The sequence below is a fragment of the Trichosurus vulpecula genome, chromosome 3 (genome assembly GCF_011100635.1).
Source record: "Trichosurus vulpecula isolate mTriVul1 chromosome 3, mTriVul1.pri, whole genome shotgun sequence".
Taxonomy (NCBI): Eukaryota; Metazoa; Chordata; class Mammalia; order Diprotodontia; family Phalangeridae; genus Trichosurus; species Trichosurus vulpecula.
Genome location: NC_050575.1, coordinates 213223531 through 213367709, shown reverse-complemented (window position 1 = coordinate 213367709; position 144179 = coordinate 213223531). Strand labels below are relative to the sequence as shown.

The window sequence follows — 144179 nt, the reverse complement described above, 5'->3', positions numbered from 1 at the left end:
TGCAATCCCCCTTAACACCAGCACCCTCCCTCTGGTGATTGTCTCCAATTCATCCTTGATAGACTTTGTTTGTACATAGTTGTTTGCTTGTATCCCCCATTAGACTATGAGCTCCTTGAGAAGGACTGTCATTTACCTTTCTTTGTAACCACAGTGCTTAGCAGAGTGCCTGGCATATAGTAGGCACTTAATAAATGTTAAATGACTTACTGACTGATGCAGTCTATAGCAATACACTATTGCTATAATCTAGATGAGAATTTAGTACATAGAGAGAAGATAGATGCAAGGGATGCTGTGGAGGTAGAATTGACAGGACTTGACAAAAGATTGGATATTGGGAAGGATGACTCTGAGCTTGTGAAACTGTCTTCTATGATAATTATCTATTGTCACAATGGATATTTAACAAAAGGGTAAACTGAGGCAGATCTCCACAAGAGACATTTATTAGCAGGAGCACACTGCCTGTCAGTAAATGGGTCAATGGTTTGCCTCCATTTATCCCATAGACCTTGAGCAAAAGGACAGTTCCCCTCTTATAGGTTTTGGGGAGTACAGAACAAAGAACAGAACAGGGTAGGTAGCATTATAAGGTTGAGGGCAACATGATTGGTTGCAGAGCTGAGGTGCAGGGAATGACATGATTAGTTGGAAGCTTGGTAATGGGACTAGCAACAACTCCCCTTCTCTCATGAGACTAAAAAGTGCTCATTGTTTGAATGCAGGTATGAGACAGTGGCCCAGGCTTTTGGACAGCTAACCAGACATCCTTGAAGGACTAAATCCTTGGTGGAGTAAAGCTATCAGGCCCGACTCCCTTGCATTCACACATATCCCCAAGGTCAGTTAAATTCCTCAAGGCAAGAATAGATTCATGGTTGACAGGAGAGCTGGATTTCTAAAATTAACCCATTATAGACCTGCTGAATTCTGAACTAAGTTCAGAGACAGAGAGCTATGACTTAAGCAGTTACAGGACAAAATCAAATCCTTGTAAATAGAACCAAGAAGAAAATGATACAGAAGCCATCTTAATCTTCTCACTATGCATGTGACATATCCCTCTTTCTACTATAAGTTTCATGAGGCCAACGACCAAGTCTTAGTTGATCTGTACAGGGCACTCACTACATATACTAGGCACATGGTTTTTTTCAGGCTTGGCAGCAGGAAGGGAGCTTTGCTGCAGTTGGCAGCCTGGCCTCAGTAAAGTATCTTCCTTTGGCTCTGGAGTCAAAGAACCTGGGTTCAAATCCTGATTCTGCCATTTATCACCTATGTCACCCAGGGCAAGTAATTTAACCATCCTGGGTCTCAGTTTCCTGATGTATAGAATGAAGGGGTTGTACTGAATGGACTCTGAGATCCCTTCCAGTTTTAGAAGTCTAGTTCTATGGTCCTATTTGTGATCCTCACCCTTGGGTGTAAGGGAGAGGCACTGGAGTACCCCCTTACCCACTCTGCTTGACTGACATAGAAGGGAGCCTTTCTCAGAGCTGTCAACAATTATTTGTGAACGGCCATATGCTTCATTCAGATTGGATATGGGAATTCACAGAGTAACTAGCCTCACTTCACAGTTTGGTTGTATTAGAGGTACACTTTTTTTTTTTGGACAATCAATCCATCCATCAACAAATATTAAACACCTACTAAGTGCTGGGGCAGCTGGGTTCCTGAAATCAGGAAAACCTGAGTTCACATCTGGCCACCCCAGCAAGTCTCTTACCCCCATTTGCTTCAGTTTCCTCATCTGTAAAATAAGCTGGAGAAGGATATGGCAAACCAGTATCTTTGCCAAGAAAAACCCAAAAAGGGCTCACGAAGAGTCAAAAAAAAATGACTAAGCAGCAACAAAAGTGTTAAGCATTGTACTGGCAATGAAAAGACCAAGGTGAAATCCTTCCTGCCCTCAGGGAGCTAACAGTCTCCAAAAGCTAGGTATTGTAATGATAGAATGTTGGGGCTGAAGTCAGGAAGACTTGAGTTTGAATCCAAACTTGGATACTTATTAGCTTATGTGGTGCTGGGCAAATCACGTAACTTGGAACATGTATCAGCTTTGGTTTCTTCATCTGTGAATGGGAATAAACCTACGTTATAGTGTTACTATGAAGATCAAATGAAATAATACTTGTAAAGCTCTTTGCAAAGCTCAAAATATTTACATCAGTGTTGGCTTTTACTATTAATGAGGGAGAAAACATGCTCACATATATGTGTACACAAAACAAATACAAAAATACAAGGCAATGTGGGAGGGTGGGAAGTGGTGCTAGCAGGTATGGGGACCAAAAAGGTCTCATGCAGAAAGTGATGCTTAAGTCTTGAAGAGACTAATTTGGATTCCAAGAGGATGTGCATTCCAGGCACTGGGGACAGCCCGGGTAAAGGTGCAGAGGTGGGAAATGGGAGGACAGCATGTGAGGAACCTTAGGACCACAGAGTACCAAGTCCAGGGAGGTGAGTGAGGTATGATAAAGTTGGGAAAGTATCTTGGCCCTGGTGAAACCTAGACTGGCAGCCAAAAGGAGGTCTGTTCAGGATCCTGTGTGGGACAATGACCACCAGAATTAAAAGTTCAGAATCTGAGTCTGAGATCAGAAAAGGTTTTTATTCTTTCTCATGAGAAAGGGCACAGTCCTTGTTGCTCAAGCAGCATCAGCCAGGGAGTGTCCCAACTGGCTGGAAGTAACAGAGTTTTGTAGCCCTAATGCACGTCCTTTTACTCTTACCCTTTTCTCCATTGGCCCGGTACTCAGGGTGTACAATCTAAGCGTGGCAGCTAATACCCAACAGAAGCAAACATACCCATATTTGGAAGCTAGGTACTTATGTGTACCAAAAAGCGGGAGCGACCAGGAACTGCCTGTACTGACATGGCCTGAGGAAACTGCACTGTTGGCCATTTCTCACACTCCTAAGCCAAGACCTTGTAACATAGCTTTCTGCATTGGCCTATGCCTCCCCCAATGTTACTCCCTCAGAGCACCAGCCCACCTCCCATGGATGAAGGTATGATGAACTAAGAGCACCCTAGTGCTGGGCAGAAATTCCTAAACTCTGCTTCACCAGCCCCCACATCTGCCAAGCACTCTCACAATACAAAATTGAAAATCCCCTCCCACTACAAGAGAAAGGGAACAATGGAAGCCAGCAGACTCTGTCTTCCTGACTGGCACAGCTGACTCATCCTCACAAGCTGACATGCACACCCCCAGCTAACTCTCCTTCCTGGCTCAGCCCCCACAGAGGGGGCAGCCTTCGTTGTGCACTCCTCAATAAATCGGGGCATGCTTCAGGCTAAAGTACCCGATACCCACAAGTTCTTCAAACAGGCAGCTATTGGTGCACAGAGCAGACCCATGCAACCCTGAATTCCCCCCGAGAGGATGGTATTTATTAAGCACCTACTATTAATGCAGTTTAAGGGGTTCAGGAATCCATCAAAGACTGAAGTACTGGATACCGTCGTCTGGAATGAATTCACGGACTCAAGCATTCTTTAAGTCAAGGTGGTAAAGGTTTATTGCAATGTCAATATGGTGGGCAGAGCTCCTTAAGGAGCTTGCAACTTAACAGGAATGATGCTAAAGCTTATATAGGAAAAGGAGCGGATTATCTGGCAGATAGGCTAATTAGGTGATAACTTACAACCTTGGTCACAGGCATCATTCACTAGTGGAAACCAGAGGAAGGGGTTTCTCAGGGGTGCATTTGTGGTCTGTTCTGTCTGCAGCAAGATAGCTTTGAGAGTTGACCTCTGGATTGAATATGATAACTTTGGGAATCAATACATGATAATTCTGTGGTTACAAGCTAGTCCTGTTTTTATAAGAGAATTTCTTCAGAGGTCAGATTGTTCTTGTGATGGGGAAAGATAGTTTGTTTTACCGGGGCCCACTCATGAGTGATTGTGGGGAAAGGTAGTTTGTCTAACTGGCACCCACTCATGAGTTATTGCTAGGCATAGTGTCCTTGGGCTGGGGAGCAAACTGTCAAGGACAGTGTTTTGAAGCTAGGGAGAAATGTGATCTTGGAATTGGGTTCCAAGCACAAGCCCCCAAGCACCCCATCGCTACGTGCCAGGCACCATGTAAAGCACTTTACACGTATTATCTCGTTTGAGCCTCACAACAATACTATTATTCTTATCCTCATTTCATACCGTCATTATTTCTCTATTACTTATGTTATCCTTTTATTAAGGGGATCTGTTCTGTGAAATTTGGATTCAGTCAAAGGGCTGCACTTGAGGACCTAGAGGTCCACATGTGGCCTCGAGGCCACAGGTTCCCCACGCCTTCCCTAGAAATACAAAGAAAGGCAAAAAATAGTTCCTGCTCTCAAGAAGCTCACAATATAACGAGGGTGACAACATGCAAACAATTATGCACATAAAATAAATAATAATAATAGCACACATTCATATAGCACCTGCTATATGCCAATGCTTTGCAATTATTATCTCATTTGATAATCACAACCACCGTGGGAGGTAGGATCTATTACTGTCTCCATTTTACAGATGAGAAAACTGAGACAAACAGAAGTGACTTGCCCAGGGTCACAGTCAGTACATATCTGAGGCTGGTTTCGAACTCAGGTCTTCCTAACTCCAGGCACAGTGCTCTGTCCACTGCACCATCTAGATAGGTAAAATGGAGATCAGATTTCAGATGGAAGGTATTAGCTTTAAGGGGCATCTGGAAAGATTTCTTATAGAAGGTAAGATTTTAGCTGAGACTTGAACGAAGTCAGGAAACAAAGATGAGGAGGGAAAGATTTCCAGGCATGAGAGACAGCCTGTGAAAATGTACAGACTTAGGGGATTGAGTGTTGTGTGGGAGGAACACATCAAGAAATATTTCCTAACAATTAGGCCTATCCAAAAATAAAATAGGTCACCTTGGGAGAGAACAGATTTCTCCTCATTGAGGTTCTTAGAACAGAAGCTGGGTGACCATTTTATCATGTATGTTGGAGCAGGGATACTTTGGGGAGCATAAGTTGGACTCTAAGGGCTGCTAAGGTCCTTACCAACTAAAAAATTCTGTGATTTAGGTCTGAAAATCGAATTTTTCCATATAAAACCTCTCCCCAAAACACAGAAGGGAATTCTCTCTCCCCTAATTACTGACCTTAGAATGCCAAGCACCAGCAAAGTATTGCTATGAACCTACCTAATTAACCCTCAGAAAATAAACAAATAGTTTCAGAGGGACATGGAAGCTGGAGGGTTCTCTATAGTGGTGTAGCCAGAATGGCCTTTGTTTTCTTTGAATGACTCAGTTTACCTCATTGAGCTTCCCTGGACGCTGGGGCTTGCTCTTCCGGGGCAGGACCAGAACTTCCTGTGTGATGAGTCATGGGGCTGGCTGAGGGGAGGTGTTAGCTCCAGAACCTGGTCTACCCTAGGGGGAGGGGCCAACTCAGGAACCAATCGGCCCTGGTCATTTGGGCGGAGCTTGATGATGTCAAAAACCCTATAAGAGGGGAGAGGACAGCTTGAAGATTCTTCTCTTTCCTTTTCCGGTTTGAGCCAGCGACAGTTACAACGACCGTTACAGAGGCAGTTACGACAGTTACATCGTCAGTTACAGTTGCAGCTTCAGTTACGGACACAGACACAGCTGAGGCAGGAGCTGCCAGTAGCAGAGCTGACCTACGGGAGGAAGCTGAACAAAGACTTCAGTCCAGTGGGTAATCTTATTACCATAAAAGGGGGAAACATGATTTTGCTTTACGCAATCATGTTTCTCTGTAGCCTCCTGGTTACTCTTGCAAGGCGTACTTATTGGGCCTGGAAGATTTGGATCAACATATCAAAATGGGGCTTCTGGTTCATGGGTTGGTTACTGTGGAGCCTAAATAAATGTTTTGATTCTTCTGCCTTCTACTTTGAGAGTTTCTTATATCCGGCGGTTCCGAACCTTTCAGACATGTTTATGATCCTCTTTGAGATTATAAACTCTGCCCTCCTGATACATTTGGCGTCACGAACAGGATCGCTAGGTATAAGATCTCTATTTAGAAGCAGAACAATTTCAGAGGAAGAGATGAATATCCCAGGATGGGAGGATCCATTTTATTCCTCCCTAGCAAAAGAATTGGCTAAAAAAGCTGGACCCTGTGAAAACTGGGAACCAAGGCTACGGAGAGGAGATCCTAGGGATTTGGAAAAGTGTTTACGAGAAGTTGGGATTCAGTCAGGGGCATCACTATCTAGGCAAAGCTGGATAGTGTTATCAGCCTACCGGCTAGTATACGAAAGATTGAGATTAAGTGAAAGACATGGGGGCACTCCTACCCCACAGGAAGAAGGGGAATCTCAGATAGCAGAAGACCAAACTGACTCAAATGAGAACTTTTCTATTAATGTGGCTAAGAGCAACAGGAGACCAAAAAAGCCCAGAGTGCATTTCAACCCAGCCCAGAAAGAGCCTGACTGCCTGCTTCGTCCTAGCCATGGTGGCAGAGGAAGTGAGTGGGGAGAGAATGAGACAATGTTAGGGGCTGAGGCGCAAAACACTACTGGGGTTCAGGATGTGCCTCACACAGAGAATAGGAGATGGTTAAATGATCAGACAAGGGCTCGACCCATACAAAGGAGGAAGACAGAAACCCGAGGTGAAGATTCAGTTACAAGGGAAATTCAGGAAGATTTCTCACCGCAAGAGGTCACAGATATTTTGAGTAGATTCAGCCAAAGAATAGGAGAACCATTGATATCTTGGATGGTAAGACTCAGTGATCAAGGGGCCGGTGGAATATCAGTAGATGGGACAGACTGCATGAGATTCATAGGTATCAGCCATGATCCTCTAGTTCAACAAGCTTTTAGGGAACATCATCAGCAAGGAGATGGTGATAGCAGGACTACTCTGTTGGCATTAGCCGCTGTGGGATGCAATAAGAGATATGCTACTGATTCTATGTGGCCCACTGAGCACAGACCCTGGTATTCACTTAGAGATTGTATCATGAGACTAAAGGAGGAGGTAATGAAGACTGCCATTATGACAGGAACTGCAGACAAATATTACAATGATTCAATGGAACTGCCTCATAGGAATTTAATAATTAGGACAGCTCCCCCTGCTTATAAACAACTAATTTTGAATTTATTACTTGGAGAAGTAGGGAGCCGTCTTACAACAGTGATAAATAAGATTTTACAGTTATATGACTTAGGTGACTGGGGAAGGGATAGATCTCCTCAAGAGAGAAGGGTGAATAACCAGCAAACTTGGCGCCAAAGGAGAGTAACAAGGAAAGAAATGTTTACTGCTTTATTGAGAGCAGGAGTAGGTTTTGAAATGATAGATGGAATTCCAACCAATGAATTATATAGAATGTACAGAGATAAAGGCCTTGATAACAGGAGAAATAGGGAAATAAGAACTGCTCCTGCAAGCCCACAAGCCACTCAGAGTGAAGGTGACCTTGTGTGATCAACGGATGAAAACTTGTACATTTGGGGAAAGGCTGGGAGGACAATCTTAGTCTATATCTAGGGTGGGATCCTCTTGGCTTCCTCATTATGTTCCTTTTGAAAAGAAACATTTCCCACCTGAGTTTGGCTCTGATGTTGGATCTTTGTATAACTGAAATCTCAACCAAACTTGAGATGATTTTATTTGAAGAATTATAGTCCATACTTGTCTATTCTTTTTGTCCTTTGTTTTGGCTAACCTTGTTGCTAGTTTTGTTTCCTTCAGGCTTAAGCACCCTGCACTTTCCGGTGACTGCCTAAGCATGTAGCATTCTTGGAATTCCTGCCAGCTTGTTAAAGAAATGACCTCTGGAATGGGACTTTTTGGGGGCAGGGCCATCTCTACATCCAATTTCAGCATGAAGAAGCTATGGAAAATGAGACCTTCACCCCTCACCCCAAGATTTTGAGCCCCAATCGTTCAAGGGGGGTGGAAATGATGATAGTGTTCTGTTTACTTATTTTGTGTTATCCTTGCTGTGTTGTTTTATTGTTATGATATTATTGATCCTATGTAATGGATACAAGGATTTAGGGGTGGACATTTGAATTATTAATAATTATTTTGGGGATGATTGATTGAAGAGATTATTTTGCTGGGATCTAGGGGTGGATCGCATTTGAATCGTTAACCAATGTTTGGGAATGTCACTGAATGATATGTTTTAGTTTCCTTTGTAATTGGATCACAATGTATGTTCTAGGATACATGGCTGATTAGATTATGTATCCTATAACAAGGGGTGGAGTGTAGCCAGAATGGCCTTTGTTTTCTTTGAATGACTCAGTTTACCTCATTGAGCTTCCCTGGACGCTGGGGCTTGCTCTTCCGGGGCAGGACCAGAACTTCCTGTGTGATGAGTCATGGGGCTGGCTGAGGGGAGGTGTTAGCTCCAGAACCTGGTCTACCCTAGGGGGAGGGGCCAACTCAGGAACCAATCGGCCCTGGTCATTTGGGCGGAGCTTGATGATGTCAAAAACCCTATAAGAGGGGAGAGGACAGCTTGAAGATTCTTCTCTTTCCTTTTCCGGTTTGAGCCAGCGACAGTTACAACGACCGTTACAGAGGCAGTTACGACAGTTACATCGTCAGTTACAGTTGCAGCTTCAGTTACGGACACAGACACAGCTGAGGCAGGAGCTGCCAGTAGCAGAGCTGACCTACGGGAGGAAGCTGAACAAAGACTTCAGTCCAGTGGGTAATCTTATTACCATAAAAGGGGGAAACATGATTTTGCTTTACGCAATCATGTTTCTCTGTAGCCTCCTGGTTACTCTTGCAAGGCGTACTTATTGGGCCTGGAAGATTTGGATCAACATATCAAAATGGGGCTTCTGGTTCATGGGTTGGTTACTGTGGAGCCTAAATAAATGTTTTGATTCTTCTGCCTTCTACTTTGAGAGTTTCTTATATCCGGCGGTTCCGAACCTTTCAGACATGTTTATGATCCTCTTTGAGATTATAAACTCTGCCCTCCTGATACAAGTGGACAGGTTTCTTGAAAGTAAACCAGAAAAAAAATAAGCAAACAGATGATGATGATTTATATTAAGAAAAAATGTTTATCATCTACAAGACAGTACAAAAACAGGAGTACTGAATATTGGGAAAAGATCATTTTTACCAATGAAATCAATTTTTTTTTTCTTTACTAAAGGCTATACCAGAAGCATTGCCCACAGAAGTACAGGTGAGCCTGTAAGATCTTTGCATCTTCATCAGAGTGCAAAATATCCATCTGTAAAGATGATTTGGAAGTTTTTTGTTTTTGTTTTTAACTTCCAATGAGCCTGGAAGTCTTGTCCCCACTGAGAGATTCTGATGACTACATTAACCTGCTGAGAAACAGACTTTCTTCAAACTAAAGAAATCTCCTATGCTGATAGAATACAACCATCCTGATGGAACACAACCATTCAAAACTGTCACATGTCACAAAAGGCTAACAAATCTATCAAAGTAGTAGAGAGAAATATTCTTTAACAGCCTGGGAACTAGCCTGATTTAAACCTCACTGAAGATCAAGGTTAGACTTGGAAAAGTTAAATGTTTGTCAAAGGTCCACTGAATGTCCAATGTATTAGAAATATTGTTTCATGACGAAGAATTAAAGAATGTGTCAAAATCTTACAAATTCAACATCAAATCATGTAAAACAAATGGGGCAGCTAGGTGGCACAGTGAGTAGAGCACCGGCCCTGGAGTCAGGAGGACCTGAGTTCAAATCCGGCCTCAGACACTTGATACATTTACTAGCTGTGTGACCTTGAGCAAGTCACTTAACCCAAATTGCCCTGCCAAAAAAAAAAAAAGCAAAAAAAAAAATAAAAATAAAAAATCATGTAAAACAAAGTGATTGCAGCAATGGGATGCATTGCATATTAAAATTTCTCAAAGTATAGAAAGCTGTAAGGTTTATTGCGCAAATCAATAAACTTTATTATTTCACTTTATTCCAAGTAATTCACACACACCAATGAATGTGGAGTGTGCTTTGCAAACTTCAAAGCATTGTAGTCCATTACTGTTATTAGCATAATACATTGCCTGAAATTCAGTTCTTCTCCAGGATAGGGTGCTCAGGATCCTCCTTCAGAGGACCAATTTTGAGCTGCTGATGCCTAATGGACTGTCTTATCTTCCACATTTCCAGAGCACAATGCCTCGGATCACTGGAAATCAGTTTTCCTTCCACTTGAGTCCCACACTTCCAAACTCAGACACAAACGGTCTCTTCTAGAGGCTATGGGAATGCCTTCTTCTTGATCCACTAAATCTTGAGGTTCAGAGGGATTCTTCCACTCTCAATTTGTCCCATTTTCATCAGGGCGGCTGGGCTGGGGGATGAAAATTACCACAAAGTGTTCCTTAAAAGATGTCAAAATGCTGCATATTCTGGCAGACTCAATTAAAGTGTAGGTTAATTTTGCTAAGTTGCTTTCCTTTTTTCTTCTTTGTTTTTCTTTTTAACCACAAGGTTTGGCTTAATGAGTAGAGGACAAGGGATATATTCAGAAATGAAAGTGATATAAGAACAAAAAACAGCAATTAAATTTTTTTAATTAAAAATCTCCAGAAGGGAAGGTCAGCACTACGTAAAACACAGACACTTTTGACCCAGGGAGAGAGACAACTTTGTCCCAAGGGGGAAGATTTTTGTCCTTGAGACACACATCAACTCACATAAAAAAGGGGGGGAGGGAATCAGATCCCGTTCTTTACAAGTCATCTTTGGACCTTTTGAAAAAAAAAGACTACACCTGCAGTGTGGGACAGTGAATAGAGAACTGGACTTGTAATCAGGAAGACCTAGGTTCAGATTCTTCCTCAGACACTGACCTGAGAAAGCAATTTGATTTCTCTGAGCCTCAGTTCCTTCTTCATCTGTAAAATACAGGAGATGGGCCTTGGATTCCAGAGCCTCTAAAATTCCTTCCCACTCAAGATCTCCAATCCTATGACGTCTCAAATGTGTACCAAAGGCTGGGGAGTTAGGCACCATATTGCAATCATAGGCCAGGGGAAGTTGGACTTAAAATCTGAAAGCCTAGATTCTACCATTTATTAGTTGTAAGACCCTGGACCAGTAATCCTAGGGATTCATTTTCATAGCCTGTCACATCAGTGAGGTTGGATTCTTGAATAGCTATGGTCCGTCCCTTCCAGTTCTAATCCAAGAGTCCAGAATCTCCACTAAAGACCTACTCTGATGCCTCATTGTAGCGTGGACTTGGTCTTCAGGTGCTCTGGAAGGCTGTGCGTGAGGAGCATCATCACTGGATGGTCTTCCCAAACTGGAATGGCTTTGAGTTTGACCCCAATGACAAGTTGCATATCTGTCCTCCAAGGACCTGAAAGTTAAGTTCAGTCTCTTGGTTATGCTTTTTTAAAAGCCACATGATCTCAAGAAGGCCCTTTGCTGGGCATGAAGGAGTTTGGATCAGCATCGATGGAGAGGGAGCCCATGCCACAAAAGCAGAGACCAAGTCTACAAAAGCTACTAAGTCTTACACCCAGTTATGATGGTGTAATAAGAGAGCAGAAAGAACTCCTCTTCTATGATGGATGAATGAACCTAGGGAGCTTAAGGCTACAGGATCACAGAGTCTGAGCAGGAACACTGTCTAGTTCAATGCCCTCATCTGACAAATGAGGAAACCAAGGCCCAGGGAGGTTAAAGTGATTTGTCCAAGGTCACACAGGTAGCAAGTATCAGAGGCAAAATTTGAACCCCACATTTCTATGCCTCTGTGAATTCCCACGAGGACAAGGGCTCCTTGGGCACAAGTTCTGCCTTGGTCTCTTACATCCTGAGATTTTAATTTGGCTGGAGTGGGATGGGAGGGTATTTCTCTTCCTGTTTATCTCCCCTTCCCTGCCCCTTCTTCTGGTCCCATAGCATCAACTGGTTACTCTAGTTTCTCTGGCCAGGCTGGTCGAGTCTCTATGAAGCCCTCCAGTCTTTCAAAGATGTCTCCCTGATGCAAGATGTCAGCGAAACACCAACATCCTGAGTCTTCTCTCTTCTCTTGGTGAAAAGGCATGGAATCTGATCCAGAGGCTCTAGCAGGTTCAGACTCTGGCTTTGATATTTCCCAGCCACCAGAACATGGGACAAGTCATGCAACTTGTCCTGGGCCTCAATGACCTGTGTGTAACATGATGACACTGGACAGGATATCCCCCTCCAAACTGGCCCTGTTGTCCTCCCACAATGTCCCGTATGTCCCATATCCCTCCCCTTCCCATGCCTTGGCACAGCCAACATTCCCCACATCTGGATGCTCTCCACCTCTACCATCATCTCCATCTCACAGAAGAACTCAGACAACGTATCTCACCATGAGGTCTTTCCTGGTCCTTCCCTTCTCCTTTCCCCTGAAATTATTTGCTTTGTATATATTTGTGTATGTATACATGTATGTTCCTTGAGGACATTATTGTGTTTGTATCTTCAATGCCTGGCACCTAGTAGGTGCTTAATAAATGCTTGCTGTTTGATTCACGCTAGGATCTGTGATCATTGGGCTGTAATTGTTTTCTTAACTTCAGAAGTCCTCTCTGCCTTCTTTAGTCTGTCAGAAATGGCATTCCATCAATTACCTGGCCTATCCCAGCGGATAGGTAAACAAACCTTTTACCAGTTGACTCAGATGGAAAGGAATAAATATTACAGCAATGACTACGTCTATCTGAAGTCAGCAACAGCTGGTTGGAGTTGTTGATGTGGGATGGTATTGAGGCCTCTTTGGTACATTATGGAGCAGCATGGTAGGCGGTAGGAGGCACAGTGAGCGCCAGGACACCTGGGTTCTAATCTTTCTCCCCGCTCTGGCCTTCAGCTCTGTCCTCTATACAACAAGAAGAGGTTGGAGGGGAGCATTACTGTGCCTCCTTCCAGTCCACCATCTCATGATTATATGTGTGGGATCAGACCCTAGTGCACTTGGACATATTGGTTTATAAAGCCTGAAATGTCACAGAAATGGGAACCTTTGTCTGGAGCCTGGCACATGATAAACAAAGATATATGTGCTGTATTGGACCGTGAACTCCTAGTGAAGAAACTCCCTGTACCAAAGATACCAGCTGTACAACTGATTGTCCTAGAAGGGCCTAGGCAGGGAGGGGAGCAAGGCACACTGAGAAGTCAAGTGACTTGCCCAGAGTCACAAAGCCAGTAAGAGGTCTTCCTGATTTGAGAGCATTCTATGCACTGCCCCCGTGTTGTCTTTCAGGTGATCAATAAATATTAAATGACTACTCTATTTGAATCAGAAGGAATGGCATTCCAGAACTGGAAGTCCTTAAATTTTTTCTACTTTGCTAAGAGAATGATTTAAGATATGTCCTCCTGATCCCATTCAAAAACGATGCTAAAAACAATAAGGAACAATTATTAAAAATTCTGAGAAAATTAAAATTTATCAAAAATACATTAAGCAAACTGGAGAGGAGCAATACAATTGTAAAAATGGAGTAAAGGAGTAGTCAAACCAACTAAAAACATTTATCTGGCATAGAGTGTCTTCTAGGCACTCTGCACTGGAAATGCAGATAAAAAAGGAAATAGTTCCTGCCCTCAAGGCACTTACATTCCACTGGAGTAAGAAAGAAAAAGCACCAGGAGAAATAAATGCACATCAAATACAACTAGAAATAACATCAGAAGCAATCTATCCAATTGTATGTCACACATAATCTGGGCAATAGACATTTTTCATTCACTTACATTTCCTGAGCGGATTGTTAGAGCAAACTCTATTGAGTAGCTACCAATTTCTTCCAGCAGGCATTTAACGCAGCAAGCACAATATCATTTGAAAACAAAAGTATCTGGAGCACCTTGCCACCCCACAGAGTTCTATTTCTGATGCCTCATTTTATCATGGCTATGACTCTGGGTGATTGAAGGCTACATCAGCAAAACATAAGCCCTGATACGTTTTACTATTCTGGAAAGACTTCAGAATGAATGTGTTTCCTGAGGACCAGCCTAGCTAAGGAAAGAGACAGTCATCGCCAATGGGCTGGCCACTTGATGAACTTTTTGGCCATTGGAAGCCAAGAAACTCACAGAGTTAAGACCACAAAATACAGAAAACATTGCTAGTGCCATTAAGTTTCATTTACTAAAAGAGAAAGTAAAATAAAGTCTACATTACTTTCTGACAAAACAATTTAACAAGGTCAATTAATCCAATTTAGCAATTGTACCTTCAAATATAAATGAAGTGAAAGTCCCCAATAAAAGGGGGTGGGGTTACAGACTACAAAATGATTTTTTTTTCTGTAGAAAACATGTTTTTCATGTTTTCCCACACCTCCCCACCTAGATACTCAGTAATCCTTTCAACAGTCCTTTCATTGTGCCCTACCCCTCCACCCAGCCCAACCTTCCGTTCTCCATTACCTTTCTACTCCTTAATCCCATCCAGATCTTCCCACAGTCTTCCTGTATAAAAATGTCCATTTTGGCCCCCTTAAATTACTCAGATTCTTAAAATCTGGCCCACTTGTATTGGTGTCACAAGTATGATATGTATGTGGGATGTGATCCATCAGTGTGAATATGCCTTCTAATGATGCAGCATGCAACTTATCTTTGCTTGCCTCTCCTTTATACAGCTTGTCCATGGCCTCCCATAATGCCTTGGGGAGTTGGGGAAGGGGAGGAGACACCCAATATGTTGATAGGTCTTCTTCTACTTCTGTTAATAACACATGGATACTAATAGAGCACCTAGGTTGTCCAGCAGTAATCTCTTACTCTCTCTACATGACCCAACCAATTTTAAAGGTCCTATTTCTTTGATGACATCTTCTATGCCACCTCCCTTGTACAATTCCTCATTTGTAGTGGGCTGCAGATGGATGGCTGGACAAGATCATTTGATAATCCAGTTTATCATATGCAAAGAAGATCTACGCTAGCAGTGATGATTTTCAGGACCACTGAGTGATTATTTATTCTCCAGATATCTTAAAGAGGGGCAAATAGCAAATATTGGAGAATAGGAAGAGGACAACTCGGATCTTATCATTAACCTCCCAAAAAAATGAGAAAATATCAGTAACTATTGACCCGGATGCCTAGTTTCTACATCTATGAAATCTTCACACACAGAAGGCATCTTGGATGAAAGTGTAAGAAGGGAATGGGTAGATTTTATCAAGTGAAATTCCATAGTAGACTACCTCCTTATAGTCACACAACTTACTGAAAAATGGATAGAGTAAGATTTCACAGTGTTAAACCTGAAAGTTGGTTGAAGGAGGCAAACAGGCTAGGTGATAGAAAAATTCATATTACTTATATATTTATTTGTTCATTCTCTTTAAACTTAGCGGATACATGCATGCATGGGGGCCAGACTAAGTCTGACTCCCCAGACAAAGAAATGAGTAAGCTTAAATACATTTTTTTGGTCCCAACACAGCAGCCTGCATTACATCACTTTTATGACGCCCATGTATGTTAATTATGATACAAGACAAGGATTTTTCTTAATGGAATAGATTGTAAATACAACAAATCAGATAGTTGTCAAGGTGTCAATTGAAATTACAACCCAGGATCTCCGTGTTTAATTTGCCATTAACATTCCATAACACAGTATATGCCCATAAAATATTAAGATAAGGAAAAGTCACATAATTCAAGATAGTGTCTGGGATCACAGTTTTCATCCTTAATGGCCATGGACAGAGCAAGGAATGCTCCATCTGGGTTTGTTGACGTAAGATAGAGACATCTCTGAGCTTACTCAGAGAACAAAGAGACTGTTAGGATCAGGCTTTTCTTTTGGTTAATTAGTTCAGGCTCTGACTCTTATTGAAATTACAAAAATGATATAAAATGGTATAAAATCTTCCACAACGGTTATAGTTATCATTGTTCAGTCTGACTCTGTGATCCCATTTGGGGTTTTCTTGGCAAAGATACTGCCATTTCCTTCTCCAGCTCATTTTAGAGATGAGGAAATGGAGGCAAACAGGGTTAAGTGATTTGCCCAGGGTCACCCAGCTAGTGTCTGAGGCTGGATTTGAATTCAGGTCTTCCTGATTCCACACCTGGCACCCTGTCCACTCACCCTCAAGTTGAGTAGAGCAATATGCTACCCACCTTAAAGGCTCTACTCAATCAAAGTGCATCCCACTCTTTTGTCAAATTCATATACAATTCCTTCAAAGAAGTAGAAAATGTTGTTCAATAACCCTCTTGTTCTTATTGTTGAGGGAAGCATAAGTAAGATTGAACTAGAATCCTGCCCCAGACATTTACTGTGACCCTGGACAAGTCACTTAACTTCTCCTAGCCTCAGTTTTCTCATCTGCATAATGGGGATAACGCCCACCTCACAGGGTTGCTGTGACAACCAAATGACATAATAGATATAAAGCACTTTGCAAAACTGTTAAAGGGTCATATGAACGTTAGCTATTATATTATGTTATGCAGAAGAGTGCCTATGGTCCAGACTTGTCCAGGGCAGGGACTGTCTTTTGTTTTTCTTTGTGGCCTCTCCCTTCAGACTGGAGGGTTAGAGGGTGGGGCAGTAAACTCCACCCAAAGTCTTCCTCCTTTTTCCAACCCCAGCTGGTTGGTTTGGACTTCCTAGAGCATCATCTCCTTCACCCCACCACTTTTCTTTTGTGAGTCATCTTCCTCCATTAGATTGTAAGCTCCTTGAGGGCAGGGCCTGTCTTTCTTTTTCTCATTGTATTCCAAGAGTTTAGCACAGTGCCTGGCACACTTCGGTTAGCTATAGTTGAGTCCTTTCAGTCACGTTCAGCTCTTCATGCCTCCATTTGGGGTTTTCTTGGCAAAGATACTGGAGTGGTTTGCCATTTCTTTCTCCAGATCTGGCACACAGTAGGCACTTAATAAATATTTATTGACTAGCTATGACATGTAGTTGAATAAACAGTCGATTATGCTGGTACCCTGAGTGCATATGCTTTGGACAGATACTGCCAACAGAGGATGAGCTGGTTCAGAAAAAGCAGGAGGTGAATAGGTTCAACTGATTTTGGCAAACTGTAGTTATTTTAGGATCCCAAGTTGCTCCCCCAACACAAAAGCTTGCCTTTCAAAAGCTGAGGCTCTTCCAGGGTCATCGCATGGCTACCAGCCATGGAATACCAGAGTCTCTGAACGTCTGAAGGTGAATATCACCTTGGGTGACATTGGGACACTGGAGAGGTGTATAGTGGGAATGAGGAGAAAAGTGAGCTGATGGAAAATAGATGTATGTGTGCGTATGTACATATGCATACATATACACACATACAGATTGTAGATTGAAAAGGTCAACTTAAATCCATCCTAATACAGCTAAGTTTGAGAAAATATGTAATTATATTAACTATAACTAACAAAGTCAAATTTAAACCAGAACACATTAATGGAGAAAGACAAAGAAATTTTATCATATCTAAACATATCAGTGAAAATAGCATATTAACTTTACGCACCAAATAATAAATAATTAAATTTGTAGGGAAAAGAGGTTTTTTAAAAGGAAATTAATAAAAGATTCCAACACACCACTATTAGAATGTAATACAACAAAGATAACAAAGAAAGACAACACAGACTTGAACACTAAGAAACTGAATTTAATAAATCTATAGGAAAAAATTTAATGAAAAAAGCAGAGAACATACTTTTTTTTTCCTCCTTAGTAGATACGGAACATTCATAAAAATCGATCATGTCATTGATCATAGAGAAGTCCCAGGTACATTCAGAAAGGTGAAACTTTTAATGGACAGTAATTCAATAAAACTAGAAACCAGAAACAATAATATGGGGGCAGGGGGAGTAATAGGTCTTTTTGGAGATTGAAAGAAATAATTTATTAAACATTGCCTGGGTTAAAAAAGAAGTTATAAAAATAAGACTACTTAAAAAATAATAACAATATAAATACTATGTATTACAACATGATCTATACTCAGAGGGCATTTTGTAATAGTGTCTAACAAAAAGGGAAAAGAAACAATGAATTAAACCGACATTTAAAGAAAACAGAAAAGGAAAAAAACAACTCACAGGAAAGCAGAAATGAGGAAATTTTGGGGTCGGAGAAATTAATAGAGGACAAAACCAACTGAAATTACAAACAACCAAGAACTGGTGTTTGTTTTTCTTTTTTTAAACACCAAAACAATTGATAAATAATTAGCAAATGCAATAAAAAAAAAAAACCTCAACTTCATCAAACTAAAATTGAAAAAAAAAATCACAGTAAAGACAAAATAAAATACCAAGGATTGCTATACATAAAAATTATGCTAGCATATTTGAGAATTAAGATAAAAATCTACAAATATATAAAAAACCCCAACTCAGGGGAAAAAGAGAACATAGGTACGCTGAACAAACCAATTTCAGAAAGAGAAACAAGACAGATTGTTCTTGAGCTTCCCTGTAAAAAGGCACTGGATTCCAAAAACTTAAGTGAATTATTTGAAACCTTCAAAGAACAGGTTATCTATAATGTAGAGAAAGTTTCTATGGTAATTCTTCTCATGGGGCAAATATAGTTTTGATACACAATTTCTCAAAGGTAAAGATAAAAAACAAATTACAAGCCAACATCATGAATACTGATTTGAAAACACTAAATGGCTGCAAAATAAATCCATCAATATTCCTACCCCCGCCTCCAAAAATCATTACAGTCAAGTAGCAGTGTCATCAGAAATACAAAAGATGGATGGTTCAATATTGGAAAATCAAAATCATATCATATCAACAACAAAACTCCTTTAAAATCAATAATCTTACCAATAGTTAAAGATTCCATAAAACAGAGCTGTTTAAGTAAAATACTGCATCTGTTTATGAATGTTTAAAAACATTCAAAAGTACAGCAGAAAGAGCTTTTCCTCAATACCATAAAAAGTCTATTTGAAACCAAACTCTACCAGCACAGGCACCACAACATTAATGATAATGACCTAATATTAAGGTAACTCCCCCAAAACCCAGGATGAAACCAAGTTTGTCCATTTTCATTCATTCTATACAAAAGTTTTAAAAACGTTAACAATAAGAATGGAAAAAAAATTAAAGAATAAGCATTGGCAATGAAAACATTTCAAAAACCTCTACTTTCATGAAACTAAACAACAAAATGAGAGATGATGCAAGGTAGTGTTATAAAACATAAACCTATTCTGCATTCTTATGTATCACTCATAGAAAACAGGAAAAACTGAAAGACAAATATGTCCAACATTTCTTCACAATTACTTACCAATTACCTACCAAGAAATATTTAACACCTACATTTAAAGATAATTTTTAATAAAAAGAATTGGGAAAGTTGAATAGCAATATAACAACAAAATGGCAGAAAGCCCCACCATACACAAAAAATTCCAACTGGATCAGCAATCTAAACATAAGAGAAATCACTTAAAACTTTCGAAAGAAAAAAAATAACATTTATCTCAAGCAGCGGAGAAAATGTTTTAATTATCAAACAAACAGAAGCAACTTCTGGAAACAACATAGATTACTTGAGAACAGAAAAATGAAAATATTTTGCCTATTAACCATGATTTGGTTGGTGAAGATATTCCCAGACCATAGCCACTGACTTGGTGGCTCATCCTGGATAATGTCTACAGCAGAAAAATTACTGTACAGCCAACGTGTTGTGGAGGGCCTCCAAAATTATCAAGGCTGATCATCAGGTGACAGACATCCAGTCTGTTGTTAGGGCCATTTGAAGCTTTTTCTGGTTGATATTTCCTGTCAAAGTATGGATTTCACTGGCATATCCTTCAGGGAACTAGGTCATCTCTGCACCACAATAAAGTACAAGAGGAAGGACTTTGGTGAAAATTGTGACAAATTGATAAAGCAAGCATCTGACATTTAGAATCTACTGATACAAACTTAAAAGGAAAAAGTACCCATTCTCCAATAGATTAAGGATAGGGTCATAGATCTGGAGGTGAAAGGGACCTTCAGAGGTAATTTAGACCAACCCCCTCATTTTACTGATGGGAAAACTGGGGCCCAGAGTTGGGACTTGCCTGAGGGGATACAGCGATCGAGTGACATGGCCAAGACTTGAATCCAGGATCTCTTCAGTCCAAATTCCACTAGTTTTTCCCCTCACACATTGCAACATTTTTAAATGCTTTGTGGATATTAATTGACATTTCTGAAAGAGATAGCCCAAATCCTTCTCTTGCTCCACCCTCCTTAATTTCTTTTGCTGGATCTTTACCTTGGTCACACCTGCTAACTGTGTACATCCCCCGTGCTTGGTCCTGGCTTCTCCTCTCTTCTCCCTTTATAGGACCTTGCTGGATAATCTCATTAGCTCCCACAGACTCAATTATCATCTCTGTGCAAATGTCTCTCAGATTTAGTAGACCCTAAGCTCCCTCCTGACTTCCAGGCTCATAGCTCCAACTGCCTGCTGGTTATTTCAAACTGGATGTCCCACAAATGTCTCAGACTCAGCATATACAGAACCAAACTTACCCTCTTTCCCCCAAGATCCTCTCTCTCCTGAACTTCCTTATCATCACCAAGGGGGACAATAAACTCCCAGTTACCCTGGATGTCATCCTGTCTTTTCAGCTTCCACATCCAACGCATTAGAGTCTTATCTGTTCTTCTAAAACATCTCTTTTATCTACCTGATTCTTTCCTCTGGCATTGCCTGGTGCAGTTACTCCTGACCTCACACCTCATTCCAGTCCTCTACTCAGCTGTCGGACTGATTTTTTTTTTTGAGGCAAGTGGGGTTAAGTGACTTGCCCAAGGTCACACAGCTAGTGTCTGAGGCCAGATTTGAACTCAGGTCCTCTCACTTCCAGGGCTGCCGTTCAATCTGTCCACTGCACCACCTAGCTGCCCTTGTCAAACTGATTCTTAAACAAACACAGACCTGAACATGTCATGTCTCCTATTTAAGAAACTCCAATGGTTCCCATGACTTTCTGAGTCAAATATAAAAGTGTTTGGCTTTTAAAGCCCTTCATAATCTGGTTCCTCCCCATCTTTCCAGTCTTTTATCTCACAAGCCCTCATGTGCTCTGTGGTGCAGTGATGTTGGCCTCCTCGAGGTTCTTTGTACATGATGCTCTCTATCTCCCAGCTTCAAACATTCTCATTGGCTGTCTCTCCTACCTGGAATGCTCTCCCTCCTCATCTCTGCCTCCTTCTCCCATCTTTCCTGGCCTCCTTCAAGTCCCAGCAAAAACCCCACCTTCTACAAGCCTTTCTGCCATCCCCCTTACCTTCCCCCAGGTGCTTTCCCTCTATTATTATCTCCAAATTACCTTGTCTATGTCTTGTTTGTACACAGTTGCTTGCATGTTGTCACCCCCATGGCAGGCCACCAGTGGCTCAGTAGAGAGAGCAAAGAGCCTGGAGTGAGGAAGGCCTGAGTTCAAATCTGATCTCAGAGACTTACAGGCTGGTGACCCTGGGCAAGTCACTCAACCTCAATCTGCTTCAGCTTCCTCGACTATAAAGTAGGGATAATAACAGCACCTCCCTCCCGGGGTTTTTGAGAGGATCGAATGAGATAATATTTAAACACCGCTTAGTAGAGTGCCTGGTTCATAGTAGGGGGTGATAGAAAAGCTTAATCCCTTCCCCACTCCCCACCGGCCTGTGAACTCCTTGAGACTAGCGCCTGTTTTTACCTTTCCTTGTTGTCCCCAGCACCTAGTACAGATGCTTGACGCACAATAGGTGCTTAATAAATGCTTCCTGACTTGACTTCAATTTGATCCACAATTTAACTTTTACTCCACCCTTCAGTGCCAGTGAAACTCCCTCTTGGCCTCTTCAGCCTTTATTTTGTCTGCATGTTTCCATAAACCTTCCACAGAGGATCCACCCAACACACCGAGGGACTTTTTCTCATTCTCTGAAGATCTTATGCTACCAACGCTGTACTTGGTTGGTCCTACCTGTCTATTCAGACCCATTGAGCATCACCAGGAGAAAGTTGGCGTTAAAAAAAAATGGGCTTCTACACTAGACAGCACAGGAATAAATGAAGTTTTCCTTGAAATGATAAGCAGCATCTATCTAAAACCATCATCAAATATTGTATGTAATAGGGATAAACTAGAAGCATTCCCGATAAGTTAAAGGGTAAAACAAGGTTGCCCATTATCACCACGATTATTCAATATTATACCAGAAATGTTAGCTTTAGCGACAAGAGAAAAAAAAGTAAATAGAAGTAATTAGAACGGGCAATGAGGAAACAAAAACTATCACTCTTTGCAGATGATATGATGATACACTTAAGAGAATCAACTAAAAAACTACCTGAAACAACTTTAGCCAAGTTGCAGGATATAAAATAAACCCATATAAATCATCAGCATTTCTACATATGAACAACAAAGCCCAGCAGCAAGAGACAGATAGAAAGAGAAATTCCATTTAAATTAACGGTAGTCAATATAGAATATTTGGGAGTCCACTTGCCTAGACAAACCCAGAAACTACAGGAACACAATCACAACACACTTTTTACACAAATAAAGCCAGAGCTAAACAATTGGAAAAATATCAGTTGCTCAGAGTAGGCCGGCTAATATAATAAAAATGACAATTTTACCTAAATTTACTTATTCAGCGCCATACCAAACCACCAAAAATTACTTTATAGGGCTAGAAAAAAAAAGTGACAAAATTAATCTGGAAGAACAAAAGGTCAAGAATATCAAGGGAATTAATGGAAAAAAAAATGCAAAGGAAGGTGGCCTAGCCACACCAGATCTAAAATTAAATTATAAAGCGGCAGTCATCAAAACTATTTGGTACTGGCTAAGAAAGCATACTACTTTCACTTTTTTTTCTTATCTTTCTTATGGTTTTTCCCTTTTGTTGTGATTCTTCTTTTACAACATGACTAATGTGGAAATATGTTTAATATGATTGTATATATCTTATATCAGATTGCTTGCTATCTTGGGGAAGGGGAGAAAAGAAATTGTAACTCAAAATCTTACAAAAATGAATATTGAAAACAATCTTTACATGTAATTGGAAAAAAGAATAAAATATTAAGTTAAAAAAAAAAGAAAGAAAATGGGCATCTGCAACAACAGCAAGAATCTAAGAACGATAAAAGCAATGGATGGGGCAGCTAGGTGACGCAGTAAGTAGAACACCGGCCCTGGAGTCAGGAGGACCTGAGTTCAAATCCGGCCTCAGACACTTGACACACTTATTAGCTGTGTGACCTTGGGCAAGTCACTTAACCCCAATTGCCCTGCCCCCCAAAAAAAATTAAAAAAAAAAATAAAAGCAATGGACAGCTTTCAAAACATCACCTAGCCCAATCTCCCTCATCCCCTTTGATTCTAAACCCAGCTCATTGTCCATCTTTGTCCATTTGTCCTTCTGTCTAAGCCAACACCTCAAGCCACAGAATCTCAGAGTTGTGAGGCTTATCAGAGGCCACTCAAACACTCATTCATCAATGCACACGCCAAAGTGCTGGGGATACAAAGACAAAAGAGACAACCCCCCCTCCCTCCAGCAGCTTACATTCTATTGAGGGGTGAGGTGAAGGGAGCAACAGGTATATAGAGATTAAAGTTAACTTTTTTAAGTAGTAGGACACTAGTAACTAGGGATAAGGGGTGAGGAGTGGGGAATCAGAATCTGATTTACAAAGGGATATTTAAGTTGAGCCTAGGGGTTCTACTTCAGGGTTGGGGAACCTGTAGCTTCGAGACCACATGTGGCCCTCCAGGTCCTCAGGTGCGGCCTTTTGACAATACTAAATGAAAACAAGACTGGTGTATTCCGGGCAACCAAACAACGAATGGAAAAGAATAGAGAATGAAGACAGAATGACTGGAGAAGAACACATTGGCCCAATTCATATTTGAACAAGGATGTTCTCTAAAACACTCAGATAAGTGATCATCAAAGCTTTTGAAGCCTTTTAGTGAGGAAAAACTCAATAATTGTATGGGGCACAAAGCTGGTAAATAGCAATCATAATGTTTTCGAGATGTCCCCTTACACTAAGTGTAGGCAAGCCTTTGGACACATAGATACATCATGACATTGTTGGTGGGGTTATAAATTAGTGCCACCTTTTTGAAGGACAACAGACAATGAGACTAGGTAAAATTGATTATACACTGTTTCAGTAGCCGCCCACTGCTCAGGATCATGTCGTAAAGAAGTAATTACATATGAGAAATGACCTGCACATACAAAATATATTCATGGATGATTTACACATAATAGCAAAAAGTAGAAATTTCTACAACCAACAACCGTGGTCTACCATAAAAATGACAAATACACATACACATATGTATAAATCCATATACACACAATTATATATATACCCACACATATCTACATGTGTACATACAGACACACACATGTACACTCATTCTGCCTCCCTGTGCAGAGACTGCTTTAGGTCAACTAGGAAGATGAGATCCTTGATAGTCGTATCCTAGACTTCTAATGATAAGGACAGATCCACACACACACACAAACACAAACAAGGGAAAACCCTAGACTTAACCAGATGTTGTCTTCCACATGCTAACCTGTCATTTTCTTTTTTGAGAAAACTGATAGGGAATCTCAAGCCCTTTCTTTAGAAAAGGGCATGAGAAAACAGCCAAGAAGCCAAGCTTGGGGAAGGGAAAAGGGGGATTTCCAACCACTTGGTTCACAAATGCTCTTCCCACACCAATGTGGAAAATCCAAGCTTCAATTGCAAAGTATGTAGCAGGAAGACAAAAACCAGATGGTTCGAGGCAGTTTCCATAGAAGGCTGTGGCTACAGGAAGCAAACAGCACATCCTTTCTTCACCCACACAGCTTCTATTGCTCCATGAACATGTGAACACCCCCTGAGCTGGAGCTCACTGTGGCTGTTAAATGGGTGTGGTCTTACACCACTTCTCCCTTGTGATGCCCTTCAGTCTACAACTTTCAGGCATTGAGCGTCCTTTTGCTCTCAAAATCTTTTTCTTTTCTCAAGTCCAAAATTAACTTGAGGAAATTTTATTTGGCCAAAGGTTAAGACACTTTATGTATGCTTGAACTTTAATTTGCATGGTTTACTTGGCACAGTTGTATACTTGGAACTTTAAAAAAATAATTAGAGAGAACCATGGAGATGACTGAGTGAAGCTTCCTGCTAACAGGGCCAGGACTGGGGACATTACATTACAAGAAGCCAAGCATCACAGAAGATCAGAGCTATGAAAGACCTTAGAAATCATCTAATCCAATCACTCTTTTAATAGAGGAAACCAGCCTAAATAAATTTCAAAGATACAGAGTAATTTCTACAATCAGAAATTAAGTAGTGACTGGAATAAGAGGTAGCGTGGTGTGAGTAGAGAGCTGGCCTCAGTCTGGAATAAAAAAATGAATGAAAAAACATTCATGAAGCACCTACTATGTTTACATGCTGGGAACACAAACAGAAAAGCAAGACAGTCCCTGTTCTCATGGACCTCACATTCTTATATGGCAAGACAACACAGGAGGTTTCAGGCTTAAGTTAGAGGACTCCCAAGGCAGTTAGGTGTTGGCCTGGAGTCAGGAAGAACTAAATTCAAATCTGGCCTCAGATACTTACTAGCTGTGTGACTCTGGGCAAGTCACTTAATCTGTCTGCCCTCAGCTTCCTCATCTATAAAATGGAGATAGGAATAGCACCTCCCAGGTTACAGGGATGCTGTTACAGGGACCAAATGGGATAGTATTTGTAAGAGCTTAACACAATATCCATCACATTAGTAGGTGATGGATATTGACTCTGACATATACTAGCTATGTGAGCCTGGCCATGTCACTTAACCTCAAAGTGCCTCTAGGCAGCTCAGACTATAAAGCGATGACATCAATTTGCTTTGGTAGAGAAAATTCTTAACCAGGAGCTCCCTATGCCAATAAAATCAAAGGGCCAGTAAAAAAGAAAAAAAAAATGCGATTAGAAAAGAATAACAATTACTCTGGGCATGGTGGCCCTGGCCAGTAACCTCTGCCACAGGAGAGATGGAGGTGGCTCAGTGGCTTGAGTTTGGGAGTTCAGGGGTACAGTGAGTTAAACTTATCCCATGTCCTCACTGATGCAACAGGGTGAGTCCCTGGGACTAGGGAGGTACCTGAGCATCTGAGGAGTGATCTGGCAAGAATGAGTCAAAGCTCCCTGGCAAATCAGCAGGGATCAGGTCTACCCAAGGGTGCTGCACTTCCAGCCTGGGTAAGAGAGACCTAGCCTCCAAAAAGGGAGGAAGAAACGGAGGGAGGGAAGGAGAAGGAAAGGTGGAAAGGAGGAAAGGGAAGAAGTGAGAAAGGGAAAGAGAAGGAAGGAAAGGCAGGAGGGGAAGAGGAGAGAAAGGAGGAAGGGAGGGAGGAAGGACAGAGGGAGGAGTTGAAAATACAGAGGCAACAATTGTTCCAGTCAATTGTCGTTTCTACACTTTTCTTGTTGAAGATCTGTATCTACCATTTATTTGACCATTCACATTCCACTTTGGTTAGTCATCATTTTGGGTGTGTTTGCCTTATAGGAACATACACTTAGGACTAGAAGAGACTTGCGGTCATATGGTTCAACCACATCAATTGCCTTGTCCGAGGTCATGAAGCTAGCAAGTACTAAAGCTGAGATTCAAACTCCCACCTGGATTCCAAACCCGGTCAGAATCACAGAAGTGAGCCATAATTTCCTTTGCTGTAACTTTCTTGAAGGCAGCAGGTACCATGCCACGTACATCTTTACATCTTCCACAGAGCCTGGCATAATACTAGGCAAAGGTAATCAAATGTTTACTGATTGATTTATCATCCAATATGATTTAATAGAGTTGCATTTGCAAGACAAACCCTCACAGAGGCTTATTTCCTTCTAGGCACAGGTCTGAAGTTCCTGTAGCAGTTATCTGGTTTGGGTTGTGAGCCTCCAGAAGCAATCTGAAGCAATCTGCCAATCAAGGGGAATTTGCTGCGGGTTATCCAGAAGGCGGACAATGAAGCTGCCACGCAGCCCATGAGTCTAAATTAGGCCAGAAATTGGGCCTAATGGGCACTCTCTGGTTTACTAATTCAGCTTTTTCTTTCTTAAGCACAGAATCCTGGAAAATCAACTCAATAACTGTTCAACATTGAACCAAAGAGTTAAAGTGAATTGTTCCTTAGCATTTTTGAGAAATGTGCAAATAAATTCAACTACTGGGTTGGGAGGGAGGGGTGGCAGGGAGCAGCAATACCTAAATACATATAGTGTAAATTTTCATAACATTTTTTGAAATTATTAGAAAATTTACAGATTTAGAGCTATACTATTCAGGCCACCAAGAGATTACTTTATAGAGCTAGATAAAATAACAAATTCATTTGGAAAAACAAAAGGTCTAAACCTCAAGAAAAAAGAATGAAAAAGGAGGGATAAAAAGGGAACAGTATTTATTATGAAGCAGTAATTATCAAAACTATTCAGTATTTTTTAAAGTAAAGTAGATCACTGTAATTAATTAGACAACCAAGAACCAGAAACAATCAAAGATAGCAGCCTAATGTTTGATAAAAGGAAAGTAAACAAAAATTTATTTTTTTGTTTTATCCATATTTTAAACTGCTGGGAAAACTGGAAAGCAGGTTGGCAAAAAACAGCTTTAGATACTGGAATTATTCAAAAAGTGACTATAACAGCCACATCCTTTTACTCAGAAATTCCACTGCTAGGTATATATCCCAAAGAGGAAAATGAGAAAAAGAAAGGCTCTGTATACACCAAAATATTTACAGCAGCACATTTTTGTGGTAGCAAAAAACTATAAACAAAGTAGATGCCCATCATTTGGGAAATGGTTAAACAATTTGTGGCACACGAATGTAATGGAATATTATTGTGCCACCAAAAAAAAATATGAATACAGAGAGAAGCATGGAAAGACTTACAAGAGTTGATGCAAAATGATGAGAAGGCAGAGCTAAGGAAAAAAAATATATACAATTACAACAATGTAAATGGAAAGCTACTACAAAACAATAAAAAAACTAACGTTGCAAAATTGCAAAGGATAAACTTGGTCTCAAAGAAAAGATAAGAGCAGACATCTCTCCCAATTCCTTTGAAGAGGTGGAGATCCACAGGTGTGGAATTTCACATTTAATATTAGATGTTTCATCTTTCTTTCAAAAAACCTCTTTGTTATAGCGAAAAAATTTATGTGACATAAAAACGGAAGATACAATAAAAATATATTTTTAAAAACTGAAGTAGATCAATGGAATAGCTTAGATAACCAAGAACCAGAAATAGCTGAATGGAGTAAATCAAAGCAGAAAAACAGCTAACGAAAGGAATCATTATTTGACAAGATCAGCTAGAAAATTCAGAAAGCAGTTTGGCAAAAATAGCTTTAGACTAGGAGTTTTAAAAATTTAATTCGTGTCATGGACCCTTTCGCATATTTGGATATTATGCCAAAACTTATCTACTCCTCGGAATAATATTTTGTTGCTTATATTTATAGTGGAAGGAAATGCCAAATTTCAGTTAGAAGTTAGTGACAATAATGGTGAAATTTTTTTGCAGCCAAGTTCATAGACTCTCTGAAATCTAACCACAGATCCCTTGGAAGTCAATGAACCCTGGATTAAGAACCCATGCTTTAGATCAATATCCTACACCATATGCCATAATAAATTCCAAATGGGTAATCTGCCTAAGTATAAAGAATTGATTCATTAAAAAAAAAAAAGGCAAAGGGAAGAAGGTACCTTTCACAACTATGGCTCAGGGAAGAATTCTTAAATTGAGAGAGAGGTGATAATAACAGGGAATATTAATAATTTCAAATATATAAAATTAAAAAACTTTTGCGCAAAATCAATACAATTAAGGTAAGAAGACTAAAAGTCGACTGGGAAAACTCTTTGTATCAATTATCTGTGTTAAAAGTCTAATATCCAAAATACAGAACTGACATAAATACACCAAGAGCTATTGCTCAATATTTAAGAGGTCAATACCCAACACCTATGACCAATTCTCAAAACAAAAATCATGAATTACCACCAACCATATGAAACATTGTTTCAAATAACTAATAAGTAATATACAAATAAAAAAATTCTGAAGTCTGACCTCATAATCAAAGTAAGCAAAAAAAAACGGCAAAAGTGGAGCTGTGAATTGGTTTAATCATTCTGGAAAACAATCTGGAATTATGTGAGAAAAAGTCAATAAATCATTTATACCCTGTTACCAAGAGATCCCATTATCAAATGTATATCCCAACACCAGATATATATCCCCAAAGAGCTCAAAGACACTGAGACAGGCCTCACATGTACAAAAATGTTAACAGCAGCAGTTTCTGTGATCAAGGAAAAAAAAAAAAGGAAACAAAGTGGGTGCACATCAAATGGGGAACAGCTGAAAAAACTGGCATATGAATATAAAGGAATGTTGTTAGTGCTTAGCACAGTGCCTGGCACATAACAGGCACTTATTAAATGTCTATTGATCATTACACTATAAGAAATAGCCAACATAAATGATTCAGAGAACCTCTAGAACACTTGTATGAACTGATACAGAATAATGAACATGCACAACAATAATTTAAATGAACCCTAAAACAAAATCAAACACTGTATAATTAATTAGCAATCTTGGCCAAGGAGAATAGGTGAGGAAAAGCATTGCACCCTTTTCAGTAGCAAGGTAGGGGACCATGAGTCCAGAATGTTACATGTGCTGTCAAATTCAGGGTTTAACCAAGGTTACAAGGGATGACACAGAGTTAGGAGTGAGGGAGGCTGGGATATGTATTTTCAGAAGTAACAGGGCTAGAGAAATATAAGGCATCAACACATCATGATAATAATAACTAACCTAACTTTCTGGCTGGGTCTTCATTTCTCAACTGTAAAATGAGGCAGTTGAACTAAATGGCCTTTAAAGTCATGAACAGCTGGCCTCAAAGTGGGCATGGTGCCTCTTGGGAATGATGGGATCATACACTTGGCATTAGAAGAAATCTCACACATCAACCAACTAGTCTGAACTCCTCAACTTCACAATTGCGACCTGGAGTCAACTCTGACTCATAGGACACGGTAGATACTACAGCACTGTTGCTAGAAGATTGGAACCACCCCACCCTTTTCCCCTGCCTTGAGACCTTCCTATGCATCACTGTTCATGCACAGCAGCAAATCTGGATGAGTGTTTCTTTAGTAGCTGGCACTTTTTCAGTAACAATGAACAGCAATTATTTTGTATTCCTCTGGTGCCACGATGCATGGAGTTCAAAGAACCATATGGGGATGAATCAGAGGCAGGGTCTTCAATGAACAAGACTCAGAAATATAGCAGGGTTTTGATCAAAGCAGACTATTACTGGATGAGAACAACAATTCCTCTCATGTCAGATGACTAACCGAGAAAACTCATCTCCTATCCTCTCAATCAAGTTCCCCAGCAAGTTCACAAATCAGCAAAGATGAGCTTTCACTTCTTTTCCCATTATCCCCATAAAAAGTGCTACTTAGGAACCAAAAAATTACCCTGAAGTCAGCATTTAAACAGGAGTAGTGATAAGGGATCTGGATAATCCAATCTCAAACAAATGGTTTCCTCTTAAGATTAATGAACAGACCTGTATTGAGACTAGCATACTTATAAGACTTGACATGGTAGCAATCGTTTGAACACATATCTAATTCATTAACAACTTAACTATTTTAAATAAAGAAAAGATGCTAAGAGAAAGAAAGAAAGAAAAACCTCACTGCAGAGGTAGAAGACTACAAGGGCAGAATATTGTATGCATTGTCATACAGCCTCTGCGCTGGATATTTTTGCTTAATTGTTTTCCTTTGACACAATGGAGAGTCCAAAGTGGAGGAGCTGGGTGGAGAAATGATTGACACAAACGCAAAAAAGTCAGTAAAACATTTTTGAAAGCTGTTGGCTGCAAGTTGAGGGGGTCAGACTAGATGGTCTATGAGGCTTCTTCTAGTGTTAAACCTGTGATCCTATCACTCCCAGAAGGACGTAGGTACCACCACTCCAAGGATAAGAGGCTCAAACAGGAAACATGATTTAGATTGGAACAAGAAATTAATTAACTTCATGGGTTTTTTTTTTCCCACACAACCCTCCCTTTTGTAGGGGAGATTGTTAGACATTCCTTAGCCAGGAAAGGCCTGGGTTTGCTACTGGTTACACCTACACCTTGGCCAAGTCACTTTAACTTCTCTGATCCTCAGTTTCCTCATTTGTAAAATAGTTGTTACCCCACCACTGAAGTTACTGTGAGGTTCAAATGATATAAGCCACATGTACATATATACATATAGATATATGTATACATATGCGTGTATGTATATGCATTTTTTCTTTAAAGAGCTATAAAAATTTCAGTTTTACTAAAAAAAATGACCTGTTTTCCCCACAAACAAGTACAAGAAATGTCACAATAGGTAAGAATGGTACTTAATTCAGCCTAAAGGGAAAGATCTGGAACAAGGTTCATTAAGCACCTACAAAGTACAAAGCTACTGTGCCAAGCGCTTTACAAACATTATCTTTACAAACATTTGGTCCTCAACAATCCCACAAGGTGTTATTCTTCCCATTTAACAGTTGAGGAAATTGAGGCAGAAAGAGGTAAGTGACTTGCCCAGGGTCACACAGCTAATTAAGTGTCTGAAGCTGATTTGAACTCGGGTCTTCCTGACTTTAGGCCCAGCTCTATCTACTGGGCCATGTAGCCAATAAAGAGAAATTACATAGTGATACCCTTGCTAAATATTTTTTTCCCACATTTCTTTGTTTTTACATCACCTTTCATCATCTCTCTTCCCATACCCAATGAAGCATTTCTTGCAATAAAGAAACAAGAGATAGAAGAAAAAAAAACAGTTGAGCAAAATAAACCAACGAAATAACTGAACCTGATAGTCTATACAATGCTCTATATACTCATAGTTCTCCACCTTTGCCAAGAAGCAAAGAATAATTTTCTTACCCCTTTTCTGAGATAATGCTTAGTCATTAAAACTACACAGCACCTATTTCAGCCACATACTGATTTTTTTTAAAAGAAACTAGCACATCTCATAAAGGCAACAAAAAATATTTCATTAGACCATTAAAAATGTTCCCTAGTTCCTCACACTCACTAGCAAACACTGAAGAGACACAACTAATATCAGTATGAGAGTATTAGTGGCTGACAAGAACAGAATCATACCCTGGAATCTTAAATCATCTAGTCCAGCCCCCTTTTGCCCCAGGAAAAAAATTATTCCACAGAAGTTAATGGACTTATCTAAGGTCTCATGGCAAGACAGTGAAAAGAGCCAGTACTAGTGACACTCCTGCTTTAGGAATTCCCTTTTGATGACAATTACAATTCTCACTCAGGTTTTCAATTAGATTTGCTCTGATTCATGGCCTGTAACATAAGCCTAAAAGCTATGCTTCCATAATAGTAGTAATAATTATAATAGATGACACTTTCATAGCACCTCAAGGTTTGCAAAGTGCTTTAGATCCACTGGATCCTCATAACAACTCTGTGATAACATCATCCCCATTTTACTGACAAGGAAACCAAAGATCAGAGAGGGGAAGTGATTTGCCCAATCTGGGTCTTCTTGACCCCTAAGCCTACTGTTTTATCTCACTGTTCTATGTATATTACACACTGCTATATGTAATGTATCTCAATATGCAGATGAAATATTTTAAGTATTTTCCCTTTAGCCAGAAGTTCAAATGCCCACTGAAGTACTGTATGCTGAGCCATCAACATGAAAGATTCTCTAAAGCTGGGCACTTTGGCCATGTTAAGAGATGGGGATTATATTAATTACCATGCTATCTTCAGAATAAACCAATCATCTACTCAAGGAGAAGTACCTCTAACAAGATGGTTCTTAACCTCTTTAGTGTCATGGATTCCTTTGGCACAGTCTGGTAAAGTCTATGGCCCCCTTCTCAGGTTTTCAAATAAAACACGTAAGATTACAAAGGAAACGAATTATATTGAATTAGTTATTACTCCGATAAGGGTTTAGTATTTGAGTTCTATCAACTAAAAGATCTCTCTCACACACACACAGGCCATGAATTCCAAACTTCTATTTAAGGAAAGAGCTCAGCTCAGACATTTCACATTTCTCCTGGCTTTACTACTTTGGGACTTTTCTGACTGACTTGTCCACTGTGCTCCATCCAGCACCCTCTACTACTTTTTAGTCCCATGCCCCTTTCCAGCTTACAACACTAGCCTCAGTTGATAGCAATTGATAAGAAAGCCCCTATACACACCAAAATATTTATAGCAGCACCTTTCGTAGTAGCAAAGAACTGGGAAATAGATGCTTATTAATTGGATAATGGCTAAACAAGTTATGGCAGGTCAATGTAACAGACTATTACTGTGCTGTAAGAAATAATAAATACAATAAACCCAGAGAAGCACAGAAATATTTACAAGATATGATGCAAATTGAAGTAAGCAGGGACAATATATACAAAGACTACAAAATGGAAATAATCACAAAACAATCAAAAGTGAATGTTGTGAAATTACAAACAACAAACATGGTCCCAAAGAAGAGATAACCCCTCCCCCTCATCCCATACAGAGCCAAGAGATCCATGGGTATGGTATATTGCATATATTTTTAGACTTTTTTTTTTAACAGTGGTTGATTTTGTTTTTTTTTTTTCTTTCTCTTTAAAAATGTTATTTGGTATAAGGGTTGGCTCTCTGAGGGCAGAAAGAAAGGAGATACTGGAAAAACTGGTGATGTAAAAAATAAAAAATTTCAATACATTTTAATATTTTTAAACGTTAAAAGTTATCAGTATACTTTAAAAGCCCAAGTTTTATGTACTCCAGGTTAAAAAATCCCACTAACAGATGAATTTCATGATAAGAGCCCACTACTTAGAACACAAGTCTACGCAGTTCCTTCCATCCCTAAACTTCTAGACCATGCCAGTAATTCACTTAGCATCCCATAATGCTTTAAAAAGTGCTGAAGATACTCATGCCTCAGTAAACAAGCCAATAAAGAATTAACAATAGCTATCCAACTGCCCAGGGAAATCTGGTATGCATGATAGTCCCTAAAGATCACTCCATTCTGAGGAATCACCTAGTCTTTTTCTGTGAACTAAAACTAGTGACTAATTTGCTTGAATTCTGGATTTCTTTTTTAACCTAGACCTTGCACAAAGCAAGGCTGACTCCCAGTGGCTGCTTTTAGAACTGATGTCTGATTCAGACCTGAAAAAAAGTAGAAATGAAACATACTGTAGCAGCGAAAACAACCACTAGCAACAAAAAACCCTTTCCTCAAAGGCTACTTAAACAAGATAGAACAAAAGAGGTTTAGAGGTCCTGCTACAGCTCACTTTACCATATCAAGAGCTTCCCTAACACACAGGTAAGCAGCTAAAATGCCAAAAAGATCAGACTGACTACTAGTCCAACCCCTTTAAGTGAAATCATACAGATCAGGAGGCAAAACTAGGAATTAAAAACCAGGTCCTCTGACTCAAGATCCAGACCTCTTTTCCACTGTACCCCATTAAGACCTAAATGGGAACATAAGCCATTGGGACTGTGACAATGTTGTCTTAAGATACCATCCTTTTGCCTAACAGATAGCAAGATTCCAGTACAAATTCCAGTTTACCCACCCTTTCCTTATGGCACGGTTATTCTGATAAGATAGTTCTCATGACTCATGCACTTCTGCCTCACAAACGTCAGTCAACATTTACTGAATACCCACCATGCAGAGACTGTACAAGCATCCAGAAATTCAGAGCACTGACTAAACAACTACCATGTGCAAGACACACAGAAGAACCTAGCTACTCTACCTAAGCTAAGGCAGACAGATCACATAGCAAAAAGGAAAAAAAAAGGGGGGAGAAAAAAGAGCCACAATTCCCTAGAAGGATACATGAGGCCCACAGTCCTAAGTACTGAACAACAGAATAATTAGTAATCTCAGCACAAGGGGATAAAAACAAACTTCCCATTCCCTCCTTTGAAGTTAACAGGAAAGAACTGATTTCTTTAAAGATGTCATTGAAAGAAGTCTTGCTCACTCTGAAATAGGCCATTCCTAGGGGTGAGTGTCAAGTCTCACATGCCTCTCTGTACGAACTATCTTCCAAAGAAGGGTAAAATAAAGAACCTTGGGGCAGCTAGGTGGCGCAGTGAGTAGAGCACTGGACTTGGAGTCAGGAGGACCTGAGTTCAAATCCAGCCTCAGACACTTGACATATGGACTAGCTGTGTGACCTTGGGCAAGTCACTTAACCCCAATTGCCCTGCCAAAAAATAAATAAATAAAAATAAAGAACCTTGGCCAAGAGCATGAAGGGTGAGACACACTCTTAAAAGCAAATGAACTCATTGGACTTGACATTCCAAATCAGGATCCACTGAAGTCTTGGAAAAATCCTACCCTGTGAAAACTACAATGGCAATGCCTGTGAACTCTTAACTGGGTATCCAGTACTATTATGTCTACATTCAAACTATTCTTACATTGACAAGTACTTCTAGAACAAGACAGCTGGCAATTTCCCAAGAATTCCTAATCTTTTTAGGAGTTTAACACGGCCATTATCTGACACCAACTTCTGGCTGATGTGAGACAGAATCCCTAGATACTCACCCCACTGCATCCAACCCCTGAACTTGACAATTCTAAGATAAACACTTTATAAAGAAGTTTAAGGTTGGCAAAGGGCTTTACGTTCATTACCTTATTATTGAGCCTCAAAATTACCCTGTGAGGTAGGTACAAGAGGCATTAACATGCCATCTTACAAATGAGGAAACTGAGGTGTAGAGTTTCCTGTGATGACAGAGCCAGTGTAAAAAGGTAGAACCCGAACCTCAATCTTTTGGACTCTAAGTCCAGGCCAGTATCTGCCACGATGCACTGTCTTTGGGTATCTGGTTTTAATAACAACTTTCACACAATGTATGCAAAAAGAGCAGTACCTTACGAATCAGTTCCTTGATTTAACTGACCTGACCTAACAAACCAGCAAGATTGCTTTTAATAGCTGATCACGGCAAGGTTTTCAAAAATAGTATATTCTTTCGGCACCAATTTAAGAATATCTTCAACAATTATATCCCCATGGACTAAATACTATTAATGTAACTCAAAGATGAACTCTTAAAGATATTCAAGCATGGGAAGATGGAAAGGCACCAGCTAAAATGAACTTGACCTAGAAACTAGCACCGATATTTCAACAAGGTTTTGAATTCAACTTCTAACAACGTTCAAATCCACATTAGACACTAGAATACTCTCTAGTCTGGTGAAAAGGAACAAGTCACAAGTTGGTTGGTCACAAGTCAAGTAAGCACCAAATTAGAGGCATATCCTATTATCTGATTCCATTCATTGGTCATATCACAGTGGGCTGTAGGTATGTAATACATCAAAGGTTGCATTATCACACTGGTCAACGAAAGGCTATGAGAGGTTTGCCTGTAATGGATTTCCTACAACTCAGGCCTAAATCTGTAAGACAAATCTATCCATGGTTATTAGTAGGTGGCCAATTCCAGAAAATGGTACATTTGACAACTACCAAATGGACAGCTATATCACCATTAAGGCCATAAAGATATGGCCTGATAAAATACCCAATCCCTCTGCTTCAGTCAGCTAAAATTACGTATGTATATGGATCACTTAAAATATTCATAAAGATCATATTGAGTTAGTGATCCAACTCACCTTGTCCATCAAGTCAATTTTCTAAGTTTACAGGTTTATAAGGATGGATCTTTGGTTTTGTTTTACACACAGGTAAACTAGACTATCTGTCCGCAGCAGTTAGGAAAACACTGGTCTAGACTTGTTTAAGTCACACAAGTTGGGCCACAGAACTTTTATGCTATTGCCCAACCACAGATAACTACTAAGGCAACAGAAAGAATTTGGGATAGGGGAGGGAAGGGAATAAGCATTTATATAGCATCTACTAGGGTGCTAAGGGAGGGAAGAGGGATATTATTTATAGATGATGGCAATCTAAGCACATCACCTTTACTTAACCTTTTGGAAAAAAAGTAAAATGTGATAAGCAGCCCTCTCCAAGAATATCACTTGTATCAAGACAGTTATCAGCATCAAATTACCAAGCTTTGTTCTCTTCATAAGAGGGTTTCTCCAACAACATTGGTTAACTCTCACTTAGTAACATCCTTCTAAATATAAGAAAAAATTTTAAACCACCCAAATGCTCCCATTCAACAATCATCTATTTGAATAGCTAGCTGACTACTCATGATTCACTCACGGAACCATAAAGGACATTGGACAAATTCAGGCCCCCTTTACTTTATAGATGAGGAGAACTGAAGCCAAGAGATGAGAAGTGGTTTGCCCAGTCACAGAGATAACAATGGCAAAGCCGGTGAAACTAAGCAAATCAGTATGATCATTGGGAGATCAGAATCCAAATTAAAAAACATGAAATTAAAAAGGAAAATAGCTAGACCAAATTATACAAAACAGAAATCATCTAACTCCTACAAGTAGCCAGAGTTGTGGGAGATGACTTAACAAAAAAGCAATGTGGATTATTTATTTCTATACTATTGTTACAGCAGTGACTTTTAAAAAATTCTTCAATTAACTAATACCTGCCTATCCTTAGAGGGAAGAAGGTAAGACAATGACAGGAAGAACTTCTGCCGTCAAATAGATGCTGTCTTCAGACTGAGAAAGTCCAATGCCAGAGTTTTACTTTTATCCTCCCTCCAACCCCCAGGTCATACATAACAGGCATCAGCTGTTATCCATAAAAACAAAGGCAGAGGGCCACTTACAGCATTGCAATCCTAAAAACACATGCAGATTAACTAACAAGTCATTTCAGATGTAACAGGCTGTTTGTTATTTAACAAAATCATCAGTAAAAGGAAGAGCTCTTTCAGAAGAACCTAATTTGCCTGAAAGCTTGGACACCCAAATACTGAATACCTGCTATAACACCCAAACCTGCCAAATTTTCTTAAAAATGGTACATTCCTTCCGTGATAAAGGAGTAAGTACGATTCACAACCAAAAGTGGTTATGGAGAAATGATGGTTAGCTCAGTGTCAGCCACTACCTGAATATAATCCTGCCAACACAAAGGCTACCAAAGTCTCTAATTATCAATACAAGCCTGTTTGAGAACGTGGGGCCATAACTGCTCAAGTAACGGCTCACTGATTCTAAAGAAATACACATGCCCATCCCCCCCTCCCCGCACAGGGCAATTGGGGTTAAGTGACTTGCCCAAGGTCACACAGCTAGCACGTACCAAGTGTCTGAGGCCGCATTTGGACTCAGGTCCTCCTAACTCCATGGCCGGTGCTCTACTCACCACGTCACCTAGTTGCGCCTAAGAAACAAACATCTTAAAGACTTCTTGGACCACTCTCTAATTAGGCCTTGGGAGTGGATCAAGGAAATGCTTATTTTCATGGCAATTTGTACAGGTGACAGGTCTTAAAATCAGTGTTCCATCAAGGCCACTGAAAATAAACAGCAAGTAATGAAGCTATGCTTTCCTTGCCTCTTCAGATACCACAAGACAAACAACTGGGTAAAGATGTATTTATTCACTTTACAAAGAGGGTGGTCTTTGGTAGCCATAAACAGCTCCATTTATAGACAAATAGACTGTACACACAGTATACTCATGGCCAGCTCAAACTCACTCTACCCCAAGTGTTAATGTGGCCCCAGCTCCGTAAGCAGAGCAAAAGGAGATTCTCGTTTGGCCACTGAGATTAAAAAGTCCCTAACAAATGTGGTTGTTTTAAATATTCACAGGAAAAAAACCTATCCACTTAACCCTTCCTTCCTGTTTGAGACCATGTTCCAATGCATATCCCCCTATTTAGCCCAAAACAACCTAGTTTTTCTTTTCAAATAAATGACTGATAATTCTAAAAAGTCTTTTTCAGGACACAAAAATAAAAGGACTGGTTTATACATACATAAAAAAGCTTGAGTTCAATTTTTTTTTCTTTAAAAAAAAAAGGTGTCCAAATTTTTCCAAGCTCAGGTAATAGAAAGAGAAGAAAGCATTTGATTACTAAATCATAAATATACTTTCCTTGGATTAAAAAAAAATCTGCTGCTACTAGGATGGCAACTGATATCAACTGAAGCCAAAAGAAAGAAAAAATTGGTCTGTTCTAAAAATTTAATTGACAGTGGAAAGCTGAAGTGAACTCATGACTTTGACTGTAGGTGAATGCCAAAGAACAGTGTGCAGGCAGTTGGGATGTGCTTTAAAAAGGAACACGGATGGATCTCTGGTCATGTTCTACAGTCACAGAGAATCATTCATGTGGCTAGGGATGTTGGTTATTTTGGGTTTTGAACTATCATAATTGTCTTGCTTTAAAAAACTACTCAAGTATCTAAAAAAAATTAGCAGATTTTTGGGCGTGGGGTTGGGGGGGGGAGGGGGTGGTGGAGTGGGATGATAAATCCAGTGATGGAGCCTGCTTGGTTCAGATTATTTGGCCAGCATTCCTGGAGATTAAAGGTGTTCTTCTAAAAGCCTGCCATCACATCTACGCCTTCACTTTTTGTCTTGCCTCATCTTCCACACAAAAAGGCTAATCTGGCTCATGCTCGTAACTTCTCACCAAGTTTACTCAGGAGAGGGTCACACCTGGACCAGATCACACATACCAACCTGTGGTAAGAGCGGATTCCTCCAAAGAACAGGTTGGGCTGTGATATTGGCAGGGGAATGGGTTGGGGGGAGAATTTCCTCATCTTCATTTAATTCAATTCTTGATATAACCAATCATTCCAGGACTTTATTATATTATAAAAATATAAGATATGTAGGACAATCGTGTCAGTATGTTGCAGAAAAATGTGTCTATTTACTGTGTAAAGTTTATTAACAATTGAAAGAAACATTCTTATTTACACAGTTAAGTTTGAGGTGGGAAGGACAAGGGGGCTGGCATGGTGAGATCACCATTTTGAATTTGGAAAGGTGGGAGGGCCTTCTGCATTCTGCCACAGAGGTCAAACACAGAGACTGCCCTCTCCGGGAGAACATGGCAGCATTCAGCAGCGTGGGCCAAAGTTTATAGTTCTATTGGCCTATTTTTCCTTTCTTCTTCATTCTTCTTCACTTTCATTTTCTGGGTCCAAATCAGAATCTCCATTTATTTCTTTTTCAAGAGCCATTTCTTTCTCCTCACCATTTTCTGTGTCCTGACCTATTTCTTGTTGATCATCTTCCTCTTCCTCCTTTTCGCTTTCTCTCTCTTCTTCGTCCTCCTCCTCCTCCTCCCAATTCTCCTAATAAATTAATAAGCAGAGGAAACATTCACAAAAGCTCTTGATCAGTACAGTAGCTGTACAAGAGAAGGCTGAACACCATGGGAGCAGGAAGAGGTACTTACATCAGAATTTTGATCTGCTATCATTTCATCATCAGACTCCTCTTCAGAAGATTCTATAAAACAAAATCTCTGCTTAATTCCAAAACCATCTAAAAACCAATTCAATTAAGAACCTTATGTTTTATTTCATCAAATGCTTATCTAGCAATAATGTTAGTCAAACAACTGCTTTTGAGGAGACCTGTGAATTCACCATAAGGAAATTTCCCTCCATCAATGCAGACCGACACCTATTCTGCAACTCAGGATCTCAAAGAGTTACTTGGTGCACTTCAAGAGCACCCAACGGTATGAGGAGTCAACAGTGAACACTTTTCCATCTTCAGTTGGAATATACTTTTATATCATAGGATGGATGTCTTAAGGTGCTCTCATAATTTGTGAAAGTTAAAACGACTCTTACAACGAAGCCACTCGGCAGAAATTAGCTAGAAACCTTTCCCATCCTGTCTACAAAATCCCAATCCTCCTAGATGTCACACATGGAATCTGAAACTCTCAGATAGTTGAACAGTCCCAACCCAACTGATCAATTTTTCAGTTTGCTTTTTGACTGTCTCACACTTTTCCTTAGCGGATACAAGGAAGTGACTAGTTTGGTTTCTAAGGCTTTCCCTTCTAGCTCTTTCAGGGCTGTAGGCTACAAATCACATAACAGAGTGAAAGTCAACAGAGCTGATGATCACATCGATATCAAAAGCCAGTAATATTCAGAGGCTTAAATTGTCAGCTGAAGAGACAGTAAAGTCAATAAAACATCGAAAGTGATTTGCCCAAAAGAGAGAGACAGACAGACAGACTGATATGCCGAAGGTTAAATTTGTCTGTCAGAGGCCCTCCTGACTCCATAGGTACTCACTTTGCCAGACAGATTCACTATCTGAGCAACATTATTTTAATATTTCAACAGCATTTTTTTAACTAGACTTGTAATTTCACTGGAATAGAGAATTCCTAAAATGGAAATTTACTTTCCTCCATAATAACGCGAGCACCTTAGGTACAGAGACTGGTTTTTGTTGTCCCTCTGCGTGCGTGCGTGCGTGTGTGTGTGTGTAATTCCTTGTGATTAGTACAATGCCTGGAAAATAGTAGACACAAATAAGAGTCTTGGAATGTTGCTTAAAGCAGTAAGAGGTTAGGTATCTTGCCCAGGGTGGCACAGCTACTACGTATCATATAGGTGGGACTTGAGCCCAAGTCTACCTGATTTTAAGGCTGCTATCCTCTCCACTATGACACACTGCTACCCTTTCATTAGATACAAGAGGAAAATGTTCTTGATGCCAAGGCCTCAATGCCTGATGAAAATGATGCAACAAAAGAACCAAGGATCTAAACATACTTTATTAAAATTCAAGCTCTAAGAGCCTCTCAATCAAGAGCTCTGACAAAGTCCTAAGCTTTGACCTACAGACAGATTGTAAAGATTGTAAACTTTCCAACCAAAGAAAAATGGAGTGGTATAATTTAGTTACCATATTTTCTCTAAGACTTGGTATCTTACACAGATTTCCCACTGCAAAGCTGAATTTAAGAGAAGCAAAATTAAAGTGATATTTCTCACTTTCTACATTGAATAGTACAATATAAAACTACAACTCCAATTTGAGTTCCCACTCCTTACCTTCCTCATAAACCAGTTTGGCCGTTTGCTCAGGCGGAGGCACACCTTGAGTTTTTTCAGATGCCGCCACCTAAAAGATGAAACAGTAACATAAAAGTCAGTCACAGCCTGGCTCCCCCCACCTTCCCCAGTAAAAAACAAAAACCCTACACAAAAAGATAGGGTAAAGAACCAGATATTTTAAAGATTTCAATAATCTGTGGTTTCTGTCAGTGTGCAGCGATTCATCCTCTAACATGACAGTTCACACAACCCTTCTACAATGTCAGAGATGGCTTTTGAGAGATTCTGGGGCTAAGCTCGTGATGAGCTTTATAAAACATGCCAAGGTCTGCTTTCCCCAGACAAAGGCATGGCCCAAGCTATCTTCCCCGCCCCCCCAATCATGAATAAGTTTCAAGGGGCTCCTGACAAACCAGGCATATATTCAAATGTTTAAAAAAAATGAAAAAAAGAAAAACTCCATAAAATTTATAGAAATTGGGGTACAATATAGCAGTGTCAGCTTAAATATCAAAATTCTATGCACTTTCAGTAGCTGTTTTCCACAAAAAATCCCAAGGATGTTGTGTAAATTCTGACAAACAAGGCAGGACCTTTCTATTACCTGGCATTGACCTGGCATATTTTCTGCTGAAATAAAGTAGGGATTTACTATAGGATCAGATAAATGTGTTCTCATGCTTCCACTACTACCACATACAAAATCTTTCATTGTGGATTATACAGTGATATACATACCTGTGTAATAAGAAGGATGAGTTTTCCATGCAGTCGAGAGAGCTTTCTTAAGGTTTTGACTCTGCTCTCCATCAACTGGTATAACATGCCTAGCTGGGGTACCAGGTCAGGCAACTGGAAGAAAAAGGACCAAGAAACACTTGTCTCATTTTATGTCAAGCAAACAGAAGCAAAGGGAATCTCACATATCACACTTCATTTCCTTTAAACAGTCCTGACAGAACTACTCTATGAAGGGGGGAAAAACAACTAGAAAAAAAATCCATTTCATATGCCATTTTCTTAGTCTTTTTTCCCCCATTTTAAGCAGAGTATGAGTTAAGTTCACTACTCAACAAACATGGAGCACTCCCTGACACAAATCTGCACAGTATGTTTCAAATGCTGTGATCCCTACCCTTAAAAGGTCTGTATTCTAAAAAAGCAGGGGATGATTTAGAATCAACTATCAAGGTTAAGGATATGGAGATGCAAGTTCAAGTTCATATAAGCCACATACAGGAAAAAAAAAAAGCAAATTAAACTTTGATGCATAATTTTTTAACACTGACACAAACTAAAATTTTCATGACAAAAAGGATCAATTTCTTTTTTTAGAAAAGCTAAACACAATTTTTAAAAAGTTCTCTGCTATGAAATGCAGACACTATCTGTAAGGATGTATTCCAAAGAGTTATGAGGATCAAGGGAGAATGTATATAAAGCACTTTCCAAATATTAAAATATCATTATTAACTGTGTGTGCGGTTAGCAAATATGAGATGAGGACTGCTCAGGTGTTAACATATACTGTGGCCTGAGAGTACAATCCATTCTTTTCCACCATTTCCATTTACCTCCCCTGCTCTCAAGTCAAGAGGGACCTAGGATGGATGGAGACCTTTTACCAAAATACTTCTAGTTCTTCTCTACCTTGAAATCTCAGAACAGAACAATGAAAACAGGACACAGAGGGAACAGATGATAAATTACATTACTGGCATTCTTTAGATATTCTTAACGTTGAAATTAATTTTTCCCCACACAGAGCTGCAAATGTCTGTTTCACTGATTTAGTGAGGTCAAAAAAGGGAAAAGTGTTAAGAACTTAAATATCAACCATAGCGATTTTAGGAGCAAAATGACTATATGCAGCAAGTAAGTGGTACAGTGGATAAAGTGCTGGGCCTGGAGTAAGGAAGACCTGAGTTTAAATCTGGCCTCAGACACTAACTAGCTATGTGGCCTCGGGCAGGTCACTTAACCTTTGCTTCAGTTTCCTCATCTGTAAAATAGGGATAATAATAGCACCTAGCTCCCAGGGTTCTTGTAAGATCAAATGCGACAATAACTGTAAAGTCATGAGCACAGCCATTTGCCACTTGGTAAATGCCATACATGTAAAAATGTTAGCTATTATTATTAACAGTAATACACATTCTTATGTTCCTTAATAAAATGGTTTCAGATTTGCAAATTTGTGATTAAAAAAAAAATAAGGGACTACATTATTTTGTTTTGGTCAAAACTTCTATTCCTTAATTGTGTTTTGTTTCTTCCTCCACCTACCCTGAAACACACCTGGAGGTCAAACTTGCTTTGATGGCTTTTAGGACACTCCAGGTAGGGCCCAGATTCCCAGAGGAGACTATCTGTAGCCATCTTCCCTAGCCCCCGGGCTCATTTTCCATTTTCTGGGAGCTGCTCTTTTACACTATACTGTACTGCTTCTTAATAACTATCAGCAGTCAACAAGACAAAGCTGGATCATGCTCCTACAAAAAATTGTACTAAAACAGTGACCTGAAAAATAAGGGGCTATGGTGTTATTAATTATGAAAGGGAATCTCTAAGAGACATTACCTCTGATTAGTTCAAGGGGAGATTTTCTTTTCTTTTCTTGGGTGGGTGGGTGGGGCTAAGTGGAGAGGGTTGGAGGTTGTGTGAATAATATAAGCTAAACCTTTTATTGAACTTTACCAGGGCAGGGTGACCCTACCCACTCACCTACTCAGAGATAATACACAGTGTCTGTCTGGTCACTATTGCTGAAGATACTTACTGTTGACAGGTAAGATGCGTGTATGGTTAACACAGATTTTAACCATGGAACCATAAGCACAGCACTGGAAAGAAAAAAAAAATTTAAAACCCAAAATTCAAAATAATTTGGCCATCAGGGGAACTAAATTACAGGTCCTATTCTCTGAAGGTAAATTGTCATATTAAGTCTTACGGTAGTTCTATAGTTTCTAATTTTTTCCAACACTGAAAGGAAACCTACTGAGTTTTACACTGCACTAGAAATTACAGGGGAGTCCAACATTAATTCCTTTGGAAACTTCAAGTCTGGTTGAAGAAGTTACATTCCTCTACTATCTAGACTAAGTTGAGGTAAAGAACCATTCATTCCTTTTCCCATTTTCATTCCACTATGATGCCCACTGTTGGCATCAGGAAGACAGCACAAGATCTGGTATCAGAAAGATCTGAGTTCAAACACTGTTTCAAACACCACTAGCTAGGTGACCTTGGGCAGGCCATTTACCCTGTCTGCCTCAGTTTCCTTATCTTTAAAATGGGAGTCATGATAGTACCTACCTCACAGTGCAATTGCAAAGATCTATTAAGATATGTAAAGCACTTGACTAGTTATTATCATCAAGAAATTCAATCCTCTTTACTGACTGATACAAAGGACTTAATAATAGGTTTTTAATGGGGGCAGGGAGGGAATCAGTTGACAATTCATGTGTAAACATGAGCAAAAAAAACCAAAGCTATAGACCCTCTTTTCACTAAATGGCAGGGAGCAAGAAGTCGTCTATCTACAAAAGGAAAATTTTAAATCAGTACTATACCATTAAGAAACAGCTATGGTAGTGTCATGTTCAAGAAACTGCAAGCAGGCCAAGGTATGGGAAGAGAACAGGTTATGAGAACTTTAAATGTCAAAAAAAGGATTTTATATTTGATGCTGGAAGTAATAAGACACTGGAGCTCAATGGACCCAGACCTATACTTTAGAAAAATCACATTGAAAGCTGAGCAGAGAATAGACTGGAGTGGGGACAGATTTGAGGAAAAGTGACCAGTTACAAAGCTACTGCCATAGTCCAGGCAAGAGGAGATAAGGAGCTGAACAAAGATAATAGTGGTCATGTGAAGGGTATATATATGAAAAAGATTTTGCAAAGATAGTTGAATTGTATATTCTTCAAGGATATAATTCATAACTCATCTCTCTGCTTACTCAATTCTGCCTTTTGTTTTCTCTGGCTTCCTTTAAGACTAAGCCCAAAGCCCACCTTGCTCAGGCTTTCCCTCCCCAGATGCTGATGGCTCCACCTTCAGATGACCTATGGTGTATACATATGTACCTAGATTTTTACATTTCTCTGCCATTAGACTGTATGCTTCTTGAGGAAAGGAACTGGCTTTGGGAGGATTTAGGGGCCTACCTTTGAACCCAAAGCATTAAGCAGTTTTTGGCAAATAGTAAGCACAAATGCTTGTTGACTGATTGACAGTTATGTTATTCCTAAATAGGAGATCAAGCATTTATTAAGTGCCAGGCGCTGTGCTAAGCACTTTAACAAATATTAACTTATATGATCCTGGCAAACACCCTAGGAGGTGTTAATTACATTTTACAGTTGAGGAAGCTAAGGCAGACAGAAGTGAAGTGACTTGTCAGGATTACACAGCTACTAAGTGCCTGAGCGCAGATTTGAACTCAGGTCTTCCTGACCTCAGGTCCAGTGCTCTAGCCATCGCACCTCAACCACTTCAATGACTTGGGATATGACTCTCCAGTCTCTACAGAGTTGTACTCTGTAGAGTAGATTCAACTACCATAATGTCATCTACAGACACGAATCTGGAGGCACCGTCAATAAGGATCCCTCTTCCATATGAACTCTAAGCTGCACATCCTTCATGACAGTACTGATCTGTGGGAGATGCCTTTTGTGAAGATGGATGTTTATGCCCCCACTTTGATATGAGTAAATCAAAGGAGAGTCAAACGAAGCTGCCGCTATTATTGCACCTATCAAAGAATCCTGTGTGACCTCACAGAGGGATATGAGGCACTCGATTCATCACAGGAGAAATGAACAAGGCCAGGTAGCACACATGAAATTGTACAGCTCTTCCAAAGCCCTCAAGATTCTCCAGGAAAAATATTCTCATCCTATCACTATCAATATTTTTCCAGTCACGCTTTATGGCTACAAATTAGATAATGCAACTCTTCATGAATCTAAACTGTAAGTTACCCAAAGGGAAATGGAAACATGTAAGATAGGTCTACCTAAATAAGCAATAAGTAGCAAAAAAAAAAAAAATCAAAAAAAAAATTAAAAAAATCAAAGAGATGTATAACCAGAAAAGGAGGTGAAATTGGCCACATAATAAAAATGAATGATAAATATATGGACAGCCTAGGTGCTGCCATGGAGGATGTGGAGTGTTCAGAAGGCCCTCAACATTTTAAGTGGAGGAATGAGTTGTAATCTGCACCACTGGAGGGAATACTCAACACCAATGAAATATAAAAAAGGATATAACAGAATTAATACCATTAGGTACAGTTTAATCGCGAGTAATACAAAATTAACTGGCAGGGTTGGTCTTAGCTATCTCCAAAGCTAACCTTAAACTATTTAAAATCAAGAGTATCCAGAGGAAAATTGTTCTCCCTAATTTTCTTTCTCTTGGTATCTCTGCAGGAAGACAGTAAATGGAAGAGCAGGAAAGACCAAAATGATGGTTTTATGATTTCTCAAAAGCCACTCATTTGGCAGGCAGGAACCCATTCATTTTCTCAGCCTATCCTACCTGACTCCTAAAAGTGCCACAAGGCATATAATTAAATTATCAAGCGAATAAAAGATTAATTTTCAAAGACTGGAGCTATCCTGGGGCAATCCCAAATTTGGGCTAAGAAATATTGTGGTACTCTCATAACAGTATACACATGAACAACAAATTCTCACCAAAAAGATAAAACAAACACCTCACCTATTTGGATGTCCTTGCAACCTCTTAGTAAGCTGGGAAGAAAAAAATAATCAGAAACAATATTTGACATATGACTATCTCTATAATTTCCAAAAATACCTATGCCATAAATATAACTAAGGAGAATACCAGAGCCTAACTTAGTAAAATTTTAACTTTAGTTGTTGGTTTCCATAATGTTAATTTTTAATAGTAGACTGTAAGAACACATATATACTAAAAATAAATCTTTGATATACAAGTCTCCAGTAGAGAAGGCTTCTTCTGAAGTGGGATAGGTAGGAAATGACTTCAAGACAAAAAAAGCATCAATAAAATGCATAAAAATTTTTAAAAACTACACCAATCCAAATTCTTTATTCTCACCACCTTGTCTTCCAAATGTTATTTGCTGGAAAAGGAACTACATAGAATACTCTTTTCCTGGAGCCATATTCAGGGCTCTTCTTGAGAGAAGTATTTCACTAATCCCAACAACACTTAATACATGGTCCATGTCAACACACTGTTACAACCTCAGCTGTATCTGAAAATGCCAATTTTAAGAAGTACTTTTAACAATAGTATTACTTGGTAGATACAATTAACTCGAAAGCTGGAAGCCACTGTAAGCTGTGGATTAATATCTTTAATCTCTAACTCCTCCCCTCCAAAGTCAACTTTCATATGCTTTCTGAGCTCAGAATTTATATGTTATTCAATTAAAATTCTCAAGTATATTATGTCCAGGTTTATCAAAAAAAAAAAAAAAAAAAGGATTCAACACAGAGAGAAAAGCAACGTCAAAACAGTTTCTTCTCAATTAAAGTCGGTAATAAACGTGATTACCCACTTATGACAATCATTTGACAGACTGACTTCAGCAAGTAACTTAATCCAGTGACCATATGTCTAGCGAGTTTCAAAGTTGACATTTCTGCTAATAAAGTAACCAAATGTGCACAGTAATGCATCTTATACCTTATATAGCAAGCAGCCCAGCAGAGCAGAGTTCACTTAGTTTGGCAAAGCCCTGAACTAGGAATCGGCACACCTAGCTAAAGTCTGAGGCCCAGTCCTGCCACTTACTAGGTAGTGTAACTCTGCAAATCACAATTGACTTGTTCTGAAAGGTAACTTTTTTAGGAAACAGTACTAAACAAAATGGTCCACAAATTGAAATAGAAGAAAACAAATCATGCCTGGTCTTACAAACAAGAAGGTTCTCTTACCTCATTCAATAAAGGAATAACAGCATATACTGGAATCCTTAACACTGTATTTCTTATTAGGGTATCCTTTCTTGTTTGAAGTACTTTCTGTAAGTAAAAGATAGAAAATTATCCAGTAACAGAAATAAGATAGACAGTAATGACACAAAGTCAGTGGGTAAAAAGGATGCTACTAAACTTTAAACCCAAAAGAAAACCCTTCAAGGAACCCTTAACAACAGAAATAAGTGGGGGTAAGACAACTTAATTTCTATAACGTGACCCATTGGAAATGAGAAAGCTTCAGTTTTTATGATCAAGAGGAAATATATTTTGATTACAATTTTTCTTTTCAACAAATAACTTTTCTTTAGAAAACATAAAAAAAAATTTCCCCATTAATAGTGAAAAAGTGCCTTGGATTTGGAATCACAGGATATAGGTTTAAGTCCTGGGATGGGCTCTTCCTAGGTATGTAACTACAGGCAAGGCACCTTAACCTTCCTGAGACTCAGTTTACTACTTTCATGATATCTGACAGGATGACAGGGTCAAAGATCCACTCAGTAAACTCCAGTGGCTCTTGACTGCCTCCAGGATCAAAAATAAAATGTCCTCTCTGGCATTCAAAGCCTTTCATAACTTAGCTCCCTCCTTCCCTCAACAAGTCCTCTTTGATTCAATGCCACCGGCCTCCTGGTTGTTCCATGAATTAGACAGTCCATCTCTTGGCTCTAGGTATTCTCCCTGGCTGTCTCTCATGCCTGGAATGCCCTCCCTCTTCAACTCTACTTACAGACCTACTTGGCTTGCTTTAAAGTCCCAACTAAATACCTTTTGCAGGAATCCTTCCCCAACCACTCATAATTCCAGTGCCTTCTGTCTGTTAATTATTTCTTATTTAACCTGTATATTACTCATTTTGTACATAGTTGTCTGCATGTAGTCTCCCCTATTAGACTGTAAGATCCTTTAGAGCAGGAACTGTCTTTTGCCTCTTTTGGTATCCCCAGTGCTTAGCACAGTGCCTGGCACATAGTAGGTGCTTAATAAATGTTTACTGATTGATCCACACAGTTGGACTTATCCTCAGAGGACATCTAGTCTAACCCTCTCATTTTACAGATGAAGACACTAGACCCAGGGAGGTTGAAGTCACTCAGTGAGATTTGAAAATCCAGATCTACTAACTAGAGCAGTGCTCATGTGAAAATTCTAGCTAACTGGTGAAAAATAATATAAAACTTCAAGAATATAAGGATTTTACTGTAGAGCTAAACCTCATTACATAATTTAAAATTAGTCCAACTTATAGTTTAAAAAACACAATTTTAAAAATATCAAAATTAAAAACTAAAATTTTATTTAACATCATTAGATTTCCTCATAAAAAGATATAATACAAGATGTAGTAAACTCTGAAAATTCACTTAAATGACAAAGAGGATAAAATGTCTAAGTTACTATAAGTTAAAAAGTATTACTGCACAACGAAACTATATACTATATACTATACAAAAAACTGCATCCCCTTGAGTAATCTCTACAGAGGAAGGAGACATGCCATTGTGCCCTGACCATGATATACTTAATAAAACACACTCAATTTTTTATTTAAGGTATCCTGGAAATATCTTTAGATAAGAAAGTAAGCTGGTAACGAAGCACAAACAAGGACATCCCAGACAAGGTAAGGACATCTGGACATGACATTCCCGCCGCCCCCCCGGCCCTGCCATGGCACCACACTCTGTGAGACATTAAAAAAGCCATGAGAGGAAAGCTTCTACAACACTTTGTAGTAGCTCCTCTATGGAGGACGTGGATAAAAAGGCCAGCATGGTTTATGAGCTAAATCAGTGGAAGAATGACACAATTTAATCTATTAAAACACGTTTGAGTACATACAGACATGTACATGTACCATATTATCTTACAACATGCACTAACTAGTTTGTCTCAACCAAAATACTTTACAGAGCTAGAGGATACAACCCCAAAAGAAAGATCTCATAAAAGATTTCACCAATCACCGGCAACTGTGTTATTACCATTTTAGATCTACACAAAACCAACAAGTAACACTTACATTTAGCATATAGCAGTCGTTGCTTTCTAGGCCCTGCACCAGAAGAACAGGGTAGCTGTCCGCCTTCAGGTCCCCTTTTCTTTCTTTTTTCGTGGTGTCTATATCCATTGCTCCCAATCGCTCTTCAATGCTAACTTGCTAAATGAATAAGAAACATTGTGGTTAAAGCACATTCTACTCCATTATTCATGCATATAGATTGGAGCCACACAATAAAATAAAATGCCATACAATTATCTCCACATGCTCAGATCTAAAAGCTAATAATGGGCAATTGTCACTTCTCCCTCCTGTGGGAAAAAAACAAAACAACTCCTTCCTGTTGTATTCAAAATTCATTATAATGGCTAGTGGGATATATATTTTTCTTGTTAAGAGTAGAACTATGATCACAGTGTGCAAGGAGGGATGACTCAATGTGCTTTTCAGATTCTCCAAAGATTAATATTTATGAACTGAAAAAAAGTAGGTCCGTGATTTGTCATTCATCCAATCAATTTCCCAGTTGTGTGTTGATTCTAACAACTCTAAAATAATTCATTTATTTACTCCTATTCCCTGCTCTCCATTCTACTCAAACTCCATTACCACCTCCATTACATTAGCTTCCTACAATAATGATTCCAACATCAATTCTAATTCATATTTTGCAAATTAATTTTCCTTATAAGCAGGTCTGATCAGGCCAGCCATTAGTCTATTCAATACTTTTAAAATCTAAGCAAGTGAAACTGACTACAAATGAAATCTAAACTACTTAGCCAGGTGTCCAAGGCACTCCACAATCTGAGGTCACTGTAGGAACAAAGTTTTCTATCTTAATATTCTCCCTCCATGTATTCTACAAAAGCGTCTAGAACTGAACTGAATACTATCATATATATATATATATATATGGTATGCATGTATGTTTGTATACCTGTATGTTTCTATCTGAATCGATGTGTTTTGAAAAGCTACACATTCTTCATGACACAGCTTATATGTTCCTAATTCCTCTATAAAATCTTGTTTTCCAGATTCCTCAATTAAGAAACCATTCCTTCTTCCTTAGACATCACAAAGAGTACTTCGCACCATTCACTTCAGATCAGTTTGTAGTGAGCACTTTGTGTCGCACCTGAGGGCAGGGCTCATGTCTTCATCCTTTTTGGATCCTTGGCTGTAGCTATGAGACTGTACACAATATGAACTTAATATTATATAAGGGAATAGATGAGAGAGCCCTAAAATAGGTGCCAGAAAGGCCCAAGTTCAAATCCTAATTAGGCACTAGCTCTGTGATTCTAGGCAAATCATTTAACTTCTCTCTATGTCCTGACATACTGCAACATCAGAAGATTGGACCAAAGTTCCTTTAGGCTCTCAATCTATGATCCTGTGACTGAACGCCAGACATGCTCAGACAGCCAAGAGAAAAGCATCACTTGATCTCAGCTAACAGCGAAACCAGACTGAAATCATCACAGCAAGTACTGGCTTTTATTTAGTTCTGTAACACATGAAACAGCCCCAAAATGATTACGTATATACTTTCCTTTTTAGTTGATGTGTCAAGAAAAAACTAAAGATTTATATTTCTCACCCCAAACTGGTCCAAAGCAAGGGTCATTTTCTTTTTTTTTTGTTTTTTGTTTTGTTTTGGCAATTGGGGTTAAGTGACTTGCACAAGGTCACACAGCTAGTACATGGGTCAAGTGTCTAAGGCTGGATTTGAACTCAGGTTCTCCTGACTCCAGGGCTGGTGCTCTACTCACTGTGCCACCTAGCTGCCCGCAAGGGTCATTTTCTAACTTTTTTGGGCACTAGACTCTAAAATGCAATAAAGGAAACGAAAATAGACAGCAGCAATAGCCTGACAAACTTCTAAAAGGTTTAAGACTTAGATGCTAGTTAAATATGATGACACTTCCGACTATCTTTATGGAAAAACAAACAGAACAAAAAAAATGTAATACAAATCAAACATAGTATTGGTAGCAAAGGTGCTATCAGCCTCTTTAAAGACTTCAATGGTGACATAAGCAATGATTGATAAGGACGAATGTGCCATTCTCTGCAAAATATGTCATTTTAAATTAAATGAAGAATCACTTGAGTGACCGACCCCATTTGAGATCCCTGACTTCAATTACCTCCTTCTCCTTTAATCTCCTTTTGCTTTCCGTTTTCTCTGTCTCCAATGTAGGTTTGATGGCTGCACGATGTCCAGGAATCCCAGGGCCTAAAACTTTAGCCTCTGAGTTCATCACTGGTGTTCTTACCTATAGAATTGGAAACAGTGTTAAGAGAAGTGGGGGAAAAAAACCACATGACTCAACTACTCAACCCAGACAAGTTTAAATCAGGAATAATGGTGAGATACACCACGAATGTCTGCTACTTGAACTATATTCAATATATATTAGTTTCTCTCCAAAAACATTTTTAAAAATAATATGGTATTAGTTTCTTCCTAATCTAACAGATTTTAAAAAATCTAATCTTGATTGAAGATTTGAATTAAATGATAAATTAATTTTACTGGCGAAATAGGCATATTTTAACCGATTTGCTGATGAACAAGTTTCTAAACTATAAAACTATGTATTTATCAAACTTAATTCTATTACTGATTTAGTTTATAAAGTTAGCATCATTACATTAAGAGGAAAAATACAAATCTTCTTTTATAAAACTGAGCATTTAAAGACATAGCTGATTACTTCACTAAAGCTAACCTAAGTGTTATGCCAGGACTGCTCAGACAGCCAAGAGAAAAGCATCACCTATGAAACTCAGCCACAAGCGAAACCAAATGGAGGTCATCACAGCAACTCCCAGCTCTTACGTTTTTGTTTTGTTTTCTGAAGTATACCAAACTGATTTCTGATAAGAACATAATTTCACTTAATCAACCTCAAGTTTTTAATCAAAACCAGAGTGCCATGTTCTCTTTACCTTTTCTGTTCTCCAATTCCTGAGGGATTATCACCAAATTAAAATATACAGTGACTTTAAATTCCATATGCTGTAATTCAATGGACAATATCTTTATCGATCATATTTTCTCAAAGATGAGTATTTTCAGATTACCTTCAATATTTACTTATTCACATTTATACTTATTCTTACAGAAAGAAATCACAGAATTATCTTTTAACTGTAATACAATCCAATTATACATAATGTCTTTTTTGGGGGGGAAGTGGGCCCACAATCGGGATCAAGCAACTTGGCCAGGGTCACACAGCTACTAAACATGTGAGGCCACATCTGAACTCAGGTCTTCCAGGCTGCAGGGCCAGTACTATATTCACTGCACCACCTAGCTGCCCCCTCACATAAACATCTTGATGCAGTGAGTTAACCTATAATAATAGCTTAAATTTACCCAAAGTAGTTTGGGCAGTTTTTTTCCCAAGGTAACCGAACAATTAATATTTGCCTAAAGCAAAATTACTCTAAGGCAAGGACACTCCTGTACAGAACAGAGAGATTCTTCTCTTTCAATCACTTTTAGGAATACAGCAACTCAAAAACCTTTGAAATAGGAATCAGACTAGCCATACTACAGGGTTAATACGTCAAAATACGCCTTACAAAGCTAAAATATTGAGGTTACTTCTAATGATGCTTTCAAGGCATAAATATGAAATCCTCCCTTAATCACAGGAATAAAACCCAGAAAACATCAAAAATCCATAAAAATGGAGGGCATTTCAAAGTATATAGCATATGTTGAAGTAATTAATGATGTAGAAAATGGAAAATCTCAAGTCGCCTTTTGATCATTATCTAGAAGAATAAAAGCAAGTAGTCTGAGTACAGATCTTAGGTTCCATTGGGTTTCCAGGTTCACTACCACAAGAGTGGCTACTGGAATATTAACTGAGATACTGAACTGAATGGCATGAAGGCAAAGAATAATTATACATTTTAAAGGAGGAGCAAATGGAGCAGTCACCCAACAAGTAACCAGCATATTCTGTGCCAGACACTGTGGCAGGCCATGGGGCACACAAATAAAATGAAAGACCCCCTCCTGGGAAAGAACTTACATTCTAACAGGTTAAAAACAAAAGGTGTATTAAGAACAAACGCAAATAAATACAAAGTAGTCAAAGAGGGAGGAAATGCCCTAGGTCAGGAAAGGCTGTGTATGGCAGGGGGTGCTTGGGTTAAGCTCTGGGGGAGAGTGCTTGGGGAGAAGACCAGACAAAGATGAAGAGCACTGTGGAGGACAAATGGAAAGACACAGGCTATGTCAGCAAGGCTCAAAAAGACAGAGTGGGGCTGGATTTTAAAGGGCTTTAAAAAGCTAAATAAAAGGGCTTAAAATTCATCTAGGAGGCAACTGGGAAACACAGACATTGATTGAAGAGGGGAGTCATATAGACAGACCTGCACTTAAGAAACAGAGCAGTGTGCAGGATGAAGTGGCGAAAGACTTTAAACAGAAAGACCAATTAGGCAGCCACTGAAATAATCAAAGTGAGAGATGATGAGGACCTGAACCAAGATGGTGGCTGTGAATGGAGAGAAGAGATCAAGTTTCAGAGATGCTGAGAAGGTAGAAATGGCACAATGTGGCAAGGGATTGGATATAGGAAGTGGAAGAAGAGTTGGGTCTGGGATAATAGTAAAGTTACAAACACTGTCCAGAAGGACAGTGGTGTCTTCAACAGAAAAAGTGAGGTTTGGAAGGGGGGAGGGAAGAGAATAATGGGGTCTGCAGGGAAGCTGAATGAGGTCATTGAAAGAAAAACCCAGAAAAGCCATGGAGAGCAAGGACCTCCCCACACCCTGCCATGACATGTAGGTGCTGAGTGAAGTTCCAGGGCAGTGGCAAAGAAGATGACCAGAGAGGAGGTGTCAATATGGGAGAGGTGAATCTCAATGAATGAAAGAAGTGTGAAGGGAAGAAGGAAAGCTTACTCTCAGTGGGAGGTACACCTGGGCAGAGGACATGGGTAAGGTAAGGGTTAGAAGTATGGGACAGAACAGCAAGAGGGGTGGGTTTGGGATAGTTTACTCCCATGTGGGTAGGGCTGCATGAGAGATAAACAGGAGTTGGGAAACTGTTCAGTCTCCAGGTATATTGTTGCTGGGGAAGGGCAGGGCTATCGAGTTCACTTTCTCCTGTGAATCAGGGATGATGCCACCAAATGGAATTGGGATTGTTTCATTCCTAGTATTTGTGCTCCCAACAATTAATGGAATACCCAACATAAAATGAAAGATTAATTAATGATGATAGACTGATTCATTAAATAGTTTACCTAAACCTGTTACCAAAACTGCTCCCATACTTACTCACCTTTGTTACAGCTATTCCTATTTTTGGAGTCCAACAATTGACATCTCTTATCAGACACATATGGGGTTCTCTGGAGTTCAAAGACTGGAACAGGAAAAAAAGTAAAAATTAATTTCAGACACACCATAATCAAACAGTCACAAAAAAAAATTAAACAAGTATACCAATGTATTAGAAGATGAGATATGTCTTCTAAAAAGCAATTTGTGTTCTGGTCATTAAAAATTATGGACTTCTAAAGAACCCTTTTATTGTTAATGAGTTCAATTTATAAAGAAATCTCTTTTTTGCCTCTCAAAGACCCATATGCATCTTACTATATCCTCCTCTCTTTTATATACAAGTAAATAACATTAAAAAGAAAAATAACAGGTCCTAGGCTTCTACTATATAATTGTAATATACAATTACCACACACTGATTTTTTTAAAAGTACTCTAGTAATAATAGCATGCTCATAACAAGTCATCAGATGTCTTCAAAGAAACTTAAGTTAAAAAGATTAAATCATTACATTATCCATTACATGACCATCCACTGAAACTCAATGGGTGCTAGTGCTATATCCAGTGATAAATTTCCAAGATAAGACTGTCCACTAATTGAATTTATTAAGATCCACTTATCCACTTCAAAAATGCTACCTTTCAGGTAGCTACTGGAAAATAACTTTTTAAAAAACCAACAAGACAGACTAAAATACCACACTAAATCTTCTTCACCCTTAAAAACATAATTTTATATTAGTTATTCATAAGAATCATCTAGTTATCTACCTACCACTCTTTCAATAGCTGGTTGCAAATGACTGCCATATACAAGTAGCAAAGATTGCTTGTCTGAACAAAAAGCTGCTGCTAGAACTGGGATGGGTGTTGGTGTTGATTCTTTGTCTTTTCCAGATGTGGCAATCTGAATAGTGCAATTCGAAGTCAAAGGCTTTTTGCAGTATCTAGAAATGAAAAAAAAAAAAACTCAGATGTGACCAAATCATTTGAGATTAAGTAGCAGGTCCAAATTTACTATTGGGAACCCCCTTATAAAAATGCAGAGAAGAGAATCATTACCCAGAATATTAAAATGTCCTAACAAGGTAAAAACCAGACAGAAAGGGTACATTGAATGTACTTGTGCTAATAAGCTATCTGCATAGTCTGTGGCCAACACAACCACACCAACCTTCTCTACCATGCTCTACAAAACAAAGGAACAGTGTCACACTGTTTGGAAAGTTCAGAGATCCACACAGGTATGGAAAGCACTATGAAAACTTAAGACCAAAAATCACCATGAAAACACAGGAATCTAATTAATGCTCCTCTGTGGGGACATCTTGTAAATCCCAAAAACAAGCTAATAAAATTTCTTTTTCCATTTGAAGGTTTTCATGTTAGGTGTATAACCATAATTCAATTCAGAAAAATTCTATCTACCATGCAAAGCACTGTGCATAATCCAAGAAATGAAAATAAAATGAGGACACTACCTTCAAGGAATTTATAATCTAATAAAGTGTGGGCAGAATATGATAGACAAACTAAGTATGATACAAGCCAAAATATGGAAAGTGCCAAAGAGAGGTGTATACAAGGTGTCCAGACAAATTTTAGGGAGATGACTTCTTGCTTGTAGGGGAAGGGGGGAGGGTTAAGTAAGGGATCAGGAAGGCCTCATAAATAAGCTGGTAAAATACAGAGATCCTCAAAGAGATGGAAGGAAGATAAGGTGGTCATTCTATACATAGTGGTGATTGCAAGGCCTGAAATCAACTACTGTGGGAGTACAAAGTTCCAAATGTGGGAAACACTATGGAACCAGAAACCATAAGCTTGAAGACTAATTGGATGAGTGAGGTGGGGAGGGAAGAATCAAATATTGGTTCAATGACAGAATAGGGGTGCTACCAATAGAAAGAGATATTAAAGAGGGTAGGGTGAAGTTTAAGGCAAGGCTAAAAGAGGTTGTTTGTAGACACAAAGAGTTATGTGCTGTTCACAAAACCTCTAGATATAGATAAGAGAAGACACACAGAAATGAGAAACTAGAGCTCCAGAGAGGCTAAGGAAAGGGATATATGGATTTTGGAGTAATTTGCACAGGCAATAATTGCAACCTTAAAGAGATGAACATTTTGTTGCTAAGAAGAAGGCTGAAAAGGGATAATCAGAGGTAAGAGGACAAGAGTGTGCCATTTTATAGATGTCAAATATGAAAGAGTAATTAACATTAAAGAGGGTATAATCAAAAGTATGAAATACTGTAAAAAAAAAAAAAGAGGATGAAGAGTGAGAAGAAGGTACTGGGGGCACCTAGGTGGCGCAGTGAGTAGAGCATGGGCCCTGGAGTCAGAAGGACCTGAGTTCAAATCTGGCCTCAGACACTTGACACACTTACTAGCTATGTGACCTTGGGCAAGTCACTTAACCTCAATTGCCCTACCTCCCCCCACTCCCAAAAAAGAGAAGATGGTACTGGACTTGTTAGAGAGAGAGAGAGAGAGAGAGAGAGAGAAGAGAGAGAAGAGAGAGAGAGAGAGAGAGAGAGAGAGAGAGAGAGAGAGAGAGTGTGTGTGTGTGTGTGTGTGTGTGTGTGTGTACACACGCGCACGCACGTCCTCAAGCACAACTAGGCTGAAACGGGTCAGCAGTAAGTGTGCAGCAGGAAAGAGAAGTAACAAATACAGATTATTTTTCCTGGGAGCAGCAATAAAATTGTGAGAAAAGAACACTAGAACTATTTAAAGACTATCAACAAGCAGTTTTCAAAAGCTATCAACAACCAAAAATGCTCTAAATCGCTAACAGAGAAATGCAAATTAAAGCAACTTCAAGGTACCACCTCACAATTATCGGACTGGCAAAGAGGATAAAAGAGAAAAATGACAAATGGTGAAGGAGCTATGAATTGGTCCAGCCATTCTGGAAATTGATTTGGAATCATGTGCATCATTACTGAAATGTTTGCGCCCTGTGACCTATGCATACAATTTTGTTGTTGTTCAGTTGTGTCCTACTCTTTGTAACCCCATCTGAGATTTTCTTGGAAAAGATACTGGAGTGGCTTGCCATTTCCTTCTCCACCTCACTTTTGAGATGAGGAAACTGATGCATAAGACATTATGAAATGGGACAGTTTCAGACATAGGTGAGAAGATCTCTGTGAACTGATGCCGAGCAAAGTGAATTGAGTCAGTAGAACAATTTACAAAATGCCATTTTAGAAAAAAATCAACTAGGAAAGACTTTGGAACTCTGGTCAATGCAATGACAAACCATGAATCCAAAAGAATGAAAATGAAACACACAACTTAAGCCCTAACAAAGAAGCGATAAACTTAAAATGCTGAAAGAGATAAGGCTGATGTGGAAATGTGTTCTGTTGGACTATGCAGTTATGCATCAATGGGTTTTTTTTTTTTTTTGTGTATACTCAATGAGGAACAAAGGGAATCCACAGTGGGGAGGAGTAGCAGGAGAGACAGATAATAATTTTTTAAAAAGATAAAGAAAGAATAATTACAGTGAAGAAAATCAAAAAGTATAAATGATTTTAATTTTAAAGAACTTTGTTTAAGCTAAAAGGAAGTTGGCTTTCTTTCTTGGGGAGGACGAGTGGACGGACAGATGGACAGGGGACTAAGAGGTGGGGTAAGATCCACACAGGAGGGAACAAAAGAATCTTAAGTAAAAGAAAATAGCTGAGAAAACTAGAAATGCATGAGGTTGAGAATAATTAATACAACAGACACAAGAGAGAGAGAGGACAGGAATAAGAGCACAGACAAAGCAATTAATCTCAGAAAGGAAGGCCTTATCCTCCAAGACTAGAAAAGGACTGATTAAGACATATGCATTTAGAGAGAAACAAGGTATTGCAGTGGATAGAGCAATGGGCTTGGAATAAGGAAGACTCATCTTCCTGAGTTCAAATCTCACCTCAGACACTTACTATGTGATGATCCTGGACAAGTCACTTAACCCTGTTTGCCTCAGTTTTCTCACCTGTAAAATGGGCTACAGAAGGAAATGGCAAACCTCTCTAATATCTCTGACAAGAAAACCCCCAAATAAGGTCACAAAGAGTTACACACAACTGAAAAAATGACTGAACAAAAATTTACAGAAACAAAGGATGGGAGTTGCCTCAGATCCCTAATCTAGCCTCAAATGTTTAATGACTGTGGGACCCTGGGCAAATCACTCAACCTTTGTCAGCCTAAGTTTCTGTAAAATGGGGTAAAAAAAAGCACCTATCTCCCTGGATTCTTGTAAGAATAAAAGCAGATATTTGTAAAGCACTTTGCAAACCTTAAGGCACTATATAAACACTACCCATCACTATATAAATTCTAGTTACTATTACCACAACTACAATGTTAGAAAGCTTCATTCTCAGTGAAGTAGGAAGCAAGGCCTTACGAGAAAAGTAATGAGGGAGATGGATGTTTGAGGAGAAAAGATGATTAACATTAATCATTGTGGGCTCTTCTAAATTATTTTCTGACTGGTAATCAAGAGCTAGTTCTATGACTAGGGGAATATGAACATTAAAATTTATAATCTGGTTGAGGGATATAAAATATACACCTGATAACTTAAGAACAATTAAACAACAATTAAACAACACAAAAACAGACTGACACAAATGCCAACGGACTGTAGGTAGGAGATGTAATAGCAAGGAGCCAAGTGAACAAAAATAAATTCCCATTTGAAAAATTCTAACTTACCCATTTAATATGTGTTCAAATAAGTGGACTTGTCCATCTCTGCAAACAACAGCTAACTTTACAGGCTAAAGGAGTAAGTCAAAAGGCACTGATTATTCTAACTGAAATTGAACATTCAACAATTTCCATTATTTATTAATGTACTAACTTTCTGCCACAAACTAATTATTCCCAAACTCCTCTACCCCCTCTAAGTTGCAAATTCGCCAGAGGCTTTCCACATCATGAAGGGAAAACACCAAAGAAGGTAGACCTTTAATGTAGCATTACAGGAATAATTTAGTTATTGTAACACGTGGTTAAAATTTGTGATCTAGGACACAGTAACTTCTGCAAACACACCAAAGGTAACACTGTTATCAGAGTGGTAGAGAGAGGCACACGAATGGAATGAAGGGTAAAGGTATGCCTAGGGATTGTGGGTTCCTCCTGTTTATTGCTATTCTGGGATCTAAGCTCCAAGACTACCAAAGCCACAATTCTGCAGATGAAGCTTGGCTAAACAGATCTTGCTTTAATGACTACAGGGTTTCTTGGGAATAGAAAACATGTGGGGAGACACTACACAGTCAAGAGAATTAGTGAAAAAACAAAGCTTTGGCATATCACTGCTAAAAAGTTGCAGACTACCTTTACTGATACATATCAGCAATTCATATACTTGGAATATTAGAGTTAAGTAAAAATTGGGGGGACAAATTAAATTGGCAACATTTTAGGGTTTGTGTTCAAGAAATTAAAATCACTGTTAACCTATGAATTTTAAAATGTAACAGATGTCAGCTGGTTTGCTTATAATATTCACAAGAACATGGTATTCAATATGGAGGGTCAAGAAAATTGGAAGGACTGGAAGTAAAAAGTTTTCCCCTCCCTGACTGTCAGAAAGAAGGTGCTACCTCAATCGCTCCTACCCACTCTCTAATGTTAGAGGCAAAGTAAGCTTATTCATTGCATAATGCAATATTTCTATGAAACAGAATGTGAGGACCCTGAAAAATTATGGCATAAAGTTAACATCATGCAACCATCAAGATCTTATTTTTAACATTTCATATTATCTTGATTCTTTAACAGCAGCAAATGAGAATGTAACCAAATAAGAAATTTACTTCATTATAAGGATTTAGAACCACAAGTAGGCAAAGTGGAAAACTCAATGTATTTGCAGTCAAAAACACAGGTTCCAATCCTGGCTCTGCTACTCACTACCTTTCTGACCCTGGACAAGGCACTTTCCCTTTCTTGGTTTCTGTTTCCTCAACTGTAATATAAGGAGCCTGGATTAAATGACCTATAGGATTAAAATTGGTCTACATAAATCTTATGCCTCTTGATCAATTTTGTGCCCATTCTAAAATGCAGATTTTCTATTTATTGAAGGATGCTAAACCTTATGAAGAAAAATGTGAATTCTTAAATAGCAAATTTTCTAGGGGGTTGCCCTTAGACAATTAAGTTTCTTAATTCTGATTGTTATGTACAGAATAGTATCTATGCTTTTCAAACAAAAGTGTTAACAGAGATGTATCATTAAGTTTGTCACTGGCTATATTCCTTAAAACTGAAATTCAGAATTATGTACAGTTTCAGATGGTTTGAAGTAGAGGTATTTAAATTAGTTGTGATGTGAGGTACAATCACATCAGAAAAAAATGTCATTTGCAGCAATCTTTTAGGGAAATTGCTACCATCTTCAAGCCTAGAACAGCCAAAGTAAAATTCAACATTCTGGAATTTTGTGCTGCAAATGAAGTATCTGATAATGTAGCAAAAGACTGCCCTATTAATAAAATCTTTTCAAATAATTCTATCCATTCTAAGTTGAGTCTCCCTTATATCCAAAGTGTTCTAATGAGATTTTTCAGTGGTTCGAGCAATGAGCCCAGAGTCAGGCAGACCTGACTTCAAATCCAGCTTCAGATACTCACTAGCTGAATGACCCTAGGGAAATCACTTAACCTCTGTCTGCATTAGTTTCTTCCAACAGTGAAAGGGGGTAATAGCACCTACCTGCCAGGGCTGTTGTGAAAATTAAATGAGATAATATTTGTAAAGTGCTTAGCATAGAATCTGGCGCCTTTCGGTGAATATTAAATGCCTATTTTCCTCCTCTGACCCATTCTTTACTCAAAAACGTTATTAGTGATTTTATTACTTTTCTAAAAAAATCTTAACAGATTCACACACTTCACTCCTTTCTGGTCATTACCCAAACTGTGACCTTCCCACCCACTACTCAGGTTTGTACATGGCTCCCAAATCCATCAAGCTGCTGCATCTTGTAAACTGGAATAAAGAGTAAATAGCATTTCTGAACAGTCAAGGCCAAACTGTCCAGCAATTTTACCTCCTCTTTGTTTTCTGACAGAGTCAAGTCAATGTAGACTGGTTCATCAGTAACTGTAAAAGACATCACTGCATTCTTCTCTTTATTTTCTGACCGAACTTGCCTAGGATACATAAATCAGCATGTGTCCAGTGAGATGCACAGAAGCTAGAAACATCTAAAGAACATTAATAGACTCCACACAAAATTAACCGATAAGCCAAAGTTAAGTGGAATAAAAATGAAAATGAAATTATTCTAACACTTAAACTAGTTACCTGGAAAAACTGAAAGCATCTATCAATACTATCTGACAGACATAGCAAGCAATAACATAATTATACAATAAACAACTCACAGACCACAACACAGATTTAGGGCTTAGGATAACAGTAGAAGCACCATGTTTGGTACAGGCTGGGCTGGTCCACTCAGGGGCTGAGGTCACTTGAGACATGAAAGGGCTGGCTTCTGGGGAGGTGATGTTGGAGGTTTAGCAGATTTCCCATTTCCAGGTGGGCTACTCACCTAACCTAGCACTGGTTAACTGGATGTCAGTATACTTTCTTAGTCATTGTATGATAGTTTTAATTGGTTTTTATGGTGAGCAAATGTTTCTTCTAAATTACATTCTAAATTTGCACCAAAATCACAGAGGTGGCCTGAGTTAGGCCTGGCTGAAAATAAAGACCTTAGAGGACATCTGAGCCCATCATATTAAAAAAATAACAACAATAAATGAAGAATTGAGACCTAGAGAGTTTAAGTGATTTCCCAAAAGCCACATAGGCAATGAAGCATTTGTCTCAAGTTCATTGCTCCAAATCTAATAGTTCTTTTCCTTGTGGATATACACGCTGAGAGGTTGTACTTCTCTACTAAGTTAATACTGCCAGTTTAGTTATTAAAAAATTTAACATATATTATCCAATTTTGTATGTGTTCATAGAAAAGATTTCTGTTTATTCGAAACTCATTTCTTGGATTCCTATATCCTAAAACCAAAATCATGCTCCCTCCCCTCACAAATTTAAGACTACAGACAGAAATAGCCTAACCAGTCTATTAGAGATGCCAGTTCTTCCTTTCATTAACACGAAGTGAGGTTCAACTCTGGTATAAAAAGGAACTCTGTGACATTTGGAAAATATAATAAATATTTTTGACAAAACATGAAGGCAAATGACACAAAAGTTACAATCTCTTAGGTCAAAAATAAACTACACATGCATTTAAAATATAGGCATATTTCTAAGTCTTCACAGTTTTTCAAGACTGACATTTTTATTACTCATTTGCCCTAAAATGGAGGCACCTAAATGCCTAAGAGCCCAAAAACTATAGTCCCAGCCCTTGCAAACACCCCCCCCCAAGTTCATTTGTTAACAATATTTATCAAGTACCTATATGTTATGCAATGTGCTAGATCCTAGTAATACAAAACACAAAGACTGAAAAAATCTCCACTTGTTAATGAGGCAGGCACTATACTTCCTGGCATACAAAAAGGAAATAGCCCCTTTATTCAACGAGCTAACATTTGATAGAAGCTAGGAGACATGGGTTTTGAGTTCTACCGCTGCTATTTATTAGTGATCATCTGCAGATCCCAACCGAAGTCAGCTTCATGTGTAAAATAAGGATAAAATTTAAACTACACACCAAAAAAACAGGGATAATATGCTACTCCTCTCCAAAGGCTATTGTGAGCATCATATGAAATAATGAATGTCACGTGCTTTATAACTCCAAAGCACTGTGATTATGTGAAAACTATTATTTTACATATATAATTTACAGTCTAATTATATTACTAAACTACTCATCATCCTTCAGAATTTTGGCCATTTGCCTTCCCTACTGGGAGAAGATAAGCAAAACTATTTAGCATCTATAAAATATCTAGACTATTTCACATTAGCTGCTATGTTCTAGTAATGTTGTTTCCAAAATATCTAGGACAGGGGCAGCGAGGTGGCACAAGTGAGTAGAGTACCAGCCCTGGAGTCAGGAGGACCTGAGCTCAAATCTGGCCTCAGACACTTAATGCAAGCAACTAGCTGTATGACCTTGGGCAAGCCACTTAACCCCAATTGCCCAGCCCCACCCCCACCCAAAAAAATCTAGGAAAGTTACAATCTAAAAATAAGTATTAAAACACCTGGGGAGTTGACATTAATTTATAAATTTTTTTGAACTAAGGATGTCAAAAAAATTTAATAACCACTTATTCCAGAGCAATTTTGGCCTTAAAAAAGCTGGTTTGACGGTAAATCAAAATATAAAGTGTTTATAATAATACTGTAACTAAGGATTGATGAGTATGCTCAGACACAGCCAAGGAATTTAATGTCCTCATTGAATTATCAGTTTGAGGAAATCACAGTTGGATGTCATCATAGCACCAATCCAAAATGACCTGCAGCTAGGTTCCTATTAGTGCACAAATGAATCCATAGAAGTGGTTGCATTATTCAGATTCACACTGCATAATTCCATTGTACTAGAACAAATAACTGAATTTTACATAATTACAACTTCAAATGGTACAAATTTGAATACATGTAACTACATCCCAGGATTCATCATTTGCACTTATTGGGCTGTAGCTGTGTTTTCAGAACTATAAAGATCTCTTAATAGAGAAATATTTATTATCGATCAGCTTCTTGCAAACTCAGAGAAGCAAAAACAGACTTGGAATGAAGTTTATCCTCATCAAAAACAGATTAATAAAAAATGTGCCAACTTAACAGTTTCTTTTATCCTTCTATCACCTCTACCCATAAATTGGAAGGTCCTTAAAAAAGTGAGAGGCACAACAAAACTCCCATAACAGAACAAAGTCAGTCATACTTCCTTGGATCCACAAGTGGCCAGTTTTTTTCAAGACATAATTTCTTCCAAATGAAAAGAAATACGTACCACACGTTAAGTAACCGGTCATGTACTGCTCCAGACAAGAAATAAAGGCCAGTAATTCCATCAAAGGGCTGATTTTCATTAGGTGGTCTTATAGTTGTGAATATAAGTGATGAAACAGCTGTTGCATGGCCTGTGAAATGCTAGAGAAAATTAAGTTTCATTAGGAAAAGCTGATTCTAAAGAAATTATACCAAAGAGCCTGGATATTTCTTTCAGCTATAAATTGCAATAAACAAAGGGGACAGGTGATCACAACTAAATGAAGACAATAAATTTTTCTGAATTACTACTACACTCAGGAGCTAGTTTGATTTACTCTATAAACTTCTTTATTCTCCAAGTCCCACAGTTTGATAGCTCAAGCAACTGAAGGTAGTTATGCTGCACTCTTTAGAATTCTTAGGAAATAGGGCATCTGCCTAAATTATAAAAAACTACAAAGTATTCCTTCTTAATAACCCACATCCTCCCCATAACCCATGTTTCCTTACATTTTGTAGTAGAAAACCAATTTCTTAATTGTACCACAAGATCAAAAGGGGTACTGGATATGCTCAGACACAGCCAAGGAATTAGATGTCCTCATTCAACTATCAGTTAAGTTGAAACCACAATTTAGTATCATCACAGCACCAAATCTCAGTAACCCCAAAGAATTTTTTCTTCGACCAGTATAAGTATAAAATCTATTATCTGATTTTAAACAGTACAGTTTTTCAATCTGAAAAACAAAACATCTATGGTTAGCAGTACAGTAAAAGCTCATTAATTCAAACTAAGCTCATTAATTCAAACTAACCTAAATCAAAATCTAGAGTAATTCAACTTGTCCTATACTTAGCTTTGTACTATTGTTCAAAAAAATAAACACCAAGCAAATTAAAATAAAAACAAGATTTCTGGGTGCATATTTGTAATATTTAACAAACCATATCTAACGGACTTGAGCAAAGTCATAGGGAAATGATACAGAGGCTTCAGAGCTAGAACGGAACTCAAGAAAATCATCTTGTCTAACCTCCTCATTTTTACACGTGAGGAAACTGGGCCAGAAAGGCTATGACTTGCCCAAGATCACAAAGAGAGTAAGCAGCAGGGCTATGATTAAACCCAGGCCCTCTGAATCTAAATCCAGTGCGTAAACAACACTGCTAATTCTAATGGATTCTACTGCTATCAAAACTTATTTGAAAACATTTCCTTGGTGGTTGATTCCAGTAACTCAATGCACTTAAACATAAAAACATTGTATTTTGTTAATAATAAAAATAATTCATACTTTCCCTAATTCAAAATCATGTTCCTCCCAAATTAGTCTGAATTATTGCGCTTTTACTATACCTGTACCTAGTTTGACTCACTCACTCTATAGACTTCTTTAGTCTCCAAATCCCATAGTTTGATAGTTCGACCAGCCGAAAGCAACATTTTCCCATCAGGGCTGATGCGCAAAGCGCTGACACTGCTGATGTCACCTTTCCATTTGCTGTATTACAGAGAGAAAGATATTGCAGAAAGTTAATATTTTCATTCCTTTGCAACAGTAAGCAGTAACAATGAAAGTTACCACTAAAAGCTTCATGCCAGGCAGTGTTCCTTCAAAGCCAAACCTTGTGTTCAGCTGTGCACAAGCAAAACTGACTCAGCACACTGTCATCTTGTCCCATCACAGCCCAGGCCCAGCCCTGAGAAAACTTGATTGGCTCCTGTCCAAATAATCCTAGAAGTGGCTCCTTTCAGTAGATAAAGGCTTAAGAAGGGCAGGCAGATGATTCAGCTACACTCCTGTCTCCCAGTGATTTACAATCTAGTTCTCTTTCTGGTCCCTGACAGCCCCACCCCAATCATGTCTGGGTTACACACTAACCTGAGCTCTCAAGTCTTTCAGCCCAAGGTAGATTCATGTTGGTGTGGCTCCTAGCATTCTCATCTCCTTAGAAAACATGTTTCCTAATCTTATTTCCAGGTGTAGGCCCCTGCTGGAGGAAAGCATCAGGGGGTAGTGCAAGAACATGGGACTAAGAGTCAAGAGACCTCATCCCAGCTCTGTAACCTTGAGCAAGTGCTCAAATCTCCCTAGACTTAAGTTTCCTCATCTGTTGAACAATGGGATTGAAGTAAAAGATACTTTTCAGTTCTATGTTTTCTCTCTTGGACTTCAGGGCATTCTGACCTTGCTGTCAGATCCTATGTCCCACAGAAGTCATTTACAGATTTGGTCCTAAAGATGTTGTTGTTGCCAAGGTAACCACGTGAAGGACTCTAGAACAATTTTACATACTATCCAGTGCCATTATCACCCCCACCCCCAAGAGCATCCATCTCAAAGATGCTGTCTCAGTGTCTATTCATTACAAAATTTTTTTACTATCTAATTCTCTTTTTCACTCGAAAGAGTGCCAATTATATTTCATTTATTATTTCTCAATGTTTACAAGCTGAGTTCAGTATATTATACATAATCACCCCAAGATCTCTCAATCCTATCACTGTGAAATGCATTAAGATGAGGAAACCCTATGCACACAGTTATTTATGTATCTTCAAAAGTTATGCAGAACTCCTCTTTGAATTCCTCAAGGAATGACTGAATGACTGTCAACAATCAGGTTTTTTTTTCCTTAGAAAACTACAAATTTAATAACCACTACGAAAAACAAAGCAAATGACAAAATCTTACCTAAGCTACCTAGAATTTGAGAAGGAAAAACCAAGAATTAACAAACAAGCAAACAAGATTAAGAATTTTCTTAATTTTAACTGGCTAAAGAAAAAAGGGAACAAGCTACCAGCACACCTGGGAAAAGAAACGCAACTTTTACTTTAAGAACAGTCTTCCAAATGCTGTTATTCATAAAGATATATTTAAGTGTCTTAAAAATTTCAGTTATCCTAAAACCCTTAATTAACATATTGAATATCAGGCTACTCAAATGGAGCACCTCTGAAAACTACAACACACCGGAATGATGAGCATTAAGGATGATGTGGGGAGCATCCAGTGCTACTTATCCCTCACAACCAAACTGTGAGAACATTCTCACATGCAGTACAACTGTAATAACTTCATAAACACTTTGGTACTCTTTAAAATCATTCTGAAGGCATCTTGCAATGAAGCAGAATGATGTATAATTATAATTCACAAATATGGAGAAAACGAACATACTGCCTTCTTTGCAGAAGTGGGGGACTATGGGTATGGAATATTGTATTTACTCTCAGACTTGGGTGATGTGTTGGTTAGCCCTATGGGTCTGCTTTTTTTCTTCTTTTTCAACCTTTTTAAAAGATATGACCCTCTGAGGAGGGGAGAAGAGTTATTTTTTGGAAATAAAGGTGATGTAAAAACAAAAGCTAGAAATTTTTTTTAAAATTAAGATACTTTGATTAGAATAAATTCAAGTCTTTAATTTGATACCTAAAATTACCTTTAAAAAAAAGCTGTCAAGCTATATCCAGAAAACAGTTGTTCTTTTATTTGGACTATATAGTAGTGATCCTTTCACTGCCAAACTTTTTTTTTTAATTTTAATTTTCTTTATTACACAAAAAACGTATCCTTTGTATTTACTTTTTTGACTCTGTGCTTGTGCCTTCAACACCTTCACAACAATTTTCTGCTCCTCAATCGGGAAAGCACGCTTGATCCTGTCACAGACACACTTAGCACACATGGAGCCACCATAATCCCTGCTGACACGCTTTTTTGTCTTCAATAGCCTCATAAGAACTTTAGGTCTCACTGCACAAACACCTCGAAGTCTTCCTGGGCATACACCACAGGCCGATTTTGGTGCTTTTCCAACTTTCTTGGTATAAAGGTAAACAATTCTGTTACCCGGGGTTCGTGACAGTCGAGTTTTGTTGGAAGCTGTATCGTAGGACAGCCTACGGTGGTATGTCAGACGCTGAACCATTTTTAATTTCTGTCAGGTCCATCACCGGAAGAGGGAAAAGAAAGTGCCCACTGCCAAACTTCTAAAAGAGTTTTATATACCACAGAACTTTTAATTCCTTTACTATTCACTGTCTCCTAAATCTGCTAAAATCTGGCTTCTTTAACCAATATTCTCCTGAAAACTACAATCTAGTCTAGGAGCTCCAAAAACCTTCCAAATCAGCCAAATGTTTGTGCCCCCCCCTTTCAGACCTCATTTTCTTCTCCTATGTCGTTCATGGTACTACTGATTTATGTCTCCCCCACTCCCACCTGGCGGCTGTGACAGGCTACTACCACTGTTCAACTTGTACCTCTCTCTTGCCTTTTGGAGGATCCTTTTCTTTCCTCCCACAGCTTTACTAAAGACTCCATTCTATTTCCTTCTTTCTATTCTCCACCACCCCTACTCTGAGAGACCTTATTCCCACAGGTCCAACTTTATATTTCTATACAGATGATTCCCAAACCTGCAACTTTTGTCCTTGAACCCATTTCCCTACTCTCAGACAGTCAAATACCACATCTAAAACCAAAAGACAACATAGTTCAGTGGGAAAATCATCAGAAAACAGCAGCAGTACTGGGAGGACAGACAAGGACCGCCAACTCAGGCAGATCTGGTTCCAGCTCCACCTCTAACATACACTAGATATGTGATCCTCAGGAGAGTTACTGACTGTTCCAAGCTTATAAGACTATAAGTTGTGGATCAGTTGTTGTTTTGCTTTAGCAGAGGGAGTTTCCTCCAGGAGTCCATTTTTTGCCAATGAAATTATAGGTTTGGATCAAACAACAAAAAAAAAGGTACCTAATTGGAATCCAGGAGGCATGGGTTCATTTCCTAGATGCATGATACAATAAGGAGTTCATTTCCCTTCTCAAAGGCTATTTCCACATGTGTGAAACTGGGATAAACAATGTGTATACCATCTATCTCACACAGATGTGAGGAGAGAAAGCCAATAGTAAACAATAAAGGGCTAGATCAATGTGGGCAATTATTAACCAAATTCATTATATTGCTCCCCAAACAGGCACTCCCTGACTTCCCTATTTCGATTTAGCAGTACTATACTTTCCTGGTCACCCAAGTTTAAAACTTAGATATTATGATATTTTTCTCATCCCTAACACTCTCTCCTTTAGACACCAAGTCCTCTTAAGTCTTCCTTCAAAATGCCTCTCATTCCCACTCAGACCACCTTCCAGAGGTGAAGAACCTGCAACCTTGAGGCCACAAGTGGCCTTCTAGGCCCTCAAGTGTGGCCTTTTAACTGCGTCCAAGTTTTATAGAACAAATCTTTTTATTAAGGAGATCTGTTTGGTGAAGTTTGGATTCAGTCAAAGGGCTGCTGCATTTGAGGACCTAGAGGGCCACATGTGGCCTTGAGGCCCCAGGTTCCCCATCCCTGGGCCTTAGACCTTGTTCAAAGCCTTGCATTTCAGTAACTGCCTCTTTAAATTAATCCATCTCTAGCTTCTCTTTCCTTCAACCCATCCTGCCAGATTGTTGTTGGTTTTTTTTTTTTAAACCAAAACACTACATTAGTATCACCACCAGGGGTCAAAACTTTTCAGTGACTTCCCAATTTTGCATTTAGTCTTCCACATTTTAAACTATCAAAATCCTAATTATCCTTGGAAACTTATTTCTGGTCCTTCTTCCTATAACAAAGCCTTTCCAGACCATGCCAAAACATGGTCTTCTCTGAATTCAGTGTTTATTTTATATATTACACATGGCCTTGAGATAGCTTTTTCTAATCTGTCATTAGTCTTTTGTCTCATTTGTAACTTTTAAAGACTTTTGACTCTCTTTCCAACTATATGTTAGATTACTTAGGAGCAGGTACTATTATCTTAAACTTTGGTGTACCCCTGTAGTACCTAACGAAGAGGTCTACACTAAGCAGAGCTACAATGGCAACGCATTATATGTTGATCTTTTAAACTCCAACTCAATTCTAAGTCCTCCTGGAATCCTTCTTTTGAAACAGAACCATCTTACTCACCACTTTACTCTGCAAGTCTGTGTATTCCATTCCACAATATGTTTATCATCTGAACAGCTATACAAACAATCATTATCTTGGTGCCACTGTATGCAATTTACTTTACTGTCATGTCCACCGCTCTGGAGAAGGAAAAAAAAATATTAAACAGAAGAAAAATATAAAAGGCAATAAAATTATTTACTTAAATGAAATCAACATTCATAATTTCACTGTCAATTTACATCCGTCATACACCTGAAAACTTATGTACAAGACAAAGTAACATATTTTCTCCCCTAGCTGTAATGACTCAGTTTATACCACCATAAATTCCAAGTTTAAATATACACAGCATCCAATTGTTTTTTGAAGATCTGACAGCCTATGGTCAGCTCTCAACAGGGCAAAATACTTATGAGTAAACAACAGTAATATTCTATTTAAAAAAAAAAAGAAATAGTAAATATACATATATATGGACACAAAGAAACAATGCTTAAAACTTTAACTTATTGTATAAACTTTAAAACAGATTGTTGCATAAATTTTTGGGGTGAGGAGAAGGAAAACAGAATTATATCCAGAAATCATTGATATAGCATCAAAAAGCACAATTTTTCAAATTTTTTTAAAAAAAATTATGTTGTAACTTCAAAAAAAAAACCAAACTGATTTTCAAAAGCAGAATTTAAACACATTCTACCAAACACCTAACTTCTCTTCTACCTCTTAAAAGTTACATTTTTCTATGGGCTACATATTAAAAACAAAAACAAAAAACAAATACATATTATCCCCCCCAAAGCCCCCCACAATATTTCAAAACAATTTAAATTGATACTATATTTTTTTAATCTTCAACAATTATATTTTTAGTCTTAAAGGGTTCCAATGGATTGCACATTTCCAGAGGGTAAAAATTCCAAGGTGAATAAGCCATTCCCAGGCTCCCAGTTTTAACAGATGTTAGTAAAAATAGGACCAACAGTTGTCAATAAGTAGATGCTCCTTTATAATGGACTGGACCATATTTTGGAATTCTCCCTTCCCCCTAACTCCCAAAGAGTACAACTCTGTGGCCCAAGTGTTACAATGTAAAGAAAGTAAAGTTTCGTTCTTCTTATGATTCTGTGGCTACAGTGGTTGAGGAAGAAAAGGATGTGATAACTGATCTAGAAAACTTAACTAAGTACCAATAGACACTAATTGCACAAGTAGTAGAAGCACCCCACTGCCCCCTACCAGGACTCTGAGAAGAGGAACTACAGGGAGGAGGGAGAGAGATGGGCACCATTTCACTCTCTTACCTCTACTTTGTTTTTCTCCTCTCCATTCTCCTCCTAGTCTATCTCCTTCTTCCCCTATCATGAGTCACTCTTCCCTTTCCCCAAAACATCAAAGAAAATATCTCTATGCCTTCTATATACCTACTTTATCTCTTATAACAAGAGAATATATTTCCTTCATCAACAGATATCATGATACAAATTGCTGGACCAAACAATTCAAGCTCCTAAGAGTCCTCAAAAGACTAATAAATAACAAAATAATTATTGTAAATCCCCAACAGTCCTCATAATCTTCTCAGTAAAGAAATACTAAAGTAAATGACTACAGAAACTGAGCACTGATTGTTTTAATTCTTTATATATGTAAATAATCTAGATGACAGAATCCTTAATTCAAAGAGTTTACCCTGTCTTTAGTAAAAGTTTGTCAATTGTTTTTAAATAAGGAATTCTCATTTATCCAAAATAAACAGAAATGCCATTATCTCATTGCCAGTTAAAAGTTATACAGAATATCCAATATGCTTTGTATTAGAGAATTTTCCTAAAATAAACATTGACAGAAATGTCACTCCTACTCCATAAAAACTCCAAAGATGAAATAATATTCATTTCCAGCTTCTCAGTAAAGCAGCAAAGAGAAAAAGCCATTTTTTAACCCAGTGGGAGAAAGAAAACCACATACTTCCATTCCTTTCTTCTTCCTATATCCTGAACATTTTTGGTTGTTTGGTTTTATTAGTGAGTTAGATTCATTAAGTGATTAAAATATTAAGAGGTGCCAAGGGGTGAAATGATATACAGTATATTTATTTGGAGGGGGGAAGGCAGGGCAATTGGAGTTAAGTGACTTGCCCAAGGTCACACAGCTAGTGTGTCAAGTGTCTGAGGCCGGATTTGAACTCGGGTCCTCCTGACTCCAGAGCCGGTGCTCTACTCACTGCACCACCTAGCTGCCCCTTATACAGTATATTTATAAAGTGTAAAATGAGGGAGTAATTGTCTCTAGAAGGTAGGATCAAAGAAAATGACACGAGCTCAAGTATCATTCAACTGTCTCACACATCAGATAGCAAATGTGCAGGATCATTCATAGTATTGAATGTGGTATACCTGGATGTTATCCAAATTAACATGCAAAATAGCTTTATTAATCAAAAAGCTTCCTTGTGTGAGATTTAATTACACATGTGGATTACCAATTTTCAAAGTTTAAAAAACAAAACTTAAAATAATATTGAAGAAAAGTCATCAAAAATATTCTAAGAGGAATGCTAGTTATGTTTATACAATGTTACAGACACATAAGGTGTAAGAAATTGGGGTGAAAACCTGTATTGATCCCATGACATAACCTGTAGGTTGTTATTCTTAAAACATTCCATTTATCCCATCTGATTCTTGTAAAAGGTGAGTAGAGAATATTGCCACCTCACTCCCTGACACACAAAACTGTTATTCCAATAGTCTAGTCTACATTGAGACCAAAAACAAAACCATAAGAATTATGCTAAGTTTCAAAAAGAATACTTACTACTAGTTTGCTCTGTAACTCTCCTTTAACTGTGTTGTATAATAAAATGCTGCCAACCGCTGTACCGATGGCCAATAGGTCAACCTGGTCACTGGTTCCTACAGCTTCAGATTTCCTTTTTTTCCTCTGGGGACCTTCCTGGGAAAACAAAATAAGAAATACCCACAACTTTTTATAGTATTTCAAGCAATCCTGAATGAAATTTCAAGGTAAGATGCTATTAGTTAAATGGAGAGAAGATTTAGATATGCTAAAACCCATTAGCTAACAGAGGGAAGGCCCCCTACTGGGTCAAAATACAGAAGCCTGGACTGAAGGACATGTGTTTCTCATGCTTTCTCACCCACTGCTGACATGCCACTTAAAAAGTCACTTCATAGGAACCAGAAGATAAACCCAATGGGAAGCCCCACCTAAGTACAAACAGCTGAAAGGAACCCAGGAGATTCCTTACAGCTCTAAAGCTTTTTGTTTTTTGAATGCATAAACGTGTTTACTGAAAATTCATGGAGAGCAACGCACTACATATACAATCTAAGATTTCTGGGACACCCTGTATTGAGTATTTATAGATGAAGGGTCACAAAGTTTTGATCCAGCAACACTGTTCTAAAAAAACAGTTTTTGAAGATGGTCTGGCAAATGTAGTTTAAGGGTGACCAGTGAAAAATGTCATTTTAATGGGAAGTTGGTACTTACATATGTAATGAAGGTAGACATAGGTTTGGGGTTTTTTTCCCCCTTAGAGGTAGGCTGTAAGAATAACCGACCTAAGACAAGGTAACATTTCTAATGTAGGCAAAGTAATCACAAACTCTCCAAGCCTTGAAAATATTTGCATCTGCATAAATAAGAGGAACAAAAGTGTAGCTCAGTTTTGTTAACTGATGCCCCAAAATGTGACTTTTCCTAAGGTCATACAGCCAGATACTAGGTCACAAAAGCTAGAACTTGAGCCTAGGTCATCTGAAATTTGAATCCAGACTTATGGGAATATAGATTTAGAGCTGGAAGGGAAGTTAAAGTCAGAGTTCAGCTCCCTCATTTTACAAATGTGGAAAATAAGAGAAGTTAAGTGATTTGCCTAAGGTCACACAGGCAGCAAGTGGTATAGCTATGACTCAAAACCAGGTCCCCTCACTCCATAGACTATTTTTTTCTACTGTACCATGGTGCTACCAATTCCATGGAAGCAAAAACCCTGATCATTTGCCTCTTCCTTGTGCAGCCCTGCTCCGTTTCCCTTATTTCCTCTGAGGGGTGGCTTATTACTGCTCTCACTATTCCCTGAAGAAAATGGGAAAGGGCAAAGCCTTACACACATAAGGGACCTTGGAGGTCATCTATTTCCATCCCCTTATTAATAAGGAAACTGAAGTGGTTAAACGACTTGCCCAAGGCCACATAGGTACTAAGTGGAAGGGATTCGTTCCCCAAATTCAACATTATTTCCACAGTATCACAAATTCTGCACAGCCTTCAGAAGGACTGAATTAAAAGCATTCAAAGGGAAGTATTCCATTCTCTTAGCAAAGCCACAGGCACTTCCCTCAACAAAGGGTTTAAATTATGCTTTAAAATCTCTGCAATTAACAACCATATCACCACATCTTCTATTTATTTTCTGGAATTAAATTCAACAAGCAGTTATGAAGTGCCTACTAAGTGCTCACTCAGGTGGGGGGGGGGGGGAGGGAAAAGAGGGCCACAAAGGGGAAGTACCTCATTAGATACCTAGTCACATGTGTATAAAACCATAAAACTTACATTTCACTCGTCGGTAAGATGAGTAAGTCACAAAATTATCTATTTTATACAAAGAAAAATATTACTTGAGTACTCAGTACAGAGCCAACAACATTCAATGTACTAAGAACTTTGCTGTCCTCAAAAAGCCAAATAAATCTAAGGAGACAAGAATCAAATACACAGAAAAATGCAACCATATAACCAAACACCTAAATAATGTTTCTAAGAGTTTGACATGAAAGTGTTGGGGTTGGTTGCTAGGGGTTTTTCTGAAGGCAAGCTTGTTTAACAAGGGCATTTATTAAATGCCAACAATGTGCCAGTAAGGGCAAACACAAAAAGAATGAGCAATTCTTTCTCAAAGCTAGATCCCTTAAGAGGTGAAGTTAAATAGAAGCAAAAAGTTACAATTAGCTAACTTTACAAGAGACTTCCTCTGTTCAAATCAGGAGAAATACATCATATTTGTATGATTTGCAAGTGACCTACAGACACGGAAGAATATATGAAGCAAGGGCAACTTCCCCCAGCTCCTCTAAGAAAACAATCCTTGAACTTTCTGCATTCCAAGAAAGGATAATTATGAAGAAATGAGAGAAATTTGGGTAAATTTGAATGAAATGAGACAGAACAAAGTAGGAAGAACCAGAAGGAAAACTTACAATATGACCATGAGCAAAACAACAGTGAAACACTTCAAGACTGATCAATGAAGTCATCACGATTTTAGCAGCCTGATAGTGAAGCATGCCTCCTAGAGGTGGTAGACTACAGGGATAGAATGAGGCATACATACACCAGACAGTTTCTTTTATTTAATATTATAAATTTGTTACAAAGTAGTTCTTCAAAGAGTAGAGGAAATCATTGTGAATCAATAGCAATGTTTAAAAAAAAAAAGCGGGGGGCAGCTAGGTGGAGCAGTGAATAAAGCACTGGCTCTGGAATCAGGAGGACCGGAGTTCAAATCTAGCCTCAGACACTTGACAGTTACTAGCTGTGCGACCTTGAGCAAATCACTTACCCCGACTGCCCTGCCTTCCCCCTCCAAAAAAAAAGACCATAATAAAAGCTTTTTTTTCCCAAGAGGTGACGAGGGTAAAGACCAGATAGTGACAAAGGAAAACTCCCATTATCAATTTAAGCTATCACAAGCTTTACAATTTAAGTTGTAAGAAAAATGTCAATACCTTCTAAATTAATTTATTCAATGCTATACCACATTTCCAAAAGAATATTTTATAGACCTAGAAAAAATAATGAAATTCAGATGGAGGAACAAAGGTCAAGAATCTCAAGGTAATCATCAAAAAAAATGGTTAGTATCACTACCAGTTTCCAAACAGTACCACAAAAGTAGTTATCTCTAAAATAGTTTGGTACTGGTTTAAGAAAAAAAGAGAGGGTAATCAGTTGAACAGATTAGGTATATAATATACAGAAGTAAATAAACATAGCAACATACTGTTTGATAAACCCAAAGTCCCTAGTTACTGAGAAAGACACATTATTTAACAAAAACTGCTGGGAAAACTGGACAGCATTCTGGCAGAAATTAGTTGTAGATCAACTCCTCATGCCATTCATGAAGAAATACTCTAAATGGATGTGAACAAGATATAAAAGGTCACATCATAAATAAATTGATTACAGGAGCAAGGAAGAAGTTCCCTTATGGATCTATGGCTAAGGAAACAGTTAATGACTCAATCATCCAAGATAATAGGACAATTTTAATTAAATGAAATTTTCAAAGTCTTGCACAGATAAATCTAATGTAGAAAAAATTAGAAGGGAAAGAAGTAACTGGGGGAAAAAAACCTTTGCAACAAGTTTCAATAAAGGTCTAATTTCTAATATATAGAAAAAACTGATCAAAACTTATAAAACTAAGAGCCATTCCACAATAGACAAATGGTCAAAGTATGTGAGCAGGTACTTTTCAAAGGAGAAAATAAATCCAAGCTATCAATAACTATATTTAAAATGCTCTAAATTCAGCACTATTGCTGGAGCTATGAATTGGTCCAGCCATTCTGGAAACCAATTTGCAATTATGTACATAAAGTTACTGAAATGTGTCTGTGACCCAGTCAAACAACTATTAGGCTTTTAACCCAAAGATATAAAGAGAAAAAAGGATCTACATGTACAACTAATATTTATAGCAGCTCTTTATTTACTCACTAATTTGTTCTGCCCATCCATTTATTTAGATGTTGGGGGTTTTTTTTGTTAAACATATTAAGTTCAAAATCCCCTCCCTCCCTCATCTACTGAGAAGGCAAACAGTATGTCAATTGTACATGTGAAGTCAGGCAAACCATATTTCCCTATTAGCCATGATGATTTAAAAAAAAAAAAAGACAAGAAAAACAAGATGAAAAAAGTATGCTTTAATCTGCATTAAGTGTTCGTCGGTCCTCTTTCTGGAGGTGGATAGCATTTTTCGTCATGGGTCCTTTGGAATTGTCTTGGATCGCTGTCTTGATCAGAGTAGCTACGTCTTTCATAGTTGATCACTGTTATAATACTTCTGACTTCACTCTGCATCAGTTCGTAAAGTCTTCTCAGGTGTTTCTGAAACCATCCTCCCTGTCCTTTCTTATAGCTGGACAGTATTCCATCATAATCATATGCTACCTCCAAGGTAAAATATGGACTTTCAATAAAATAGAGGACTTTCAAGCTTTCTCAGTGAAAAGACCAGAGCTGAATAGAAAATCTGACTTTCAAACACATGAATCAAGAGAAGGATGAAAAGGTAAACAAGAAAGAAAAATCACAAGGGACCTACTAAAGTTGAACTGTTTTGTTTACATTCCTACTTGGAAAGATGATGTGTATGATTCATGAGACCTCAGTATTAGGGTAGCTGAAGGGAATATGCATATACATATATATATATCATATATATGTGTATGTGTGCATAGGTATGTATATTTGTGTGTGTGTGTGTGTGTGTGTGTGTGTGTGTATAGACAGAGGGCACAGGGTGAGTTGAATATGAAGGGATGATATCTAAAACAAAAATCAAATTAAGGGATGAGAGAGGAATATATTGAGAGAGGGAGAGAGGAAGAGATAGAATGGGGTAATTATCTCACATAAAAAGCAGTTCTATAGGAAGGAAAGAGGAGGCAGATGAGCGGGAATGAGTGAATCTTGCTCTCATCAGAACTGACCTGAGGAGGGAATAATATACACACTCAATTGGGTATCTTACCCCACAGGAAAGGAGGAGGAAGAAGATAAAAAAGGGGGGATGATAGAAGGGAAGGCAGATAGGGGGAGGAGGTAATCAAAAATAAACACTTTCAAAAAGGATCAGGGTCAAAGGAGAAAATTCAATAAAGAGGGATAGGCTAGGAAGGAGCAAAATATAGTTAGTCTTTCACAACATGAGTATTGTGGAAGGGTTTTACATAATGATACGCATGTGGCCTATGCTGAATTGTTTGCCTTCTTAGGGAGGGTGGGTGGGGAGGGAAGAGGGGAGAGAATTTGGAACTCAAAGTTTTAAAAACAGATGTTCAAAAACATAAAAAAAAAGTTTTTGCATGTAACTAGGAAATAAGATACACAGGCAACAGGATGTAGGAATTTATCTTGCCCTACAAAACAGGAAGGGAAAAGGGAAAAGGAGATAGGAGGGGAGTGGGGAACCAGAATATATGCCATCTTAGAGTGGGCAGGAGGGTAGAAATGGGGAGAAAATTTGTAATTCAAACTCTTGTGAAAACCAATGCTGAAAACTAAATATATTAAATAAATTTTAAAAAATAATCATATGCTACAACTTGTTCAGCCATTCACCAACAAAATGGGGCATCCCCTCAATTTCCAATTCTTTGCCACCACAAAAAGAAAAGAGCTCTTTAACAGCTCTTAACACGGAAGCCAAAAATTGGAAATTAGGGGACTGTATTCCTATTGGGGAGGAGGTACACAAATTGTGGTCCATCAATGTGATTAAGTATTACTGTGCCATAAGAAATGATGAAATCAACAGTTTCTGAACTGGGAAAACTTCTATGAACTAATGCTGAGCAAAGTGGACAGAGCTAGGACAATGATTTATACAATACCATTTTGGAGAAAAATAACTTTAAAAGACTTTGGAACTCTAGTCAACACAATGACAAATCACAAGTCCAAAAGAATGAAGATGAAACATAAAACTCACCAGCTAACAGAAGTGATGAATTAAAAATGCAGAAAAGAGACATATATTTTCAGACAAGGTCAATGACAGAATTTGTTTTGCTAGATGACGTGGCTATATATGAGGGCTTTGTTTTTCCTTTTCTTTAATTTCCTCAATTGAAGGGAGAGACGGGTAGTAGAAGGAATAGATTACTTAAAAAAACACCAAATACTTGAAGAAAAAAGATTTTACTTGCTTCTCTCCAACTTTTAAGTTTACCAAGGCACTTCAGGTTGCTTTCTGTTTTACCAGTATCCAAAGCAATGAGGTGTCCTCATCATGTCCACTCACAATTTATCTCAACTATAGTTTAGGTGTTTTCTACACCGATAAAGTCTAATGTTTTCATCATTGGCCTGTTCAGCATTACCAAACATCAAAAGTATTTACCAATATCCATTAGATAGGCTATTGGTAGGAATCCCTGCTACTTTGGTGGAGTCTATAATAAAAAGATTACACATGAGTCAAATAGTACATGTAGTTTTTAAAAAAATAATTATATGAATAGTTTAGAGGATAGTGGACTAGAAAGTTGGAAGACTGATTCAAAGGTAGCATATATTAAGTGAACAAAGTTTCTTGCAAGATCAGATTCATTAGACAGAAAGGGAGACTGTTACAATACCAAGGGTGACCCAAGGAAAAGACAAGAAAAATAATTGCCTGCATAGTACAAATAAATGTATATGGAGAGTTGATTTGTTATCTAATAGTTGTGTTATCGGGAGTCTTATACCCTAGGATTAGCACTGGATCTGTTGGAGCCATTAGATTAAGTACCAAAGTACCATAGCTTCCGGCACATAAATGACAACTTACAAAAAGAGAAACTTGCAGCCTACGATGGAGGCCAGAATAATATTGGGATTAAACAGTAAAACCCATAAATTAGAATCTAGTAGAAATGGAGGCAAGACAGAAAAGTTCAAATGACAGGAAATCTAAAGTAGGTGACTATAGTGCAAAATATGGAGGTTATACCAAAGCAAGGTTTGGGTAGAAATACCAAGGAGACAAAATCCAATCTACTTCACATATTAACCACTATTGATAGGATGGGGAACCATAACAAAGAAATCCACTACAGGATCTGGAGTGTCTAGCTTAAGGGTGAGTATTGACAAGATGTTCCATACCCACCACCAAACACTAGAACAGACAACTGAGTGAGGGAGGAACTAATATATGCTTCTGGCTGACAGTAAGTTTCTCCCTCAGCAAAGCTAGAGTACTAGGGAGAGAATATGGTCCTCAGACTTCTCCTGATACTACCTTCATACTGCTATACTTTGTTTTTCCTCACTAGAAGCAGAGAAACTATGTCCTCCAAGAGGCCAAATAGGGTTGGGACCCAGGCCAAATGAAATGATGTCTATACAAAAGACAAAGAACATGGAGAAGAAAGGGAAGAGACAGGGAAATTTTAAAAGGGGAAACATTTGGAAACAGGACTTCCTATAGGATGGTGGGACCTATTTCTAGGGGCTTCTGTGCCTAAGTTGTTTTGGACCCCAGTTAATAATCTGCTGAGCTGTATCAATGTTACCTTCCTTGAACTGAACAGTGCCTGGCCTCTGCTCCTGTCCAATCTCATTCCCCAATTCATTCCAACATAGCCCAAGTAGGGAATGGACACAAATGGTCCTATGAAAAGTTCAAGAAGATATACAAGATTAAAGTATTGAAAAAAATTGGTTTGTATTATACAATGGAAAGACTATGAACTTGGAGTCAGAAGACCTGGGTTCAATTTTTAGCTGTTACTTAACACCCATATGACCTTAGACATACCACTTAAACTTGATCTAATTTCCTTACTGGTAAAAAATGAGCAGTTTAGACCATCTAACTCTAAAGCCCATCATTTTTTATTTTCCTATGACCAAGGAGAGAAAGAAACAATCACTTCCCTTAGAACTTAAGACCCATATCCTCCCATCTAGGGAATTCCCATCTTAACTAGGATCAGGATCGACTAACTACCATAGGATACTATCAATTTGTACATGCATCACATGTTGCTAAACCAAGAATATTTATCAAATTCTAGCCAATTCTAACCATTCATGCCCATACTAGTGTTCTGAAGTGGGATGGAAGCTACTACAATAAACCAGGTGAGAAGCAATGAAGGCCTGAATTCTGTCTATGTGACTAGAAAGAAGGCAACAGTACAGATTCCAATCAAAAGTTTTCGTCCTCTGAGCACACACACTAACTGGCAAAGAGTGTACTGGAAAGCCAAGAGTCATGCTAGGTAAATGGATAATATGAACTAAGATGAAATATTTGTTGTTTTTAAACAGAGAATTGACCATGTTATCCCCCTTGCAGAGTTGAAGAGAAAATCTAAAAACACATAGGAAAGTTAAGAATAGAAAAGCAACAAAATTGTCTTAAGCATGTAAGTGTATTTGAGAAGAATGTAGCATTAAGCTTAGTGGAAAAAATAACATCCCAATTCAATGCTACTGTAAGAAAACGATATAATTTCCTTTCAAAAGAAAAAAACTGGAGCTACTTCCCTGAGAAGCTAAATAAACCTTATACAGTAACTTTTTTTTTTAAATCTGAGAAGACTATCACTTACCTCATCTTCTTGGTATCTTTTCTTCTAACTTAACAAAGTTGGTATTCAGGCTTCCTGCACCATGCTCAACTCAAGATAACAGAAAGGGGCTTGGATTAGAGTCAGGAAGATATGGGCTCAAATCCTGTATTCACCCCTTCTATAGCTGTGTACACTAGCAAGCCAGAGCTACCTCTATTCCTTATCTGTAAAATGTCCTGCCTACCTTCTAGGGTTTAAGATCAGTCAAACTCAAACAGAACTGGATCCCTGATGGCCACCACATATAGACTTGGAAAACCACAAATTAACATTATCTGTGTTGTACTGTGTTTTTATTTTTTTAAGTATTTTCCAATTATATTTTAAACTAATTCAGTTTTAAGCCTTATGATTTTGACACCTTTCATTCAAAAGGCAATTCCATTGGAATGCCTTCCAATACTAACTTTGCCGCTAGTTGGGTGACCCTGGACAAGTTAACTTAATCCTCATCTATAAAAGTAGGATAACCTGTGCTCCCTGCTTACCTCACAGGTATTATTATCTCACTTCCTAAACCCACCTGTCCTCCAAATCTGTACACTGAGGGGACCACCATCTCCTCGCTGCCATTTATCCAGGCTCATAAAGTCCCATCCTTGTCAATTTCCTTCCTCATCTTCCAGTAAAGTTGCCAAATCTAGTCAATTCTACCTCTAGAATATGTATGGAATCTGTCCCCTTCTCCACTTACACAGCCACCAACTTGGTTAAAACCCTCATCACTCCTTGCCTGTGCAACTGTATTTAACAGCCTCTTAACTGGTCCCCTCCATAACTTATCCTCTACAAAACTGCCAAAGTAATCTCTGCATCTGATCATACTAGCCAAATCAAAATCATCAGTGGATGCCTAATGCCTAAGAGATAAAATGCAAATTCCTCAGCCTGTAATTTAAGGCCTTTAACAACCTAGCTCCAACCCACTGGTCCAGCCTTATGCCATATTAGTCCTCTTCATGAGCTCTACATTCCAGCCAAACTGGCCTATTAACTGTTCCTGAACTTAAGAACCTTGACACTCAATCCCTGCCTCACTACCTAAAGATAAATCATCCATGTGCCCCCATCATCCTTCCCTCTCAGAATTTTTATTTCCTTCAAAGTTCAGCCTAGGAGTCATCCTTCTGTAATGCCTTCTCTGATCTTCCCAGTTGTCGTGTATTTTGCCTTAATTTTCTTTGCAGGGTCTCTCCCCATTCCCAGGAAAATGTCACCTCATGGGGAGCAGGGATCACATATCTAGAGAAAACTTCAGAGGCCATCCCACCACCCCCCCTTTTTACAGAAAAGGAAACTGTGGAGCAGAAGGGGAAAATTAAGTGGCTTGCCAAAGATGATCTTAGCTAACAGTAAGATTTAAGCCCAGTGCCTCTGACTCCATAGCCAATGATGTTTTCCCTGTAACAAGCAGCTAGGAGGCTGAAGGGTGTTTTTGTATCGCTATGAAACAGAGCAGGATCTTAAGAAAAATGCCTTGACTTGACTAACTGTAACAGTTACAACAAAAGTCACCACGTGGGTTTAGTAGTTGCAGGAGATGACTCAAACACCACCGAATAGTATCTCCTACCTGAGTTGGGCCTTTCACAACTGAAGGCCCTTTCAGCAGAGGCAGATCTGGGGTACTTTCCTCCCCGTTCTTCCGGATAAGGCAAGAAGGTCCCCTTTCCCACTCCCGGATTTACATTTAATTTATTCCTTATTTAACAGAACAGGGATGAAAACTACAAACGGATTAGCAAGAAGGTGAAACCCAAGGCGAGGGCAGGAATGCTCGTGGGGGAGGGGCGTGCAGCGTGTTTCCAACGTGGTGGGTGCAGGAGGCCGGATGGGTTGGTAGGAAAAGAGAAGAGCGGCTAAAGAGGGTGCGATAGGTTGGGGGGGGCGGGGGGCAGTGCGGGACGCAAGTTGGCTAACCAGGGGAGCTCTGCGGTTATAAGCCCAGGCTGAGCACGCCGGAGGAGGGGAGCCGAACTCTTACAGGCAGAGCTAGACGCGTGGCTGGATAAAACTACGGGTCGCCGTGAGTGGCGAGCGGCCCCCATGGACAGAAGGGTAGCAGGCGGGCCGGCCCGTCCGTTATGGAGGTCTTCCCGGGTCAGGCGGGCGGGCAAGCGCTGCTCCACCGCAGGCCCCGCTCCTTCCTGCAGTTGCCGGCCCCCACCGGGACTGCACACCCCATCCCCCCGCTCACCGCCCGGCGAGAGTTGGCCTCGAGCCCCTTCCCCCCTCCCCCCGGCCCGGCTCCGCGCCCCCCCCCCCCGCGCCAGCTCCTCTCCCATGCCTTCGGGTTTACCTTGGCCAGCGTCCGCGGCGGGGCCCAAGCAAGGCAGGTGCAGGTGGCGCTGAGGTGAGCGGAAGGTACGAAGTCCTGGTGAAGGCGGCTGCTGGCTGTCTCCCATACCCGCAAGTGACCATCAGGGCCGGCTAACGAGAAGTAGTGCTGGCCCCGAGGAGAGAAAGCACAGGGAACCCCGGACGGGGCCAGGGGGTCGCGGCGGCCTCCGCCACTCGCCGCCATTGCTCTTCTGGCCCCGCAGCAGCCACGTGTTCGGCCACGCGCCTGCGCAGCCGGCTTGGGCGGGGTGTGTGCAAAGGAAGCTGGCCCAGACTGGACCGGGGTGGAGGGGTTGGGCTTAGGCGTCGCTCAGGGCGCCTGCGCGCGGCGGCCCCAAGTACTTCAGGTTTACTGACGTTTAACTGGGAGGTGCTTGGAAAAACTAAAGCTCTCTCCGTCTCCCCCACCCTTTTTACCGATAAGGAAATTGGAGTTCAGAGAGGGAGTTCCCTGCCCAAAGTCACAAAGTTACGTGGTAAAGGAATTTGAACCCATATCCTCTGACTCCAGACGGAGAGATTTTTCTCCTGTTTCCTTATGTTCAATCTTGGGCTCCTATGGAGAGCTGCTAACCAGGGGGACACAATAGTAGGATTTTTGCACAAGAACCTGTGGCTTTTTAAAAATTGATGCTATATTTTTTTACATCCCCTTAATTTTCCAGCATATCTTTCCACCTAGAGAACAAAGAATTCTTTTTAAAAAGCATTTTAGAGGAACTAACACAACCGACCTCCCAGGCTTCCTTTAAGAAAGAACCATCTAAAATCCCATCTTTTACCGGAAGCCTCCACTCCACTCCTCAATTCCAGTGCATTCCCTCTATTAATCATTTCCTATTTATCCTTTACATAGCTTGCTTTGTATAAATTTGTTTACATGTTGTTTCCTCCATTAGATTGTATGCTCTTTGGGGGCAGAAACTGTCTTGTGCCTCTTTTTGTATCCCCAGAACTTGGCACAGTGCCTGGCACATAATAGGCACTTAATATTTATTGACTGATGGATGAATGGGTTGACTGGTTAATTGACTCGGTCTTCCACCTCTGGAAAGAAGGGGCTGCTGTCTCATTTCTTCTCTGGGGTCAAACTTGGTCATTAAGTTTACACACCAGTGGCATTTTGAAGTTTGGCACAGTGAATAAATAAATCAAAAAAGATTTATTTAGTACCTGCTAGGTACCCAGCAATGTGCTAGGCACTGAGGATATAAATACAAAAAAGGAGATGATCACCATCTTCAAGGAATTCTATCAAACAGTCTATCTACACCAGCAATTTTCAATGATGGGTCGGGTCCGTTCAAATGTAACCCTTATGATACAATGCAAAAAAAAAAAAGTTTGATTTGGAATCAGAGTACTCCTGGGTTTACGTCCCTGCTCTGCTATTTGCTGTGTGACCCTGTCCAGATCACTTCCCTGCTCTAATATTCAGTTTCTTTAAATGAAAAATTTAAGATTGGATTAAACTATACATAAAATCCCTTCTGAGGTGAGAGGTCATCTCAGATATTGATACCACTTCCTCTTGCAAGCACACAATTAAGAAAATTAAGGAAGGAAAGGAAGTTTTACTGAAAGATCAAAGAAAATGCAATTGAACCTCCTACCCTTAAAAAACAGATAGACACCTTTCAATGAACTACCCTCTCGGAAAGATCCAGGTTTGGCCAAGTGCAAAGCCCCCTGCAGTCCCGAAGGGTCAGGAATTATCCTCCACAGTGGTCCATCTTTGTGGTTTCCCCAGCAGAGAATCACCAGATATTTTTCTTGGATATGGTCAAAACCTTCTAGGTTGTTGGGAGCATTCTTTGAAGCTGATAGTACCCCCAATTTCTCTGTAATTTTCTCTTAAATACTGAATAGGCAACTAGGTGGGTTTATTCAAATTTTCCGCAGGGCCAGAGAACACAGTCTTTTTTTTTGGTGGGAGGGGGGAGGAGGAAGGAGAAGTGGAAGGAGGAATAACTAGGTAACACAGTAGAAACTCTCTCTTTTCTATCCTCTAGTACATCCTTAGTCTCTTTCTAGTGAACTCTTTCCCATCTTCCTGAAAATATGCTCAGGTTTCCCCAATCCTGAAAAGCCTTCCCTTGACCCTTCTAGTCCATTCAACTACTACCCAGCTCTTTGCTGCTCTACAACTAAAATTGTTGAAACAATTGTCTATACCTAATGTTTACATGTCCTAACTACTATCTCCTTTCAATCAAGTTTCTTCTTGAAGTAGTCTAATGACACTACTCTTTCAACGTGACCTCATAATTGCCAAATCCAGTGGCTTTTATTCAGTCCTCATACTCCTTGACGTCTCTATAACTTAAAGCTCTTCACAATGTGGCCCATCCTATCTTTCTGGTCTTCTTATACCTTATTCCCCTCCCTTCACTCTATGGCCCACTTACATTAGCTGACTTTCTGTTATTCACACATGACACTTCACCTTCCATATCTCCATGCATTTGCACTGGCTGTAACCCTTTCCTAGAATTTTCTCCCTCCTCATCAGGAAATAAATTGGTTTTTTTTTTTCCTCCCAGAAAATAAAAAATGGACCTATTGTGATTTGACAGAGTAGGAGAACAATAAGGATGAAAACCAAATTCAATTCACTTAGTCACATCAATTTCAAACTTCAAGACGATATTCACAAGACGATTTTACAAGCTGTCAAGATAAAAGCATCACAGAGCAGAAAGTAGCAATTTGAATTGCATAATATTTTTCTATAAATATAAAAAAGATATAAAAAGTTGAAGTATAATAAAATAAGTTATTTGTCCTGAAATCAGCTACCTACCATAATTAAGAAAAAAGGATAGTCTTTCAGAAATTCACAATAATTTGAAAAATGTGTGGATCCCCAGACAATCTGGAGATTATAATGTGCAAAATCAAAAAGGTTTGGGTTGCAATAGCTGAGAGGTAGACTGGTGTAATAGAATAATGGATAAAACCAGAAAAGATGGTGGATTCAGAGGAAGTAGTACAGCTCAGCTCTCCTGGACAACTAATCCAGCAAAGATTGAGGAAGAGCACCAGATAAAGCAATGATCAGGAAATTCAAAGAAAAATGGTAGTACGTGCTGTTTCCAGCCCAAGTTGGCACAGAGAGATAGCCAAGGCTTGAGGGAAGGGGGCCAAGTCAGGGAAACTAGTACAGAAATCTTCCAGGGTAAGGACCAGAAAGAGAACCTGTAGCATGGAACTAATAGCAGGGGTGATTTCGCAGTTGTATCAATCTAACTTTCAGATCAGGGTCACAGGACCTTCCACAAAGAAGGTTGGGGCCTGCAGCTGGGTGCCAAAGCAAGAAGACCAAATGAATGACAAGTCTGCAATTCTGTTGCTTATGAACCTGACCAGGAACCAGCAGCTGGCTAGTGGAACTCTAATCAGAGGCTAGTTTGCAGACTGGGGTCGTGAGACTGTAAAGTTCAGACTTGGAGACACTGATCTAGTCGATAAACATTTAAAAATTGCCTGCTATGTGCCAGTCACTGTGCTAAGCCTGGGCATAAGAACAAAAGCAAAAGGCAATCCCTGCTTTCAAGGAGTTCACAATCTAAAGTTGAAGACAACACATGAAAAGAATCTATCTGATCATGCCCTAGATTTGACTAAATAGGGCACTGCACTTTTGGTTGATCCAGTCCTGAGGTGTCTAAAAACAAAGTCTTCTGTATTCAAAGGGAGAACAATCAGGATACGAGACAATACAGATTAGTCAAAAACAAGACCCTACATTCACTCCAGAAATGCATATTCTGAATATGAATGAAATTCTAACTTGGGGAGCAAGGCTGGAAAAATGAGTAAGCAAAAGGAGATACTGGCAATAAAGAAATATTATTGATCCAAGAATGTCTACTTCATGAACTCCAAAGAGCAGAATAATCCCACAACATTTATACAAGCAAAACCTCACAGAATTGCTTGGCAACAACATCAATTAAAATTCCTGGAAGAAATGAAGCAAGAGTTTAAAAAGATATGGCATGAAAGCCTTTGATCAGTGGTTCGTAAACTTTTTGGTCTCAGGATTCCTTTACATTGTTAAAAATTATTTAGGATTCCAAAGAACTTTTGTTTAGGTGTTTAACATCTACTGACATTTAACATATTGGAAATTAAAATTGACAAACTTTTAAAATTTTATTAATTTTAAAATATCAATAATAAACCCATTATGTTAGATGAATAACAATGTAAAATAACTACATATTACAAAATGAAAAAAATTATTAAGGAGTGGCATTATTTTTAAAAATCGAATGTTTGGGGGCAGCTAGGTGGTTTAGTGAGTAGAGTACCAGCTCTGGAGTCAAGAGGACCTGAGTTCAAATTTGGCCTCAGATACTTGACACACTTACTAGCTGTGTGACCTTGGGCAAGTCACTTAACCCCAGTGGCCCTGCCTTCCCCCTCAAACTGCCCCCCCACCAAAATCTAATGTTTGGCTTAATTTTGGCAAGCTGGATTCTTTTATCTTCTTCTGAATTCATTCAATTTATTGTGATATTATTATTGCTGAAGAAAATGAAGAAAATTGGGCCTGCCACAAATATGTAATTGGAAAAGGGAGGAAAACTTTGATAGGCCAACAAAATCTTGGTAGTATTATGAAAATAATATTGACCTCACACTGAAAGCATCTCAAAGACCCTCAGGGGTTCTTGGACCATATTTAGAACTACGGAGAGAAAACAATTAGAAAGAAATGAGAGTTATAAAGGAAAGATTTAGAACATAATTAAGTACAGGAGGAGCTTTCTCCCCTCCAATCTTCAGGCAAAGATTATTTGTGGGACTGCTCAACAAATATTTTGCATTCATCTCAGCCTTTACTATCTGAACAACTCAGAGAATTATCATGGAGGTATGGTAAAGACCAGGTCTCCTGCCTTTTGTGGATTTAGTGCTTCACCTACAGTATCCATCTGGTAGTAGCACTTTTCTACTCAGAGAAATATCCTATTAGAGAAATCTTCCACTAGGGGGCTGGTGCCTGACTCTTGGACCCAGTACCTCTCCATCTATGAGATGACCCAAGGAAGATAGATTACATTTGAGGGGACAGAATTCTGGTCCTGAACTCAGAAAAAAACTGGTTTAGAATCATCTCTGACACTTATTGAGTTGTTAACAGTTCAGTCGCTTCTGACTCTTCATGGCCCCGTTTGGGATTTTCTTGGAGTGGTTTGCCATTTCCTTCTCCAGCTCATTTTATAGGTGAAGAAACTGAGACGAACAGAGTTAAATGACTTGCTCAGGGTCACACAGCTAGTAAGTGTCTGAGGCCAAATTTGCCTCAAATTCAAATTTGAATTCAGGTCCTCCTGAGGCACTCTATCCACTTTGACACCTAGCTGCCCTGCACCTACCTCAGAGTTATTTGGAAGTAAATGAGATAATGTGTACCAAACACTGTGCAAACCTTAAATTGCTACATAAACTTTAAGTTGCAAAGATGAATCAATCTACAAACATTTATTTTTGAAAAATTAGGTTAGCTCTTAGGAAACTAGAGGCAACACATGAATGAATGAAAAAAGTATTTGTTGAACTTCTTACTAGGTGCCAGACATTGTTCTAAATGTAAGGAATACAAATACAAGCAGAATGAAAGACAGTTCCTATCTTCAAAGGGTTTACATTCTAATGGGGGTAAGACAATTCATAAAAGGAACATGAAAAGGTCATAGGAACATGATGTAGAAAATCTGGAATGGAGCCTGGAAAGGAATGACCCGTAGTCTAGGTGTCCTCTTTAAATGGAAGGGCTAGATTAGCAGCTGTCCAATCAGAGGGAGAGGCCACAAGGGTGGAGAACTCCCAGTGTTTGAATTCCAGGACCATCATTCCCTGATGGACCAAGAGGTTTCCAAGAGAAGGTCCAGAGTGCATCTTGAAGAGGAGTAAGAGTTTACATTCTAATTGAGGCGAACAACTCAAGTTTGAGCGTGCTGACTAGGCAATGGCGTGGTTTGGTTACTAGGGTGATGAGGAGAACCATAGAGGATCAGAATGACACACTTTCCAGGAATAATAGCGGTATTGATTTAATTATGCTTTCAAAAGGGGTCTAAGGAGGTAGGACAAGGAGGAGCGAGTCAAATCCAGTAAGCATTTGTTACGCACCTACTATATACAGAGCACCGTGTCAATCCGACACAGTCCCCGCTTTTGAAGCACACACATTCACCTGAATCCCTTAGGGGCTTGGGGTGCACCGAATGGCCCCTCTGCGGTTCGCCCGTCCAAGGGACCCCAGCCGTGGGTCCCAGCCCCCGGTGTGATTTACTCTGCCAGGGCAATTCAATTCAGCAAGCACTTATTAAGTACCGGCTCGGAGCCAGGGCCTACGCATACGGACACAAAGAAGTAAGGGCTCCTGCCTCGGACGAGCTGACGCTATCCTTCTGGGAAGGCCTGCACCCCCGTCGGACCCAGGCCTGTCCCAGCGGCCATGGCGGCTCTCCTCACCCCCACCCCCAACCCCTAGGAATGCTCGGACCCGGGCGCGCTGCCTGTCGTCTTCCCCTGCACTCTGAGGGCTGGGACGGCGTTTTTGCCATTCTTTGTGTCCCCAGCGCTTGGTGCAGCGCCCGGCACACAGTAGGCGCTTCACGAACTTTTGTGATAATTACTAGACAAACTGAGCTATCGCTAGACTGGCCGGCAATGACCCGGAAGGCTTTCCTCGCCGGGCTTACGTCACTCGTACGGGATCCTGGCAGCTCTCCTGGATCCTGGCTAGTCGCCGGATCCGGAAGGCTCTAATCGCCCCGCGTGACGCCACTAACCTGAGACCGCGCAGGCTGCGGCCGAAACCATGCTTCTGCCTCCTGGGAGGTGCTGCTACTTGGTGTCCCAGTTGCTGCGGAGGAGCGGGCTGGGACCTGGCCGCTGCCCGCACGGGAGGTTACCGGGCTGCCTGCCAGTTCAACTGAGGCGAAGCCCTAGCTGCCTTTTAACAGGGACTGGACCGGGGTCCTGCGCCTCCTTTTCCAGAGGCCCTGGGGATTTGGGTGGGGGGAGCGGGACTGGGGAGAAAGATGAAGAGCCGCTTGATGTTTCTGTCCCCCGGCAAGGTGACGACGCATCCTGGTCGCAGCTTTCCGTGGGCGCCCAGGCTGCCGGATCGTTTTCTTTGGAGAAGCCCACGCGAGTGTTGCCAGAGGAGACGCTGCCTCCCGATACCCAGGACGTGGCCACTGGCCGTGAAGCGTGCGGCGACGAAAGCGAGGCGACTTCCCCGCCTCCGCTACGGACCGCGGGACGTGTCTGCGAAGCCCGGTCCTCGAGCACTGAAGAGCTGCCTGCACACGCGGGCAGGCCAAGTCCTAAGGAACGCCCCTTTCAGCCCGGGGACCTTCTTTACGCCGAGTTTCAAAAAGGCGAAAACATATTTAAAAGATTGTTTAAGTTGGAGGCTGCAGGACAATTAAGCAGTAACTGGGGAGCAATTCCATATAAAGAAATGATTGGGAAGTTCCCTGGTCAATTACTTAGGAGTTCCATTGGTCACCACTTTATGCTGAGAAGACCAGCACTGGAGGAGTTTGTTTTATTCATGAAAAGAGGGCCTGCTATATCATATCCAAAGGTAATGCCAATTATTTAGGTAACCGTCAGTTCCTGAAACGGCACATAAGGTGGTCTAATGTATCTAAACTATGTAATTTCAGCCCTGGCGAAGATATTTACTGCTGTATTCCCAGTTGTACTTCAAATGTATTTGTGACCTTTAAAAATGATGTTTTAGGGGCTCAGGTCACTTTTTTTTTTTTGGCAGGATGTGATTACGAGAGGCTTGACTTTATTTTATCTGCTTACAGCACTCAGGAAGATAGCAGGGTGTGGAGATCTTCACTGGCAGAGAGTATCCACATGAATAAAATCACAGTTCTTTGAAGTATTAAAGTGTGTGTGTGTGTGTGTGTGTGTGTAAAATAGAGTGTAAGCTCCTTGTGGGCAGGGACTGTTTCATTTTTGTCTTTGTATTTCCAGCGTATAGCACAGTGCCTAGTTTGTAAGTGCTTAATAAATGCTTGTTAAACAGATGTTATGTTCTCATTCTGATTAATGTCCTCCATATGGAGGAACAGTTAACCAGTTCATGAATTATAAATTTATTAACACAGTTATCCACCCCCCCACCCCACCCCCTCCACCCCCGCCAAGGCTAATTATTCACATACACCCTTCTATTTTGATCAGGAGCCATAGTACAAATTAGGTGATGAGCTTAGGCGTTGTATGTCAAATTATTACTTGGAAAATTCATACTGCAATTTTAGCTGTTACTTGATTTAGTCAGTGTAATTTCAATACTCTGTCCTAGGCAAATAGTAAAGGTGGTACCTGGGACACAGTCTGGCTCACAACCAATTTAAAAAAATGTTTCCCTACTAGAGCAAAACATACAGTTGAAAAAAAAAGTGTCTTCAGTGCTCACCATGGCACAGAACACTGAGGAGGGGTAATCAGTTTAAATATAACCTAATCCCTGCCCTGGGAGCCTACATGAATATGACACATAAAGTACAAGATGCATGTGGTCTATTAGATGTGTAAGATAACATACTTAAGTCTGGGTGAGCAACAGGTCATTCCTGACTTGTCAGGACATATCATTTGATCTGGACTTTGAAGCATAAGCAGAAATATGCTCAGAGTAGGGAGGGAAAAAAATCAGGAATGAGGAAGTGCTGGAAAATGGAGGCAGAGAATAGTGTACTGGGATAAGAGTAGTCCAGTGTGACTCAAGTGTATATGGGAAGGACTAATGGGAGATAAAGCTGGAAGATGGGGTGTGCGTGGTGTCAGGTTTTAAAGGGTCTTGAATATCATTCAGAGGAGTATGGACTTTATTTGGAGGGATAAGGAGAATGTGAGCAGTGACAAGATTAGATATATGCATAAGGAAGATTAATTTGGCAGCAATATGAAGAATGATTTGAAGAGGAAAAGAGTTGAGCTAAGAATGCCTGTTAGGAGCCGGGATAATCCCTGCAGCTGGTAATGAGGACCTGAATTATAAGAAGAGAGACATTCATGCAACATCTAATAATGTACATTTAATAATAGCTAACATTTATATAACCAGGCACTTTGCTAAGAGCTTTAGTTGTCTGATTTGATCTTCACTACAATCCTGGGAGGTAGGTGCTAGCTAATATTATCCCCACTTTTATGGCTGAGGAAACTGAAGCAAATGGGTTAAGTGACTTGCCCAGGGTCATGTAGTTGTTGTGTTTGTCCTTCATTCTTGAAGAGGACCATGACATCAGGAAAATGATGACATGACTTGCAGTTGACTTTGATTTGAGTGGGGGAGGGCTGCACAAGGTCACCAGCCTCACTTTCTCCTCCAGAGCCATCTGGCTCCAGTGGCCAGATATTCATCGGGATTACTGGAGATGGCCCAGGATGGGATGGGAGACCCTGGCCCTTTTAGGCCAAAGGCCTTTCCAGGTTCTCACTTTGAGTGAGGTAACACCCATTCAGTTTCAAGGCCTCTTGTGAGTCAAAGGATGGCCCCTTTAATTAGGGAAAAAAAAGTGTTTGAGGCTAGATTTGAACACCAGTCTTCCTGACTCCAAGCCTGCACTCTATCCACTGCATCACCTAGCTGCCCTAGTTGTGAAAGATACTTTGTTTGTAACAGGGCTTGATAATTAATTGGATATGAAAAGCAAGAGAAAAGGAAAAGAGTCAGTAGCAAGGTTTTTAGTGTGGGAGATAGGATGAATGATGTCAGTGAAAACAGTAAAATCAAAATGAGCAGGATTTGGGGAAAAATAAAATATTGGGCATAATTGACTATGAGATACTCGTGGAATATCCACACAAAGATTGCTACCCAATAGGTAGTAGTAAGATGAGGGTCTGGAACTCCAAAAAGATATCTGGGTTAAACCAGAAATTTGGATAATCGAAGCTATGGGAGTAAATGATATTGCCAAGGGAGATGGGGAAGGAAGGAGGGGAATGTGTGGGTGTGTGTGTGTGTGTGTGTGTGTGTGTGTGTGGGTGTGTGAGAGAGAGAGAGAGAGAGAGCAGTGTAAAGGATAAAAGCTATAGAAATTATTCTTGAGGGTCAGAAAAGATGAAGAACCAGCAGACACAAGAGTGGTTAGAAGCAGTGTAGAAGCCAAGAAAGGAGAGAATATCCAGAAGGAGAGGAGGGGGTAGTCAGTGTCAAACTGACTGGTAACACTGAGAGTGGTTTTAGATTAGTGGATATTGAGACCAGATTGAAAAAGTTTGAGGAGCAGGGTAAGCGATAAGGCAGTAAAAATTGGGGGTATAAGTAGCTTTCAAGAAATTAAAAGGGGAGGTTCAATCTCTAAAAATAGATTTAAAGTGGTTTCATGACATACTCGTGAAAAGCCAACACTAGTTTATTAATGGCCTTAATTTTGGAAAAAAAAAATGTGAAATAGGTTATGGCCAATTGTTCTCTTAGGATCTTTGATTTCACCATTGCCAAGAGGTCATTTCACTAAAATAGTTAAGGCCTTAGAGAGTCACTTGAAGAACATAAAGGTTAAATTATTTGCTCAGGGTCACATAGCTAATATATGTCAAGGGGGATTTGAACTTAGGTTTTCCTGGTGCCAAGTCTAGTACTCCAACCACTATCTAGCGTTTTCTCAATTGTTTACAATTTATCCTGTATAATCTTGTCTGTACATAGTTGTCTGCATGTTGTCTGTGACCTCCTTGTATCCCCAGTACTTTGTATCACCAGTGCACATAGTAGGTGATTAATAAAAGTTTACTGATAAACAGCTGTTTCTCTGTAAGTATAAAAAAAATAGACAATAAAGGAGTTCTGAGGAAGGATTAAGCCTGTGGCCTAGAATGTAGTTTTTATTAAACCATTTGGTTTCTGTTTTTATTCAAATTCATTTTTAAGTGCTCAATTTTCATTCACTTCTTTATGTGGTTTTCTTTAGCCCCTATAGGGTGTAAGTATAGTCTCTCTCCTTGGGCAGCATATAATCTAGAGTATGGGAAATAAGACAAATGCACAAATGACTATAATTAGTCTAGGAAGAGCAATTAGATAAAATGTAGGCCAGTTGTGATTGAAGGTTTCCTGGAAATCATTTTATTTGAGCTGGGCTTTGAAAGGATAGGTAGAATTCTGATATCTAGAATCAGAAGTGGAAGATATTCCACGCATAACAAGCAGAATGACCAAGTCCAATGCTACTTGGAATGCAGTGGAGGAAGATATATAGCTCATTTTTCTTCTTCCATCATCAATGGCACCATCATCTGAAAGGGTGATCATAGAACTTGAATGCTAGACTAAGAAGTTTGGATTTTATTCATTAAGTGGAGAGGAGTAATTTGATCAGAGCTGTACTTTAAGAAGATCACAAAGGACTAATAATAGTGCTGGAAGATGGATTAGAGGGAAAGTCTGAAGGCAGAGAGACAAGTTAGGAGGCTACTGCAACAGTCCAGGCTCAAGAGATGAGGACGTGATTTAAGGTGATAGCAGTAGGAATGGAAAGGAGAAGTAAGAAAGTGGTATGAAGACAATCGACAGGTCTTGAATGATTGAAGAGAGAAGAATCAAAGATAACAGCATTTGAATCTAGATTACTAGGGAATTGGTAGGGTCAATAATAAATAGAAAAGGATGAAGAACTAGTCTGGAGGGTAATGTGTAGAGTTAGGTTTTGGACATGGTCAGTTCAAGGTGCTACTAGTTGGATATTCATGTGGAAATATCTGTCAAATACCTGGAAAGAAAGGATTACAATTTAAGAGAGATGCCAAGGCTAGGATACAAAATTGGAAATCTTCAAGTGATAGCTGAAGCTTTTGGAAGTGTTTCAGATCTACAGGGGAAATATGTAGAGAGAGGAGATAGCCTCAGAACTTTGGAGAGAATCCTTAAAGATTGTAGAGAGGAAGAGTTACTCAAAAAGACAAGTAGAAGGAGTTAAAAGTTGTAGGAGGACCAAGATTTGTACCATACTTTGTAAGACAAGGGAGAGATGCCTGATAAGGTCATATGCTGCAGAGGCTGAGGATTAACACTGAGAAAAAAAGGCCATTAGAATTGGTTGTTAAGAGGTCTTTGGTTTCCTATTTAATTGAACAATTTAAGTTATATTATCTATAATGTAAGTTCCTTGTGAGCATATTTCCTTTGTTTTCTCCCTATTCTTTATGCCTAGTATAATGTTCAAGTACTTGTTGATTACATAGATAACTCTAAATTATCAATGTTTTTTCATAGGATATGAATATGATGTTGATGATGATGAATGTCAGACAAGGCGATATCATTTTGGAGGTTGGCTCAGGTTCTGGTGGAATGAGTTTGTTTTTATCACAAGCAGGTAAGAAATTGTGATTAGACTGAATTTGGACAACAGAGGAAATAATTTCATTTTGTATAATATAGCAAGAACTTATAACAATGATGAACACGTAGCCCAATCGCCCACACCAGAGACAATGGAAATTCTACTCTGGGGCCCCTATCCTACTGATTGCTGACTGCATGTCAGTCAACAAGCATTTATTAAGTGCTTCCTATGTGCCAGGCCTGTGCTTAGCTCTAGGGATACAAAGAAGGGCAAAAACAGCTGAGAATGGATTAGAGTGGGGAGATTTGGTAGGATTTGTGCCATGCTTGGCACCTATATGATTGGAGGGAAGAGGACAGGTAGGGGAGATGTGAAAGTAGAAAAGAATAAGACAACAACAGATTAGATATGCAAGGTGAGTGGGAGTGACAAGTTGAGGATGATGAAATTTTGAGCCTGGGTGGCTGGATAGTGGTACCCTTCCTTGTCAGTAATAAGAAAGTTGGAGAAAGAGGAGGGTTTGGGGAGAAAGATGAATTCTTTTATATATCTCCAACAATGCTATTTCAGGAAAAATCTAGCAGTTGTTTGCTTTATCCCATCTTCCACAGCCTCTTTGCAAACAGTGGCACTTATATCTTTTCTGGTTCAGGAGCCTTGAACCAAGATCCAATCAACTGTCATGTTACCGGATAGGGTGTGGCAGTCTATTCCCCTGTAGTCTCACTCGCTATCCCTATAACTTTCCATACCAAAAACTCACCTCTCCCCCAGCCCCCGATCCCTTGGAGGGAGTCTTATGTATTTCTGTCCCTAGGTCTTAGCACAGTGCTTGCACTGGTGAGCAAGTACTTAATGATTTTTCTTCTATTTATTGAAGTGACAGACATATAAGCAAATTCCTCTAAATCAGATGAGAACTACTCTTATCTTCTGTGTTGAACCTTCATCTAATTTTGTTTCTTCTCTAACAATTCCTCTTCTTTCCACCCTTTCTTATGCCTCAACCATTTGTCTTCTATATTCAAACTTATACCCACCATTCATAGGATAATACATTTAAAGCAGAAAGGGGCTTAGATGTCATCTTTTTACCCTGTTATTTTAAAGATGAGGAAACTAAGGCCTAGAGAAATTAAGTTACCTGCCTAAGGTCACATAGTAGTTTGTGGTAAAGCCGTGATTGATTGGGGCAGCTAGGTGGTGCAGTGAATAGAGCACCGGCCCTGGAGTCAGGAGGACCTGAATTCAAATGTGCCCTCAGACACTTAACACTTACTAGCTGTGTGACCTTGGGCAAGTCACTTAACCCCAATTGCCTTGCCTCCCCCTCCAAAATCCCCCACTCCAAAAAAAAAACCAAAAACCCAAAGCTGTGACTGAATTCATTCAGATCCTTTTGTGTCCAAATCCAAGTCTTTCTCTCTGTACCATCATGTGGCATAGTGCAAGCCACTTCAAATATTTTTTGTGTATTTCCTAGTTAAGGCATTCTAAAAAGTAGTGTATCATTCTTTTGCAATGAAATTATAAAAGTAGTATAGTCATAAGAATGGCAGCATGGTATGGAGGATGCAGAACTGACCTCAGACTCCAGAAGATCTGGGTTCAGGTACTGCTTCTAACATAAGGGACCCTGAATAAAAAAATTGATCTCTCGGTGCCCCAGGCAACTTTCTAAGACTAAAAATTCTGTAGAAGATGTGGATCTGCATTTGTAGATGGAATTTCCTCATTGTGGGTTCCTTATGCCAAGAGAATCACAGGTCTGGTACAACAAAAACATGTAATCACCATAGATTACTTTGGATAGTAGAAAAGCCTTTCTTTAGATTGCTCAATCTATAAATAGTTTTACCTACAGAAGTATGGGTTTTTAACCAATCTGAAGTTTGGCTAGCTGTATTTGATGATTGGTTGTAGTTCTGAGTAAATTAAGTTGATTCAGTTTAGTACCTGATAGACTCAACATGTGATGACATTCTTACTACAGAGTACATTTGTTAGGTCTTAAATATTTGCATTTCCTCCTCCCTCATTTAGTGGTCTAATACCTATAACATGGCTCAAAATGGTATTCGCCATGGTGATTCTTATTGTCAGATTTAATGTAGGGTATGGGGCAGCTAGGTCACATAGTAGAAAGAGCCCTGGGCCTGGAGTCAGAAAGCACAGAATTAAAATCTGACCTCAGACAATTACTGCGTGACCCTGGGCAAGCCACTTAACCCCTGCCTACATTAAAATGGGGAAGGAAATGGCAAACTACTCCAGTAGCTTTGCCAAGAAAACCCCCAAATGAGGGCATGAAGATTGGGACGTGACTGAATAACAACAATGTATTTAATACCTATGAGACTAAATTTAGCTTTTTGCCTCTTCACTAGATGCTGCTTTCCTTTGATATCTCATTCTATACACTAAGTCACTATTGGGCCCTTCAAATCTCGTTTGATTCAGTCTTTTATCAAGTTAAATAAATGAATAAGCATTGTTCATTATTAAGCATTTACTATGTGGTAAGCTCTGGAGATACAAATACAAAAGGGATAAGTCCTTGCTTTCAAGGAACTTACATTCTTGGAAGTGAGATAATTTAGGGGAGTGGTATTTTGTTTTGGAAAGTTACTGGGATGAAGAGCGGAGTCATAGATAAGTAGATTAAGATAACCTTTCTCATAACAACGTCAGTCTCAATTTAATTATGGTTCCAGAACTGGAAGGTGGAAATCTAACCAGACGTTAGCTTGCAGATTTTTTCATTGAGACCCAGAACTGGGCTTATGAGCCTGCAAAGCTCAGACCTGGAGGCAGTGATAAGTCAGTCATTAAATATTTATTCCTCACCTCTTATATGCCAGGCACTGTACTAAGTGCTGGGGATACAAAGAAATGTTAAAAAACAGTCTCTTCTCCCAAGGAGCTCACAGTCTTACGGGGGAAACAACATGCACACAACTGTACAAACAAGCTATATACAGGATAAATTGGAAATAATCAAAAGAGGGAAGGCACAAACATTAAGTAGAGGTATTGGGAAAAACTAGAAGGTGGGAGGCTTCTCTCTTTTTGCTATTTTAAAAAACTTAATACCATTACAAAATTGTGAAATATTACTACTATTGTTCAATGTTATTTTAGTTGGATTACAGGGACGAGTTAAAAGTTTTGAAATTAGAAAAGACCACCACAACCAGGCTAAGAAGAACTACAAGTGCTGGCGTGATGCATGGAAGATTAGTCATGTAGAAGAATGGCCAGATAATGTGGATTTCATTCATAAGGATATTTTAAAAGCTGCTGAAGACATAGAATCCATAACATTTGATGGGGTAAATCTTCTAAAAGTGTGTTGTAGAACATTAGGTACTCAGACTACATGTATTCAAGGTTGGATTGGACCATTAGGAGGAGTGTATTTATTTATTTCATGTTCCCTCTTTAATGATCTAAGGCCCTGTTACATCAACTCAGTTTTCTCACTTGTGGTAGTAGGATAATATTTTCCTGACATGCTGACATGATATCCAAAAGGAACATTGTATCATTTAAATTATTTCTTACCAGACCATAAGCCCTCTAACTTGGATTTTTAAATTTCTCTTTTCCTTTAGGACAATGACTATTTCATTTTTGGCTTTGTATACCCAACACTTAGCCTAGTACCTTATAGAGTGGGTGCTTAATAAATGTTTGTTGAACTGAATTTTTCCCATACTTAACCCACCTCATTTCTTCTGTTGACACATTTTAACTAGGCAGTAACTCTTTATGCAGGATGATTGGGGAATATTTTCTAGTTAACTGAATATTCTGGTTAAGTTTTCATATTGCATAGGTTATCAAAAACTAGAATATCCTTTTAATATTGACAACATACCGGACATAATTTAATATGCCTTCAATAAAAATTTTAAGTGGATTGCACTCTCTATGAGTCAGCATTGTCATTTGACAACTAGATGAGTTAATGAGATATTAGGCTGCATTAATCAAGGCATAGCTTCCAGGAACAAGGAAGTAGTAAGTCCTACTCTACTCTGCCCTGGTCAGACCAAATCTGAAATACTGTGTTCTGGGTACCACAGTTTAAGAAAAACATTGGGATAGAGCACCAGTTCAAATCTGGTCTCAGACACTTAATAAGCTGTGAGAGCCTGGACAATTCACTTAACCCCAACTGCCTGCAAAAAAAGAAAGACATTGATAAGCTGGACAGTCCAGAAGACAGCAACAAAAATAGTGAAGAACTTTGAGACTATTCCATGTGGAGATTGTTTGAAGGACCTGAGTATTGTCTGGAGAAGTTTCAGAGGGACATGATAGCCATCTTTAAGTATCTGATAGACTACCATATTAATTTTCTGTTTGGCTCATTCAAATTTGTGATAACAGACAGTTACAGGAGCAATGCATATAAGTTGCAAAGAGATAAATTTAGGTTTAATAATAGGAAAAATTTTGTTATATATAGGGTTGCCCAGAAGTACACTAGCTGCTTCGAGAAGTGTTGATTGCCCTCATTGGCAGTCTTCAAGCAAAGATTAGATGAGCACTTAGGGGATACATTATAGTATGGATTCCTTTTGGATATGCACTGGACTTAATGGACTCTGAGCTCCCTTCCAGTTTTAAAAAACTGATACAAAAGATATTTCAGGATCTTTGAGTACCTTGGAACCATCATAATGAACTTCTTTGCTTATTATGCTAGTGAAGTATGGAGGTGCTAATTCATGGAGATTTTCAATTAACAGTATGCTAGCTAAATCAGTGTTCATACATGTATGTGTATGAACAATTCTGTGTTTACAGACAAAACCTGAGCTAATAACCTACATTTATAGAATACTTTGTTTTACAAAGCACTTTCCTCACAACAACCCCATGGCATAAGTAGTACAAAAAAATTACCTCAGTTTTACAGATAAGGAAACAGATTCAGGAATGTAGAGTGACTTGCCCAGTCATGAAGTTTAGTTATTATGGCAGGTCTTGAACCTAATTAATTCTAATGTAAGGACAAAGTTTACAATATATCAGTTTTTAAAAGTTGTGGGGAAAAAAAATCCATGCACCACTCATTAATTTGTTAACATTTCTTTGTTACTCAAATTCAGCTCTTATCAGAGATATAGGTTGATTTGGATAGACCTCAGAAGTCATCTAATCCAACCCCTTCTTTTTGTAGATGAAGAAACTGAGCCTTCAGAAAGATAAAGTGTTTTTCTCAGGGTTGTAGGTCCAAAGTAGAAGAGCTAGGTTTTGAAGGTCTTCTGATTCCAAGGCCAGCATTCTTTTCACTGAACTATGTCCCTGCTTTCAGCTAAAGTCTGTGAATTAGTTAAAGTTCATCAGTGATTAGCCAACTAAAAGACTAGGTTGGCTGTTTGCAATTCAGTATTTTGCTTATTTGATGATTATCGTATCATCAAAAATGTAGTGGAGGTTGTGTTTTTTCTAAAAACAAATCACCTTAGTATAAAGTATAACTCAGTAAACATTTAATATGTAAATAGCTTCAAATTGTTAGGAATCATCGATACATTTTTTTGTTTTGGATACTGAGTATTTTTATTTGTAGTGAATTTTATATTCAAAATCATTCCTCTAAGAAGAATTTGTTTAGTACCATCTTTGTGACTAGGACAATATTGGGCACTGTGAGGAATACAAAAGAAATCAAGTACAAATTTTCTTCCTTAGGGATACTTTCTACAAACTTACAGGTGCCACCACTTCCCCCCTCTCTTTAAAAGTAAAGAACGATGGATATGAAATGTTGCGTACGTGGTAGTTTTGTTTACTTAACAATTTACTTAACTGTTTTGCTTTGTTACCAGGAAAGGTCCAATGATGGTGGTCATTAGTGGTAGAGGAGCATGTCAGGAAATGAGGACTTGACTGTGATTTTAAAAACAAGCATATTAATAAAACCTTTAATAACAAATTCACAGGGGCTATTATCTCCCATTCCAGACTTGTGATTTTTCTACTGCATGATAAATTAAAAGACTTTGAATAATATTAATTTTTATTGTTAAAAGTTTAGATGAAATGTGTAAATTTTAAAAAAGAAATCCAAAGAAAAATGCAAAATTACCACATCAAAGACATATCGTTCTGTTTGTATAGTCAAAATCCAGAGGTGCTGACAACTATAGAAAACCAGACAGGCCTTTCAATATCAATCATACGACAGTTGTCAATACTACATTCTAATGAAAAACAATTCTTAAGTGTATGAAATAGCTTTCTAAAACTAAACTATCTCTTCTCTATTTCTCTAACATACTGCCCCTCCCCCCCAAATTTGTGCATTTATTTAATAAAACTCAGTGCATCTTTTCTCTCTTTTACAGGTGGCTTTGGACATGCTAAATCCTCAAATTGCTTTGCCTGTTGTATATCCAAATCTTAAGCAAGGTGGCGTATGTGCAGTATATCTAGCAAAGTGAGTATGTAATATAATATTAAATACATTTTAATTTCACTGAAACATCAGATTGGAATACTGTTTAGTTGTAATTTGTGGAAACAAACATCATACAGTAAAACTCTATCATAAAGTACTATACTTATCTGCAGATTGTTATAATTGCTAGTTAGAATCACATCTTTTATATACACTTTCATATGGTCTCTCTTCCATTAACATAGAAGGCTATGATATAGATGTCATGCTAACACCAAGATCTAAATAAGGTTCTTGCTTCCCCTCAAGATTCTTGCAGAATGCAGTAACTTTTTTTCCAAATTGTTTTTAAGCTTGACTCAGTGATATATTTTGGTTGTGGTTAGTGGTATAACAAATGCATTTTTAAAATATGTAGTGGTCTTATTAAGATTTCAATATGCATTTTGCTTCTCTCTCAAAGTATCACACAGGTAATTGAACTTTTAGAAGGTGTACGTATCTGCAAACTTGCGCTCTCATGTGAACAGATAAGAGAAGTTCTTCTTAGAGACTGGTTAGTATGCCCAGCAAAAAGGAAAGATGGCACTTTAGCCCAAAGAGTAGAGCCTAAAACTGATATGGATTTAAAGTTACATTCTCAAAGGGATTTTGAAACTGAAGAAAGTGAGAATGTACAAGAGAATGATTATGGTAAGCATGACTGTTTTGGTATGAAAATATTTTGCTCTAGTAAATGGATTCTGGGTTTCTCAGTATTCAGTGAATATCATTTGAGATATTTAATGCTTAACTACTTTTAGGTACTGAAATATGGTACTTATTCATGTGCAGTTAAATTAAAATCTGAATACATGAAGCTCCTATTTTCCAGGGCATGACTCCTAACTTTTCCTGCCTCTCAGTGAACTTTGTTGCTGTTTGGAGGTGTTGAGTTTCTTAGTGTATACAATATTTTTAAATGATCTCTATAAGGTTTATAGAACATGCTGTATACATTAATGTCTATAAGAAAAAGCTCCCAATTTGATGAAAATTATTCACATTTAAATAGTAGGGCCTTATGGGCAAATAGGTTTTTTTAAAAAATATATCTCATAAAGAAAACATCTGGTGGCACAAAGGACTTAAACATAAATAGAAGTTATGCAGAAGGAGATATTTTATAATTTCTAAAGTAATCACCTAATGTAGAGAGCTATTGCTTTGAGAAGTCTGAAAGAGGTAAATTCAGAAAAATCTGGTATGTATGTATTGCTTAACCTATAAATTAGTTTCTAAACCTTTATCACTGATTGTATAAACACCTTACAAGCAGACAGGGTGATGCTGTGACAAGTTTATTTTTTAAGACAGCAGAGACCCAGAGATGAACATTAAATATAAGAAGTTAACTTACTTGGGGAAAAATGTTTTATTAGCCAAAGATGAAAAAAACATAACAAAGGAGAAGTAATGTTATGTTAATAGCTCTTAAGTTTTGAAGATTTCGGTGTAATTTATAACATAATAATAATGATATATGTATATATTTGTTTGTTTGAATCCAGGTGAATCACTTTCTGGTTTTCCATATAGCTCAATTCCCTATATTGCAAGACCTTTTCATTGTCAAGCTAATCATACAGGTAAGTAATATTCAGTAAATAATTGTTATGCTAGATAAAATGTTGAATATTTTTAACCATATTTGTAATTTAACATTTTAAACTCAGTTATCAATGTAAAGTGAATTCCATGTAATTTTAGTGACACTGCTTTTTTCTCTTAAATTAGCTTTTCTTGTTAAATTGAGGAAGTTCAACCCAGAAAGTTAACCGAGTACTCCAGCTGACTGACTACAACTAATTTCAAGATTGCAAAGTACCAAGAGAAACTTAATATTGTAAATGATTACTTTTATAGATTTGTTGTTTTATCTTTATTACTTTGATTTACAAATCTTTATTACATACAGATTTTAAAATATAGCTAAATGAACAGGCAACTGTGCAACTGTTAAAAAACAAACCATATGTTACCTCATTTCAACACTTATCTTGAAGTTACATTCAGACATTTTGTATTTAATGATTTCAAGTTGGTTTAGTTGAGCCATTTCATTCTTCATTTCCTGTAAACCACTCCATAGATTTATCTTGCTTCATGCAACTAGTTTTCCTTCCCTTTTCTGATGTGTTATCAGTGGCTATTAAAAATTTAAAGAAATGTAGTAAGACATGGAAAGTTAGGTTTTTTTAAAGTATACGTTCAGATGGCTGTAAACATATTTGGAAAAAACAAAACTTTTGGGTTTCAGTGAATGTAATTTATTCAGGCTAATAAAAAGATTCAAAACAATTATTCTCCCCCAAATAAAAACATTTTGGTTAAGTCAAAAATCTTTTCAATAAACAGCAGCAGAAATTTTCATGTTTCCTTTTGTTTCTTAAAGGTATAATGTTGTTTTAATCATCTTGCCAAAATATCAATTGTATTGAGGCCTTGTTGAAATGAAATCCTACTAAGTACAGGCTGTTACACTTTGGTGCTAAGTTTGGAAGATTTTCAAAGGGGTTGCATAAAATAAATGTTTGGGCTGATAATTGTTTACAAACAATAATAAGCTGGGTGTTTTCTTTATGCAAAAGGAAATATATTAGAGTTACAGTGTGCTTAAAATGTGCTGTTATGCCTCTATTTCTACAGTATGTTGGTGGACCCTCTGCTTATGGACACAGATGAAAATTACACAGGATGAGAATTGTTGGCATGTTAGGCTACAAAGATGGAGGACATATACATACTGATGAAATCAAAGATCTGTAACTAAATGAGATAGAAGATAATTGCACATCTTTTAAAATAGTTTTAAATTTAGGTTCATGTTATTTGTATTATTTAGTTGTCTATTTTTTTCATAGAGTACTTTCTTCATAAAGAAGACTTATCTATGTTAATGAAGTCCTGAGGCCAAATCTTGGTATAATTTGGGAGCAATCAAATCTGGCCACACAACTATGTGACCTTGAGCAAGTCACTTAAGGAAATGACAAACCACTCTAGTATCTTTGCCAAGAAAACCTCAAATGCAGTCATGAAGTGTTAGACATGACTGAAACGACTGAACAACAACAAAATTTGGGGGGCTCCTTTTTCAAGCTTTTCAGGGTATATAAAAATATACTGCATACTAAGTCTGGAACTTCCATCTCTACCTCTTCTTGTCCAACTCTTCTTCACTGACTGCCTTATTCACTATCCATCTTTGATCTTGTTCCCCTTTGAGACCCAGGTGGCCTTCTTGAAAATCATAGTGAGCTAAAGGTTGCATTCTTATTTTCAGTATCAATCCTATGTGCTAATCTTTTTGGTCCCATAGGAAGTACTTTAAGAAAAAACAAAGATTTGTTTTACAGCGCCCCCCTCCAAACAAATACATTTAGGAAAGCATATAAAAATTTATTAAAACTATCTAAATTTGTACGTATTTTCATATAGTTATTGTATGTACCCAAAGTACCATATTTTCATTTAATACATTACTACATTTGTTTGAACATCTTTTACATGATGATTTTTGTTTGAATTCATAGTATTCATATTAGTCTCATTGCTATAAAGAGCAATTGGTTAATAGCTTCATGAAACAGAAAAATATTTTAAGAAGTTAAGTTTAGAGAAGTTAAGTAACTTGCCCATGTTCACAGATGGTTAAGTGTAAGAGGCAGGATTTGAACCCAGGTTTCTCCTGACACTAAGCTGGCTCAATTATAATTAACTATACTATTAATATAAAGTAAAACTTCTTTTTATTATTTATGATATTTAGACTATTTCATACAATCTTTGATTTGTTATATGTCTCTTATATACTGTCAGGGAATAAGGAGTCCTACATAAGTGAATTTATCAGATAACTAAGGCTTACCCTTTTAACCTACAAGCATTAAAAAAAAAATTCTCCCTGGCTAGGAATGGCACCAACTATTTCTCTATTCCCTTCCTCTTACCCCATAGTTCCCTATCAGATCAGCCATTTCACTTTATTGTTATTGTTATCATTATTAATCACTATGCTATAAATAGTGATTGTTTGCCCCTATTGTAGATGGCTTCAAATTGCCATACATCATTGACTTTTTTGTCTCTGTACAATTTTTCCTATTTTTTCCCTTGTTACCGGGTGTCACTTGCTTCTGTTGGGATAGGTGCTTTAGCTGGAGCAAATTTCTTCTCCACAACCCCCTCCTTCATAATTTGCTAGTTTTCATGTCCTGTGGGCTAGGATACAAAGTGACTAAATATCAGTATTTCTGAAATAAGAGTAAAGAGGTTTATTGAGTTCTAAAGCAGTAAAGTGTCTGAGCTTTAGTGCACAGGCTTTGTGACTTCAAGTTTTGCTACCAAGAAGCCTTTTTTTTTTGCTTATTCCTTCTGTACTCTAAGCTGCATTCTAGAATTGTAGAGTTTTTGTTAATACTTGTTTGAACCAAGATGAGCTACTAGAAAAGGATTAAAATAAATTCAAAGGAAACTAATGTAATAATATGAGTAGCAGAAACAATCTTCAATGGGACAAGTGATCTAAGAAATTTAAGAAAATGTCCTTCTTAAAACTGATAGCAATTTCCATCAGATTTCAAAATACCTAACATTAAAGACAGAAACAAAAAAGTACAACTAGTCTGCAATGTGTATTTCAATTAAGATTTTTCAGTAACAAAAATATTTGCATAAAAATTTTAGAAAAGCTTTAAGTAGCAGCTATAATTATATAAAAATGCTTTTCAAAGAACCATGTTAATGATAAGACCGCATGATGTAGATAGAGTGCTGTCAGTGGAAATTAGACTTAAGTTCTCATTCTGACACTACTAGTAACTAATATGTGACCATGGGCAAGTGGCTTTACCTCTCTGGGCATCAGTGTCATCTTCTTAAGTGAGGAAGTTGAATTCTAAAGGTAAAATAATAGTTGTGTCCCAGGGATATCCTAACAATAAATTAAACTCCAAACATAAGTCTATGTAAATTAATAGAATCGCAAAACTGGAAGGGTCTTTAAGAGAAGTTGCTTTTGCCTTCTTTTCTCAGGTTGGACAAATACTTGGAAGAAAGGATATAAAATATTGTTATAACTGTTAATGTTAATGAAATCTAACTTTTGCACAATATTTCATCAAATGGCTAGAAATAGAAGTTGGTATATGTAAAAGAAATATACTATAATTTTATAAAACAAATTTGGATGAAATTGGTAATACAATTGACTCAATTTCCTATTCATATGGTTACTTTCAAATTCATTCAGGGCTACTTTTCCCTGACAAATAAACCACTACAACTTACCCTCTTCTAACACACTGTCAGGTCAGTTTAGTAGCACTTTTAGAGAATGTAAAGTTTCTACTGTGGATGGTAATGGGAGGGAAATAAAGACAGTTCAAGAAATTTTATGCATAATTCCAGAAGACTTGGGGAGATTCTGGTCTTCTGGTTTTTTGTGTTTCAGTTTGTTAATTCCAGTAATTGGTAAGGAAAGCCACATGAGTCAGGAAGATTTGGGTTTGAGTCCAAGATTGATAAATTTTAATAAGTAACTATGAGATTGATACTGCCACCTAGCCACCAAAATAAAGGAAAAAATAACCCTTACCTCTTTCAGTAATCTTCTACTCAGAATGTTTTATATTTATTTTGTTTCTTTTTTCTTTGTCTACCACTATATACCCCTTGGAAATGCCGTTTTGTGTTCCAAAGGGCAAAATGATGCTCAATAAATAAAAGTTTTAAGTGAACTAAAATGATTTATATCTTTAAATCTTACCTTGGGAATAACAGTAAGATTGAGGTGGTTCAAGTGGTAAGTCCACTGAGAATGAATTGTATGTTTCCTGAGATGAGTATTTCTCTATCATTTCTAATGTGCCACTGGATGAAGAGGAGGAGGAGGAAGACAATCCCAGTCCTACAAATCTTCCTTTTTTGCCACAAAGTGAACAATCCACTGGTGTGGCACTAGGTCCTCGGGGCAGCTGAACTTCATCTCTGTTGTAGTTTCTGACAGCCCCACTGTGGTGCATGGATCGTTCTCGCTGCCATATGTAATGTGTTGGAGCAATAGCCATAACCTATAATGAAAAACTTTCATTTAGAATTTTACTAAGTCTTGAAAATTAACTACTCTACAATCATAACTTAAATACATCTCATTCTATTACTTCTAAGTCGCTATCTTCCTAAGGCATTACTTGCAATGTAATAGAATTGGGTCACTGTCACTTATATCCTCTATAAATTATCAATGGGGAGTCCACCTAACATGCTGGGGGCCTTCCTCTAAAGCTAATGTCTTCATATGGATGCCAGGGAAGACCACAGATCATTCAGGCCATTTGTCAGTCATTCTTAACTTTCACTACTACATGACCAGCCCACCTTTTCTAATCATAAATTTCTGATGATACTCAAGGAATGGAGTGGAATACAGGATCCAAAATAGGAATATAGCTATAAGACCTAACAGCTAATGTGACAATGGCCAAAAATATGAAGGAATAATTTCTGAAGAACATAGAAACTATTTACCACATGAAAAGATGCCCCAGGCCTCTGATAGGCAGTATAAATCAAGATAACTTTAAGTTAGCACCTTAAAGCCACTAGAATGGCAAAAATAGCAAAACATCATCAAATTTAACATTGATTGAGCTGCAGGAAAACAGGCACTGCAATATATTTTTGGCAGAACTATTCTGGTGTAAATAGTAATATTACAATAAGAGTTAAAAAAAACTGATCCTAACGACCCAAAAAGTATATTGTTCAGACTATATATCCTAAATATATTATAAAAAAAGAAAATGAGAACTTATCTTTATAAAAAATATTCACAGTTGCCTTATTATATTTTTAAAAACTATGTCCAATGATTAAAGAATGGTTTAAAAATGACATGTCAATAGAAAATTAAGGTGCTCCAATCCATCATCCACACAGATGAACAAAAAATGCTTCCTAAGGGATAGTACATTCCTAGGCTTGGAAATATTTAGTGGCTCCTTATTCATTTTAGGAAAAACACAAAGTCATCCTGGGATTAAAAACCCTCCACAATCCCCATTTCTAGCCCAAAAGACATACTCCCCTCAACTCTATTTTCACCCCAAACTATCTCCCAAGCCTGAAATACCCCTCCCACTTTACTTTGGCCTCCAAGGATCTTACCTTCCCTTCAAGGGTCAGCTGTTCCACCAACACTTAGACTAGGAAATGTGCTTTCCCTTCTCAAAATACTTTGCGTTTGCCCATCTATACATGTCATATTTCCCAAAAGAATTCAATACACTTGAAGGCAAGGCCTGTTTCCCTTTTGAGTATAACATAATACAATACTTGGCACATATTAAGTACTTAATAAAAATGTTTACTGGAATGGGTTAGGTAAATATGAAGCATGCATGTAAACACAAAAACCTATGGGAAATGATACAAAGTAAGATCAGCAGAATCAGAACTGTATATGTATTGACAACTAAGACCTATAGGTGGCCCAAGACAATGCAAAAAAAATAACATTACTACCTAGATCAATTTACTCATTCAATGCTATCCCAATCAAGCTACCAAAGGATTACTTTATAGAGCTAGAGAACAAACAAAATTCATTTAGAAAAACAAAACGTTAATTATCTCAAAGGAAATAATGAAATAAGTGGGAAAGGGGCATAGCAATATCAGATCTCAAACTCTACTACAAAGTAGTAATCATCAAAAAAATTTGGTACTGGTTAAGAAATAGTGAGGTTAGTTAGTCACTGGAACAGACTTAAGTACATAATATACAGATGCAGATGAGCACAGCAGGCTAGTGTTTGATAAATCCAAAGATCCCAGCTATTAGGCACGAACTCACTATTTAACAAAAACTGTTGGGAAAACTGGAAAGCAGACTAGAAGAAATTAGGTATAGAGCAACATTCACACCATATAACAAGTTAAGCTCCAAATAGCTATATGACTAAGACTTTAGGGGTGAAATCATAAACAATTAGAGGAGGATGGAATAAATTACCTGTTAGATCCATAGCCAGGGGATGAGTTCCTGACTAAACATAAGAGGTTCATAGGAGTAAAATGGGCAATTTTGGTTACATAAAATTAAAAAGTTTTGCCCAAACAAAAACCAACGCTGCTAAAATAGAAAAGTAAATGGAAAAACATTGCTGCAAAAAGGTTGTCTGATAAAGATCTCAAACTTAAGATCTATAGGAGCTGATTCAAATTTATAAGAACAAAAGCCAGTTTCCAATTGGTAAATGATCAAAAGATTAATGGGCAATTTTCAGAGGAAGAAATTCATGCTATTATAGCCATATGAAAAAAATGCTCCAATTCATTAATAGAGAATGCAAATTAAAGTAACTTTGAGGTCTTACTTCATACCCATCAGACTGGCAAAGTTGACAAAAGGAAAATGACAAATGCTGTCGGAAATGTTAATGTTAATGCATTGTTGGTAGAGTTGTGATTTGGTCCAGCCAGCCAGTTTGCCACTCTGTGCCAGAAGCTAATTAAATTGTATAAAATCTTTGAACCAGCAACACCACTACTAGAGAGCAAAGAAAGATGAAAAGAACCCATATGACAAAAACATTTATAGTGGCTGTTTGTGTGGTGGTAAAGAAGTGATGGGATGTTCATCAATTAGGGAATGGCTGAAGATATTATGATATATGAATGTGATGGAATGTTATTGTGCTATAAGAAATGATAAAGGGATAATTTCTGAGAAACCTGAGAAGATTCATATGAACTGATGCAGTCAGGTAAACAGAACCAGGAGAATAATAATCCAATAACAAACAACTTTGAAATACTAAGGAACTCTATCTAACAAATACAATAACTGATCATGATTAAACAAGGACTGGTGAAAACATGTTGTCTGGGGTAGCTAGATGGTGCAGTGGGTACAACACCAGCCCTGGAGTCAAGAGGACCTCAGTTCATATTTGGCCTAACACTAGCTGTGTGACCCTGGCAAGTCACTCAATCCTGATTGCCTCCAAAAAAAAAAACCTTGTTATCCACCACTTGATAGATAAACCCAATGGTACAGATGAAGACATTCTTTGGGGGGGGGAGTGCAGAACATGACCAATTCAGGAATTTTTTTTTTTTGCTTGACTATACATATTTGTAATGGGTTTTGTTTTCTTTCTCAATAAGGAAGAGCAGGCGGTGAGTGGGGTCAGTGGGGGAGCTGGGAAGAAGATCAAAAAAATCTAATTTAAAGTGAAAATCTATTTTAATAATTTGTTTTGGGGGGACAGAGCCAAGATGGTGGCTGGAAAGCAGGGACGAGCGTGAGCTCCCCACCAAGTCCCTCCAAAAACCTATAAAAATGGCTCAGAACCAATTCTAGAACTGCAGAACCCACAAAATAGCAGAGGGAAGCAGGGCTCCAGCCCAGGACAGCCTAGATGGTTGCTGGGTGAGGTCTTTCACACACGGAGCTGGGAGAGGAGCAGAGCAGAGCCCTAGCGTTCTGAATCAGTGAGCTGTGGCAGTTGCCAGACTTCTCAACCCACAAACACCGAAGACAACAAAGAAGGTTAGTGGGAAAAGCTGCTGGGGACAGAGTAAAAGAAGGAGTTCGTGGTTCGGCCACAACCCCGGGGGCAGCGGAGGTGGGGCAGCTACAGAACTGCAGCTGCAGTAGCTTCTGGCCCCAGGCCCACGTGGTGGGAGGAATTAAGTGGCGGATCAGAGCAGGAGTGCAGAGCCTGCTGAAGATCTGAGTCCAGTCCGGGTGGGGGTCTTTGGGGAAGGAAGAGTGCTGGTGTGGCAGCGCATCCCCTCAAGCTTGGAACATAGTACTCTCTACTCTACAAGCAGTCGTACCCTGCTGAAAAACTCAAGGGTCAAGTAAGTTGGCTGGGAACATGGCCAGGTAGCAAAAACGCACCCAGATTCAGTTTCAGACTTTGGAATCTTTCTTTGGTGACAAAGAAGACCAAAACATACAGCCAGAAGAAGTCAACAAAGTCAAAGAGCCTACAACAAAAGCCTCCAAGGAAAACATGAACTGGTCTCAGGCCATGGAAGAGCTCAAAAAGGATTTGGAAAAGCAAATTAGAGAAGTAGAGGAAAAATTGGGAAGAGAAATGAGAAGGATGTGAGAAAACCATGAAAAACAAGTCAATGACTTGCTAAAGGAGACCCAAAAAAATACTGAAAAATACACTGAAGAAAACAACACCTTAAAAAATAGACTAACTCAAATGGCAAAAGAGCTCCAAAAAGCCAATGAGAAGAATGCCTTGAAAGGCAGAATCAGCCAAATAGAAAAGGAGGTCCAAAAGACCACTGAAGAAAATACTATCTTAAAAATTAGATTGGAGCAAGTGGAAGCTAGTGACTTTAGGAGAAATCAAGATATTATCAAACAGAACCAAAGGATTGAAAAAGTGGAAGACAATGTCAAATATCTCATTGGAAAAACCACTGACCTGGAAAATAGATCCAGGAGAGATCATTTAAAAATTATTGGACTACCTGAAAGCCATGATCAAAAAAAGAGCCTAGATATCATCTTTCAAGAAATTATCAAGGAGAACTGCCCTGAAATTCTAGAGCCACAGGGCAAAATAGAAATTGAAAGAATCCACAGATCGCCTCCTCAAATAGATCCCAAAAAGAAATCTCCTAGGAATATTGTCGCCAAATTCCAGAGCTCCCAGATCAAGGAGAAAATATTGCAAGCAGCCAGAAAGAAACAATTTGAGTATTGTGGAAACATAATCAGAATAATCCAAGATCTAGCAGCTTCTACATTAAGAGATCGAAGGGCTTGGAATACGATATTCCGGAGGTCAATGGAGGTAGGATTAAAACCAAGAATCACCTAGCCAGCAAAACTGAGTATCATGCTCCAAGGCAAAATATGGATTTTCAATAAAATAAAGGACTTTCAAGCTTTCTCAGTGAAAAGACCAGAGCTGAATAGAAAATTTGACTTACAAACATAAGAATCAAGAGAAGCATGAAAAGGTAATCAAGAAAAAGAAATCACAAGAGATTTACTAAAGTTGAACTGTTTTGTTTACATTCCTACATGGAAAGATGATGTGTACGATTCATGAGACTTCAGTATTAGGGTAGCTGAAGGGAATATGCATAGATATATATGTGTATGCATATATATGTGTGTATGCATATATATGGGTGTATGTGTGTATATATGTATGTGTATATATATATATATATATATATATATAGAGAGAGAGAGAGAGAGAGAGAGAGGGCACAGGGTGAGTTGAAGATGAAGGGATGATATCTAAAAGAAATAAAATCAAATTAAGGGATGAGAGAGGAATATGTTGAGAGAGGGAGAAAGGAAGAGATCGAATGGGGTAAATTATCTCGCATAAAAGTGGCAAGAAAAAGCAATTCTGTAGGAAGAGAAGAGAAGGCAGGTGAGGGAGAATGAGTGAATCTTGCTCTCATCAGATTTGACCTGAGGAGGGAATACCATACATACTCAGTTGGGTATCTTACCCCACAGGAAAGAAGGAGGAAGAAGATAAAAAAGGGGGGATGATAGAAGGGAGGGCAGATGGGGGAGGAGGTAATCAAAAACAAACACTTTCGAAAAGGGACAGGGTCAAGGAAGAAAACTGGATAAAGTGGGATAGGTTGGGAAGGAGCAAAATATAGTTAGTGTTTCACAACATGAGTATTGTAGAAGGGTTATACATAATGATACACATGTGGCCTATGTTGAATTGCTTGACTTCTTAGGGAGGGTGGGTGGGAAGGGAAGAGGGGAGAGAATTTGGAAGTCAAAGTTTTAAAAACAGATGTTCAAAAACAACAACAACAAAAAAAAAGTTTTTGCATGCAACTAGAAAAACAGATACACAGGCAATGGGGCATAGAAATTTATCTTGCCCTACAAGAAAGAAAGGGAAAAGGGGATGGGAAGGGAGTGCGGTGACAGAAGAGAGGCTGACCTGGGAACAGGGCAACCAGAATATATGCCATCTTGGAGTGGGGGGGAGGGTAGAAATGGGGAGAAAATTTGTAATTCAAACTCTTGTGAAAATCAATGCTGAAAACTAAATATATTAAATAAATTTAAAAAAAAAGAAAAAAAAATTTGTTTTTACAGTGACTACATTTCCTCCATATCCTTCTCAAAGAGCAATCTTTTATGACAAAGAATTTTTTCAAAAGAGAAAAATAAATTCAGAAAAAAATTAAAACAGACATTATAGGCAATGTTCCATACCAGTGGACTTTCCTACCTCTGCAAAGGAATGGATGAAGGAAGGTGGTAGTATCTTCTCATATCTCTTTTTTGGGTTTAAGTTTGGTGTTTATAATTTTGCAACATTATGTTTCAGTTCTGTGTGGTGTTTTCCTCCTATTTATACTGTTGTGGTCATTGTGTAAGCTGTTTTCCTGGCTCTCCTTACTTCACATTGTATCAGCTCATATAAATCTTTTCATGCTTCTTTGTATAAATCACTTTTGTTATTTTTTTTAAATTTATTTATTTAACATATTTAGTTTTCAGCATTGATTTTCACAAGAGTTTCACAAGAGTTTGAATTACAAATTTTCTCCCCATTTCTACCCTCCCCCCCACGCCAAGATGACATATATTCTGGTTGCCCTGTTCCCCATTCAGCCCTCCCTTCTGTCACCCCACTCCCCTCCCATCCCTTTTTCCCTTCCTTTCTTGTAGGGCAAGATAAATTTCTATGCCCCACTGCCTGTGTATCTTATGTTCTAGTTGTATGCAAAAACTTTTTTTTGTTATTGTTGTTTTTGAACATCTGTTTTTAAAAGTTTGAGTTCCAAATTCTCTCCCCTCTTCCCTTCCCACCCACCCTCCCTATGAAGTCAAGCAATTCAACATAGGCCACATGTGTATCATTATGTATAACCCTTCCACAATACTCATGTTGTGAAAGACTAACTATATTTTGCTCCTTCCCAACCCATCCCCCTTTATTGAATTTTCTCCCTTGACCCTGTCCCTGTCCCCTTTCCAAAAGTGTGTTTTTGATTACCTCCACCCCCATCTGCCCTCCCCTCCATCATCCCCCCCCTTTTTTATCTTCTTCCCTCTTGTTTCCTGTTAGGTAAGATACCCAATTGAGTATGTATGGTATTCCCTCCTCAGGCCAAATTTGATGACAGCAAGATTCACTCATTCCCCCCTCACCTGCCCTCTCCCCTCCTCCCACAGAACTGCTTCCTCTTGCCACCTTTATGCGAGATAATCCACCCCATTCTATCTCTCCCTATCTCCCTCTCTCAATATAGTCCTCTCTCATCCCTTAATTTGATTTTTTTTAGATATCTTCCCTTCATCTTCAACTCACCCTGTGTCTGCTCTCTCTCTCTCCTTATATATATATACACATACATATATACATACATGCACATTCACTTATATATATGTATATATACATAAACATATATATATGCATATTCCTTTCAGGTACTATGATATTGAGGTCTCATGAATCATACACATCATCTTTCTATGTAGGAATGTAAACAAAACAGTTCACTTCCAGGGACGGAGCCAAGATGGCGTCTGGAAAGCAGTGAGCTCCCTGCCGAGTCCCTCCAAAAACCTATAAAAATGGCTCTGAACCACTTTTGTTATTTTTAAAGGCACAATGATATTTCATTGCATTCATATACTGCAATTTATTTCCTAATCACTGGGCATCTATTTTGTGTCTAGATCTTTGCAACCACAAAAAGTACTATAAATATTTTGGTGTGTATGGATCCATTCCTTTTATTGATGACCACCGTGGATATGTGTGTGTGTGTGTGTGTGTGTGTGTGTATATATATATGTATGTATGTATGTATATGTATATATATACATATATGTATATACATATACGTATATATATATATACACATATATATATGTAGCAATTCTAATCTGTTAAATGCTTAAGCATTTTATTCTACATGTTTATTTGATCATTTCTCTTTCTTTATGGCCATTAAGTATATAACAAATTGTAAAAGGTTTTCACATATAGTTTTCTTAAAGTATAGCATTTTAGTATGAACAAGAGAAACCAAATATTTAATGGTCACCTCCCATGTGCAAAGCAGTACTTTAGATCAGAGGTGTCAAATTCCCAGAGTGAAGCCTTAACCAGATGAAAATATAATTTGGAAATGTTTAACAAAACAAATTAAAATACAATATGACATAATGTTAATTTGTTGTTTTCTAAGTTAATCTGTGGCCTGCAGGGATCCGTTTCTATTTGAGTTTGACACCACTGTGATAGATATAAATGAAAAGATTAAAATTGATCCTGTGTAATTTTCTTATTGATGCTATTTATAAGTAATTGAATTTGTCCTGAAACTGCTTTTGTCCTGTAATTGCTTAAGTCATGGTTCTCTGTCTCTGAACTTAGTTCAGAGTTCATCTGACCTGTAACGACTTAAATTTAAAAATCTATTCTTGCCTCAAGGAATTTTGCTAACTTTGGGAAATGTGTGTGAACAGAAAGGAGTCAGGCCTAATATCTTTACTCCACCAAGCTATCCTTCAAGGATGTCTGGTTTGCTATCCAAAAAGTCTGGGCTGTTATCTGACCACCTGGACTTAAACAGTAAGCACTTCTTAGTCTCATGAGAAAGAAAGAGGGGGAGTCATTACTAGTCCCAGTTACTAAACTTCCAACCAATCATGTTGCCCTCAATTCCATGATTTCATTTACACTGTTCTGTTCTTTGTTCTATACTCCTTAAAACCCCATATAAGGGGAAATGTCCTCTTGCTTAGGGAGGAGGCAAGCCACTGATCCATCTATTGAAAGGTAGCATGCCTCTGCTAATAAATGCTATCTTGCATGGAGATCTGCCTCAGTTTACCTTTTTGTTAAAATTCAAACATGACACAAAAAAGTATAAGACATTGCTCTAGCCCTTGAGGTTACACTCTAATCATTAAGAAATAATATAACAATAAGCAGCCTCATTAAATTTTTGGTCATGCCAAGTTGAGGTCAACCATAGAAACTGGAGAACTTTATGTATTGCATGCACTGGAGTGACTCCAAACTCCCACTGATGTGCTGAGTCAGAATCTAAGGATAGCCTTAGGAAGTTTGGGATGTGTGTCATTTTTCTAATGCTATAGCTTGTGAATACCAATCATCTTTTAGAAAAGGATATTTATTAAGATGGTATACTTAGTATAAAATATCCCCCCCCCTCCCAAAAAAAAACCTGTGAAACAATGGCCCACAAATACAGTCTAAAAGAAAGTAGGCTCAAGCTTGGAGAGCATATGTAACAAAGTGGAAACAGCTCCTAGAAGTCTTTTAGCTAGAGTCTTCAAGAAGTTTCCCTTAGGTATATATAGTGTTCTGTTGTACTATTTGTAGAGCTATGCCGCTGTGTCTAGTCTATGCTTGGATTCTAATCTAAATACTGTAATTAGTTCTTAGTTGTTCCAGAGACATTGCTAAGATGCTGATAGAAGATAGGAAGTCTTATGTACCTCTGAAGGTCACAAGGTCTTCCTCTGGTCAAAGGCGGATAGGAGAAAGACTGAGATCCAGGGCTCTGCTTATCTTCAAGCCCTCCCCACCCCCAAGTCAATTCCTTCTCAGGGGTTTAGCTGGAACGCGCTCTCCTCTGCTTGCTCAAACATACTAGGTTCTGAACTAGTTCCCTGATTTTATACAGACCCTATAGGGAATTAGTTTTCTCAACTAATCCAAACATGCTTCCTATGCAAGCCATTCCAGTTGATCAAGGACTTTTTTCATTTAAAGTCTATGATTGAATCAGCTAGATAAGCGTCACAAGCAACACTTGAGCACTTCAGATGGAATGGGATATTTTGACTTCAATCAATCAATCCTGACCCTTACACTTGAAAGACAGAATTAGAACTCAAAGCAACTTAGTATACCAAGAAAATACTTAAAACATAATAATGCAAACAAAAATAAATAAATTCAAAATGACTGATATGCAGGAAGTAAAGAGCAAAAATGCAAGCTGTGCAAAATCCAGGCTATCTACATAGGGTGGAAAAATAAATTTTGCTACTAGCCAATGAGAAACAATGATAGTACATATTGGAGTAAGAAGTTAAATTCTATTTTATAATATAAATATATGTATGTATTCAAAGCAACTGGAGCTATGGTATAAAAGAACACGAAGTCCCATTATATACAACAACAGTTCATATTTTCATAGATTTAGAGCTGAAAGAGACCATCGAAATCATCTAATATAACTCTTTCATTTTACTATACAAGGAAATTTAAATCCAGTTAGGTAAAATGATTTAATTGGGATCATATAGATATTAAATGAACTAGAACCCAAGCTCTCTGACATCTCTCTATGCCCCTCGTGATAAATTCCTTCTCTCCAAAAAAGGATGAAAAAGGAGCTAGAAAGTAGAATGTAACCAATGTTGGCAGCAGCCTCTCTTTAGTAGGTAGCTATTTTTTCCCTGCATTTTCATACCTGTAGGCATCACAGAAGTTCTTGATTATCATAAAAGACAACTGTCACTCAGACAGTTTTGAGCTGTAGCAGAACTTTTATAAATTCAGTATTCTATACCTCTGTCAAAGAGGATTCTCCTTCATTTTCCTGGGGTTCAAGCTGTCAGAATGCACTTGACAAATTTTGTTCTTTTTGGCATGACTGACAGCAATAACAAGAAAAGATGGTAAGAAGGCACTGGCCCTGAGCTGTTGGCCAAGATGTGCAGACCATTCATTACTGGCCACACAAAGAAACAGCAAGAGTTGGAATGAGAATTCCCTTTCCCTTTTCTACCATGTAACTCTGAAACTGGAATGCTGATAGCACTTCCATAAAAAACGTCTGGATCTATTGTTTTTTTTTTTTTAAGTAATATTTTATTCCCTCTCCCACCCAATTACACTTAAAAACAAATTTTAACATTTGTTTTTTCTTCAGGTTTTGAGTCCCAAATTCTCTCTCTCCCTTCCCTGCTTCCTCCTTCCTGAAAGGGTAAGCAATTTGATATAGGTTATATATGTGCAATCATGTAAAACATTTCCATATTAGTCATTTTGTGCAAGAAGGCAGAGGGGAAAGGGAGGGAGGGGGGAGAAAAATACAGAGAGACAGAGAGAGAGAAAGAAAGGAAGAAAAAGAAATAATAGGCTTCAGTCTATATTCAGACATCAGTTCTTTCTCTGGAGGCAGAGAGCATTTTTCATCACGAATCCTTTGGAATTGTCTTGGATCACTGTATTGCTGAGAAGAGCCAAGTCATTCACAGCTCTTCATTGTATGATATTGCTGTTACTGTGTATGGTGTTCTCCTGGTTCAGCTTCCTTCATTTTGTATTCTGGATCCATTTGTAAAATACTAGATCACAGGATTAAAGATTTAAAGCTGGATGGGACCTTAGAATTAACTAATCTAAATCCTTCATTTTACAGATGAGGAAATTGAGGTTCAGAGAGGTCAAATGGCTTGTCCAAGGTCATATAGGTAGTAACAGAGTAAGGATTTGAACCTAGATCCTTTGACTCCAAATTCAGCACTCTTTTCATTGTTTAGTTGAAAATTCAAACCTTGGCAGAAGCAATGGGGGCTCTGCTACTTTAGGGATCTTAAAAACAAGCTATATTTGAGTCTTTGAAACGTGAAAAGTAAATGCAATCTAATTTAAATGCCAAATAAATGGATTTTTATGTGATTCAAATTGAGGAGACTGGGACAAAGAGACTGCAAAACAGTCTGCCAAAGAGCTGAGTTTATGAATCATCATGGGAATATCTTTTTTCCTAGACTTTAGACTCTTAATTCTATGGGGAGGTGAGGGTAGAAGGGAGGAGGCAGTAGGAAAGTACAGAGACTTTGGATAGTTAGTAATTCTACACATGGAGAGAGTGACTAAGGTGTGGTAGGTCTTGCTAGTACAGTCAGTCCTCAACATTTGCACATTTAACTTTCATGAGTTCAAGCATTTGCATGACTTTATTAGTAACCTCATTTTCACTTTTGAGTTGGCAACCATACACATTTGTGTCTATGGACAGTAGAGAAAAAAATGAGGGTTATGATGCATACAAGTTTGTGGAGTGGCTGGTATCCTACTAGGCATTTCACTGGTCTTAAACATCCTACCGTTATAAAGAGCTGCCCATGTATTACTAACCTTTAAAACTCAAGTTTTATATGTTGCAATTATGCCCTCAAAGCCTAGTGCAAATCCTTTAGATTCTAAGGTGATGTTGAAACCTCACTAGTCTCATCATATTCCGACAGTAGCAACTAAAGTCCTAGCAACCTCTCCCTTCATTTTCAGAGGCTGGCCAAAGTAGAGAGGTTCACAGCAGTAGATTATACTGTCTAACACCCTCACACTGCCATCTGACACAGTGGAAAGTAAGATTCAGGGTAAAAAGTATTTTAGTTTTAAGAATTTTATTTGCTGTATAGTATTCATGGTACCGTATGATGAAAAGTGAATGTTGTCTGAAATCAATGTTTTTTTCTTAAGATATTAGCATAAAAGGCCACAAAATTATAGAGAATTACTAGTGAGAAAAAATATTTCGCATGTTACCAATTTTATTTTGTGTACTGCATTTTATGGGTTATTTCATGGTTACTATGTTTGTAAAAGTGCATATTATCAGAATTAATGTTTTGTTACAAAGAACTGCAATGCAGAAAAGCATATTTCCAGCAATCTCTAGCAAAGATTAGTTTTTGGTGGATGCAAGAACCTAAACTGCTATTTCCCACAGTTTCAATGTTATCAACATTCCCATTTTTGACTTGTACACTGTTTTCTAAGAATGTTACCCCACAAAGGATGAGGATTGACTGTACATGCACAGTAGCTTTAATTAGTGGATAAGCTTAAGATTACCACCTGGTGGCTTCATCAGATACAGCAAAGGGAATGGCTATTCTAGCCAAACAACTCTAACACTACATGCACTGCTCTCTATGTAGATATGTTGCTTTAAAAGCATATTAAGAATATATAAATAGGGAGGATGGGTGTATTAATGCACTATCGGTTTTTCAATCACTAATAGGAATATCTTTATCCCTAGACGATTCTGTAATGCAAATAAGGATTGCTAAAAAGTTACTAAATTGTACATAGCCTTTGATATAGTGACTCCTCTCCTCTCCTCTCCCCTCACCTGAGGGTATTCTGCCCAAAGGAAGGCAAATTTTGATGGCCAAAAGTACCTACTTAACTTGGGGTTTACTGGCTAGATTCCTTTCTGAAAGACCAAGCTTTAAACTCAATTCACTCTGAATCTCATGGATTGGACAACAGATCCCTGCCTAAGCACTACTTAATGGTTATTTTTTGGGCCCTCCTGGCTCAGAAGTAAATAGTAATTGTTTCTCTTTTGGCCTGCAACCCTGAGGGTCTTCCCCTCCCGGTCTGATTTTTTTTTTAAATTAAAGGGGCCAATCTTTGACTCAATTCTTAAGGAGGCCTATTCACTGAATGGGCATTGCCTCACTCAAAGTGAGAATCTGAAAAGACCTTAGCTTAAAAGGGCCAAGGTCTCCCACTGCACCCTGGACCATCTCCAGTCATCTTGGTCAATATCTAGCCACGGGATCCAGATGGCTCCGGAGGAGAAAGTGAGGCTGGTGACTTTGCCCAGCCCTCCCTCACTCCAATCAAAGTCAATTGCAAGTCATGTCATCATCTCCCTGATGTCATGCTCCTCTTCAAGAATGAAGGACAAAACCACGATCTCTATTAAGCCTATATGACCAAGAAATTCAAGAATGGAAAGGACCCATATGATTAAGTATATGTATAGTTGCACTTTTTGTTATATCAAAGAACTGGGAACAAAATGGGTACCCCTCCATAAGTTAGCTTAATAAACTGTGGCATGTGAATGCAATGGAATATTATTGCACTATAAGAAATGATGAGTATGACAAATTCAGAGAAACCTGGGAAAACTTGTATAAATAGATGGAGAATGATTTAAGAAGAACTAGGAAGACAAATTTCATGACCATAATTATGTAAACAGGAGGTTTGAAAAGTGACTGATCTCTTGAGATTTTCAGTTAAGAGGAACAAGCATTTATGATCTTTCAGCCAGTTTCCCATGAAAACAAGAAAATATAGAGTATTAGAAGAAGTGGTCTATTTAGAAGGAAAGTTTGTTAATAATAGCATGACCGTTACAGAACATAAAATGGGAAGTCAGATGAGGATAGAAATGTTGAAGGGTAAAGCTGAGGTGGACAGGATTGAGAGAAAAGGGAATAGTAACAAAGGAAAGGGATTTCCACTTAGCCAGATAGTGATTCTGAATTACAGGGAATGAGAATAGATAGGAATCTAATTACTGGGGATATAAAGAAAAAATTATCATGGATATTTCGAATAGCTGAGAAAGTAGGGGTATAGACAGAAGAAATATTGTAGTAAATTATTTTGGGGGAAACTGAGAAAAACAGAAATCTGAAATATTTCTGCTTAAAATACTTTGTAACAGAACTGTAGAATCTCAGAAGTGGAAGGAACTTCAATGGTCATTTATTCTATCCCATACTTGAGCAGGAGGAGTCTTATAGACATTTCCAACAAGTGGTCATACTTAAAGACCTTCAGTAATGAGAACTCAACATATTAGTTCATCTTTAAAGAACAGGCATATGGCTAAGTAGTTATTGATACTATCTCATTAACAAACTACTAATATTGCTATTAATGAATTTGAACACCACTATGTATGCTTTGATATTTTTCTGCTTATTTAACTTGCATTTTGCATGATGGATCTTGGATTCTAGATATAAGCATTCTACATTCCAAATTCTCCTAATTGCCTTCTGAAAAAAGTTAAAATTCTTCAGCTTATTATTTGTAAGAGTTCCATTCCTGTTTATCTTAAAAAAAACCCATGTTTGGATTCTCTTTTTACTGGAAGTTTTTTAAGTATGATCACTTGTTGGGGATGTTATAGAAGGGCCTTTTGCTTAGGTATGAGATAGACTAAAGTAACACTAAAGTTTTTTCCAATTCTGAGATTCTATGTTGCAAAATATTTTAAAAGCAAAATTGTTACAGATAGATTTCAACATCCTATCATCTCCCCAAGATAAGTTTTTACAAAATTCTTTCTATTCTTACTGGAAATAAGGTGAATCTTAATTCTACTTAATTGGTTCAGAAAAAAAATCCATATCAGTGAGTTACTTTTTTTTTTCTTTTTGGTATAGGAACTATGATTTTATCTATGTGAGATATTTTCCCCTTAGATGCACATCAGTAACTTATAGATTCAAAGAGTTGTCTGGAAATATGTAAAGGTTAAATGATTTTTCCATGATCACAAAACTAGTGTTACATAAAACATGAATTCATCTCTTCTTGACTCCAACATCTGCTTTGTATCCACCTGTTTCAACAATCCAGCTAGCAGCTTCTGTGGGGGTGTAAGATCCACCCACAGCCAGCACCCTGAAAGCTGCCAACAGCACAGGTTCTTTTGATCTGTTTAACTAAGGAAAGCAAGGTGAAGGGGTTGACAAGCTTACTTTAATTCAGCATACAAATATCATTCGCTTACTTCAGAGGAAAAATCCAGCACCCTGAACTTTAGAACAAAATACAAACAAATTACAAATATCAACAGACAGACCTTGTCTGATTCAAATCCCAATAGTTACCAGAGTTCAACAAAGTCTCAGCATCCGGGTTTACAAGCTGGAGGGCTCCTTAGCTACAGCTGCCCAGAGTCTCCTCATCAACACCATCTCGAGAGCCCTGCACAAATGGCTCTGTCCTCCCTTCTTATACGGCTTCATATGTCATCTGAATGACCAGGACTTAGGCTCTGGTGATTGGTTCCTGAGTTGGCCCCTCCCCTTAGGACCCTGGGAGGTTCACATCCACATAGATTAACACCTAATAGGGGTTAGCGCCTGGGGCTTAGCACTTAGTAAGGCATGGCTCTGGAGTTAGCACCTCTCCTTAGCCAGCCCCTCCTTGGGCCCTACCCCAGTCACCAATCCACACCCACATAGGTTCCACACCTAATAGGGATTTGGGCCTGGGGCTTAGCACCTAGTAAGGCTCAATGAAATACACTGAATTACTCAGAACAAAAGCCAAACTCTTCAAGGGCACTTGTTGAACTAAGTGCTAAGGAGCCCATTTTGCTTACCAACACACCACCATGCCACATTATCTTTTAGAAATATATTGGGGGTAGCTAGGTGGTGCAGTGTGTAGAGCACTGGCCCTGGAGTCAGGAGGACCTGAGTTCAAATCCAGCCTCAGGCACTTGACACACTTACTAGCTGTGTGACCTTGGGCAACTCACTTAACCCCAATTGCCCTGCCTTCCCCCTCTAAAAATAAAGAAAAAAAAGGAAATGTATTGGAACTGAAAATGGTGTTTTAGATTAAAAGGATGGAACAGACCTTTTGTCCAGACTAACGACAAACTCACAAAAATACTGAATCACCTCCCCAAATTATTCAAATTTACCTAATAAAAAGTAATAAAACCAAATCACTGTTTTTCCTGACCAATTAATTTATATTCCAATTTCTGTGATCCTCCCTTGTTCTTGAATCCATTCTATTTATTGTTACTTGGTTTAGTGATTTCTTCCTTTCTTCTGGCAGCTTATTATATGGTTTCCTTGCTGTTATAGCACTTAAAATTTAACTACCATGTACCTAAAAATATTCAATCTTGGGTTCTTCATTTTCAAGGTTCTGTGGTTTCTATTTTGTTGTGCTATTTTTCCTCCCCAAATTTTATTTTATTTTTTTCTATTTATTTTTTAAATTTTTTTCTTTAATAAGCATTTATACTCTTTCTTCCACAAATGAAAAATTAAAAAAACTTGTAACAAAAATGCATATTCAAATAAAAAAATTCTCACATTGATTGTGCCCCCAAATATTTCTCATTCTCGATTTTAAGTCTCTCACTTCTCTGGCAGGAGGTAGGTATCATGATTCATCTTCAGTCTCTTGGTTTGTCTGTGAACTGGTCAGTTTCAAAGTTGTTGGGTTTTTTATATTAGTATATAAACTGTGGCATGTGAAGTTATATGTATATAGTTATATATAAACACTCTCTTAGTTCTTTATACTTCTACACCAATTCATGTAAATGATCTTCCCAGTTTGCACTGAAACTGAAAAATTTTGTCATTTCTTAGTGTACAATATTCCATCACATTCATATGCCATAATTTGCTTGGTCATTCTGTCAGAGGTGAGCACCTTTTGCTGGGTGTGTGTGTGTGTGTGTGTGTGTGTGTGTGTGTGTGTGTGTGTGAATTCTTAGAAATTTGCTTTAAGGATTTCCTCCAATACATTCCCCAAATTCTTTTGTTTTTCTAGGTTTGGGGGGATGTAAGTATTCCTGGAATTGCTACATCAAGATATTGTTTCTAGATCTGTTATGTAGTTTTACATTTTCCAATAATATTGATAATTTAGTGATTTTTTTGAGATGTTCTGCACTCTGTGCTATTTTACTGTTCACTGCAGTAAACTGGCTGATCATTGCTGCTATGAATTAAACATATATATTTTTTTCTATTCTTGTTAACATGTTGAGTTTTTTTTTCATGTTTTTTTCATTCCTTTAAAAATTTTTGCTTACATTCATTAGCTATTTCTTTTTTTCAAGCTCTTCTATTATTTGGTCTTGGGATTTTCTTAGCATGGTCAATTCTTGTGTAATTTTTTTTCAATGTGTCATTTATCCTTCTGCATACATCTCCCAGGATATCTACATGGTTTCTTTTTCCGTTTTTGTTGCTTCTCATACTTCAACAGTTTCAATTGATCTATAGTACAATAATCTTCTGGCTAATTTTTTATTATAGTTAATTCTTATTTTCTTGTGTAGGTGAATGTGTGTTTTATCACTTATCTTCTCTTTGATATTTCTCTTTGAGTTTTGTTTATTTGTTTGGTTTGGTTTTCTTGTAGGATTTGTGAGAAACCTGGTTCCCTTTAATTCTCAACTGATATTTTGGATCAGTTTCTTTGGCCAATCAACTTCAGTAGGCTTTTGATGCTAGATTATGCAAACGCATCAATCTAGATTACTCTGCAAGGATATTTTTCACAGGTACGAATTTGACTAGATTATTTGTATGTACTCAAAGTTTGTTTTAGGAACCTAAAGGGAAGTGAAAAATCTTAAGAATTTATCTTTTAGTTTTCAGTGTTGATTGCTTTATTTTATTAGTAGGTAATGTTATATTACCTATGGTCATCCTGAATGAGAGAAAACAAGTTTGTTTTTTCAGTGTCTAACCAAACTCCAGACAACATAATTTGCATTTCATACTGAGAATGTATACATATTTGAAATATCACAAATATTTTGTTTAATAGAAATTACTACTATCTCATGTCATTATTCTCAGGCAAATACACAGTCAATGGCAATATCATGTGGTATATTTCCCCCATGTTTGGTGCTTTTTAAATCTGGGAAAAAGTAAAAAATTTTTAAAAAAGAAATTGGACTACATGAACCCTCAGGAGCTCCCCTCAAGCTCTAAACCCATGATCTAAACCCATACTCCTGTTTACAGGAGTAGATGATGTAGGAAACCAAAAACTGTCCATTTTTAAGATTAAAATATCAAGTATAAAAATGGTACCTTTTAAAATACAAGCTGTGTAAAAGGCGACAGCTAAAGCTAACAAGTCTATTCTTATATGAAGTATAATCATTTTATGAAGGAAATACAAAAATGAAAATGTATAAATTTAATATATGTTACATATAAACTTTTATTTTAAAAAGTCCTTACCTCTTCACAGCACCGTCTGCTTACAATAGCCCTATAGTCAATCCTATCCCAAAGCTGATCCCTTAACTTTAAGAAATTGGGAAATAATTTCCTCCAGTTTTTTCCCAAAGCCCATGGAAAAATTTCATACTTTGATTCTTCTTCATCTTCTTCAACTGTATTAGCCAGATACCTATCAAAATGTAACACAACAATATATTGTCACATTATCATGAAACAGAAATCCATATTTAATCTTATCCTGACCTTCACTTAATATTATATTAAAGAAATATACAGAATATTAAAACTCCATTGTAAAGCACCAATTTGAACCCATTTTATTACATTCTGGGTCAAATTTTGTAGTTATATGTTACTCTCTCACTTATTTGGTATTTTCTACCCCATCTAGCACAGTATTTATCTTAAATACCTGTCAATTGACTGAAAAAGAAAAAGCCAATAATACAAATGACCAGTGTACTCCGACACCAGGAATGTAAAGGGGGCGCTACATTCATAGTGTAGCGGAAAGACCATTAGGCCTGGGTTAGAGTTCCAGCTCTACCACTGACTAGATAAGCCTGTGTGGACAATCACAACCTCTCTGAGCATTAGTTTCTTTATATGTAAAATGTGAATAATAATATTTATAATACCTCACAGAGTTATGAGGACCAAATTAAATAATATGTATAATTCTGAAAACTCTAAAACTTAATAGAAATGTGAGTTACTATAAATTATATTTTTAAACAAATATTTCACATTTATGCAGCATTTTATGGTTTAAAAAGTACCCTTTACACAACCTGGTGAAGTAAGTACTATTCTGTCCATTTTACATATGAGGAAACTGAGGTTCAGAGACATGGGGTGACTGGCTCAGGATCACACAGCTACTGTTAGGGATAGGATTTGAACCCTTGAACTCTTCAATTCAAGATAAGGACAATATCTACCACATCATGTTTCTTCTCAAAATAACTACAAATATATTTATATACACAGGAACACAAAATACTTCATAAATATAAGTACTTGATAAATTATATAACACATGTATGTGCTTTCCTTTAGTTTAAAATCCTGAGGGCAAGGTCCATTATCTTCCAACAAAGAACAGTAGCCAACCCACAGCTAGGTACCAATTAGTATGAATAATGGTTTCTGTGAAGTAATTTGATGTATTTAAATTTGTATTATTCAAAGTCATAATTATATAAAATATGGTCATTGATTCCAGTCCAATGGAAATATTCAGTGTAACTTCAAAAAAAAGTAATTGCCTAATGGGAATTCACTGTTCACACTAATTGGGAGCCAACTGAAGAATTGCAGAGGCACAGTGGCACAAAGACTATAATGATTTGTCATAGATGGTCAGTCATCTCTTTCTTTGCACATATTTTAAATACATGCTTACAAAAAATTCAAGATACAACACAGCTTTATATATTACCCTGTGCCTGCTAGTCTTAAGAGAAAAGTTCTATGACAGTCATTTGTGTAAGATACTCTAACAGCAACATAGCAACATAGACACTATCCTGGGAATTAAGTAAAATTTGAACTCTAGGGATTTGGGAGTTTCGGGGAAAAGGTTTAATTCTCAGATAAAAACTGCAGAATTGGATATTCAATTCATAAAGCATATGTATAACAGAAGGAGTGGTGTAAACTGTTCCCCCAACTTATTCTTATTCATCATCATCATCATTAAGAATTATTTTTGAAGAAGTAAAGAGGATTTTAAAGATATTAGATCACTAATCTTAGTAAGATCCTTGTTAAGTAATAAACTATCAAGTATTGTGGGTTCAGTTTTCCCCTCTGCGTTTGGAAATGTATATTTATTCTATATTAAGGGATAAATACATGCCTGTTTCTTTAATGAAAGATTCAGATTTACATTTGCCTTTTGTTGCTAATAGACTGCATAGCATTCAACTTATTTTATCCATTTCATAGTTATGTGTTTAAACTTTTTAAATATCACCAGTTCTCCTATAAACTGGAAATTACGCTTACAAGTAATGGTCTAGCACTAAAACCAAGACTTTTGGGAACACCTTGTATATTTTTTACTATTAGATGATGAAAATCTGACCCACAAAGGCTGAAGAACTGAGCTGTTATCATTTAACAGATAAGAAAATTACGGTAAAATGACTAAATTCAATGGAATACTTCAGAAACAAAAGTATTCTCTTGTCATAAACCAGTGTTTCATACAAAGCCAGGTTTACTAAAAGACAGTGAGGAATGAGTATTTTCTTGTTCTATGAATGAATTTTCACAATGGACATGTACAATTGAAATATTTTAGAACAGTAAGTATTCTGATGACACACAACTTGGCAATTTCAAATTAAATACTGATCTTGGAAAAATGTTTAAAAAACATTTGCAGCCCTATAAAATAAAATTAAACAACTGAATGGAAGCAATTTTTAAAAAGTACAAAGCACTGAAGAAATGCAAGTATTATTACCATTAAATTGGTATTTGAAGAAAAACAAAGGTTAGATGTAGTGTAAAATAAAGTCTGGGAAAAGGACATTAAAACTTCCTTTTTCAAAGTAAAAATTTGAACCTTTGCTGAAGAATATCCCTTAAACCAAATGAAATGATTTTAAATAAAATTTGCTTTAAATTGTTACTTTATACAGAAAAAAATCTCTCATAGAACTAGATGAAAGAAAATATACTCACAGAGCAATAAAGAAATTTGTTCTGGTATGCTCACTTATACTAAACTTAGCCCTCTTGAAGTAAACAAAGGTCATAGCCAGAAGATACTAGAGGAAAAGAGTTAAAATTTTAATATCAATGCTTTATTTTCATAAGTAAAATTTACTTAAAACGTTTAACACCTTTAAATTTTTCTGATGATCTAAAGCCCTAAAATATTAATGTAAATTTTTAAACTTTACATATTCTTGGGAAAAATATTTTTTCTTTGCATTTTACTTTTAAAGTAACAAGCATTTATTTTCTCTCCCTCCTTAAATCCTTAAAACAAATCTGCATAGTCAAACAAACAAGAAAAGAAGTATACGTTGTCCATGACCACAAGCATATGTCTCATTCTGAATCTTAAACTGATCATTTTTCTGTTAGGAGGCAGTGATGAAGAACATTGTTTATCAGTCCTGTGCAATCATGATTGGTCACTGCAATAATCAGAGATCATAAATCTTTCAGAAGTTTGCATTTATAGTGTTGTTGTTATCATGTAAATTGTTCTGATTCTGCTCATTTCACTCTGCATAAATTCATTCAAGTCTTCACAGGTTTTTCTGAATCTATCCCTTTCGTTATTTCTTATGGGACAATAGTATTCTGAATAACGTATTCATATTCCCCAATTGTTTAGTCATTCCTCAACTGATGGACACACCCTTGGTTTCCAAATCTTTCCTACTACAAAAAGAGGTACTACAAATGTTTTTGGATAGATTCTTTTCCTTTGTTTGTAGCATAGGTCTAGTAGGAGAACTACTTACTATATTCTTACTATAGTCTTCTGTAATACAAAAAAGTGGGAAAAATGTTCCTTGTCATAAAATTGTGATGAGAATAGACTCTTAAATGGAAAAACATTATTATAAAACAATATTATCATAATATTTATGCATGCTGACAAATAGACCTCTTAAAAAACTACGTAGCCTACTCATTTAAAAAATTGTTGGCTTTAAATGAGATACCATCAAAAATTAATATAATGTAAAATTTTAACTGTCTTATACTACAAAAGCATCATGTAGTGTATTTAATATAATACCATAGCAAAAAAAATATAATACCACAGTGATATCACAGTCCAATAGTAAAGCATTAATGGTAACCTAGAATTATTATTCCTTGCTAAGCACCTTACAGACTTGCCAAGAATGATTTAGGCTACACCAAGATTAAGTTATCAGAGGGCACTGAGTATAATAAATACAAAACTTATACTAAAGGAAACCATCACCCCCTTGATTGAGCCAGAGAAATAAATGAGGTTAACAACTGGAGTACTGTCTAGAAAGAATTTGAAGACCATAAGTGAGTAGCGAATTCCAAGTTTACCTTTTTTCACAGAGAATTTGATTTTGATATATATCTTTGTAGTGATTTAAGTTGAATTCAAGTAATAAGTTAATGCATAATAGAAACTAAATCACTCCTGAATAAAAGGGATTGTAGATAACCTCATCATTCAACTGAAACAGCTCTCTCCAAAGTTTAATGATCTCTTAAGTGACAAATCTAATGGCTTTTTCTCAATCCCTCAGCCTTCTTGACATCTCTCCAGGCTTTGGTTTTTGTGACACTACTCTCTCAGTTCTCCTATCAGTCTGACTACTCCTCAGTATCCTTTGCTGGATTTCATGCAAGTAATGCCCACAAATCATTGGTGTTCCCCAAGGTTCTATCCTGGTCCTCCTTCTCTTCTCCCTCTCTACTATGTCCACTAATCTCATCAGCTCCTGTGGATTCAATTATCATCTCTATGGTGATGATATCCAGATAGACTGTTCTAGCCCTAATCACTCTCTTGTCCTTCAGTTGTGCATCTCCAACTGCCAATGAGAAATCTCAAAATGGATCTCCTGAGAACATCTTAAACTCAACATGTCCAAAAGTGAACTCATTATCTTTTCCCTAAGCCCTCCCCCTTTCCTAATTTTCTTATTACTTATTCTTATTACTGTTGAAGACACCACCACTCTCCTAGTCACCCAGTCTTAAATACAAAAATATTTATAGCTGTAATTTTTGTTACAGCAAAGAACTGGATATCAAGGAGGCACCCATCAACTGGGAGGTGGCTAAACAAATCATATAATACATGAATATAATGGAATATTATTGTGCTGAAAGAAATAAAGTGACTGATTCAGAGAAATCTAGTATGACTTGCACAGGCTGATGCAGAGTGAAGTAAGCAGAACAAGGAGAAAAATTATAACTATGATATTATAAAGAATAATGGCTTTGAAAGACTTAAGAATTCTGATAAGTGCAATGACCAACCATAATATCAAAACACTAATAAAACTGATGTATGTGTGGTGGAAACATGCTTTAGACAGTCAATGTATGGATCTGTTTTGCTTGATTAAGCTTACTTATTCCAAAGGTTTTTGTTGGTTTTTCTTTTTTAATTGGTAGGATTGGGGAGAAGAGGAAGACTAGCAATAGTGTTTCAACAAAAAGTAGAAAAGAAAGAAAAAGAGGTCACTAAAACATTAAACGAGAAAATAGAATAGAAGGGGTGTGTGTGTGTGTGAGATAGAGAGAGAGAGAGAGAGAGAGAGAGAGAGAGAGAGAGAGAGAGAGAAAGAGAGAGAGAGAGAGCAGCCAATTTTGAAACTTTTTTTTAACTAAGCTGTATGTAAATGGAGATTTGTAGTTTCCCATGCAAGCCTCTTTTTCTGTTCTTTGTACATGGGATACTTACATTTGTAAAATTCAAAATAATTTTTTAAAAATCTAACATCCGGACCTAGATAAGTTCTAATCCCTTTATATCCTGCATTTATTGGAAAATATATAAAATATTTATGATGTACATACACACACACATATATATAAGAATGTATATTACTATGTTCAAGTCTGAGTGCTGCATTTTAGCATGCTGACAAAACCAGACTGTTCAGAGTAGGGTGATCAAGATAATGAAAAGTGGGCCTGGAACCTGTCATATGAAAAAAACTTAAAGGGATTAGGAAAATTTAACTTGGAAAAGAAATAACTTGGAGAGACAAGATAGCTTTCTCAAAATACTCAAAATTCTTTCATCTAGAAGAGAAGTTAAACTTACTCCATGTGACTCCAGTAGGCAAAACTAGGACCAATGGATGAAAATTATAGGGTTGTAGACTGGCTCAATATCAGGAATATAATTATGTAATAACCAAAGCTGTCTATAAGTATGATGGGCTACTTTGAAAAGTAACAGACACTTTCAGTGTCAGTGTTCAAATAGTTGTTGAATGACTATTTGAGAGGGATGCTGTGAAAAAAGATTAAGCTTTTGGGTTGAAGATGGAATTACTTTAAATTCTCTTTTGTCTTTATATCCTCAGTGCTAAGTACATGGTAGGCACTTAATGTTTGCTGAGTTGATTTTTATTTGAAATCTTAAGATTTTATAGCAAATCTGAGTAGTTTAGCCTTCAAAGTTTTCCATCAGTTGTTTCTATTGCTACTTCTTCAAACTCACTTTTCATCAGTCTTCTTTGTTTCTTTGCTCACTGTCCCCTACTTAAACATAATGTGCCCTTTTTGATGTTGTTCCTTCCACTACCTCTGGTCTATCTTCCCAATCTAGCACCCCTATTTCAAGGCAGCTTAAAACTTATCTCTTCCTAGGAGCCCTTCTTACATAATCCCCTCCCATCCCATTCTGATCACTTAAGTAGTCATCCAACATTTACTGATCAAAGGAGTTTAAAACATATGCTCTATCCTCAAAAAGTTCAACCTCTCCCTAACTTTACAATGGTGTTTCCTAATCATCTTACCCAGATCAACTAGATGCAACAAAGGCCAACAGATACCAATATGGCCACCTCCCTATTACCCCCAGGATCCATTATCATAGTTTAATTCCATCATTTTACAGGTAAGGCCACAGAGGCCCAAAGAATTGAACAGATTTGCCCCAAGTCACATGGGAACTAAATGCTGATTCAAGATTCAAACCCAGGTCTTTGACTCCAAATATAGTACACTTTCAACTATATGTTATGTTGGTAGCTACTGTGGAATTATGATTTTTATATTAATCAATATGATATCGTAATGAATATACTAATAATTTAGTTTTCTCAAGAGCTGCCTCTGGCTCAGGAGTCAGAGCTCACAATGCAGCTTGAACTGATCAATCAAAACTTTGACAATGCTCACAATCACCGGACCTTAAGTGAAACGAATCAAATATTGTAGAATCTGTTTTTGTCACAGAACTTTAGTTCTGTACCCTACGGGAGGTGGTCACCACCCCCAAAGACTTGACTTCAGAATTGTTGTATTGTGGGATTTGTGGGATTCTCCTGGGAAACCAATAAATGACTATTTGTAATCCACCTTTCCCCTGTCCTTCTCCACCTGTGATTTAAGTATATAATCTGTGTTTTTACTTCAGCTATGGGAACATTCCTCACTCTGAAACTGATTAATTAAACTACTTGATTACTAGCACTCCTGTCTCTAAGCTTGCTCTGTGTGGCTCCGAGCATTCTCAGGTTAGAGACTGGCTCAGTAAAAATCCTGTTTACACTACCTCCCTGTAGCTTACAGGATGTCTTCAATAAAGGTAAGAAGGTGTTAGCAGCTTGTAATTCTTTTCTTCTCTCCTCTACAGTACTTTCACCATCAGTAACCTCCTCACTTTCCACCTTTTAGGGAATCCTTTTACTTCAATAAAAATGGCTGAGTATCCCCTTTAGGGAAAAAGAAAGAGCTCTCTCTCTCCTCTCTAAAAATGCACTATATAATAATCCGGGAATCATTTTTCTCCAGGTCCAAAAAATTGTGTTTTATAGGAAACAGTCATCATAACCACATTCTGCTACAAGATAATTTGGAGACCCTAAAATTATAACTGATTATATAGTTATATATTCTCTATAGAGAATATTAGACTCTAACATAGTTCTTAGGGATGTATAATCTTTCCACCAATGTTTTAATAGGAACAACACTAGGATGCGTAGCAGTTTAGAAACCTATGTTCTGATCCTGCATTTTTAGCTAACTAGCTGTAAAAGCTTGACTATATCCCTTTATTTAAGTAAACTAAGTTCCCTTTCAGCTTGCAATTGCTATGATTCCAGCAGAAATCAGTCCACTTAGAAACTATCATTCTTGTATGATTATTTTCAAAGAAAGTTTATTTTTATTGGAAAGAACACAGGTATTGAGTATTATTAAGTATTGAGGTATTAGTATCTAGGTATTAAGAGGCCTTAGCCCTGGTACTGTTGCTTTCTCTTGGACATAGGACAAGTTACTCTTGTGCATTAGTTTCCCTATTTATAAATGCTGGAGATGGGATTTAGGCATGGAAGGGTCCTTGGAAATTATGTAGTCCAACCCTCTCAATTTTACAGATGAGGAAACTAAGTCTCAAAAAAGTTAAATGGCTTGTTCAAGGTTACATAGGTAGTAAGTAATGACCTGAGATTGAACTTAGGCTGTCTGACTCCAAGTCCAGTGCTTTTACTTAGTTTTCCTTTCTTCACTGGACACAGGTTTGAGTTCAGTCCCCCTATGGCTATAGCAGCAGTTTTCAAAGTATGGTCTGTGGACCCCTGAGGGTTCCTGAGACCTGTTCAGGGGATACAGAAAGTCAAAGCTATTTTCATAATAGTAAGACATTTTAATTTCTAGTATAGTAAATATCAATAGACAGAACCTACCTTGGAGTTGAAGGACCTAGGTTTGAATCCCAGGTGTACTATTTACTAGCTTTAAGACCTTGAGCAGTCACTCTCCCCCTTTAGGCTTCACTTAATCTTTACCAAAAGGATGAAAAAGTAATCCCTCATCTGTAAAACAGGGACGTTGGATCTCTGAAGTCCCTTCTAGTTCTAAATCTATAAGAGGTATTAGAAGCCTGTTCTGTTCATTTGTAAATACTGCCATCTGCTGTTCAACAGCTTCAATTGTTATATGGCACATTACCTCAAATTAAAATTTTGCCTGAGATTATGTTCAAGTACAACAGATCTCTTCATATTAATCTTGAAATAATGCTGTTATACTAAAACAAATAATTATTAGTCATCTAATTCAACTTAATAAGCATTTAAACACTGATACAAATGAAATATTCCTTTATCATCTTCAAGCTTATTATCCTACCAGGGTAAACGCATTAATATACATTAACAACAAAGTAATTTTTTTTTTTATTGTGAGGGAGAGGAGAGAGGAGCACACAAACTGAAGAGATCAGGAAAGGTATCATGAAATAAGTGTCCCTTTAACTGAGCCTTAATGGGACCTAGGAATTCCAAAAGGAAGAGGTAAGTAGGAAAAGCATTCAAAATATATGGAAAACAATCTATATAAAGGTATGGATATGAGAGCTGGAACGTCTTCTGCATGAACTAGGTCAGTAGCCATGAGAGTGGAAAAAACAGCACAGATGAAAGAGATATAGTGGAGGTAGAATTGATAAGATTAAGCAACTAATCAGATATAGGAGGTGAGAGAGAATGAAGAATTGGATGAAGGTTGGAATTTTAGTGACTGGGTAACATTGACAAAAATAGTTATGTTAGAGATTTGGACTTCAGTAGGAGGATAATAGCTTGATGAGTTCTGTTTTGGACATGTCAGTCACCCAGATCTTCTCCTTTTCCATAGTTGCCACTTATGATAAAATATAGCATGAAGGTGGTTCTTCCATACCTACCTACATAAAATTGAGTGTTTTGCCCAGGAAAACAAATAGGTAGTGCTGTAATCAAGGCTATTCAAGAGTGCCTTTGCTGTTTGTGTATGATCATCTTTTCCCTAGTATATCATAGGGCACGCACCAACTTTATTCTATTCAGAAAGCGATACCAAGTTCCAAAATAAGACCTCTCAAAAGAACCCATTTTTAAAATTACCATTGGAACTCTTTTTTTACCTGAATTTCCTAAAATATATTAAAATGCAGAGTAGAATATGTAGGTTGAATTAATCTAAATACTACAATGCTTTCTATCATGACAAATGTTATAATTTTCAATGAGTAATACTATTTATTTACAATAGAACAGATCTAATACCTATAAAGTCTCTCATCATATTCAATCAGCATCCTACAATCCTGAAAACACAAAGAGTTGATCCAGAATGTGGATCATAGAAATTCACACAAACTGAAATCATGAAGCAGTAAAAGCCCATCTCTTTTCTTAAATCTGATTAATAATACACCAGTTTTAATTAAAATTCTTAAGTTGCAGTCAGATACCTATGTTAAATGTTACTTGCTAATCATAACATGCTTACAAAATTTACCTTATCTGCAATTTTACAGCAACAGTCCATCCATAAGAAATCTTGAATTAAGTCATCATCTGCAACAATAGGTTACTATTACTTTTCTTGTTAGAATAAACTCTTCTTGAAGAAATAATTTCTACATAATGAGTTATAAGTTTTTTTTATGATGTTATAAGAATGGCCAAAACAGAGATGCCCTAAGTGTGCTTCTCAGGCACCGCTGATTGTTACTGCAAGAATTACCTAAATGCCTGTTGCTTTCAACCTCTGATTTGCTTGTACATGTAAGATGAGATTGGTAAGGGAAGAGAGGACTATAAATCACTATTCTATTGGAGCCAATAGGATTTTAAGAGATTTGCTTTGAGCAACTCTTGATTTTCCTTCTTTTCTAAAAGGCATGTAAACTAACTTATCTATATTTGTGTTCAATGTATTGCAATTTATTTATTTTGGCTACTAAGGTACTGCATCTTTTTTTTGTCAGATACCTGAACTAAATTTTGAATGAAAACCTGAAAAAATTGCTGTTTGCTGAACCCAGAACTTGGAAAACATTTTATTTTTTACTGACCTATTATCTACTTTTTTAAAAAATCTAATAACTGACTTTAAACAAGAACCTAAAATATGTATTTTCTAAAACTACCGAATCAGAACAAAATTGAAACAAAGCAATTTTCTAAACCAAACTTGAACCAAACCATTATGAATAAGTAAAATGTTATGAGTATCATAATTATAAGCATATTGCTTCACAAAAGCAGCAAAAAACAGACGAAGTGAGAACAAGCCAGCAGAAAGCTTGGCATGAGACCCAACTAAGCCAGATTACCCTAAGCATTTCAAGATGAAACAACACCAAATAAATGTGGAATGGAACAATCCTGCCAATGTGATGGTGTGATCTATTCTCATCATCAATGATAGTGGAACTACTATAATTGAACTTATCACTTCATTACCTGATTGGCTATTTGAAGAAATTGTGGCACTTAAAAAGATGAGATAGTAGCTCCATCTGATCAAATATACACACAATTTCAAAGGCACCCAGAGATCTTTTTTCCAGCTCTCAAAAAATCCAAGACATAAAAAAATATTCCAAAATAAAGGAAAAGGCCAAACATGGCTTTATTTTTTAAAGTTACTCAAATATATAAAAAATCCTCAAATAATGAAAAAGATCAAAGAAAGTATTATGACAACAAATAGGTGTCTGAGGAGATATCAGCAAATACTAACACACATGCCTTCTTTCTTGTTTCTATGGCTTTCACAATTTTCTACAGTAGCCTACATCTTCAAAATTGCAGAGTTGACTAAAAGGTACAAAAAATATTCCACTGGTTTTTTTTTAATTTTAAAAAGTATTTGATTTGGGGAACTAATGTATGGCTTTGAGGGTTTCCTTCAAATGCCTTCCATGCATATGTCACTAGATATAACTTTGTTTAAATAATCCTGAGGATTAATATCAGGCCTAGCATAAAATAGGAGTATATATGTTCACCAAAGTTATTCAGGAATGTTATGGGGGATATTTTGTGAAGAGGTCAAATAGAAAAAGGATGTCATGTAGATGATAAGGTTCACCAGACACCGATTGTGGATGATATTGAGCTTAAAGCACTGAATCCAGAAACACTATAGGTCCTCGCCAATGACAACCATGGTCTAAAGAGATTGGACTGGTAATCCATGAGGGAAAAATCAAGTGGATGATGAACATATATAGACCAGATCTTGATGATAAATTGGCTAGGGAGCCCATTGGATAGGCCGTACAGATGGTCAATGAGCTGTATCTAGAATTGAATAGGAGGATGACAAGCTGGTATTCATTTAGGAAATTAGGCAGTGCTTCTAATGATCCCAAGCTGCTCCCTATTGCAAAAGTTGTCTCTTTAAAAGCAATATTCTACCACAACTATACCTCTGAATTATGAAACATACCATTACCTCATCAGAATCAAAACCGCAAGTGACCCAAAGAACAAAAGGAAATACATATTAAGTAGGGTGTAAAACTGCAGCACATTGCCAACAATGTGCTAGACACATGTGCTAACACACATGCCTTCTTTCTTCTTTCTATGGCTTTCACAATTTTCTATAGTAGAACTACATTTTCGAAATTGCAGAGTTGACTAAAAGGTACAAAAAAATTATTCCACTTTTTTTTTGGCCAACAATGATTCATTTGTGGAAAATGGAATAAAAGACATGATCAGGAATATGTATGACCAGAAAAGAGGGTATGCTGGATTATACTTAGGATGTAGTCTAAATAGTACAATTATTGTTCAGGCATTTTTCGGTTGTGTCTGATTCCTTGTGATCCCATTTGGGTTTTCTTGGCAAAGATACTAGAGTGGTTTGCTATTTCCCTTCTCTAGCTCATTTTACAGATGAGGCAAACATGGTTAAATGACTTGCCCAGGGTCACTCACCTGGTGTCTGAGACCACATTTGAACCCAAGAAGATGAGTCTTCCAGACTCTAGGCCCAGAACTCTATCCACTGCACCACTTACCTGCCCTGAATACTGCAAAGGTACTAATAAAATATTCTTTTAAAAATCCACAGGAAGATCTCAATTACATTGGGCTATAGAAGGCTTAGACATGGACAAGAATTGTGCAAGACAAAGTGGTATGGATGACATTTACTTTGCATCAGTGAAAGAAGTACTCAGATTAATGGTTTCACTAGATTATTTTGTCTTGAAAGTTAAATAAGATGGCTTTAAATATTCAGTTTTGTACCTTATACCTATTTTTAATATAGTCATGTAACTGTAAAATCTTCAGAATTGATAGTTTTCTTTTCAGAAAACAGTAATATTTTTTGCCTTATCAGTTCTTTTCCCATTTCTTAAATGACTCCAAAGGACACAGGAGTCTTCTACCCTCCTTACAGGATTAGGTATGGATGCTAGAAGAGACCACTAACCAGCAACTTTTTCTCAGGGTGCTTTTACTCATCATCTAACAAGACCTTACCAATAGTGAAAAAAGGAAAGAATCACAGGCTTGTAGAGCATTATTCAGACATTAAATCGTTGTTAGTTTCTACTGTCTTCTCTTCCCAGTTTTCTCCCCCAAACTCTCCATAACCCTTTTCTAAGTTTCCTTTTTTCAAAAGCTCAGGTTTTTGTTCCTAGTTCTCTTCCTCTTACACATGCCACAATGCTTCTACAAACAAGGCATCCTGTTCTCAGGACTCTTGCAGTCCTTCTACTATCAATAGAATCTTTTTGATTTCCTTGATGTCTCAGATAACTTCTAGAACTCCCTAGTTCATATTGTTATTGCCATAACCATCCTAGATCAATATCAAGTACCACACATTTTTTGGTGAATCAAAGAAGGATCTTATTCTCTGGTAATCTGTGAAATTCACTGGCATAATGGAAAGATCCTATGCTCTAGGCAAATGATTATGTCAATCCCACCCTCAATTTTTTTTGAGGGGGGAAGGCAGGGCAATTGGGGTTGAGTTGCCCAAGGTCACACAGCTAGTGTGTCAAGTGTCTGAGGTCACATTTGAACTCAGGTCCTCCTGACTCCAGGGCCGGTGCTCTACTCACTGTGCCACCTAGCTGCTCCATCACCCTCAATCTCACTAAGGATAATATTAAATATTTTAACAGGGTAATCAATTTTTGTGTTTTACTCTAAAGACTGTATTAGTCCTATTAATCCTACTTCATATAGGATAAAAGTAAACCAAAGCTGCAAACATATTTTCCAGAGTTGGTGTCAGTCACCAATTATTGGGTCATGTAAGAAAATCTGCATAGTGTAGAAAAAACTTTACAGATCTATTGGGGGTGAGAAATTTGGTATAGGAAAAAGAAGTACATATTGATTACAAAGGAAAATGAGTAATAGCTGTTTATATAACTAATTTTTGCTAAATTCTTATACAACTATTAAAGTGCTTTAACCTACCAAATAATTTAAAGAAAGCAGTCATTTCTTGACGCTGTATAACTAGACATGGTCCTTTGGAACGTTTAGACTTGTTACTATTATGTGCATTTTTTTCAGATGTTTGCCAACTATCCCTAAAAATAGGACGTTTAAGATTAATAGCTTTTTTTGGCTGGTGAGATCTACTTGATCCTGATTTTACATGAACAGTGACAGTTGGCGGTGTCTCACAACAGGTCTGATTGTGTCTCATTCTGGTTAGTGAAAAGGTTCCTATAAATATAAAAGAGAAAATATTTACCATCCTGAATTTCATTTCCACATAAAATAGCTACCAATTATAGAATCTTAACATTGTCAGTGCTATATTAGAAAACAGCAAAAAAAAAACCACACATCTTTGTATTAGCAAACACCATGGTAGATTAAAAAATTCACTTAATTATTCAAAAAGCATTTATTCCATTTTCAAATGAAAAATTCATATCATCTTTAACACTCATGAACTTTAGCAATGAGATGAACTTTAAGTGATTGATCACATTA

General features: G+C 38.0%; 4 protein-coding genes and 4 non-coding genes across 9 annotated transcripts; 1 reads left to right on the top strand and 7 right to left on the bottom strand.

The window, feature by feature from the left end:
* Positions 1-39940: 39940 nt before the first annotated feature.
* WDR43 (WD repeat domain 43) lies at positions 39941-86341 on the bottom strand. Its single transcript, XM_036749631.1, has 18 exons — positions 86062-86341; positions 75193-75330; positions 72388-72509; positions 67798-67918; positions 66433-66572; positions 63529-63631; positions 61179-61243; positions 57230-57401; positions 56450-56533; positions 53286-53414; positions 51151-51288; positions 49083-49169; positions 47872-47903; positions 44909-44972; positions 42868-42981; positions 42127-42196; positions 40500-40552; positions 39941-40395 (listed from the first exon to the last, which is right to left on the bottom strand). Exons 1-18 carry the CDS (start codon positions 86284-86286, stop codon positions 40213-40215), a joined length of 2040 nt encoding a protein of 679 aa, XP_036605526.1. The 5' UTR covers positions 86287-86341; the 3' UTR covers positions 39941-40212.
* LOC118845184 lies at positions 52548-52622 on the bottom strand. The gene has a single exon (XR_005010049.1). It is a non-coding gene; the product is annotated as a small nucleolar RNA SNORD53/SNORD92 (small nucleolar RNA).
* On the bottom strand, positions 53889-53966 carry LOC118845183. Its single transcript, XR_005010048.1, has one exon. It is a non-coding gene; the product is annotated as a small nucleolar RNA SNORD53/SNORD92 (small nucleolar RNA).
* LOC118845186 lies at positions 65831-65912 on the bottom strand. Its single transcript, XR_005010051.1, has one exon. It is a non-coding gene; the product is annotated as a small nucleolar RNA SNORD53/SNORD92 (small nucleolar RNA).
* On the bottom strand, positions 66983-67065 carry LOC118845185. The gene has a single exon (XR_005010050.1). It is a non-coding gene; the product is annotated as a small nucleolar RNA SNORD53/SNORD92 (small nucleolar RNA).
* On the bottom strand, positions 68389-70352 carry LOC118841220 (60S ribosomal protein L34-like). Its single transcript, XM_036748610.1, has 2 exons — positions 70007-70352; positions 68389-68408 (listed from the first exon to the last, which is right to left on the bottom strand). Exons 1-2 carry the CDS (start codon positions 70350-70352, stop codon positions 68389-68391), a joined length of 366 nt encoding a protein of 121 aa, XP_036604505.1.
* A 6578-nt stretch (positions 86342-92919) lies between the features above and the next one.
* Positions 92920-107820, top strand: TRMT61B (tRNA methyltransferase 61B). Of its 2 annotated transcripts, XR_005009991.1 has the most exons (8): positions 92926-93714; positions 98374-98476; positions 101588-101778; positions 104809-104900; positions 105325-105554; positions 106412-106489; positions 106638-106746; positions 107550-107820. XR_005009991.1 is itself a non-coding variant. In XM_036753067.1 (7 exons), exons 1-7 carry the CDS (start codon positions 92941-92943, stop codon positions 106676-106678), a joined length of 1509 nt encoding a protein of 502 aa, XP_036608962.1. In that variant the 5' UTR covers positions 92920-92940; the 3' UTR covers positions 106679-107269. The 2 variants fall into 2 exon arrangements, 1 of the variants encoding a protein (XP_036608962.1); XM_036753067.1 differs by lacking the exon at positions 107550-107820 and having other exon boundaries at positions 92920-93714; positions 106638-107269.
* SPDYA (speedy/RINGO cell cycle regulator family member A) lies at positions 106961-143886 on the bottom strand. The gene is made up of 7 exons (XM_036753068.1): positions 143652-143886; positions 139711-139769; positions 132406-132491; positions 129709-129880; positions 110671-110974; positions 108886-108914; positions 106961-107026 (listed from the first exon to the last, which is right to left on the bottom strand). The coding sequence occupies exons 1-7, from the start codon at positions 143884-143886 to the stop codon at positions 106961-106963; spliced, it is 951 nt and encodes a 316-aa protein (XP_036608963.1).
* Positions 143887-144179: the final 293 nt, after the last annotated feature.

Bases quoted from the DNA above. Each gene is read 5' to 3' on its own strand.
- LOC118841220 (XM_036748610.1), bottom strand. From the start codon at position 70,352: ATGGTTCAGCGTCTGACATACCACCGTAGGCTGTCCTACGATACAGCT. The intron at 68,409-70,006 runs GTAAATACAAAG...TTCCTCCAGCAG, and splicing joins ACAAGCACAGAGTCAAAAAA to GGGCCTACACCTGGAAATAA.
- WDR43 (XM_036749631.1), bottom strand. From the start codon at position 86,286: ATGGCGGCGAGTGGCGGAGGCCGCCGCGACCCCCTGGCCCCGTCCGGG. The intron at 66,573-67,797 runs GTGAGTGAGTCA...AATTTTCTCTAG, and splicing joins AGACTAAAGAAGTCTATAGA to CATTTCACAGGCCATGCAAC. The intron at 42,982-44,908 runs GTAAGTATCTTC...TTTTTCTTCCAG, and splicing joins ACGCATCTTACCTGTCAACA to TTGCCTGACCTGGTACCCCA.
- TRMT61B (XM_036753067.1), top strand. From the start codon at position 92,941: ATGCTTCTGCCTCCTGGGAGGTGCTGCTACTTGGTGTCCCAGTTGCTG. The intron at 98,477-101,587 runs GTAAGAAATTGT...ATGTTATTTTAG, and splicing joins TTTGTTTTTATCACAAGCAG to TTGGATTACAGGGACGAGTT. The intron at 101,779-104,808 runs GTAAATCTTCTA...TCTCTTTTACAG, and splicing joins AATCCATAACATTTGATGGG to GTGGCTTTGGACATGCTAAA.
- SPDYA (XM_036753068.1), bottom strand. From the start codon at position 143,886: ATGAGACACAATCAGACCTGTTGTGAGACACCGCCAACTGTCACTGTT. The intron at 110,975-129,708 runs GTAAGGACTTTT...TTTTCATTATAG, and splicing joins GCAGACGGTGCTGTGAAGAG to GTTATGGCTATTGCTCCAAC. The intron at 107,027-108,885 runs GTGAAATGGCTG...ACATCAGAAAAG, and splicing joins ATGATAACAATAACAATAAA to GGAAGGAAAACTAGTTGCAT.